At 36.8% G+C, this 144,179-nt stretch overlaps 1 protein-coding gene across 2 annotated transcripts; it reads left to right on the top strand.

Annotated features, from left to right (window-relative positions):
• The first annotated feature begins 57,073 nt into the window (after window positions 1–57,073).
• On the top strand, window positions 57,074–106,734 carry LOC149141555 (cytochrome c-like). 2 transcript variants are annotated; one of them, XM_089447832.1, is made up of 3 exons: window positions 57,074–57,331; window positions 57,820–57,953; window positions 106,268–106,734. In XM_089447832.1, the coding sequence occupies exons 1-3, from the start codon at window positions 57,220–57,222 to the stop codon at window positions 106,364–106,366; spliced, it is 345 nt and encodes a 114-aa protein (XP_089303958.1). In that variant the 5' UTR covers window positions 57,074–57,219; the 3' UTR covers window positions 106,367–106,734. The 2 variants fall into 2 exon arrangements, with proteins under 2 accessions (XP_089303958.1, XP_089303957.1); XM_089447831.1 differs by lacking the exon at window positions 106,268–106,734 and adding an exon at window positions 90,761–91,229 and having other exon boundaries at window positions 57,078–57,331.
• The last annotated feature ends 37,445 nt before the right edge of the window (window positions 106,735–144,179 follow it).

The raw sequence follows: 144,179 nt of genomic DNA, 5'->3' as shown, positions 1-144,179 counted from the left end.
ATAAAATTTACCTCATAGGAAAACAAATCTTTGAAAAGGAATTTATGTAAGTATTAAGTTTCTTTTGGTTATTAACTAAATTTAAACATGAGGTGTCAATATAAACAATCATTATTTATTGGTTCATTCTTGAAAACAAGGCACCCACCGGGGATTTACTTCAGAAATGATGTTTCATGGGACCAAGCTAGTGCGCTTCGTGTAAAAATGCAGAGGAGACAATTCATCACATTCTTTTTTACTACCCATATTCTTTTGCAATATAAAATACATTTACATGCACATATCCTTCAATCTCAGATGGCAGTGCCCTTTGTGCAAAGAAGCCTGACAATTGTGGTGGGAAAGTGCAGTCCCAAAAAAATTTAGGAACCTCCCCTCAATTTTGTGTTGGGGTATTTGGCTTACAAGAAGTAAAAATATTTGTTTATCCCAATTCCTCTCTTTTAACAGAGTGGTCGGTCAAAATCATTGCCATATACAATCTAATTCTTGATGAAGTTGTATTTGACAAACCCACGATCATTGCTACTGAAGAAGTGGATCATTTTATTCCATGGGCTTATTTTTATGGGGCATCCCTTGATGGAGGCACATGTGGTGGGAGAGAAATTCTATACATATTTGAAAATCACTTCTTTAAGCTTCAAAGTAGGTTGGGAAGGGGATCTAATAATTATGCAGAACGGCTTAGTCTCAAATTGTTATTGTTATTTGCTATTGAAGAGGGATGTAGAAGACTTCAGATATTTGGAGACATTTTTATTGTTCTTAAATGGTTTAATGAGACGAACAGATGTCACACTCACACATTGTTGCCTATTCTAGAGGAAGTATTGAGGTTAAAGCTTTCTTTTAATCATATTTCATGTGTTCGCATATACAAGGAAAGGAACATTACTGCAGATGCTCTTTCCAAAGCTAGTATAGAATGGATATGGGGACTTAAAATAATTAGGAGCAAATAGAAAACACATCCACAGAGTACTACCACAGGGCTTTCTTTGAAGGCATACAGATGGTTGATTAAACTTTATGATACTTTCAATTTTGGTTGTATTTTTCAGGATGTTAATGCTTTACATAGCTTGACTTTTTTCTGTATATATTAATCAGATGATATGTATTTATCTTGTGAACATTTTATATGATGGGACATGATATGGGCTTTAAAGCCAAATTTTTTGTTTTTAATAGCTAACTATTTTGATCATCAAAATAGTTTTTTGGCATGCACAAAGTGCATATATAAAAATGTAATTTTCACTACACTTAATGGAAATTACAATTTTTCCTCCAGGAAAAAAATTCATTATTTATATTTTTATGTGATACATATATTATGATTAAAAAAGGTATAATTTTATTAATAAAAATAAAATTGTAATATAATAAATTAAATTTAGTGGACTTATTATTTTTATTCTTACTTTTATTACTTTTTATTTTTTATTATTTTTCTAATTAACTTTACTATTACTTTTTAGTCTCTGCCTCGTCAAGGACTATAGCATTCGCCTCGTAATCAAGTTGCAAAGATTTTGCATTATTTGGAGGTGTTTTTGCAATTTTAACCAAAGTTTCAGGAAAATGCTTAATATTTCTATTTTTGCATAAATTCAAAAATAATTTTCAAATTTTCAGTAAATATTATTTCTAATTTTCGATTGGTTGAGGAAGCTCTGATGGGACATAATTCCCCTAGTGGAGGGAATTTTATTTTCGTTTTTTTTTCAATGCCTGACAATTCATATTAAATTTAAAATAAAAGTAATTTTGTGAGTGGCCATTGCGTTGATGACTGCTATGACATTGTCACTCTTATGTTAGCGCTCTGCTCAATGATGCGATAATTGATGTCGTTGCAAGACATTGTTATGTTAGTGCTAGATTTAATTATGCGAGAATTGTTGTGGTTTCAAGTTGTTTTCATAGCCCCCCTAGGGTGGGTGGGGGGTTGAACAAATGTCGAAATAATATTATTATGTTTCCTTGTGCGAAGGACAAAGTAATTGGTACAGTTTCATTGTGCGAAACTTTTACTGTGTGGAGGACGCAATATGTGTAGGAGAATTGGGGACTTTTGCATAGACAGGGGTGCTTTGACATTGGCGGGGGAGCAGAGGGAGCTAGTATCATTTTCTTTTAACAATTATCATAATCGTTGGACTATAAAATCTACTCTTATTATGAAATATTAAATAAATCATGTTTTCAATACATGTGACACGTAGTTCCGGGGCAATGTTATGTTGGTGCTCTGGTCAATGATGCAAGAATTGATGCGGTTGCAAGTTTTTTTTAGGTTTTTCTGGTAGGCTAATTGATGCCCTCCCTTTCATTCCCATCGAAGAATTGAGAAAATAAATGATTTCTTCATTATTCTCAGACAATAGGGCTCCAGAACAAATATCCAATTAATATTATTAAGGAGTATGTGCAGGAGAACTAGGGCTCTTCTACAGAAACGGGGGTGCTAAATATGTTATGTTTTCAATTCGTGTGAAGAAGAAGTGTTTTGTAGTAAAATGAATGTGCGGAAGGCTTTGTGCAGGGTTTATTAAAATAATAAATATACAAGTCTCTTTTTTAATTATTATTTAGGAACATTTTTTGCAACTACGGAAGTAGTTGTACAAGAGTTGTGTGAACGTGGTTAAGTGGAGTTCGTTGTTCGGACGTAGCGTGTACAGAGTTTCAAATGTCAATGACTAATCAAAGGGCATTACTGAGTGCAGAAGTAGTTGTGCGGAGGTGGTCATGCGTGTGCAAATGTTATGTGAAAGTTTTGTGCAAAGTTTATCAAAAGAATAAATATACAAATTCCTTTTTTAATTCTTATTTAGGGACGTATTTCACAAGTATGGTCATTAATTAATATCAATTGAATGCCATTGAATGAGGGAATTATTGAGCGCAAAAGTAGTTGTGCATATGCAAAGGCTATGTAGAGAACAAATGCATGTGCAGAAATTTGTGCAGAAAGAGGGAGGTGTGGAGGGATAATAAATGTTCGAAGGTAGCTTGTGCAGAGAACAAATGCTTTGTGCAATGTTTATTAAAATAATAAATATACAAATCTCTGCTTTGGTTCTTATTTAGGAACATATTTCGCAATGAACACTTCCTTCCCACGATATCTGGAGCCCACATTTATTGATATCAGTTTCAAATGTCAATGATTGACAGAAGGGCATTGTTGAGACTGGAAGTAGTTATGCGGGCGAAGTTGTGCGGAGGTGGTTGTGCATGAGAGATTTTTGTGCACAAATGGATTTTCTTCGTAGTTCCACACATATGCATTTGTGTTATGTTGAAAGTATACGAAAATCATGTTTCTAGATTTGATGTTTTTGTGCTTATGTGGTTTTTTGAATGCGTGAAGAGGTGTGTAGTTAGTGAATTGAATGTTGAGATGACTTGTATTTACCTACAACTCTATTTTCTATTAATCAAAGGATAAACATCAGGACGATAAAAAATCTGGATGGCAGATTTACCTTTGTAGCGTGTTTCATATGTAAAATAGTGTCAGGTGGTAATTTCTAGGGAAATACAACTGCAGACATTTGAAATAGCTAGTATATTGAGGAGGGGAAACGTTGTTTGCAGTGATTAAAAATAACGGGTCGTGTAACATTTTCTCCTTGCAAATTGCATATAAGATCTTGGAGTATTGTCTCAGCTTTTATTTCCTTACATAAATTGTTATCTTCGAAATTGAACTTGCATCTTCAATGGTGTTTTTGTTAAATTGTGGACAGTAGAAGTAGTGTAGGAATTCAAAAGGTGTACAATACTACAAGTTGCTAAACCAATTCACCTTTGTCAGTTTCCTGTTTGCATTTGGTAGTTTCTTAACTAGTTATCATGATTACACTTAGTTCAACTTGTTTTATATGATGATTTTTTATTTCTTATGACACGTAATTAGTGGATTGTGATTAGCTTTGATTTGTTTTACAATATTGCAAACTTTTAAACTGATTTACATTTGTCGGTTTCCTCTTCGCATTTGGCAGTTTCATAGTTGATTGTCATGATTACAGTTAGTTGGAACTGTTTTATATGTTAGTTTTTTGTTTTTAATGACACTCATAAAGTTGATATTAAATCAATGGATTGTGATTAGTTATGCTTTATTCGATTTCTAATTATTCAATGTGTCATGTGTAGCACTTTTGACACAGGTCACAGTGCATGCATTTGTGTTATGTTGAAAGTATATGACATAGTGTTGGTTTATGTTCCTTGACTTGTGTAGTTTATTCGAAGTTATTGGTATTTTATTTATGTTTAGTCGTTCTAATGTATGTTCTCTTATTAACATAAAACAATTATTTTTTCGTGGTTTACAAATTGCTTTTTGTAGTTGTGGTTGTTACATTACGAATTAAAGTTTTTTTCCCAGTAATTAAATTGTTTTCGCGTCCAATCAAAGAGTTTAAAATTAAAATATGTTTTGTGACTTCCTGAAAAATTCTGCGAAAAATGGGTTTGTCAAGTCATTCATAAATCAAATTTAGTTCGGTTTTACAAACTAGTGGGGACTAGTTGTCAATTTGATTTGTCATAGAAGGTAGTTGACTACATGTTGGCATAGTATTTATTTGTAAATGTCCTTTCGAGGTTTACTATTTGTATATATTGTTGATGGTTTTACGGGTCTTCAAAATTGATCGAAAAAAACTAAGGAAATTTTAGCACGTTGTTGATAAAATATAGCGGTGATTTTTTTTACTTCGAGGTTACAGTTGTCAATTTTCACGATCTTAGGTGTCAATCGGGTGTGAACAGTCATGCTGTCGGATTTTTGTTAAGAAAACAAAAGAGGAAAAAAAAAAGCTAAAAAAAACCAGTTTGCAGTGATTTTTAGCGGTATCGTCAACTTTTCTAATGGGATTTTTGATGATGCTAAATCCATTTCCACTATTACAAAAAAATATTTTAACACTTGTGTTGTCGGGTTTTTATTAAAAAAACCAAAAAAAGTCATATTGTGGTGATTTTTTGGTCATGTGGGCAGATTTACTAGTTCGGTAAACAATGTTTATTATTTTATATTGTAAATTTTTGTTTCTTATGACACATATATCAATGATCTTGAATCAAGAGCAAATTACGAAGTAAATGCATCAGATGCTTTTGGAATTTCAATTTTTTTTCCTATTACTGTCTGTAAAATTTGGCTTTGCTATCTTTAATTTTTATTTATTCAAAGCGTCGTGTGTAACGGTTTTCACACGAGTAATAGTAATAGTGAGTGTTTGTGAATAAAATTGAGAATTGTAAAGCGAAACGGGATTTGAATACGTTATTCATTTACATAGTATTTTTTGTTGCAAACAAAAAATGGGTATGAGGGGAAGGAAAGAGGTTATTTGTAGTGATACAGTTAACTCACATTCTAATATTGATGATAACTTTGACTAGTTGAGAACTTACGACCAATATGTGAATCTATGAATGGAAGAGAAAACTAGTAACGATATTTGGAGTACAGGATTAGCGAATGTTGGGTGTGCTCCGGAGGTCTTTGATTTTACAGAAATTGTTTTATCTTTGTGCAAATAATTTTAATTTAAGAAACAGGGAAATTAAGATAGGAGTGATAAAGGTTTCTCTGAAGCTGAATGCATTCATATTGTTATTCAAGTTACTAGAATTGAACAAGCATTTAGAATTATTCGTTGCAGATAGTTTCGTGGAGGCAAAAGGGCGCAAAATTGACATTCTGCGAGAATTAATTTATGCAAATTCTAAGGTTCCTTTAGATCATTCTCTTGTAGATGTTTCTTTGTTTAGGAAACCATTTAGGGATTTCTATTGGCTCTTTTCTCATGTCATAGGGCTAGAAAGTACATCACATGTCCCAAAATGCATTTTCTATGTGTTTTATGAGACACACAAAAATAAGTGTATTTTCGATTGGCCTCATGTCATTTCGAATATATTAGTTATTCGATTACATATATTTCCCAAGAATAATGACTTCTTTGTGATGGCATACCTGATAACACTTCTTGTATCAAGGCATGTGTTTGATAATTTACCCTGTGATCTTATATTCAAGTTTCGCAAGGAACTAATGCAGTTCTGGTATCCTATATTGTGGAAGCACGAAACTTCTTCAAATTTTTGTTTAATTCAGGATGTGTTTGTGAGGTAAGTGTATTGAACGGTAATTGGACAAAAGCCTTCTCAAATATCTATAGAGGTTGGGGCTTTCTTGTCTCACAAAGGGGAATATGAGGAAAGAGAAAGCAATACGATTATACGAATTTATGGTTTTGAAGATAAGCCATTGGTTTTGCCAGTGTTTGTTCTAGATAGGTATTTTGTAACAACCCTGGTCAAAATTCCATGTAAAAGCTAATCAGGGAAAAAATAAGACCAAGGTCATGGGACACGTATTCCAAGCTAAATGGTGGGCAAAACATCCTAGTGGGTGTTAATTTTGTTTATTATGGATAAGGAAATTGGTAAAGGTAATGACAAAGGGTTTGGAAAGGCATGAGGTATTTATTGTTATTTATTTATGAAAATAATGGAAATTAGGAGAAAAGCAAGGTGAAAGGTCACAAGTTGCATGTGAGGAGGAAATTGAAGGAAAATAATGGAAATGAAGAAAATAGAGGCCTCATTGACAAAAATGCTTTTGAGGATCAATTGGCAAGTTTTTGCTCAGGCTTGGTCCGTGTAGCTTTTTCTCAGTTCAGTTTTGGAGCTCTCATTCTATTCTCTCTCTCCCCTACTCTTGGACACAGATTTTTCTTGGATCACTTTGGCATTAGATCAAGAAAGGAAAAGAAGGTAAGAGGAAGGAAGGAGACAGCAATGAAGATTAGGATCAAGCAACTACAACGAGATTCTTTGCAGGTATCGATTTGCATGTGTGATTTCCTTGCTAGATTTGGCATGCATGGTATTCCATGTGGTTCTTTGCTTTCATGGCATGGGTTTTGCCAGGTGTGACAATGTTTTCAGCCTAGCCTTTCCATTTCTGTATAGCCATGGTGTCATGGGGTTCTCATGTTTTGGTTGAGCTGGATTTCTGGATGGATTCGAAGATGAGTGAGGTGGATCTCCGAAAGAAAGAACACGTAGTCTAGTAATCCCTGAACTGAACTGTGGATTGCAGTAAAGCCACTGGCCTAGCGACCCCTGAACCAGACTATGGGTTGCAGTAAATTTAGGTATTGTGTGCCTCGATGGGCCTAGGAATCCTCGACTGGTGAATGGAGAGATATACAGTGAATCCTAGAGGTGGTTGCCCTTTATCAGGCCTAGGAATCTTTGTCGGTGAATGGCGAGATCTACAATAAAACCTAGAGGGTGGTGTCTCGTTTATGGCCTAGTGATCCCTAGATCGGATTGTGGATTGCCGTAAATCCTAGAGACTATGAGACACGAAATTCCTCACGTTGTAGGTGGAGAAATCTTGTGGCATCCATGCTTGTTTTATGGCCTAGTGATCTAGGATGGATTACGGTAAAGCCTGGCTCTATTGATGAGGGTGAGGTGGTGTAGCCTCGGGAAGCCCTGATTCAGTTTGGTTTTAAGTCCCACATGCATGCATGGAATATGGCACAGGGGTGATTCGCTAAAATAAATATTTGTGTTCATCCAATCTAGGGTCGAGCGGTCCATGGAAGTCCCAAACCTGGTTGGTCGTTGCATTCATTAATATGAAGTTATTTCTCCTTGTTAATTCATGAGTACTATACTGGTTTATATGTGGATTATATGGTTTTTGTTTCCTTGGTATTTATTTTGTTATTATGTTGGTTATGAATATGTATTATGAAAATGGTGATGTATGGATTTCATCATGTTTTACTTGTAACTGAATGAACAGTGTATATATGGCCTAATAGATGATAATGCAACTGATGTGATAAGGAAACAGTACCTCATAGCGAATCTCAGATAAATATGAGACCCCTATGCTCAGTTCTGTTGTTAAGACCTATAGCTTTCATATTTGTGACATGTTTGACGAAATGCTTGTCATGGCTAGTAGGGGTCTAGTCTAGTCCTTGTTGATGTTTTTGCAAATGTATCTTTGTTCCACTGTGAAATTTCATTTCTGAACCTGTCATTGAGTTTTGGGTAGTGACCTGGACTTTGGGCCTGAAAAAGTGGCACAAATACTGGAGTTGCAAGCACAACACTAGGGAAAAAAGTCCCCAAAATCTTCCTTGCCCTCGTTGTGGGAGCTTCTGGAGCCTCCCAGACACCCTTATCCATATCAAGGGAGCGTCCAAGGGTTTGATGCACTAAAACTTCAATTGGTCTCAGGGACTGGTTCTTGAGTGGTTGGGATGGCTCCTGGGACTTCTGTTGCTGAGTTGGAAGGTCTGTGTGGTGTGTTTCTGTCGATTCCACTTCCTTAAGGTGACTTAGGAGGTTAAATCCCATCATAGTAACTCTTTATCACATATTTTCCACGGTTGGCCAGTTACTTGGGTAGATGTGAAATGAGGGTGTTATAGAGTGGTATTAGAGCGGGTTGCGCTCTCTTTGGGTTATATTTGATATCAAGGAGTAGTATCAGAGTGAGTTTCATCTCTTTGGGTGGTTTCTAGTTTTTGTTCTCCTTGTGTGATATTTGATACCACATAGTGGTATTAGAGTGGGTTTCATTCTCTTTGGGTGGTGTCTGGTTTCCATTCTTTATGGGTGATATATGATACCACAAAGTGGTATCAGAGCATGGTTCAGCACTTGGACTGGATGGGTGGAATGTGTTTGTCATGCATGCATGTAAGTTGTATATGTGCTTGTTATGTATGCATGGTGGTCTTCATTGTCACAGTTGTGTTGCCATGTAGGAGTTGATGATGTTCTTATCAAGGTGTGTTTGTCATGAATGCATGTTAGTTGTATATGCATTTGTTATGCATGGCAGTGTCTATATGTTGTTATGCATGCATTATTATGGGCATGGTTGTTGTAGGCATTTCAGGTCATCATGATGTTGTTGGTATGTTATGATGTTGATGTGTTGACTGAGGTGAAGCAGGAGATGAAAATCATTAGAGTGAGGTTGCAACACTAGAATTTGGGGTAAGAGAATATTGTCATATAGATATTGTATGTTTGGCATGCATGTATGTAGGTTAAGGATTGTTATATGCATTATCGTTATGTGTATGCCTTTCATTCTATTGATGTTATGGTTACATACATGATAGATGCTAGTTGATTATGTAGTCATGCATGTGTCAGATAGTCATGAATGATAGTAACCTGTGGTTGTATGCATTTCTATTGTTGTTTTATGTTAGATAACTTGATGATTAGGTTATATGTTGTTGATGAGCATGATATATAACTTGTTGTTGTTATATGCTAGTAACTTGATGATTAGGGTTATTACATTAAGATCTTGATGTTATATGTATCATACTAATTTGGATTGGTCTATGAAAATTGTTAGGTTTATGACATTCAGTTATGAGTTAATATGTTGTGATATTATGCCATACTAATCTAGACTGACTGTGCATATGTGATTATTATGTATGAATGATAAATGTTTATGAGTTTATGATGTGAACATGTTAGCTAGTGACTATTATGGATATCATGACCTTATTTATGTTTGAGTTGATATGTCATGAAGTTATATCATGCTAATCTGGATTGATTGTGTAGACAAGATAGCCTCCCCTGAGATACATTAAGGTATAAGCTTTCTTATGTCGTCTTGCGCTTGAATGTTTAATTATGTCTTTTATTCGGTGTTTGAGTGTTGTTGTCTATTATGTCATCTCTATGTTGTTGAATGCTTGATTAATCACATGATATGAGTATGTGTCTATAAGGTTGCATCAAGAAATGATCTTGTTTTAAGATGGTTTTACTCACACATATGTGTTGAGATAACTGACATGTACTTTAGTGTAATAGGTGACAGTTGTAGCATTATGTCTAATGACTATGAGTTGATTATGGATTATGACATGGTTGTTAGTCTTGATAAAGGTTGATTTCAAATTGATGGATATGATTGTCTTGATATTTGGAACATGGGGTTGACATTTGTGAGCAGTTGCAGGGTAACATGCTTGGCATTAGTATGACAAGGTAAGGTAACTAGTATGTTGTTATGTTTACTTATGCACTAATAGTTATCTGTTTATGGATGTATGATGCAGGGGATTGCATGGCAAAAGAGAATGCCATGAAATCTTAAAGAAGGTTCATGTTGATCTTCCCCTTAGAAGCACTGGGAACCCATGGGGATTGATTCATAGTGTCTGTTGAGAGTCTTGTGCTATGTCATTTTCTTGTGCTTGATTTGCAATTTTGTTATTTCTAGTGCAGGATCATGCCACTTTATTTGCGGTGTTGTATTATTATTGGTTTTCATGATTTTCTTCTTGTTTGTTTCTTGTGCTTGCTTGTTAAGTTTTGAGTCTTGGGAATTGGTTGGGAAAGAGGAAAGTTAGTGGATCTCAGGGAGAGTTGAATGAAATCCAGCAGGCAACGTAAGACTCACATGAAGTTGGTTCATGTATAAGGGTAGTTGAAGGCAAGAGTATGACAGACGGTTGAGTTGGTTGGGTCCATTGGGATAAATGAATGATGGCAGAACAATCATGAGAAAGGTATAGGAAAGGTAAAGAAATGGACTTGAGGTGTCAGGTGCCTTGGCTATGTTGGGAATCGTTGTTATCAATGTTGTGCATGTTGTGAACAGATAAAGGGAGTTCTCTTAACCTTTACCTTATGGTATCTGGTAATTATGTTGTGATCATGATTATGTTGATGTCTTTATATGTATATATATATGCATGTAGTCGTTGTCTGACAGGATCATGAGTGTTTAATGCTAATATTTATATGTATATATGTGTGTGTGTGTGTAGGTACGTATGTTGTTGTCTGACAATGTTGTTAGTGATCATTCTTGTGGAGGAATGATTGCTTACGCTGGTGAATGACATGAAGAGGTTCCTGGTTTATGAGGAATCAAGCGGGACGAGTACTCCTGAAAAATATATGAGGTCAGTATCATGTGGTACGTATGTTGTTGTCTGACAATGTTGTTAGTAATCATTCTTGTGGGGGAATGATTGCTTACGCTGGTGAATGACATGAAGAGGTTCCTGGTTTATGAGGAATCAAGGAGGACGAGTACTCCTGAAAAATATATGAGGTCAGTATCATGTGGTTATCAGTTGATATTATGTCTATTTTATGGACAGGCTATACTGAGGGATACATCAACGGAGTGAAAGCAGTATGATCTACGGCTTACTAGGATAAGCATGGATGGCGGAGATACACTGGAAGCAAGGTTGCTTGGTAGAGACAGTGTGGTTTTGAATGTGCATTGCTATTGTTGTGTATATGTTGTGCATATTGTATATTCAATGATTGTACCTATGGTGTTGAGTGCTTGTTGTATATATGGTGTTGTGTGCATATTGCATATGCAGTGTTGGGTATAGATGGTGCTATGTACATGTTGTATATGCAGTGCTATGTATATATGGTGTTGTGTGCATGTTATACATGTGGTCCTATGTATATATGGTGTTGTGTGCATGATTGTACATGTAGCGTTGTGTGCATATGGTGCTATGTTCATGTTGTACATGTGGTGTTGTGTGCAGGTGGTATTGTGTACATGTCGTGCATGTGGCGTTATATACATGTGGTGTTGTGTACATATGGTGTTGTGTACGTTGTATAGGTGGTGTTGTGTACATGTGCTATTGTGTACATATTGTATAGGTAGTGTCATGTACATGTAATGTTGTGTACACATTGTACAGGTGGTGTTGTGTATAGGTGGTATTGTGTACATGTTGTACATGTGGTACTGGAGTACATGTGGTATTATGTGCATGTCATACATGTTGTGTTATGTACATGTGGTACTACGCATGTACATTGTGTAGTCGTGGCATCATCAATTATTTATTCGTTGTGTTTTACTTTGTGTACATATATGTATTGTGTTGTACATCGGGTGTATGTGTATTTATTGTGTTGTGGTGTACACCTGATGTAGGAGTATGTATTGTGTTGTGTTGTACATTGGGTGTAGGTGAATGTGTTTTATGTCAGGTGTAGGTGCATGTATTGCATGGCGTTGTATGTCGTGTGTGGTTATATATGTGTGATTTACACTAGTGTATGTGTACATGGTTGAAGAGAAGGAACTGGGTGTGGAAATCGATCCAGTGTGCATACAAAATAAAGACAAAGGTAGAAGCTAAGGATTGATTAAAGGATAAATATGAGTATTTTATTTCAGTTTTATTATGCATGTGATTTATGATTCTGGTCTATGACGATTACATGTGATCTATGATTCTGGTTCATGATGGTTACATGAGATTTATGATTTTGATCTATGATGGTTGTCTTTTGATCTAACCTGATGTGATACGTTTATACATGATGATTTGGTCAAAGATGCTAGTTTGACTTGTTGTAACAGGAAGTAAACAGGATTGCAAGTGTACCTTATTGCGAGCTACCAATGAGGTACAATGTGAATTTATTTCAATTTATTTTAAATCTAATGGAAATTATGTGTTTGGTATAGGAATGCATGAACATTCCCTGTTGGGTGGTTGAAATTGATTGTAAGAATTAGCAACAACAAAAGGAATTGGAAAATGCAACAATATGTTGGTAAATCACTTCAGGAGCACGGCCATTGTGGGACATTGGTACCCAATAGTGTCCATTGATTTCCATGAGAATTTTATGACCGATATGATCATTTTGAGGCAGGGATATGCCTTCGTTTTTGTATCTTCCGATGAAAGGAAGCCTTGCCAAGGGATGGACTGCCAGGAATGGGGGTGCCAGTGGAACTTGGAAGGTGTGTGACTACACGCAAGGAGGTGACCAGATTACCTGAGGGACTGTGTAGCAGAGAAGGCAAGGTCAGGGATGTATTTGTTTTGGTCATTAGCATTGCCAGATGGAATCAGATGCACATTGGGAGTGTGCCGTGGAACAATGAGCCGATAACTGTTTGCTGAGAGGACAAGTGGCGCAGGATTATATCGCTAGACATTGGATACAGATTTGAATTTGCAGTGGATTATGGACTTCCTGGGAAGGAGGTGAATCCTGGTATTACTTTGAGGGTGGGGGTGTGAGCCTCTAGATTCCCTTTTTGCAGATGCAAACATCATATCCTTTTATTTGTTGGTTGAGAAAATGTGCATATGTGTATATGTGTGTATTATTGTAAATATTGTATCAAGTTGGATTTATAAAGCGTAATAGACAATATGTTTATTTGTTGGATGAAGCAAATGTGCATGACTATATGTGATTTTATTGTAAATACCATAATGAGCTATGTTATAAACCTCCAATAAGCGGTATGCTTGTCATGTTTTCAGCAGTGGTCATTGTAAATACTACAATGCGTTGTGTTATAAATCTCCATGGGCAGTATATTCAGTTGCAGCGATGGTTGTAGGTGTCATTGAACACCGAGGACGGTGTTCCCCTAGGGGGGAGGGTTCTGTAACAACCCTAGTCAAAATTCCATGTAAAAGTTAATAAAGGCAAAAATAAGACCAAGGTCATGGGACATGTATTCCAAGATTAATGTTGGAAAAAACATCCTAGTGGGTGTTAATTCCATTTATTATGGATAAGGAAATTAGCAAAGGCAATGGAAAAGTATTTGGAAAGGCATGAGGTATTTATTGGGATTTATTTATGAAAATAATGGAAAATGAAGAAAATAAAGGCCTCATTGATAAAAAGGATTTTGAGGCATAGTTGGCAAGCTTTTTCTCAGGCTTGGTTAGTGTAGCTTTTTGTCAATTCAGTTTTGGAGCTCTCATTCTATTCTCTCTCTCTCTCATACTCTTGGACACTTAGAGTTTTCTTCGAGCACTTTGGCATTGGATCAAGAAATACAAAGAAGGCAAGAGGAAGGAAGGAGAAAGCAAGGAAGATCGTAATCAAGCAGTTGCAAAAAGATTCTTTACACGTATCGATTTGCATGTGTGATTTCCTTACTAGATTTGGCATGCATGGTATTGCATGTGGTTCTTTGCTATCATGACGTGGGTTTTTCCAGGTGTGACAATGTTTTCAACCTAGCCTTGCCATTTTCGAACAGCCATGGTGTGATGGGGTTCTCCTATTTTGGTTGAGCTGGATTTTCGGATGGATTCGAAGCTGAGTGAGGTGAATCTTCGAAAGAAAGAACACATGGCCTAGTAATCTCTGAACCGAACTGTGGATTGCAGTAAAGCCACTAGCCTAGTGACACCTGAACCGGACTATGGGTTGCAGTAAAGATAGGTATTGTGTGCCTCGGTGGGCGTAGGAATCCTCGACCGGTGAATGGAGGGATATATGGTAAATCTTAGAGGTGGTTGCCCTTTATCAGGCCTAGGAATCCTTGTCGGTGAATGGTGGGATCTACAGTAAATCCTGGAGGGTGGTGTCTCATTTATGGCCTAGTGATCCCTGGATTAGATTGTGGATTACAGTAAATCCTAGAGACTATGAGACACAGAAATTCCTCACGTTGTAGGTGGAGAAATCCGATGGCATCCATGCTTGTTTTATGGCCCAGTGATCCAGGATGGATTACAGTAAAGCCTGGTTCTATTGATGAGGGTGAGGTGGTGTAGCCTCGGGAAGCCCTGGTTGAGTTTGGTTTTAAGTCCCACATTCATGCCTGGAATATGGCACGGGGGTGATTGGCTGAAATAAATATTTGGTTCAGCCAATATATGGTTGGGTGGTTCATGGAAGTCCCAAACCTGGTTGGTCGTTGCGTTCATTAATTTGAAGTTATTTCTCCTTGTTAATTCATGAGTACTATACTGGTTTATATGTGGATTATATGGTTGTTGTTTCCCTTGTATTTATGTTGTTATTATGCTAGTAATGAATATGTATTATGATAGTGGTGATGTATGGCTTTCATCATGTTTTACTTATAATTGAATGAACAATGTATCTATGGCCTAATAGATGATAATGCAGCTAATGTGATAAGGAAACAATACCTCATAGCAAATCTCAGATAAGTATGAGACCCCTATGCTCAGTTCTGTTGTTACGACCTATAGCTTTCATATTTGTGACATGTTTGATGAAATGCTTGTCATGGCTATTAGGGGACTAGTCTAGTCCTTGTTGATGTTTTTGCAAATGTATCTTTGTTCTGCTGTGAAATTTCATTTATGAACCTGTCATTGAGTTTTGGGTAGTGACCTAGGCTCTAGGCCTGAAAAATGGCACAAATACTGGAGTTGCGAGCACAACCCTAGGGAAAAAATTCCCTGAAAGCTTCCTTGCCCTTGCTATGGGAGCTTCTGGAGCCTCCTAGACACACCCTTGTCCATATCAAGGGAGCGTCCAAGGGTTTGATGCACTAAAACTTCAGTTGGTCTAAGGGACTGGTTACCTAAGTGGTTGGAATGGCTCCTGGGAGTTTTGTTGCTGAGGTGGAAGGTTTGTGTGGTGTGTTTTTGTCGATTCCATTTCCTTAAGGTGACCTAGGAGGTTGAATCCCATCATAGTAACTCTTCATCGCATATTTACCCCGGTTGGTCGGTTACTTGGGTAGATGTGGGATGAGGGTGTTACATATTTTGTTGCTAAAGTCTGGAGGAAATATTTTCGTTGGCTATCTATATTTGAACAGAAAAAGAAAAGGCAATTTATTTATTTTCCATTTATTCTTGGAAAAGTGAGAGTAAAAAATACGGGCCACTTTATCTTTTTTGTAAATCCTTTGGATGCTTTCAACTTAAGTGAAGCTGAAGCTATTAAAGGATTTGATAGAGGAAGAATTTTCACCAAACACCTTGAGTTTATGAGGTATGGAAACTTGTTTCCAAGAAGTAGAAAGGAGAGCAAGAAAAGTCACAATGTATCAACGAAATATCAAAAAAAAGTAGTAGATGTTGAACATATTATTGAAAAAGAGATCATCAGGACGAGAGAAAGATTTAAGAAAAGAGGCACAAACCCTATGGGGAAATCTCAATATTGCACACGTAGTACTAGTGCGACTTCATCTGCTAGTAAAAGAAGGAAAGTAAAAACTGGAAGCTAAAAATTGATTTCCAATAGGTTATCAGGTGGCGGGGATCACAAAGAGCCTAATCGTAGAGTAACTCCAGAAAGAGCGCACACGGTTGAATCATTTAGGTCAAAGACTGCACCTGAAACAAAGAGCATTGAAGAAGAGGTGGACATGGAAGTTGTTGGGTCCCTATAATACTAGTGATTACCCCATTACTATTGTAGTTATACCCCTTATTTATATTGTTGTGCCCCTATTACCCCCATATTGTTATTTTTGTGGCTTTATATTATTATTGTTAGGTCGGCTGGATTATATTGTGACTCCCTAGACTCCTATATATAGAAAGGAGGTTTTGTCATTTGTATCATCCAAGAATTGTTCATTTATGTAATGTAAAGGAGGTTGCCCCCTCGAAGAGGCTGAATTCTAAGGCGTGGATCTCTCTTTTCTATCTTTTTGTGAGCTGGTTTCATAACATTTGGTATCAGAGCTTTGGATTCTAGGGTTTCGCTGCTCCAAACAGGTCATCGTGGCATTTTCGCTATAACTTTTTTTCTGTGACGTTTCAGAAGTCGCAAAAAAAACCCATTTGAGAAGAATTGGCGCTGAACCTTGGGTCCAAATTTCAGAGCTTTTCTCGCGATATTTTCGGAGATATGATCTGAGAAAGTTGGTCTTTTTGCAGACTCCTGAATTACATTCAAAATAGGTGACCTGGGGAAAATCGTCATAACTCTCTCTCTGAGGATCGGATTGAAATTCCGTAAAAAGGTACAGAAAGAGGACGGACTGTAGTTTCTTGTGTGTGTGTTTCAGATTCAAAGGTTGAAACAGTGACTCGTGGCACGTCGTACAAGTTCGCTCTACTGAACCAGTCTAAAAGCAAGTCACTGTGGGAGATTTCACATAACTCTTCCTTGGAGAATCCAATTTGGCTCAGACTTGTGGCATTGGAAAGAGGACGCAGAAGGCTACTACAGGTAGCAATTTCAGAATTGGAGGATCCGAAATTACAGATATACATCAGATTCAATATCAGGCTTCTATAAAGTGAAAAAAGGTGTGTAGTTTTTTTTTTTTAAATTTTTGTGTAAGCTTGGTTTAACGTAATTCAAAGGGCATAGTAAAACTTTATTATCGGTAACTGATGCCCCGAGGAAAGAAAATGCAAACACCTAGTAAGGAACCTGAAAGCTCTAGCATGACTCATGAAGAAGAGGAAGAAATGCTACATGATATATCAAAATTACAAGAACAAGTGCAACAAATGTCACGCTCACAAAAGCTAACAGAAGCTAAGATAAGTGGCGTGGAATCTAAGGTAAATGGCGTGGAATCTAAGATAAAGGGAATGGAAGCTAAGATGGATGGCATGGAAGCTAAGATTGACGCTAAATTTGATGGCATGGATGATAAGATGGATGAATTGAAGAAGTTGCTACAAGAAAGGGTCACTAATGGTGAAAAGGTAGTAAAGGAAACTCATGATGAGAATAAAAGAAATGTTAATCATGATTCCATAGACTCTAATGTTGGATCGAAGACTCACCATGTTCCAAAAATCGATGTGAGGAAGTTTGATGGCAAGGATCCTGCCACATGGATATTACAGATGGAGCAATTCTTCGATCTCAATAATGTGCAAAACACACAAAAGGTACGTATGGCAACTTTATATTTGGAACCAAATCAGTTTGTATGGTATCAATGGCTTTGTTCTCGTAAACAATTTATCACTTGGGCAATTTTTACGGAAGAATTGATAGCACATTATGAGGATACAAAAAGCAACACTTTTTTTAGCCAATTGATAAGTCTCAAACAAAAGGGTTCAATAATGGAGCACATTGATGAGTTCCAAAAATTGAACATAAGGGTAAAAGATATTCCAGAGGAGCATAGGATTGATGTGTTCATAGGGTCTTTAAAGGATAATATCCAACATGATGTGCGCCTTTGGGAACCTGATTCATTAGAGAAGGCGTTCAGGTTAGCAAGAAAAATGGAAAGCAAAATTATGGCAACTAGGAAGCATACCGTTCACAACTATAAAGACGGAAGTGTTGTTGCCCATAGTCTTCCACAACCTACAAGGTTGACACCACAACAATTGGAAGAAAAAAGAGCAAAAGGGCTTTGTTACAATTGTGATAGCAAATACACAAAAGGTCATAAGTGTGCTGAGAAGAAATTATTCTACATAGATTGTGAAGAGGAAGAAGAAAAGGAGCAAGAAAGGTCAAAAGAAGAGGATATATTCCAGGAACAAGCCTAGATGAAGAACAAATAAATCCGACCATATCTTGTAATGCATTGGCAGGAATTACCACTCCTCAAACCATCAAGATAAAGGACAAATCAAGAAGAAAAAGGTAATAGTGTTGATTGATTCAGGAAGCACCCACAATTTTATTCATTGTAGGGTAGCAAAAGAATTGAATTGCTTCCTATATCCAGCACCAGAGTGTCAAGTGATGATTGCAAATGGAGGAACAATAAATTGTTCTGGAAAGTGCCATAATATCAAGCTATCCATGGGAGAATATGTATTGACTAGCCCAATGCTTTCCATTCCAATGGGAGGTGCTGATGTTGTACTAGGAGTCCAATGGCTACAATCCTTGGGTACAATAGCTTTTAATTTTCAAGAACTTTTCATGAAATTTTCTGTGGAAGGAAAGGAAGTTGAATTAAGGGGTATTGCAGGGAAACCAGGAAAGATAATCAGCTCTAATGGCATGACAAAGCTTCTAAAAAAGGAGCAAAGAGGTGTAATTGCACAATTATGTTCGCTAGATGTTTCCACATTGGAATCATCTATTTCTCCAGATCTCCAAAAAGTCCTGGACAATCATTCCAAGGTATTTGAGACTCCCAAAGGTCTCCCACCTATGCGTGATCATGATCATGCTATTCATCTAATTCCAGGAAGTGTTCCTCCAAACATCAGGCCGTACAGATATCCCTATGTCCAAAAAAGTGAAATTGAACGTATGGTTGCAGAAATGCTAGAGGCGGGTATAATTCAACCGAGTCAAAGTTATTTCTCAGCTCCAGTAGTATTGGTGCACAAGAAGGATGGATCATGGCGCATGTGTCCGGATTATAGGGAGCTCAACAAGCTCACTATTAAAGATAAGTTCCCCATTCCTGTTATTGATGAATTACTGGATGAATTGCATGGATCAATTTACTTCACCAAGTTGGATCTTCGTTCGGGATATCATCAAATCAGAATGAAGGTTGAAGACATTCCGAAAACGGCATTTAGAACTCATGAGGGTCATTATGAATTTTTGGTCATGCCTTTTGGCCTTACCAATGCACCTTCAACATTTCAAGGTTTGATGAATTCAATTTTCAAACCATTCCTTAGAAAATTTGTGTTAGTATTTTTTGATGATATACTAATCTACAGCAAGTCTTGGAAGGATCATGTTGAACATGTTGACAGGGTGCTACAACTATTGGAGGAGAAACAATTATATGCAAAAAGATCCAAATGTTTCTTTGGAGTCCAGGAGGTGGAATATTTGGGTCATATTGTATCTCATGAAGGAGTTAAGGTAGACCCTAGCAAAATTAAAGCCATTAAGGAATGGAAAATCCCCACATCCATAAAGCATCTGCGAGGATTTCTTGGGTTGACAGGGTATTATCGCAAGTTTGTTAAGAATTATGGGAGAATAGCAGCACCTCTAACAACATTATTGAAGAAAGATTCATTTTCATGGACTCCAGAAGCAACAAAGGCCTTTGAACATCTTAAAGAGGCAATGTGCCAAGCACCGGTCTTAGCTACACCGGACTTCACAAAAACCTTTATTGTGGAATGTGATGCTTCAGGAAATGGAATTGGTGCTGTTCTAATGCAAGATGAAAGACCCATTGCTTTTGAAAGTCGTCCAATCAAGGGAAAGTTTTTAAGCAAAGCTATTTATGAGAAGGAAATGTTGGCAATACTCCATGCACTTAAGAAATGGCGACCCTACCTAATGGGAAGACACTTCAAGGTAAAAACGGATCATGATAGCCTTAAATACTTTTTAGAACAAAGATTATCCTCTGAAGAGCAACAAAAGTGGGTCACAAAGATGTTGGGTTATGACTTTGAAATCATCTACAAAAAAGGGAAGCAAAATGTTGTGGCAGATGCACTCTCAAGAAAGGATGAGGATGTGGAAGCATTGTTGTGTGCCATTTCTATTATCCAACCAGATTGGATAAACGAAGCAAGGGAGGAATGGAAGAATGACGAAGAAGTGTGGGCACTTATTCGAAAGTTACAACAAGATTCCAGTACTTCTGATACATTTAGCTGGAAAAATGATTCGTTATGGTACAAAGATCGCTTATACCTCTGTAAGGATTCCCAGCTAAAACAAAAGATTCTTATGGAATTGCACACTTCTCCCTTAGGAGGGCACTCAGGATTTTTAAAAACTTACCACAGGGTTAAGAAGGAATTTTTTTGGGATGGCCTTAAATCAGATATTCAAAATTTTGTGGCGGAATGTTTGGTTTGCCAGAAAAATAAAGTTGAAACAATTAAGACACCGGGTCTATTACAACCTTTATCCATTCCAAGCCAACATTGGGAGGAGGTTTCAATGGATTTTATCACAGGTTTACCCAGGTCTGAGGGAAAGAGTGTCATCATGGTGGTAGTTGACAGACTTACCAAGTATGCACACTTTTGTGCATTATCACATCCATTTAAAGCCAGTACAGTTTCTACTGCATTTATGGAAACAGTTCAAAAGCTACATGGAAACCCAAAGATTATTGTAAGTGACAGAGATCCCATTTTCACTGGAAATTTTTGGACAGAATTATTTTCTTGTCTTGGTACTCAGTTAGCTCATAGCTCATCTTATCATCCTCAATCTGATGGGCAAACTGAGATAGTAAACAAATGTTTGGAAGGATATCTTCGTTTCTTTGTATCTGATAAGCAGACACAATGGGTCAAATGGTTGCCTCTGGCTGAATGGTGGTATAACACTTCCTTCCATACAGCAACAAAAATGACCCCATTTATGGCACTTTATGGGTATCAACCACCATCCATCACATCATATTTAAGAGAAAATTCTAAGGTTCAGGCAGTGGAACATCACATCGAACATCAACAACAAGTCCTCCAACTCTTAAAGGATAACCTAGTGTTGGCACAAAATAGAATGAAACAACAGGCAGATCAACATCGCAGTGAAAGAAGTTTTGAGGTAGGTGATTGGGTATTCCTACGGCTACAACCATATAAGCAAATGTCCCTAAAGCAAGCTAAGAAGGATAATAAATTATCACCAAAGTATTATGGTCCGTACAAGGTGTTGCAAAAGATTGGTACTATGGCATACAAATTGGAGCTTCCTGCAGCTTCTCGATTGCACCCAGTTTTCCATGTTTCATGTTTAAAGAAGGTTATAGGTGACAAGCTCCCAATTCAAACAATATTGCCAGAACTTGACGAGGAAGGAAAAATTATATTGGAACCGGAAGCAGTCACAGAAACAAGAACTCGACAGCTACGAAATCGATCAATTTCAGAGTATCTTATCAAGTGGAAGAACTTATCCGCTGAAGATTCCACATGGGAGGATGAGAATTTTATGCAGAAGTATCCAGAACTACTCAAGCGTTGAGGACAACACTTTTTTGAAGGAGAGGGGCATGTTGGGTCCCTATAATACTAGTGATTACCCCATTACTATTGTAGTTATACCCCTTATTTATATTGTTGTGCCCCTATTACCCCCATATTGTTATTTCTGTGCCCCATAGAATCCCTCTATTGTTATTTTTGTGGCTTTATATTATTATTGTTAGGTCGGCTGGATTATATTGTGACTCCCTAGACTCCTATATATAGAAAGGAGGTTTTGTCATTTGTATCATCCAAGAATTGTTCATTTATGTAATGTAAAGGAGGTTGCCCCCTCGAAGAGGCTGAATTCTAAGGCGTGGATCTCTCTTTTCTATCTTTTTGTGAGCTGGTTTCATAACAGAAGTTGATAGTTTTGTACTATCTCATTGGGTTAGTACTTATTTGTAAGAAAATCAAAGAATAATGGAGGAAATTGTTGAAGAGTACATTACTTTCGATGATCGTTTTGTCACATTGCAAGATGCAAATTATGATAGGGGAAATAAGAGATTGAATATTGAAAGCATACAACTTTCCAACAGAAAGGTTGTTGATTAGGCAAAATTGAATTTTGATTTGTCTTTGGTCGCAATGTTATGGATGATGAAATTGCATCAAGCTGGTGGTGAAGCGTTTGCAAATTATGTTCGTTGACGACAACTAGAAAATATGGAGCTAAAGGCAAAAATAAAAGAGCTAGAAGGTACCTTGAGCCTAGTGCTTTGTTGAAGACTCCACTAGTGATATGAAGACCACCATTAGAAATTTCTAGTCGTGGCAGATTTAATAGATTTGAGAAACCTGTCAATCTTGTGAGTGTAGTGAAATTGTATATCATTAGTAATGTATCTAAAAGATTATAGATGATTGAATATGCAAGGCAAGTTTTTTTTTATATATGACATTTAAAGCAGAGAATTAGATCTTTTGTCAAATTGGTCAAAAGTGATATGGAGGAAGATAAGGAATTTGTAGACAGTGATCTATTAACTTTTAGTGAGAAGCTTGATTCACTGTCCAAACTAGAAAAAGATAAACAAGGGTTGCATGATGTTGATTGGAAGGGGCGGATCAGGGCTGCATGGTCTAGGAAAATAAGAACGCTAGAAGACATTATTTCTAAGTGTGGAGACATATAAAATCGAAGAGCAGATGCGTATCTCAAGACGGTGGCAATTTCTCATGTTGAAAAATGCAGCATAAAATTCTCAATTTGATTTTGCCTTAATTAAATTAAGAAAATTTGAATTTCCACATCAACAGACAACTTGGATGATGTTAACTTGTGTGACATGGCTTGTGTCACTCAGTTTACTCAGTAAATTCAAGTTGGAGGAGTTAGAGTTCAGTTATGCGTGTGTGATTACTAATTTGTAGCATTCAAGGTCAGTTATCTCAAGTTATTTTCAGTTAAACTAGTTCCAACTTTTAGAGGAACTAGTGGAAGGTCAATTAAGCAATGGGACTTCAACCAAACTTAGTGATCATACAATTAACTAGTCAATCAACCCAAAATAGCTAGTGCATGTAGAGAATTCGAGTTAATTCGAGTTACCCAGTTGAGGTGGAGATTCCAAGGCAGTGTAACATCAGTTGTAGACTAGTCTTGAGTGTATAGGTGTTGCATGCAGTCAGATGATCAACCTAAGGAATTGCACAATTCAATTTGAGGAATTTCCTAAATATTAGGGGCCTAATTCCTCAAGAAATTTGCCTAAGTCTAGGTCAGATGCCATCAGTGAGCAGAGAGATAGGTTGTGCACTTGCAGGGTGAGATCAGTTGAGAAAAACAATTGTAATACATCTATATTCATTTGATTAATGCAACCAGTCATTGGGGTTTTTAGCAGATTTCTTTCCCTAGATAAAAGTACTTGTTGCATGTGTGTTATTTCTTCTTGCATGTCTGAGATTTTTTTTCTAAATTCTGAATTAATGTCTGCAGAGTAGTAGTGTAGATATGTGTCTTGTGATTTCGATTAAAAAAAATATACAACCTAATTTCTACAAGGTATCAGAGTTGGATTCACATTAGAGCAAAAAAATCGAAGTTGTTTCTCAAAGGTTTGAATTTGAAGATCAATGTAGCAGGATTTCTTCAGAGCTGAGAAGATGGCCTTGAATGGACTAAGGCTAGAGGATGCCTTGGAAGACACCTCTAATTTTGTTGCATGGAAGGACCACATGGAGGTAGTATTGGATGACAATGTATTGCTAGAGTACATCAAGATAGATGTTGCAAAACCTTAAGCATTTGATGCCCAAAACCTTGCTAAGTGGAAGAAAGATGTAGGCAAGGAGAGGAGAATAATCTTGGAGGGAGTATAGGACCATATTGTCTCGAACCTCCATGAAAAAAAAACTTTGTTCGCAATGTGGAAAGTACTAAAAAAATTCTTTGAGAATAGAAGTGACCACATGAAACTAGCACTCAAGGATAAACTTTGAAGTATAAAGATGCACAAGAATGCCAAAATTTCACAGTATCTGAGCAAGTTTACACAGTGTCATGATGAACTTGGCGGGGTCAATGTTAATGTCCCTGAAGAAGAGTTTGTAACCTTAGCCCTTCTGGGCCTTCCCAAGAGTTGGCATAGCTATCAAGATTCGGTGAATGGGAGGCAAAAACTACCAAGTTGGGAGCACTCATGGTCCAATTTAGTATAAGAGGAAATGAGGTGTAATACCAGAGATGGGCCTTCATCTAAGGGTGAGAATGAAGAAAAAATTGCATTTGATGGAAAGGAAATGAAGGTAAAAGGCAAGAAATCCCAATCCAAACCAGAATCCAGTCAAGGAGACAAGAAAAAATATTTGTCAAAAATTAAATGCTTCCATTGTCATCAATTTGGGAACTATGCCACGAATGAAGACAACCAAGAAGACCTTAGGAGGAGCATTAGGTGAAGCTTTGGCTTCAAAGTTTGAGCTTGACTATACCCTCATTACATGCATGCCCAACATAGTGATGGGGAGTGTGGGGTACTTGGCCTTAGGTGCATTGTTCCAGATGATGGGCAATAGAGATTTTTTCAGTGGCCTGGAGGAGAAAAATTTGCAGATGCACGTCAATATAGGAGGCAATGGAAGGTATAGCACGACCAGGATTGGTAAATTCACCTTTTAGAGGGAGTCCGCCTCCCCCCTCAGGCTCAAGGATGTCATTTTCATTCCAAGCCTAAAGAAAAATCTCATCTTTGTTGCAGTGTTGGAAGATTGTGGTTATGATGTTATCTTGAGACACATAGCCATGACACAGGTGAAGCAGATCAGGGTTTGTGTGAAGAACCTATACAAGCTAGATGTGGAGGATTGTGTTGCATTAAGCACAAAGGCAGAGAAGGTGCAAAGCCACGATGTCAATGAAATTTGGAATAGTATACTTGGCCATTTACATCATGGCGCTTTGAAGATCATGAAACAGATAACCACATGCCTCCCTAAAGGAACACTTGAGCAGTAAGATGTATGCAAATGATGTACTTTGGGGAAGTACACAAAATCCACATTCCATAATTGGGACAACAAAGCACATGCACTCCTTGAAAGGATCCACTCTTATGTTTGTGGACCTTTCTCTATAGCCTCCATTGCTAGGCACAAATATTTTGTCATTTTTATTGATGACTTCTCACAAAAGTGTTGGATCTTCTTCATGCGAAAGAAAGATGAGACATTCTCCAAGTTCGTAGAATTCAAGGCACTGGTTGAGAAATAAACAAGCAAGAAGGTGAAGGCTCTCAAGAGCGATAATGGAGATGAGTATGTGTCAAATGAATTTAAAACTTTTTGTCCAAAAGAAGGAATCTGATGAGAGTTAATAGCACCCCACAACCCACAACAAAATGGGGTGGCTGAGAGAAAGAACGATAGCATTGTGGGAGCAGTGAGGACGATGTTGCATGATCAAGGCCTACCTCTACATTTGTGGGTTAGGTCATGCAGCACAAAAGTATATTTGCAGAACCAAAGTCCTCGTCGGATTCTTGGCATGATTACACCGGAGGAGGTTTTTTCGGGGAGAAATCCAAATGTGTTGCACTTCAGTATTTTTGGAGCCTCTGTTTACTGCCATGTCTCCAAAGAATCAAGAAAGAAGCTAGAGCCGACAATAGAATTGGGGGAATTTGTGGGTTACACAGAAACTCCCCACAACTACCATGTGCACATGCCATCCCTCAAAATGGCAGTTGTGTGTAGGGATGTAAAATTTAATGAAGATAAATCCATGTGATGCTCTCTTGAGAGGGAGCTTCAGATCCCAGCAGAAGATGAGATTTTAGCTCCAAAGGAGGAGCCTCAGGAAGTTGTGGAGCAACCACAAATTGAGGAGCAGAGAGTGGAGACAACCACTCAAGTAGAACCATCCAGAGAAGGCAGGAAAAGGACCAAGGAAGCTAAGAGACTTGTGCAAGATGTGAGGGAGAATGTGGGTGCTCCTTCAAATCAAGATGGGAAGAGAAGGTCACCAAATCGGTACACTGGCTACATGGCTCTAATCACTGAGCTTGTAGAGACTGAGCCATCCTCTTTTGAGGAAGTAGTAGAGAAACCTATATGGGTTGATGCAATGGTGGAGGAATACAAATCCATTGTAAAGAATAATGTTTGGGAAGTGGTCTCAAGATTAGCAAATAAATTAGTTGTGGGTTCGAGATGGATCTTCAAGGTAAAGCATGCAACATACAGAAGCATAGAAAAGTACAAGGTCATATTTATAGCTGAGGGTACTCTCAAGTTGAGGGGATTGACTATGAGAACACCTTTGCTCCCGTAGCAAGGTACTCATCCATTAGATCAATTATTGCTCTGGCTACATAGCTGGGCTGGAAGATCCACCAGATGGATGTAAAAACAACATTCGAGGAGGTGTCTATCGAGGAACACAAAGGCTTTGAGACATTTGATCGGGAGTCTCATGTGTGCAGAATCAAGCGAGTGTTATATAGTCTCAAGCAAGCACCCTGTGTTTGGTAGACCAGGATCGATAGTTATCTCACCAGTTTGGGCTTCACCAAAAGTGAAGCGGATGAAAACCTCTATCATATCTTGGTATAAGGTAAATTGTTGATTATTGTCTTATATGTTGATGACTTGATTTTAACTAGTGATGAGTAGTTGATCGAATCTTGTAAGGAGCACCTTGCAAGAGATTTTGAAATGAAGGACATGGGTCTCATGCACTACTTCCTTGGATTGGAAGTATGGCAAGGTGATGGGGAACTGTTTGTCTCTTAGGGCAAGTATGGCAACAATATACTTCAAAGGTTCCGCATGGACAGTTGCAAACCCATGGAGACACCTCTAGTGACCAAATGGAGGAAAGAGGATGCCACTTCAGGTGAGGAAGTGGATGCTATTGTTTACCGACAGTTGGTGGGTTCACTAATGTATCTTGTGAACACACAACCAGATATGTGCTATGTAGTCAACCAGATAAGGAAACCTATGGTTAGGCCAACCAAATTATTTTGGAGGGAAACTAAGCATGTTCTATGATACCTCAGAGGCACTACCCATTTTAGACTATGGTAAAAATGAACATAGGGAGTGAAGCTATGTGGCTTCACAGATGCATATTGGGTGGGGAGTCCATCGGACCGAAAGAGTACAACAGGTGGAATTTTATTTGTTGGGTTTGCAACGGTTTCTTGGTACAGTAGGAAGCAAAGATCTATGGCACTCATCTTGATAGAAGTAGAATACATGGCTACCAGTCAAGCAACATGTGAGGCGATATGGATGAGAAAGATACTTGTTGGATTGTTTGGTTAGATGATGGATCAAACTGTGATCTACTATGATAATCAGAGTTGCATCAAGCTCTATGAAAATCTTGTTTTTCACGATCGATCCAAGCATATAGATATATGGTATCACCATTTACAGGACTGTGTGCAGAGGCGGATAATGTTGTTGTAGTACATTCTGACAGAGGAACAAGATGTTGACATTTTGGCAAAGGCCTTGTCAAGAGGGAAGTTTGAGTTCCATATGTGCAAGATAGGGGTGGTTGATAATCCCTTTCTTGCTAAGAGGGAGTGTTGAAAAATGTAGCAAGAAATTCTTAATTTGATTTTGCCTTGATTAAATTGAGAAAATTCGAATTTCCACATCAACAGACAACTTGGATGATGTTAACTTGTGTGACATGGCTTGTGTCACCTAATTTACTTAGTAAATTCAAGTTGGAGGAGTTAGAGTTCAATTATTCATGTGTGATTGCTAATTTGTAGCAATCAAGGTCAGTTATCTCAGGTTATTTTCAGTTAAACTAGTTCCAAATTTTGGAGGAGCTAGTGGAAGGTCAGTTAAGTAGTGGGACTTCAGTCAAACTCAGTGGTCATCCATTTAACTTATCAATCAACCCAAAATAGATAGTGCATGCAGAGAATTCAAGTTACCTAGTTGAGGTGGAGATTCCAAGGCAGTGTAACATCATTTGTAGACTAGTCTTGAACGTATAGGTGTTGCATGCAATCAGATGATCAACCTAAGGAATTGCACAATTCAATTTGAGTATTTTCCTAAATAATAGGGGCTTAATTGCTCAAGGTACAATGCAAGGAAATAGGAGCTCAAACCAAGGAAAATTTTGACTAACTCTGGCTTAGAGGCCTTCAGTGAGTAGAGAGATAGGTTTACACTTGTAGGGTGAGCTCAGTTGAGGAAAAAAATTGTAATACATCTCTATTCATTTGATTAATGCAAGCAGGCATTAGGGTTTTTAGCAGATTGCTTTCCCTAGATAGAAATACTTGTTGCATGTATGCTATTTCTTCTTGCATGTCTGATATTTTTGTTCTAAATTGTGAATTAATGTCCATGGAGCAGTAGTGTAGATTTGTGTCTTGTGATTTTGATTAAAACTTCATGAGCAGTTGCAAAATATACAACCTAATTTCTACAGTTTAGGATTTAAACGGCCCATGTATTACATATGAATCTAGATTAATTGTGAAGGAGACGTTGATGGCTTATTTGGAAAAGTTGAAATAATAACAAGCAATGGAGTTCGATGATATAACTAATTTTACTGCAGTAAAAATTAGCAAATGGCTAATTACTTTTGTTAGTCAACGAAGAGTACTCTACCTCTATTTTGAAATTGCAAGAAGAAGCAAAATAAATTGAGGAGATATTAAATGAATGTGTTAAGTAGAACATTATTGTTTCTCTGATGAAAGAATTCATTAAAGCAAAAGTGAAGGAATCTGTTACAATAAGCTTGATTGCGAGAGATAGCTGAGGTCTAAAGAATATCATACTGTGATTTTGCATATTGTAAGTATTTTAATATTTTGGAACATTTATTTTATTGTCAAAGCATTTACTATTTAAAACTTATGTATGTGTTATGATGGAATAGTATAATTCCTTAATGAAATTCCTTGTTACCTATTGTAGATGACTTTTAGAGATTACAGTTAACGAGATTTCAATCACAGTTTTCATTGGGATGAATGTGATTGAAGTATTAGCATTTTCATAAATGTTTTATGCAATAAAGGTTATTTTTTGGACCATGGCTATGTAATCATAACTTATTTGAATTCTTATTAATGTCTCTTCTATCTCTCAATATGTTTACTAATTATGTAAACAATTGTGCGATAACGTTTAACATGGGATGTTGCATGGACCTAGGTTCTCATACGTTGTACATAAAATAATAATTGAACACCTATTTTCTAGTATTTGCTTTGAGCTTTTATATATTAGCTAATGTTATGTAATGAATGATAATTAAAATGGATTTCTGTATACTCTATTTTAATACTGAAACTTTATACCAGTTATATCAATAATTCTTAGATAATGTTTTACATTTGAACTTATATCTATTGCATTTGTTGTGACTAACATTTGAATCTAAATACAATTACACTTGTTGTAACAATGTTGATAATTGTGGAAGCTTGCTAGGCCAAAAAGCCTGGTTATTCTATTCCAGTTGTCCTTTTTTATGAATGCATGTACAAAAGCGAGAATTGCACACATCAGTGTTTCATTGTACAAAGTTTTCATTTTGTCGGGATTAGAATGAGAGTTTTCATTATGCAGAGGAAGTTGCCTAGAGTAAAAGCTCTACATAACAACATATAATGATAATAATAATGCATTGAACTATGAGATCTGTTTTTTCGAAGCACTGTGAAAAAAACTCCATATTTCGTTTTGCAATAGTCAATTGTGAACCAATCTTTGTAAGTAATTTAGTTATAGACATATACAGTTTGTTTACTTGAAGCAAATAACTATTTAAATAAGTCTCATTGAATATATAAACCCATTTTATTGCGGGGGGCTTTTTATTGTTTGAAGCCCATATTAAAGCTTATATTGTAAATCATAAAAGTTACAGTAGTCAATTGTAAATGAGTATTTTTAAAGTGATATTGAATACAAAAGTAGATGTGTGGAGGTTGTGCGAAGAACAAATGCATCTACAAAAGTAAGTATTTATATAACTCATGCTATATATAAAACCTTGTTTCACTTTGCGAAGTTTTTCTTTCGTTAAGCCCATAATAAGGCTTACATCGTACATACAAAGCTATTTATGCATAATGAAAGCTTTTATTAAACAACAATAAACCTAAAAATCATATAACTAAGTTAAATAACATTATTTAATAATAAAAATTATCAATTGCAAGAAACAATTAAAAATAATGTTTTGGCTGACGTTTTAATGGTGATTGTAATCAATTGGGAAGGCGCATGTTGTATATGGAAGAGATGTGGAATTACAAAATCACATTATATAGAAGTGGAAGAAAGAGGAAGAAGAAGAAGGGAAAAAAACACTTTCATTGTGTGGAGTGTGGTTTCCTCATTTTCATACACAAAATAATGACGTTAAAGGTTCAGTACCCTTTTGGCGAATGGACGGATTGACACGTAATCAAGAATGTAAATGTTATTAACTCTAAACTGACATTAATATAGTAGTGGATGTGATTGTTGACAGCCTATAAGTTAGTTGTCATTATTAGAAAAGATTCACATTCAATTTGTTTCGTACATGGAGTAACTGGTTTCCGAATTTCAAGATTTGTTTTTAAACTATTTCTGTTATTTCTCGGAAACGTCTGCTTTGTTATTTTTTAATTGCTATTTTATTCAAATGTTCCATCAAACATATTTCACATGCATAATAGTAATAGATAACGGAAATGGAAAAAGGCAGAAAATTTAGTACTATCAACAATTACTTTGATACCGAAAATCCTGCAGTTTGACAACTGTAATCTGATTTTCCAAAAAACTATGCCTGGTTTTCTAAAAATCGTGTCGGAATTTCTACTATTTTCTGGCTATAATTGTGGCACGTTTAAATTATGAAAATGGTTTCTCCTATTTCTCGTAAATGCAGATTTTGCTATACTAAATTGCTATATATTGGAAGTGTGATGTAGAATGGATTTCACAGGCAGAGTAGTAACAAGTGGTGGTTGGTTGACAAAATATTTTAAAAGTATAGAGCAAAAATGACTTCGAGGGGTAGGAAAGAAGTTATTTGTATTGATACTATTAACTCACTTGCGGTTATCGATCAAAGCTTTTAGTGGTCAACTACGTATCAACGATATGTGAATCTATCTGCGCATGAGAAGAGCAGTGATAAGATTTGGTCTACCAGATTAGCGAATGTTGCATGCGTTCTAGAAGTATTTGATTTCAAAGAAATCGTTTATATATGTACATAGAAATTTGATTTAACAATAAAAACAATTAGGCTATTGGCCAAAGATACTTGTATTTCTTTGACTTTAGAGACATTCAGGCGGATATTGAAGTTATCGATTCTGGATATGCGCTTAGATTTGTCAAAAACAAATAGTTTTTTAGAATCACAAGCAGGTGGTTTGAAAATCATACAAGAGTTCATTTCACCAGCTTCTGAGGTTCCTTCTGACCTTTACTCTCTAGATATTACTTTGTTTATAGAACCGTTTAGAGAGTTTTGTTCGCTTTATGTGCATTTAATGGGACAAGAAACTATGACCAGTGTCCCAACATCCATTCTCTATGTGCTCCATTATTCATATAAAAAAATTGTGTATTCATATGTGATGATCTTATTTCAAATGAATTGTGCTTTCAATTAGTGCATTTGTTCAAAAGTGGTAGGTTCTTCATGATGGCGTAGGTGATAACAACCCTCGTGTCAAGTCATACTTTTGATAAGTTGCCACATAACCCTAAGTTTAGTTTTACCAAAGAATCGATGCAATTTTTCTATCCCATATTGTGGAAACAAGAAGCTATTTCAATTTTTTGTCTAATTCAAGATATTTTTGTAAAGCAAATTATTTGCATGATAATTGGACGAGATCCCCATCGAATATCTTTTGAAGCACAAGTTTTCCTCTGGGAGAAAGGGATACATGAAGAAAGAGGAAATAATATTGTTATTTGATTTTATGGGTTTCACGGTAAATCACTATTGCTTCCAAGAATGGTTAAGGACAGGCATTTTGTTACCAAAGTTTGCAGACAATACTACGATTAGAAAGTTAAATTTAAACAAAAAAAGAAGAAACAAATTATTTATTTTCCATTTACTGTTGGTGGAGTAACCATGAAGAATGGAAGCTAGCTTGAAGAGTTTGCAAAGTCTTTGTATTGTTTTAATTTAAAAGACACTGAAGGCTAGCGAGACGTTGATCAAGAAGTCTTATTTATTTCACATTTAGGTGCGATCAAATGCGAGAGCTTGTTGACAGAAGTTGACAGTGAAAGCAAAAAGAGTCATAGTGCTCTAGGCAATAATCAAGAAGAAGAAACTACTATTAGAGAAATTGTTGAAGAATCGAGTATTAACATTAAAACAAAGTGTAAACGAAGGAGCGAAAAAATGCACAATCTTATATTTGCATATTTGAAACTATTTTCACTTCATCTTCAAGTGAAAGAAAATGAAAATATGTTCAATACACAACTAATTCACGGCCAACTATCAGTTGTCAGAGATGACAAGGAGCTTCGTCAAATGTTTATTCCGGAGAAAATGTAGATGATTGAATTGGTAAGATGCAAAATTCCCCCACAAACAAGAAGAATTCAAGAAGTTATCAACAAGGAGATTGAAACTCCGCTACCGAATTGGGTTAGTAGTGCTTTGAATGAAAATCAAACAATAACAAAGCAAATTCCCAAAGAATTTTCTATTTTCGATGATCAATTTGTCACTTTTCAAGATGAAAACGACTGATGATCCGGATTTAAACAAGGACGCAACAAATTATAGAGGTAACCATAAACACAGAGACGCAGCAAAAATAATACTTCATTTCATTAATGTAAAATACTGAAATATGCTTACAAACAGAAATGGAAATCAACCAGCTAGGGCGATGGTAGCTTATCTCTTAGAAGGGATGTGGCAGCTACATGCCTCTGAAATGTGTTACAATGCGGCTTGAAGGCCTATTTATTGTTGAGAAACAATGGAAAACCCTTAACATCCCAAAACCTAACCCTAGAAGATGAAACACCAAATTATGGGCCCCGTTTTGGGTAAGTTGGTACATTAACTTCCCAGGGTCGTAACTTTGGCACCCGATCTTCGTTTGATGCATATAATAGCTCATTAGAAAGATCTATCCAAGCACTACAACTTTGGGAAGAGAAACATTGGCCCATGGACCCATGTTGCTCCCAGATTTCCCAAAAAACGTCGTTTAAGGCCTCAAAACGACTCCGGAAGTTCAGGACCCGAAAAAATGCTAAAGATAGTAAATTGTGCTACAATTACGGAAACTGAAAAACTGAAAGAGATATTTGTGAGAGTCCAAGTGGGATAGGTGGGTGGCCACCAACATCCACCTGGATCAACTGAAGAGAGAATAAAATGTTGAAAATTGAAAAAGTAAGGATGCATGGTAAAAAAATTATTGATACAGCAGAAACGAATCTTTGTATGTCTGGAATTGCAGCCACGAATGTTTTGACATTGCATGAAGCTATCAGGAATGTGCTTGCAGTGTTTATTGAGCAATGGAAAGTAGATAATGTGGTACTGAAAGTAACAATATAAATGCTGGAAAATGCTTTTAATACATCTCATGGATCTATTGGAGTTTCGCAACTAGTTAATGCAATCAAATGTCATATTATCGGTAATATATGCTAGAGGTTAGAAATCATTGAACATGTATGGCAATCGGCTTTTGTTCTGCTACCGTTAGCACATGAAATTAACTCATTTGTCGATTTGATAAGAAGTAATAATAACAAATACAAGCATTTCGTTAACAATGACTTGCTTTTAGTCAAAGGCTTGAATTGCTATCTAATCTATGTAAGAAAAATGAAGAACTACCAAATGTTAATCGAATGAGGCAAATCAAAGTTGGATAGTCAAGAAGAATCATTACACTAGAAAAAAATATTTCTAAATATGACAGCATAGAGAATAGGAGAAGCAATGTGTTTCTAAAGGCGATTCAAATTGTTCGAGATCTAGACAGTGCATGCATTATACAAAATTATGTATTGATTACAAAAGATACACTAACATTTGAATTGGATAAGAGAAAACAATCAATGGCATAACAATTTGATGATATAATTGATTTTACTTCAAAAGAAATTAGCGAAAGTCTAGTTGGATTTGTTAGTATTAATGATACGAAATTTGTGTTAACTGCTCAGTTACAAGAAGAGGTGATGGAGATCGAAAAAAATTATTCAATCAACATGCAATGCTAGAGATTACAATGGGGTCAATGAAAGAATTCATTCAACCTAAGTTAAAGACATTGGTTCAGGAGGGCATGCATTCAGAAAGCAATTGATAGTCAAACAATTAGTGTATATGCTTTCACAAATTGTAATTGTCCTTAAATCTTTGCATATTCGTTTTCTGTTTACTAGTATTTAATCATCGTGATTTGTTAATTTTACTAATGTCACATAGTCTACTTGTTAAATGAAATTCCTTGTTTTCTTTTGTAGTTCCCTCCTTGCATATTACAATTCATGCATTTACTTTTGTCGGATGCAGAAGCAAGTAGTTAAAGAGAAGATGTCAAAATAACATAGTGAATGAGCTAATGAACTGAGCCATTGAGCATTTTCATTACTGATACAAGCGATTATCGTTGAGAATCAAAGTTCTTAATGCTTATCATTTGATATTTTATGCATTTATATTATGTTTATTTATTTAAATCATAACTATGATGATTGAATTGTGAAACTCGATATTATTCTTTTTATTGTGATTGTATTGCTTAATGTTATAGACTTATGCTTTGAGCACCTGTATTATGTCATCGATACATATATGCCAATAACATGAAACATGAGAATAATTTGTTTTGCTATGAAACATGAATAATGTTCATTGTCATCATATTTTTAAATTTGTGTGGAGTACGATATTTTGGGAAGGTCTTTCATCGCGCTTTTTTCGTATATGTCTATTGTACATAATGAAATTTATTTATTTATTTATTTATTTTATTTTTTTCAAAATGAAAGTGATATATCAATTTTATGTGACTTCGATTTCTATTGGTCTTGCATTGCATTACGTAACCTTTAACGAATTAATTGGCGACGAAGCTTTTTGTGAATGACTTTCCTTGTATAGGAATATTTCATTGTGCAGAGTACGAAGGTTGTATGATGAAAGCTTGAAAGCTTCCTCTACACAATGGACTTCATCCGTAGTTCGACGCATATGCCTATTTACACAAAGATAACCATAAACAAAGCTTTCATTGTGCGAAGAGCAAAACCTTTAATAAATTGATTAGAAAAAAAAATATTGTGCATAAGAGGTTGATTTTGCTAGAGTGCCTAAACCGTACTCAATCTGCAAAAGGTGTTTGTTGACATTAGTGCTTGTGCTCGAGGGTTGTCCCATTGCATAATTTAAGCCTCTGCATTTTCACATAGAATCGTATTGACATTAGGTTATTAGTAAACAAATATGAACATTAGACTATTAGTAAGCATCAACATTAGACGTGTTGTGGTTTCAAATTTGAGTGGACCTTCTTGTTTTGTCGATTAACTCAATTAGTAACAATTTATATGTTAATATTAATATTTTAATGCTTTCAAAATCGTAACAAAAGCTTCAAAGCTTTGCGTTTTGTATTATTTTTTTGTAAGTTTGGTAGGACTTCATCTTCATTATGTCCAACTTCTCACCCCGATCGAGGGGATAGCACAAGATTTGAAACCAAGACTTCCAGTTCGGCGAGACTTCATTTCCACGACCATTACCAATTGAGCTACCCCAAGCGAACCATTTTGTATTAATTTTGAAAATACACGTTAATATTAATATTTCAATGCTTTGAAAATCATGATTTAATATTTAATATTTTAATGCTATGAAATAATGGCAAGTTGGATAACACTGCGAAGTGGTAACCATTTTTTTCATATATATTGAATTGGGTTCGCAATGAACCTTATTGTTAGTGTGAATGAAATTTCTCAATTTGGAATAAAAAAAAAACAAAATTTAAGTACCTTTATTGTAATTATCAAGTTTTCCCAAGAGAAATAAGTAGTTTACAGAGCATTTCTTGTGTAATCAGGCAGGTGTGCGGGGCTACCTACAGAGTGAAAGTTTCACTCAAGTAAAACTTGGCACAAGGTTTATAAAATTAATAAATATACAAATCTATTTATTAAAATAATAAATATACAAATCTATTTTTTAATTATTATTTAGTAGCATATCCCTCAATGAAGTCGCTATAACTCATACTCTTATTATGCAATATTAAATAAATTGTGTTTTCAATTTGTATGACATGCAGTTGCATAACAATGTTATGTTAGTTCCCGGATGCGGGTGGTTTTAATGCTTAACAGGTCAGGGGCTCGTCATGAGGGCAGGTGTCCGCCCGGACGAGCCACGTATAACAGGACGCTTAGCATATGGGCTTGCTGCGTGAGGCATTTAAGTTCGGAGGCGTTGGTTAATGGCAGTCGGGTCCTTTCGGCATTTACTGCCCTTCTTGGTAACGGGAAAATGGCGCTACAAAGCCATGGCCTCTCTGTCATTCTCCCGCAGTTTGTGTTTGCTCATGCTCTGGTTCTGAGGGAGGTCGTGGTGGCTCAATCTCTGGTTCTGAGGGAGGTTGCGAGGGGGTATTCCTGCTATTGGGACAATTCGGGGATGTTTGGCATCTCTGTCAATCTCCCGCTGACTGGCATAAGGTTCGAGTGCTCGGAGGTGGTGTGTGCTCATTCTCTGGTTCCGAGGGAGGCTGCGACGGGGTATACCTGCTCTTCACACAATTTAGAGATGCAGCGAGAGCGTCAATGACTGATAAGCCGGCGCGGGAGTTCCAGAGGGCGGGCTTCGTCTTAGAGGCAAGCCCCCTCCCCCTCCTCCTCAATCGAGGTCTCTTCCAACCGTAGGCGCTCCAGGGGACGGGCAGTTGGCAGAGGCAGAGCAGCGGAACACCGAGAGATTATGGACTGTGGGCACTCAGAGCATCCCATGGTGAGATATCGTATTCCTTGTACTCTGTCTAATTCAACTTTCTTTGTTACGGTTTCGGTGGAGCATTGCAGCAATCCTCGAGGTGAAGATGATGCTATTCATGCCAGCCCTCCGCGGATTCCTGGGTTGGCTCCTACAATAGATATGCAAGTTCCCGCCATTGACATGCTGCGCCCTGTTCAAGACAGCTTCTCCCCAGACCCTGGGGCAGGCCCAAGTGAACCTGTGCAGCGTGACATTCTCACCGAACCGGACATCCACAAGATTCCCAGATGCAAAGCGGAGGAAGATGTGCACACCACTGATGATGACTAGTTCGCTCTGCAGTTCGCCTCAGGTTTCTGAAGAAGGAATTTTTTCACTGTCTGCTCTCACCGCTATCTTATATGTGTCCGGTCTTCGTCCTTATGTAATTCTGTCCTTATCTGTTACAGTGACGGCTATCCATAGTTGTTCCAGTCTTTATGTGTTTCAGTTGTTCAGTGTCGGTCTCATGAATGTCGATTTGGTTCAAGTGTCGGTCTTATGTAATTTTGGAGATGATCATTCCTGAGCTTACTGTCAGTCCTTCGATAGGAATCACAGAGCTACGGCTCTGTTGTACCAAAGATGATGTAATTTTTGCCTTTTTTGTAATATAATAGCATAGTCTTATTCAGAAAAAAAAAAAAAAAAAAAAAAAAAAAAAAAAAAAAAAAAAAAAAAAAAAAAAAAAACCAACAACAACAACAACAACAATGTTATGTTAGTGCTCAGCTCAATGATGCGAGAATTGATGTGGTTGCAAGTTTTTTTCCATAGATGGAGGGCGGGGAGGGGCGGAGGCACTGAACAGGTCTCCATTTGATATTATTAAAGAGTATGTGTGGGAGATCTGGGTTTGTTTTGCATAGATGGGGGTGCTAAATAAGTCGTGTTTACAATTCGTGTGAAGAAGAAGTGTTGTGCGGTAAATCGAATGTGAAAAAAGCTTTGTGCAGGGTTTATTAAATTAATAAATATACAAGTCTTTTTTTTAATTATTATTTAGGAATGTTTTTCGCAACTACGTAAGTAGTTGTGCAGAAGGAGATGTGTGAAGGTGGTTGTGCAGAGTTAGTTGTTCGGAGGTAGTGTGTGTGAAGTTTCGAATGTCAATGACTGATTGAAGGGTGTTATTGAGTGTGGACAAAGTTGTGTGGAGGTGGTTGTGCGTGTGGATGTTATGCAAAAGTTTTATGCAAAGTTTATTAAAATAATAAATATACAAATCCCTTTTTTAATTCTTATTTAGGGGCGTATTTCACAACGTATCAATGCCAATGATTGAGGGCATTATTGAGTTCAAAATAAGTTGCGCGGACAAAGTTATGTGAATGTGGTTGTGCGTGTCTGGAGGTTATGCAGAGAACAAATCCATGTGCATAATTTGTGCGGAAAGAGGGAGGTGCAAGAGGGATAATAGATGTTCAGAGGTAGTGTCTGCAGAGAACAAATGCTTTGTGCAATGTTTATTAAAATAATAAATATATAAATATCTTCTTTGGTTCTTATTTAGGAATGTATTTCGCAATGAATGCTTCTTGCCTACGATATTTGGGACCCACATTTATTAATATCAGTTTCAAATGTCAATGACTAACGAAAGGGCATTGTTGAGTCCAAAATTAGTTGCGCGGATGTGGTTTTTCATGTGTAGAGGCTATGTAGAGAACAAATGCATGTGTGGAATAAAGGATTTATGAAATTTCTATGGAATAACGTAAGTGCAGAGGCATGTTTTAATTGTAATGTGTTTTCAACTCTTTTGGAGTTAGTACATTTGCAATTTGATATTGGTAAATTGTGCGAAGTGTGGAAGTCTATACAATGAAACTTGAAAGTTTCGTTAGCACTTTGGCGCAAGAACAATGCTTATTTTATTATTAATAGACTTTGCGGAGCGCGCTTTGAAATACGCATTTGGGTGGCCCATATTTCTAAACAAGAAAACACTAATCGAAGAAACATAAATAATTACATCGCGACAAAATCATCTTGCTCTGAATATTATCAAAAACTAACACTAAAAAGTACTTCACAAATCACCATTAAAGCAAACTGAATATGCATTTCCATGTTGCAACTTCATATAAGCACATCGTAATGGAAATGGGTCTCAAATTAGTTGGTCGAGGAATAGTATGAGAAATTGATTCGCATAAGCATTGTTTGGTCTTCACCTCCATTTTTCCGCACATATGCCATCATTCGCTCCACGTATATGCGGGAGAATGGGGTTGCATACGGAACTTTATTCGACAGGGATTAAATTAATGTTACAATCTTTCTTTGTGTGGAGCTTTTATTGTGTGGAGTACGAAGTATGTGCAAGAGATTAGTTGCATAGAGCTTTGATTTTAAAGCTATGATTCTTTCAACAAGACAAGGTATGTGCAGTAGAACATAATGATGAATATTGTTAATTTTCATTGTGCAGGAGAACGGGTGGTGCATAGGGAAATTATTGTTAAACTATTAATGTTAATATGTGAAATTTTTATGCACAATGAATTTGCTGTGAAATGCAGCACATATGCATTTGTGTTATATTGGAAGCATATGTGTTTTCTATTTTTAATTAAGGTTTATTTCTTAGAGTCGATTGTGGAGCTAAGTAACAAATGATTGTTACTTTTACAAATTTCCACAATGGTAATGGAATTATTCAAACTATAGCTTTAATGTTTCATTTAATTAATGAAATTACTCATATTTACCAACCAATAATTTATTTCGAACCATGTAAAAAAATTAAACATTTAGGAACATGTGGCGTTGATTATTTTATTTGTTTTTTAAAGGAAGGCATTAAACTTAAACATTCATAATCAAAATTTGTTGACTTTCAATTAATTATTATTATTATTATTTTTTTTTTTTTTTTTTTGAATTGGACTAATTCTATTAATCAAAAATATGGTACAAGATGATACAATCAAGAGAGACAGAAAACCGGCAACCGGAAATGATAGGACTATCAACCTCGGTTCCGGAGAAGGAGTGAAACAAGCAAGAAGCTACAACATAAGGCTGGAAGCAAAAAGACTGACTTCTACCCAGAATGGGCAGAAGCCTCAACACGAAGCTTTTTCCCTTTCCTTTTTTTGACTTCGACCCAACCATCCTGGGGTGAATGAGCAATAACAACTCAAAGATTGGTGTTCTCCACAGGGGGGCCCTCCTTTTATGAATCAGAGGAGGAGGTCATATGGACATGTTTCTGGGCGATCGCTGTATCGGAGGAATGCACTGGACCATCGGTGGAAGGGACCACAGAATGAGGGGCTTGATCCAATTCTGCATCGCTACCTTCATCTTCAGAGCTAGAGGATTCAGAATCCACAACTGGAGGTGGAAAGCATGGAACCCATCGTTTGGACTTGGGTTTGGAGAGGTTATCCTTATTCTTTTTTGCCGAGAGAAAAGGGCAGGAGTTCTGCAGATGCCCTGATTGGTGGCAATAGCGGCAACGAAATGCAGTATTTTCGTAATCCAGTGTCTGGGTCCAGACAAAGTCGTTGATCTTGAGATTGATTTGTTCTGGAAGTCCTTTGCTCAAATCTAAATCTGCACATATTCTGGCATATGTGTAGAGACCTTTGTTATCCCGCTAGTAATCTCCCATAAGGAAACTGCCCAAGGTGTTTCCTATAGCTTTATAGACTGCACAATGCCATAAGTGGGCAGGTAAGTTTGGAAGCCTGATCCATACAGGTGTCCTGGTAATGACTGCAGTTGCTAGATCAAAATCTGGGAACCAAGGAGTCAAGAAGAGCGCTGTAGTTCCCATGAACCAAGGGCCTTCTTTTAAAGCCTTTTCATAATGCTTACTCTCCTCAAATAGAACAATGAAGTATCCTTTTGAACAAAAACTGATCTTACAATGATGAGTCTAGTTTGCATGGATCCATGCATAGAGATCTTGAGATTGCTGCCACAGTTCGTTAAATCTGCAAATGATGGCTCTTTCTGCAAAATCTTGAAGTTGGATTGCAAGACCTTCATGGGTGATTTCAACAGAGGGAACTTCCTCTATCTTGTCAACCAAAAAAGGCTTAGGTTTAAGGGCTTCTGGGGGTTTGGGGTTCTCAGAGTGTACTGCATCTTTGTAAGAGAAAGGAGGAGCAGAGGATGACTGTCCCGCTGCACCTCCTCTCAAACGAAGGGTTAACACCAAAGAGCAGTTTCTGGTAATGTTGTAAGAAGAGAGGGGAAGAAGGTCTTCAAGTTGTTTACCTTGAAAGAGAAGTCTCTGAAGGCCTGAAGGGATCCCAATCCGCCGTTCTAGATCCAGTTTGAGATCCAGCACCAAATCTGAAGAACTGACCCATTGCAGGATGGTTCTGCCTGAAGGTTGAGAAATTTGGATCTGAAAGGAGTCAAAGAAGTGCCTAGACACAGTGCTAGGGCCTCTTGTGTGTCCGAGAGCAGATCTGCCATGGCGATGATAGGGAGGGGATTTCTCCTCTGCAAGCATATCTGGCAAGTTCGAGAAGCAGATCCGCTGCTTGCTTACGACAGAGATGAAATCTGAGGGATCTTCACCGTTAAGACTTACGCACCTTTTTATTTGCAGATCGGCGTGAGGGCTTGGCGGAAAATTGCGCCGACCTGTGTGAGGGCAAGAAGGCTGCATTTTTTGTCTTTGCATAAATGCTCCGTGGAGGAGATCGGTGGCCGTGGCAAGATCGAACCACGCAGGGATCGATTGAGGCTGCATTTTTTGGTTTTGAGCAGCATCTTGGGTCGCTGCGGAGTGTCGTGGAGAGCGCGTGCAGAGTGGTGAAGAGGACTGCCGATGGAGGTCGCAAGAGCGGCAGCGCGTGCAGAATGGTAAGGAAGATTGTTGTGGAAGCCAGCACCAGCCTGTGGGTCGAAGGAAGCCGGCCGCAGTGATCTTGGAAGGATCGATCTTCGGGATGCTCTTAACAACACTAAGAACACACTCTGTGACCTCGTCCTTTTCCAGTAAGGTGCCGCCGCTGCCGCCCTCGGATGACATCAAACGGCTACCATTACTCCAGGACCCCCATCCCACGACTCTGAGGGCAGGTCGACCTTGGTTGTTAACCTTAACCCTAATGTGGCTGAGCAAAGCATTTCTAAACACCATTTCTTCCTACTTAATTCGAAACCACTTCCTTGACATGAATTACGAGGTTCAATTATTATTATTATTATTATTGATTTTTTTCTATCTACCAGTGTTTTGACAGTGCTAGATCCCACCGACATACAGGGGGTGTCCCCGATATGAAGTCCCAATTAGACCTCACATCATTTGCCATCCGGAAATGTGGCCCGACTTCCATTTACTTAAAGATTTGCCTTGGTTGTAACCATTAGCATGAGAGAGCAACACACATGTACTTTCGAATGAGCAAGTATGCCTTATGAAATGTTCAATTGTAATATGTATCCATATTCTTTCACCATAAGGGAAGAATAGTGAGCCTTTAGAAGAAAAGTATTAGTATTGTTCCAATAAAGACGCACACACATACATATGAAAGAATTGTTAACTGTCTAACGAAATAGTTCGCATGGACATAATGATAATTAAAACAATTACAACACACATTTAATGAGATGAGCACCAAATCCAATGAATTAGTTCAATTTATTTAGTACGTAAGAACAAAACACACACCACAAACATATAATGAATAATCTTATTACATTCACGATATATGCATGAAAGTGTGTTGGCTCAATGAGCTTCAAATTATTAAGTGAAAGTTCCAAGATACATTGATACAATGAGACACTACCAGCTCCAATAGCAGAGCCTTAAGTCATTCTTTTCTCTCCAAAAGAATGATTTTTTCTCTAATTCCTAGGGGGAGAAGCCAAGGTGAAAAGTCCCTTCTTTGAGTAATGAAGCTTCTTTTATAACAAGAGGAATGACCTTTCATATTCCTCATGACTCTTGGACTTCTAATGTGACCTTTTGTCCTCCATGAGACTTTCAAACTTCTCTATGTGACTCTTTTGTCCATATATGACTCTTGGACTTCCACATGTTTACATTTACAATATTTTCCAACATTACATCATCATGTGATGATAACATGACAAGTCATTTACATTGATGACTTAGACCCACATTGACTTGTAACATGGATTTCTTTAAAAAGTGACAACACTACCACTATGTCTTCAATACTGGTAACAAATCTTGCATTGTGTTTTCCTTCTACCCTCCAAAGGGTTTCTTGAGATTATGGAGTTTTCATGAGTCACTTTGATTATCAGAATCCATTGTTATTTCAACTATCACAACATGGTACCTTTGTGCCTTTTGTCTTCGAGATTCTTCCTCGGGAAACCTTTATTGCCAAATCTCCTCACATATCCTTGCCAGGATTTCTTGAACACCTGCTGATGAAGATCACTCATGGCAAGCAAACATTAGCTCAAAAACATCCTATTGTATCATGTTTTATGAAAATTTTCTGACTATGGCTCAACGATGTGCAAAGGAGAGAGGGAGAGGCCTTTTAGGCACAAGGCACACTTGCAAGACACAAAGGAGGGCTTTATTAATCACTAATATTGGTCCATGCATAGTTTTGGAGGAGTAGGAGGCTTGAAGGGTGCAAGGCACACTTACAAGAGGTAAGATAACATGATTGTTCATTGGAAATGTGTTATGTGTGGGGGGAAGGTTAGGGCCACAAAGAGGGTGTATCACACACTTTCAAGGCATAAGGGAAGGCATCACTTCCCACTAAAAGTGCATAGTGCGCTCAACTGAGAGACAAAGACAAAGGTTGGCACAGGGTGCAGATATAAGAAATACACAAGAGGGTATGCTGACTAGAAATGCGTTATGCACTGGGAGGGAGAGAAAGGACTCATCTAGGTGCAATACATAATTCTAACTAACAAGGAGGGTCTCCACTAAGCCCTGGAAGTATGTTGTGTGCTCTTCCTGGCCTAGAGGGTAAGCTTTCAAAGTCAGGAAAAATGTCTAAGTCTGGAAGGATGAAACATGGAAAAACACACTAAGTTAGGAGAAAGATCATGCATAACACATATCAAATCATTAGTAAAACTTAGACAAGACCCAAGACTAATAAATATACATCAAAATGCCAATTCGCAAACATTCTCCATGTAAGGTCCCATCCGAGGGTCTTCTAACAGATCTATATTCTCTAAATTTAAATGCAATAAGAGGCAATAGTTTATTTTCTTACAAGACATTTAAAAAATGATAATTTTCCATTTAAATACTAATCCCTACAATTTTAATAGTGAACATTTCATTTCAATCACTTACATGAGTAATCTATGCATAAAGGAATACTTGTATCGATGGCTCGGTGGAGATGCCCTTGAGCTACTGCTCCTGCTGGAACGCTCCTCTTGACTACCGACTGGATTTACCTCCCAGCCAACTAGGAAGTAGTTCCTAGCCTAGAAAACCTCCACAGGTTCCCTGGTTCTCCAAGCCCAAGTCCAATCAGATGTAGTGTGTGTGTCCAAGACCAAGATAAACAATACTCCCTTCCTCTCTCTCTCTCAATTCCTCAAAATCACAGTCAACCAAAACCAAAAGCCAGACCCAACATCCCTCTTTCTCCCTTCGTCCTTCCCCTTCTATGCCCCTCCTCCCTTCTCCACCTCAACCACCTCTCATTAACGTCATAACTTCTCACTCATCCTTACAGTTGACTTCCCTTCTCCCAAGTAAATGTGAGAGTACATTTGGGAATGTGAGATGAATATATAAATTGGTAATTATTTGGAGATGACCATGTCTTCTCCCAAGTAAATGTGAGAGTACATTTGGGAATGTGATATGAATATAAAATTGGGTAATTAATTGGAGAGGACCATGTCTTCTCTCAAGTAAATGTGAGAGCACATTTGGGAATGTGAGATGAATATAAAATTGGTAATAATGGAAGAGACCATATCCTATCCAAGATTAATTTTGAGAAGACAAGTTGGGAATTTGAATAATAGAAATAATAAATTTTACATCAATAAATAAAATTTACAGTTTCTTAACTGAAGGTATTCACCAATATTTCTCAATATTTTCAAATAATGTAAACATTAATAAAATTTGCATGATAAGATTAAGTGGGGCATTACACTCCAAGTCCAACAAACAAAGTATGTGCAGTTGTGACACATAAGTGTGTTTTGTGGCTAGAAAGTGTACTATGACTACAAAGTGTACAATTGCTACTCTTGATGATCTAACAACACTTAGGAAGGGACATGGACACTTGAAACATGTGTAAAAACATAAAACAACACTTGACGACCAAAGGTGACACTTCACATGACATAAAGTAGGCTCCAAAATTTGAATATAGCAAAATTTTGGAGGGTGTTGTAGCAGTGACAACACAATCCAACTTTGTTAAGTATCTAATACATATGTTTAATATTTATTTGCTAACGTCACAACACTAGCAACTAATTTTGGTTGTGTTGTTCGTAGAAGCATTTGTCAGGTGTTCATCATGCAATCTTTTCAGCATACACATTACGAATGCATGTCAAACTAGTTTTTAGAGGAGCTAGTTATAAATAGAATCCTCGTCTAGGTTGTATGGTAATGTTCCAGTAGTTGCATGTCGTGAGTGACTATCATTTAGAATGAAAGTGCAAAACATGTAGCATTATTGACAGGTTAACAATGTACGATTAGTTCTATATGCAAGTACTAATAACGTTTATATAATATACATTATAGTCCTATGGCAATGATATAAAAAGTCCAAATACTATTTAATTTGCTATTTTTGAAGTACTTTAGTGCTATGGAATTAGAAATTCTTATTTTTCTTATTTATGTATATTTAAACTAACTCATATCGTCATAGCAGCGGAAATAAATACAAGCAGAACATATAATGTTAAGGACAATGGTAACTCTTCTAAGAGGCACTCTTCTATTTTATTTATTGTACTTTGATTATATTTGCATTACACAACACAATTGTGTGTGTGTGTGTGTTTTTTTTTTTTAGCCCCCACCGCTTTTGGCCCATATTTTTTTAATGTACTATAACTAAAAGGAAAACTTTTTAAATTTCTAGGAAACATATGACATTTAGAGATTCAGATCCAGGACTACAATTACAAGGAAAAGCGTACTTTGAACATTTCTATAAAACTTTTGTATTTTCTAAAACTAAAATCTATCTAGAATTTTTGTACACTACTAATGATTTTGATTTATCTTATTATGTTTTCATTAAACAATTTTGACTAATGAAAACATAATAAGATAAATCAACTTGTCCTGACGATGAACCACATTGGTTGGTTCGAAACGCGTCGACAAAAGATTTGTTATGTGATTTTGCCGAAGATTATCTAAACAATGTTATGGATCACAGAAGTCTAAATTCCTTAAAATTTTTGACTAAGTTTCAATTATAATGTCCTTTTGAGCAATAATTTCAGTGTAATATGTGTGAACATGCAAAAGTTATCGAATTCGAATGATGTCACAATGGATATCAACGACAGTATAGAGATAACAATGAACAATACCACAAAAACAAATATTGCAATAGACAAAACAAAAAACAAAAAAATTATTTCAATTCAATGCTCATGACTAGGCAAAAAGAGGTCGAGTCTACGCACTGTTGTTCAAAGATATTAGTAACAATATATTTGGAAAGATTTTTCACGGAGTTGTCTTGGTTACATATAAAATATTTTTAGACAAAGCAAATAAGTCAAAAACAATATTTCATGCAGACTTAACGGATAAGAAAGCGGAAATGACAATAACATTGCTTGTGCCAACATCATTAATTGAGCAACATAAGTCAAAGCTTGTTGCAAATGTCGGTGTTTCTATTAAAGATTTGAAAATTCTTCCAAAGCTCAAATATGATAGCGGTGATTGTGAAAAAACTATTTGTCTAAATATTTTTAGCAGTGTAGAAAACATTTGTCCTGTTTGTATAGAGTACCGATTTTCTCCAAACACGACGATTACAAATTTGTCACGTAATGACGATGCATTTTCAGTAGGCACAATTGTAGCTATTGGAATTTTGATAACACAAACAACAACGCAATATGCACTGGAAATCAAAGACAACAACAATGACACATGGCAATGCTACAATAAGCTTTATTTTATTTCAAAGTTTTATTATTATGAAGTTATTATCCATCTGTTTGTTTTTTTCCCACTAGAAAATCCAATTTTCATTGAAATAAAAAACAAGTTACATATGCGTAGGTCTGTATATCCCAATGTTCGGGGAAAAATCATTCTTCATCTATTGTACGGTTTTCATGTATTGTTTTACAAGTGTTGCATATGTAACAGGTTAAAGTACACGATAAACTTGTTTCAGCATGTGTTTCAATTCAAAGAGATTTGCAACAAAATGTTTTTCCGTTGATCTTGCTAAAAAATATAGTTAAAAAATAAGAAATATTTTTTGTACTTCATAATCAACGTTCATATGTGCATTGAACATGGGAAATAAAGCTAACAGTTTAAGAAATCTGCTTTCCTCGCCAAGTGGAATATGCACGGTAAGTTATATCATATTGTTTCAATAGACATGGATAAAGAATAAGAAATAAAAAAGACATTTGATTTCATGTTACTAAGCGTATGTTTTCTATATCAATTTTACAACATTTTCAAGGATACCTGAGAGTGGTTACCATATACACGAACCCATTCGAAACTATATGCACCAGATGCAGTACTCCAATTACAACTACTAGAACTATGAACAAAAGTATGCTTTATTGCAATGCTTGCAAGCAGTACTTTGGCTTTCTTTATTTTCAACACTTAAATGACATCATACATGAAAGTGGCAAGACTAGAAAACAGTGTATTCAGAGGGGCGTTGAACTATAAAGAGTATTACCTGCACTATGACAAATTTCCTATGACAAATACTGTGTGGACAAAACAGATATTATTGAAATCTTGACCAACTCCGAGATGCATGGTACATTTATGATAAACCATCAAAATGTAGTTGTATGCATACAATGACAAGTTTCTTTGTTTACGTTGTTAAACAATTTAGTAACAACACAATGCGTGTCCCTTGCATTGCGAGGGATACTAACATTGCCTCAAAGTTTCTGATTCAAGAAATGTTTTTTTTATTGAACAACTCTTTCGTTTTACTCGATATTTGGGATCTGATTTCACATTATCAATCAATATACTATACTCATGGGAACAAGATTAACAATGTAATCATCAGAGAAAACAATATGATTTTTTCTACCAATGCAAATGCTAATATGACATTGTACATAAACGTAATCCAATGAACTATTTTTGTTCTGACTCTATGTTTTGTACCATGCTATGTTGTTTTTTGCATTTTTGCAGTGTCGTTTCTTACATTGTTTTCTTGATTTATCAAATTTGCAAGTTCTATAACTGCTTAGGCAATATTACAAGTTGGTTACAATGTAGTTTTAAGTGACATTACTTTACAATCACGATTTACATTGTTTATAGTGTCGACCAATTCGATATTTTTTTCTATTTAAACAACTATTCCATACAAGATTTAAACAAATATCTAAATAATTTGTTACCAGACACAGCTGAAATGAGTTTCTAGACCGAATAACCAAGATTACGATTTAAATTATAAGACATATTGTATTTATACATAGATCTGTAATCCAGAGTAGTTTGATATGTTTTTTTGCTTTAACTTTGTCAAGAATATTACAAATACAACAACAAATAAAAAAAATTGGTAGTGTTTTCTTTACTAATTAACCATTATTTATGCGCATTAATGCTTGTACTGATTATGCTGCTAGAAATGAGAACGATTCATTTGTCCCTCGTTTGCAATAGCTCTTCTAACAATGTTCTTACAGTATCTAGTTCATCTTCTAGATGCCTAAGCATTTGTTGAAGTTCTAGTATTTTATCCATTAGCATTAAAATATCTTTGCTAAGCATTAAGATATCTTGGTTGAGCATTAAGATATCTTCGCTCCTTGCATGTACCTCTTCCTCTGTGCCCTTGCCATTGTTTCTTTGGGCCATTTCTTCACTGTTAGTAACAAATGCAAATATATATATATATATATATATATATATATATATATATATATATATATATATATATATATATAAATTATAAAGCAAAACCTTAAAACACTTAACAGTGTCAAATCAATAAAACAAATCGATTACCTATAACCTACTAACCAATCTAGAACAAAATGAACATTGACAAATTGATTTTACATGCATCAAGCATATTTATAATACGTCAGAGGCAATAAGTCATCTAAATGGTGAATTGACATCTAAGTTCTAAAACGACATTTAACTACTATGGATTTTAATAGTATCCACTAGCCAATAATCATTATCAGTGTGGATAGTACTGATTTTCCTAATCTTTAACTAGAAAAGACTGTTGTAAAATCTATTAGTTTAAATCATATACATTTTACTTAAATTCCAAGTTGACATAGTCTAATCCGAATGAGTATGTTTCATGATTAATCTGTCTTGCATGCTTTAGAAATCAATATCGAAATACTATTTTATTAATATCGTAAACCACATTCTATTCTCATTAACTATAGCTCTTTTGTCAAAAAATAAAAGCCTTTTCCATAATTATTCACTGAACTAACGAGTATCCAACACATTTACTATGTATACTTGCCTTGTTATTGACCAATTTTACTTTGCAAAAGTAATTTCAGATCCTAGATGTCAATTCACCACTTGAATGCCTTTTTTCCTTTGTCGTATTATCCAAATATTAAATGAACTTTGTTCACTGAAATAAGTAAATTAGGTAACAATTTACAACTTCGTATGGTTTATGTCGTTTTGTGTTATGCTAAAAACTAGCATTCCAAAACCATTATAAGTTTTTTTGCGCAACAAAAGCTTCGCTTGTAAACTTTGCAACAATCTAACAAAACTTTCAACATCTGAAAAATCTGTAGGATCATTGCATTGCCAAAAACCATTTTTCTCTAAACATCACCACAAAACTATGGTTGGATAACAATATCCATTTTCATGTTGCATTTTCATATAGGCACAACATAATAGAAATAAGTCTGGAACTATTTAGTCAAAAAACTACATTTGAACTAGATTGAATCTAGCATTAAAGAGACAATATCAGGTCGATTCACATAACTATTAGTTCGTTTGCAACCTAGCGTACGGGCTATGTGCTAGTGCCTTTTTTATATTTTTGGAATTGAAGGTTTATGACTAACGTTTTTGACTAATAGCAATAGAACTCTACATAGTTAACTGGCAATAACCATTTTCAAGCAGGCCTTGGATTTCAACGATTGTGTCTCATTGATCTCGCATTGCCCCTTACAACTACTAAAAATCTATCGTAATTATGTAATAAAATATTTTATAAACACTAATGTTATACTACACAAATAATGAGTATAATATGTGATATTAAATTTGATAAATGAAAACTGATACTATACGTTAGCTTTGAACTTTTCGGCAGCCAGACTCAACACTCACACATTTGTTCTAAGAAGAAATCTACAAAAGGCTTTAGTGTGGAATGCAGACATTTGCAGAATCAAAGCTTGAAAGCTTCCTCCGCACAATGGACTTCCTCCGTACTTCCACACATTTGCTTAATTTCAACAACATAACCATAAACAAAGCTTGTGCTTAGTGGTCTAAACTTTTTCGGACTGTACATAACCTTTACTCAATTAACTGCTGATATTCAAGAATACATAAATACACATTATTTATAATTAAAATATTACAAGATCAAATATGGATTATTTAATACTAAAATATTAGCAATAAAAACACATTTATAATTAAAATATTAACAAAAATATCATATCGGTCCACTGCTTGCCTTAGTGCTATTGTGAACAACAAATATGGATTATTTAATACTAAATATTAGTAGTAAAAGATTTCAACGAGTCTGGTGATACGCACAATGAAAGCTTCCGAGCTTCCTCGAGAAAAAATATACAAAAGCCTTTGGTACAAAATCCACAATTCCGCACAATGAAAGCTTCAAAGCTTCCTCAATGCAATGGACTTCCTTCGCACTTCCGCACATGTGCCTAATTTTAGCAAGATAACCATAAACAAAGCTTCTACTTAATGATCTGGACATTGATGCAGTTACAAGTTCGTTGCATTCCAGAACAATTCAACCTTTACTCAATTGACTACTCAAACAACAAATATGGATCATTGCAAAAAATGGGGGTCCTTTGCATACATGTGGGTGCTTGAAAGTTTCCTCTGCATAATGGACTTTCTCTGCATTTCCGCACATATGCCTAATTTTAGAAAAATTGCCATAAAAGTGATCTGTTATGCCATTACCAAAACCCTATCCTTCGCATTCTCTATACATTTTTTGGGACAAACACAATGGCATAGGGAAAACATATTATGTCGGTGAAAAATTGTGGGCTAGTCTAGTGGGTTCTGGTTGGTCTGTAGGAGGGTGATGCCATGCCTGCAATTTGTAGTCGGGAGTATAGCAACGACCTTGCGTTTGAGAGATGCAATGCTCCTACAATTTGCATTTACTATGGTCAGTTGTAACATTTACTGTGGGATTTGGCAGCATTCAATGTGTCAAGGACTTAAATTTATGTGTGATTATGCAAGCAGATCCAAAACAAAAACATTATTTTGGGAGTTTTCCAAGCTTGAAATATTTAAATATTTAAGAGTTTAACTTCAACTTGATATTCCCAAGTTGATTTTCGATTGGTGGCCCCTACAAGACATAGTCCTCCGCATCCACATTACCATTGTGCGAAAGTTCAACTCATTGTGTCGACTTCCGCACATCAATCTTCTATACAATGATTCAATTTTTATAATGTTCTAGGTTACTGCAATCAAACTAATTAAAAGGTATAGTAATGTGTAGTTGAATGCCAACTATAAGCAATAACATTAAGTTATTAATTAATATGGTTAAATTGAATCAACATTTGAAGCGTTAAGCTTCTCTTTTAGAACAATTATAGTCTCAATACTTACAGTAAGAGCACCCTCATTTTAGCATATCCTAACAACGCTATGTATCATAGCTACTTGTGCCAAGAAGTCTCTTATTTTCCACCGCCACATTATCCACGCCCCATTGTCAACGCAAACCAAATACCTCATGTTAACTAGATGCTTTGTGCGGAGGAAGCGCGTGCAGAAGAAGTTGTGCAGAGATGACTGTGCAGATAAAGCTATCAGGAAGATGCGTGTGTAGAAATAGCTATGCGGAGGAAGCTTGTACGAAAGTTGCTGTGTGAAAAGCTTTTACTTTGCGAAAAGCTTTGTGCAAAATTTTCTCCGCACTCCACACAACCTTTAGTCACTTAAATAACTATAGCGATAGATACAAGGACTATATTGCATAACAACTATAAGTCTTATTCATTTACATCATCTTTTTTATATTATATTTAAGTGTAAAATACTTTTCAATACAGTAACATCTCAAATATTATTTGAATATTTATTTATTTTTGATAAAAAATAAAAATGACAACTTAAAACAACTTTCAAGCTTTTCATAAATGGTTAAACCAAATATTAAACACTAGAAAAGTTTATTTTAGGTTTACAACTTTGATAGCAATGTTACAAATGTATATATATTATAAAATGTGTAAAAAAAAACGACATTAATAATTATATTATAGGTTAGAAATTAATATTATTTCATCTAGATTAGAATAATGATTATTTTTAGATAATATATTTGGGAGATTTTTTTGGATTCCTATTTTTTATTTCAATAATGGTATTGAAAGTAAACCTTAGGTTTTTCATCACACGTGATCAAGTTAATAACTTATAAATAAATTATTTATAAGTTATAAAAATAAAAAATAACTTATAATGAGAAAACGCAGGATAAACTTTATATTTTTCAAAGTAGGGAGGGAGGGTAACAATTTTTTCTCGTAACTACCCGGGTAGGTAGGATTACATCTAAAGTGATATTTTTTGCCCACTAAAGACCAATTTTTATCTATAAAATAAAACTATAACAAAAAAACTAAAACTGATTATTCTATTTTATCAAATTGTTTTTATTATAAAAAAAATAGTTTAGACTTTAAAAAAAAAACATGCAAAATTTAAAAAAATAAATGAAATTAACTAATTTGATTTAATAAAGTTTTTAGGATTGGCTCAATTATTTGAGTTTTTTTCGTTAAGGGTTTAATTTTCTCATGATTTTTGGGGTCAAGTTTTATGGTTAAGTCAAGAATAAATGATAAATTTTTTAGGTAAATTTTTTTGGTACAATTTTTTTGTGGATGTAGCAGTTACTAGTATGTGGGGAATTTGTCTTGTAATCTCTAGGTTCCATGAAACACATTTAAAAAAAAACAAAATAAAACTAATTTGATTTAACATAGTGTTATTAGGTTTAAAAATTTTGAAATTTTTTTATGAATTTTTTTTCACTTTTATGAATTGATAAATTAATAAATTTAAAAAAATATAAAATTAAGAAAATGTTTTTCATCTTTCACTTCTTTAACATTACACCTAACATATCCTATATAACTTGCAATAAGAAGCTCTCCTCGTGCTTCCTCATATTTTATGAATAAATTTGATTTCGGGTAATGAGATTAATGAAATTGTCTAACTAACTTGAAAGACAAACTGTGATTGCATAAAGCCATAACATTCTTTGATGGTGACTCCACTTTGATGGTACTGACACAACAAATAACACTAGAGGTTGTTTTATATTTTTTTATCCCGAACTCTCTTATCATGTTAAAATGGATTTTGGTGTGGGTACAAATAACAAGGCAAAATATTTAGCATGCAAAAATTTGTTGGCATATGTAAGGGAAAATGGTTGCTCACAATTTCAAGTTTATGAGGATTCTATGCTTGTCATATAAGTGGACATATCTCAAGCTTGCATAAATTTGCTTCTTACTCTTATTTTGGATTTTTTTAGATAAAAGATTCAATTTTTTTTTGCGTGCACATACATATACATGTCCAAATATGGAATAGGGTTTGTGGCCCATCCAAGAACAACATGCAGGATTTTATATATATATATATAATCTTAAAAACAAGTATTTTTTTTTATACTAAATATTAGAAAATTATGGCTCACCAAGTCTTGGTTAATGTTTTTTTGGGATAATATACCGTAAACATTTATCATACTTGCTCTCTTTATGCCTACAATGCACTATGAGTGCATCTTTCTTTTGGAAGAATGAAAATTATTAAAAAAAAAATCAACTTACTTGAAATGCTGAAATATATTTGATCTTATAATTAAAAACAAGTCATTTTTATGTTAATTGTCAGAAAATTATGGGTCATTGGGTCTTGGTTCGGATTGTTTTTAATAACATGTATTATACCTATTCTCTTTATTATTAACTTATTTAAAATATTAAAATAAATATGATTTTCTTATTTTTTATTCATTATAATTTTGATATAAATAATTAAATCATTTAAATTATTTTTTAAAATTAAATTAAATAATTTATAAATAAATAAATTTAAATTTTTATTTCATATTTTTAAAAATTGCCTAGATAATTTAGATAGTCTTTCTTTGAGAGAGATTCTTTGGCGAAAATCACATGGAATATCATTTGTCGAGGCCTTTCGAACCAACTAGTGTGGTTCATAGTTTGAGTGGAGCCTCCAACAGCTAACTTGACCAACGGCTAGTTTGACTCTAGGACCGGGGTCAAAATTATTATATTAGTTTAATTAGTATAAAAATAAATAAATTATTATTAAGGGTATTTGGTTCAAGAAATAATTATTAAAAATTATAAGTTAATTAATAATTTAAAAGGAAATTTAGTTAAATAAATGACCTTATAATATATGAATAAGTTAAATGCCTAAATAAAAATATATAAAGTAATATATAAAATAATTTTATTTAAAAGTATTATTAAAAATTATAGGTTAATTAATAAATAAAAGGAAAATAAGTTGTATAAAGGACCTTATAATATCTGAATATAATAAAGAAAATCAAAGGATGTTATGTTAGTTAGGAAATTAGTTAAAAATATAAGTTGATTAGAATTTGAAAGGAAAAATTAGTTATATAAAGGACCTTATAATATAAAATATATATAAAAATAATTGGAATGGGTGCCAATTTATAAGTATTATACAATATATAAAAATAATTGAAATGGGTGCCAATATATAAGTATTATAAAAAATATAAGCTAATTGGTATTAAAATGGAAAAATAGTCACAAAGGACCTTAAAATACCAGAAGAAATAGGCTGCTAGAAATAATAAATATGAGAAAATTAAATAAATAAGTAAAAGAAAGGAGAAAAAAAATAATAATGATGAGATCACATAAAGGACTTTAAAAATAAATCAATAAATCAATAAATAAATCCGCGAATAAAAACTAATAAATAAATAAACAAAAATTAAAATAAAAATAAAAAGTGAAAAATAAATAAATAAATAAATAAAAAATAAATAAATTAGTTAATATTAAATAAATATAATAATATCAGTGAAATATATATATATATAAATAAATAAATCAGTAAAAATAAAGATAAAAGTCAAAAAAACCTAAAGAGGACAGAAAACCGACTAGGAAGAGAGGGCAGGGACCCAACACCTACTGACTTTCCAACCATCCTCTCTATTGAGATTGCTTGGTCTCTTTTCAATCTCAAGCGCTTCCCTAAATTTTCGATGATGGAAATGCGAAACCTTAGCAATAACACTAGCCTATTCAATACAAACATGATGATTGGTTTTCTTAGCATGTTCAGCTAAAGCGGAAGACTTAGCTTTCCTATGCTTAAGATCCACAGAAGCCTGAACTCTATAATTAGATAGTCCTTTTTAATTAAAGTACAATCATTTGTACCACCTTTTTATGACTTTTCAAATTGGAATCTTCTGATGATTTTTTGGATATAAATTTTGTTGATTTTTTTTTATAACTTTTCAAATGAGAATTTTTATATGAATTTTGGTGAGATTAAAAATGAATGATTTTAATGTTTTTATAGATTTTTCATTTTAATATTTTTGATATGAAATTTTAATTCGATCATTTTAATTATAAATTTAATAGATAATATTTATTTATTATTATTTTTCAGTGTTTAAAAATTGTATTAAATTATATTTAAATTGAAATTGATTTACATATTACATAATAAGATGATTTACGTAAAAGTGTCTACTATAAAAATAAATAAAACATTACGATGATCTAAATGCCCCCAACTAATATACATTATAAAAATAATATATATTTTAAAAAATCAAAATATTTAATGATAAAATTTATTAAAAATATAAATATATAAAAAAAATAAATTATTTTAACATGCACAAGTCTAAAAATAACTTATAAAACAGATTGCTTCTTTATCTGCTTAATATATTCCATATTTTTTCTATCAAACTTCGAAATAAAAATTAATTTTTTTTCAAAAAATATATATATATATATATATTTTTTTTTTCAAAAATTATCAATATTATAAGATTTATCTGCTTAATATATTCCATATTTTTTCTATCAAACTTCGAAATAAAAATTAATTTTTTTTTCAAAAAAAATATATATATATATATATATATATATTTTTTCAAAAATTACCAATATTATAAGAATTCTACCCGATTCCGCAAATTAAAAAGTCCGTGGCGGTAAAAAGTTGGAACAAACCGATCAATTTGCCAGCAGTGACGCGTATATGATCAGTCTCCCTGAACCAATGGGCACATGCCACGTATGAAACTTTTTTGAAGAAAAAGTGTGGATTGTACCACGTGGACAACGAAGCCATCGTGGAAAAATCGACAAGCGCTAAATCAGGGAAAGGGAAGATGCGAGAAGATACTGTGGGCATGGAGGAGGGTTTATAATTAACCATTTATTTGTTTTTCTCGTGGAGAAAGATAGTGGTGCGTGTGTTTCCCGTGCAGAGGATCGATAGATCGACTCAATCAATCAAAGTATCAATAACATTAATCAATGGCGACCTTCTCGGAGGCTCCTCCAGGCGACGCTAAGGCCGGAGAGAAAATCTTCAAGACGAAATGCGCGCAATGCCATACGGTTGACAAGGGTGCAGGACACAAACAAGGCATGCTCAATAGACTGAATTTTCGTAACTCCAATCCGTTTTCTTTTTTGATTTGTGTTTTTTCTCCAATTAGCTTACGATCTGGAAAAGGGCATATGGTGCTCTTTTGTCTGGGGTCTACTCTGGTTAGCTTTTCAATGTGGCTATCGATTGGCTGATTAGGGATTTCCTCTGCTTATTCTAGCAAGACGAGCGTTCGCCATTGCTTTCTCGGGTCTGGTCAAGATGGAGAATATAACCCCAAAATCGGAATTTTAGCTGGGGTCTTATGATTATATTGATCCCTACATATATTTTTTCCAATCTTGTTAATTCATTTTTCTCAAATTTGCATTCCTTTTCCCATGTAACTTGCTTTGCAAGTTTGTCAAAATCTACATTCTTCTTTGATATTAAAAAGCAGTACTGCCGTTTTCTGGAAAACAACCTTTTATTGTGTCTAATCTTTACACTTATACTGCTGCATTGGAACTTGTGAATGGATGTAGGGCCAAATCTGCATGGGCTCTTTGGCAGGCAATCTGGCACAACTGCAGGATATTCTTATTCTGCAGGCAACAAAAACAAGGCTGTCATTTGGGGCGAGGATACTCTGTATGAATATCTTTTGAATCCAAAGAAGGTATGCTTGTTCTAACGGGCTTTTTTCTGTTGCTGCAGTTTTGTTCAATTATATACTATGTTACCAGAAACGAGAAACCGGAAACGAAACGAGAAACGACAACGGGACGAGAAACGAAGTTTGGAGGTTTCGCATTCAAGAAACGAGGAGAGAGAAAAAAACAAGAAAAATGTGAAAAACATAAAACAAAGCACACATCATCCACATTCTCCAATAATGTGGTTCATACATAGTTGCTCATAGGCTTTCGTTGCTCACATAGACCATTCTAGAATATTCATAGTGAGAAACAAAGCTTGTGTTGCTTACATAGTTCATTCTCAAATACCCATGTTTGATCCTCTAATAGTGAAGAAACCTTTGGCATTGAACTCAAGCTTGATTTGACCTTTCCATTTCCACTTGATTTGGACCTAGTGAGAGTGGGATTTTTTTGAAGGCCATATCCCTAGAAATTTCCTGATGAGTACATGATCTCACATATCATGTGTATATTCTCCCATATTATTTGAGCGGACCTCAAATTTGGGCTATATTGTAGTATTTGGTAAGCAACTACTAGGATGTAGTTTCCCTAGTGGGTAATAGGATGGTGAAGATTAAATTGAGCTCCATTGGGATTGGGGAATTGAGCCAAAAGTAGAGGGTTGTTTAGAACTATTACTACCTTCAACTATCTTACTATAGGAATAAGTGTTACTCCCTCCACTGACATTTTGCATAGAAAAAAGGAAGACTTTATTGTTAACTCATTATAATAAAAATTAATCTTTATAATAATAAAAATAATATATAATGTAACTGTGTGCATTTAAATTTATAGTTTTGTATAAAAAAACAACTTTTAAATATTAAATACAATAAAACTATAAAAAAAACTCTACACTACATACACTTTTAAATAAACTAACACAAAAATTAAGAAAAAATAATTAGAACATTAAAAAACATAACATAACAAAAACATGACATAACAATAGACAACACATCCCAATAATATAATTTTAACAAACAAAATCTCTAAATAGACAATTTTGTTTAAGAAATTTTAGACTAAGTACAATAGACCATGAAACCGCCTCTAAAAACTATCCACAAAACCAACCTTCATTTTTTAAATTGGGCTCAACGTTACATTAAAACCAACATTAGCAACATTTCTAGGAAAACCAATCTTGCCTTTTTTATTCTGCTCAACGTCCAATTGAAATGAGACCAGCATTACAAAAATGAGATCAGCATTACAAAGGAACCAGAACAACGTTTCTCAGAAAACGATGTCAAAAACAATTCGTTTCTGGAGAAACCGGTTTCTGTATTGAAAAACGAAAACGACCGTACAAAACGGCGTTTTCCGTACCGTTCCGTTTTCTTTGCGTTTTTTTTCGGAAACGAATGCTCCCGTAGCGTTTCTGGTAACATAGATTATATATCATAAACATAAGGTAGTGCTAGGGTGGAATATGATTTTATCAATGTTCCACCAAGTTTTCCCCACACAAGAGTGGGGAAATGCACATAGTGGATGTGTGGAGACACCCCCATGAATTTCGGGAAATTCTTGGGGATAGGGAATGTTGTGGTCTCGATCATACGAGACTGTCTCTAAAATTATAAAAATAAAAATGAAAAATCCTAACAACAACCATAACAATCAATCTCCATGCAAATTCATAACAACATCAATGATATAAACACAATGTAGATTCAGATTCATAAACGAAATGCATTGATTTAGATTACTCATTCATCATTCTAAATAGTGCTAAGTAAAATTGTAGACACTGACGTCTGAAATAGTAAATGGAGATCACTTAAAAATATTAAATAGTGGCGAGTCGAAGTTTCGGTCTAACTAAAGTCATTAGTATCTAAATTCGAGATCACTCAAAAATAATAAAGAGTGATAAGACAAAGACTTGGTCTAATGTCATTAGTATTTAGAGGCAAAAGTTGAAACCGGGACAGCTACACTACAGGGCTCTACTGTTATTATAGGAGGTGGTCACTGGTTTTTCAGAGTTTAGTATAGAGCATGATGGTGCGTGCAAGGGATGTACGCTTGGCAGGCAAGCCAAGGTAGAATTTCCTAGCAGGTAGTCAAGGTCCAAGGGTGCATTGCATTTGGTTCATTCCAACATTTGTGGTCCTATGTCAGTGGATTCTATCTCGAGGTGTAGTTATTTTATGACACTCATATATGGTTACTCTAGGAGGTCATGGATTTACTTCTTGAAGGCCATGGATGAGGTCTTCAGTTTGTTTCAAGAGTTCAAAGCTCTTGTAGAGAACCTGACTGGGAAGAAGATCAAGTTCCCGAGATCAGACAATGGGGGTGAGTATACCTCCAAAAAGTTTAAGGATTTTTGCAGCGAAGTAGGAATTAAAAAAAGCTAAAAATGCCCTCGAATTCACAATAGAACAGAGTGGCAGAATGGAAGAACAAGAGTATAGCCAGAGCAGCCAAGGCCATGATCAGGATCTACCTATGTTCTTGTGGGCAGAGGCCTGTAACACAATAGTGTACCTACAAAACAGGGGTCTTCACAAGGTAGTGGAGGACATGACTTATGAGAAAGATTTTATAGGAGTGAGAGCCAGAGGTGAGCCACCATCATATATTTGTTAGTCTAGTGTATATCCACATTCCTTCAGAGAAGAGGACTAAATTGGAGCCCTTATCAGAGAGGGGCATTTTTGTTGGATATAGTGAGACTTAAAGGCCTTAGGGTCTACACTCTAGGACATATGAAGATAATGGTTAGGAGGGATGTTAGGTTTGAGGAGGGTAGGACCTTTAGGAGGTTACTCGAGATAGATCCAGTAGTGGCAGAGGAATTGAAAGGCTTTGAAGGTTGTGCAGGGACCAACAACACTGGTAGGAGAGTCATAGCCTTTAGACTAGGAGTGAGATGTTCCTTTGAGCTTTGTCAGGAGGAGGCTAAGATGGGATGAGAAGACATTGAGAGATGTCGAGGAGCATGTGGAGGATCCTAGCAACACTTTCAGGGAGAGTAGACCACTAGGCAGATTTTCCAGTTATTTGGAATTGACGAGCAACATCAAGGAGTCCGTGCCTTCTACCTTTGAAGAGGCAACAAACTAGTAGGTTTGGAGGGACGCCATGGTGGGATAGTATAGTTCCATCATGAGGAACAATATTGGAGATAATACTGAGGCTTAAGGGAAAGTCAATGGTCACTTCTCGATGGATCTACAAGATCAAGCAGGCAGTAGATGGCTGTGTCAAGAAGTACAAAGCGAGGTTTGTGGTATGATGGTTTTCCCAAAAGGAGGAAGTAGACTATGAGGAGACATTTGCTCTTATCATTAGATATGAATCTATTGGGGCGGCCATTTTTATTGCTTCAGAGATGGTGTGGAGGATACATCAGATGGATGTGAAGACTACCTTCCTCAATGAGGTGATTGAGGAAGAGGTGTATATTGAGTAGCCTCAAGGCTTTGAGGTGCATGGGAGAGAGTCCCATGTATGCAGATTGAAGAAGGCCTTATACGGACTTAAGCAGGCACCTCGTGCATGGTACTCTAGGATTGATGGGTACCTACTTGGATTGGGCTTCACCAAGAGTGAGGTGGATTCAAACTTCTATTATGTACTTTTTGACAGTGAGCTGCTCATCTTGGTCCTCTATGTTGACGATCTCTTCTTAATGGGATTGGAGAGGTTCACTGGGATGTGCAAGGAGGACTTTGCTTTGAAGATCGAGATGAAGAACATTGGTTTGATGCATTACTTCTTGGAATTGGATGTGTGACAGCAACCAGGAGAGATCTAGGAGGACCTTGCTTTGAAGACCAAGATGAAGAACATCGGTTTGATGCATTACTTCTTGGAATTGGATGTGAGACAGCAACCAGGAGAGATCTTCCTTGGGCAGGGTAAGTATGCAGTTGAAATTTTGCGGAGATTCATGATGGAGGATTGCAGGCTAATGTCTACACCTATGATCACCAACTTGAGGAAGCTAAGTGCTTCTAAGGGTGAGTTGGTGGATTCCACCTTGTACAAACAGTTGAAGGTCCTTGATGTATCTGGTTAACACTAGGCTGGATATTATTTGTTATGCTGCGAACACACTCAACTAGTTCATGGTGGAGTCGAGGAGGTTTCATTGGTAAGCAGGTGGCCTAGTGCTCTTGTGTGATGTTGAGATGGTTCCAATAACAACCTTATGACAGCGGCTGTTGTGATTACAGTGGTAGAAATGCTATCATCATGTGAGTTTTTTTTATTTAGGGAGCGTTTGAGTGTTATAATGGCCTACTGTAAAGGGAACAATTCTCAGATAACTTAACCTTAGAACATTATAAAATCAGGAAAGATTTTGGTGTTGGAACAATGAGTTAAATTTATAGGAATGATGATCAGGCCTAGAAATGCATTAACTACATTTAACTTCAATCTGGATGATATGCTTTGTGAGAAAGAATAGTGCTACTCTCTTGAATATGCTGGAATAATGGGCACTTGAGGTCTGTTAGTGGCAGTGGCTATTCTATTCATGCTGTTGGATGCTACAAACTTTACATTAAGTGTCCTCATTTCCTTAGTTGAGCCATGTTTACGAGTTACATTTACATGCTACTTGTGGCGCTATTCGACAGGAGTTTTAGAAGTGTATGATGTTTTAGTGATTATATTTAGAATGTTTTCTGTGGACTGCAGTCTGCAGAAGGTAAGGCATCTCATATATGTATGAAGTGATGTGCTTTTCTGGGTTTTAATGGACAGTGCATTCATCGTTTAACCAAAAAATACTTCCAATATCTAATTATTTTTCATTTATTTTTTCAAACTCCAGAAAAATTCCACAAAAGATATAATTTTTGTAAGAAGCCACAATTGTGCTGATGTAAAACTTCATAAAAGGAAAAAGTTCAGTGTAATGTCAAGTAACCATAGTCAGTTATCCATAGTTTAGAACATTATAGTATTAGTAAATATCTTGTTATTCAATCAATGAATTGAATTTGTAGAAATGATAATCTGGCAGAAAAATGCATCATGTGGCAATTAGCTTCGATCTGGATGATACTGGCTTGTAATAAAGACTAGAGACTAGTGTTTATTTGCTCAAGCCCTGAATGTGCCAGAAAAATGGTCACTCGAGGTCTGTTAATGGCAGTGGTTATTCTAGTAATGCTGCAGGGTGCTACATGCTGTACACTAAGTGACCACATTTAATTGAGCCATCTTTTTACAGGGTCCATTTGCATGCTATTTCTTGTGCTAGTAATCAGGAGTTTTTAGAAGCTGACAATATCTTTTTTTTTAACTGTAATAAGAAATACATATAATATTATAATATTATACTCAAATCTGCGCTTGGTAGCACAATAATATAGCAGGAGCATGAAATTTGTGAATCAGGCTAAGCTGTTCAGTCTTTTCTTCCAGCCTGATGACTAGCAAAAAACCACAAAAGAAGTCTTCCAAACTCTTCTAAAGGTATACAGCCACCAAAACAAGCCTAAGAGCCAAGAAAATTTAACTTTCACACTAACTGAATTTGAAGTTAATTATCGTCTTCCCTGTGCATTTGTTCTGTCCCCATAGAAGGAGTCTGAGCATTCAAATTAGGAATCATTGCATTAGCATAACTGACAGAATTACCAGAAATGGAAGAGACCGGACTGGTATGATTCATGCCCATCTGAAGCTCCACAATTTGATTCCATAGGGTGCTAATCTCATCTTCAGCTTGTTAGATTTGCACCTTTTGCTCAACCAAAATCTCCATAGTTGATGCTAGACTGGTAGCCACCTGATTGTACCTCAGTTGCAATTGAAGAATATCCTTATGCAGCGATTCAATCTCCTGCTCTACTTTTTTTTTGATAATCCCATCGAAACATCCTCAGGTACACCAATACTATCCAATTTTGAGGATTAATGCAGGACCAATCCACGTGCTAGATCAAACAAAGCTGCACCACGGAATTACTAAGATAGTGAAGCGTACTGCCAGCACTCAAAGACAGACCTTCCTGCACACCTTCCATGATTATTGGGCAGAGACACCTTTTCTAAACAGAATCTAATGCTGACCAGGGAAAGTTGCCAGGGGTACCACACCTGCTTTCTCACCCAATACATTTGCCCAGAGACAGCTGCTATCCCCTGACTCCCCTGCAGGCTTAAGTTCCTGAATTAAACAACATCAAGTCCCATGTGAAACCAATTCTTCCCACACACCAGAATGCTCATCCCTGAAGCAGGCCATCACCGGAGCTTGGTGAGATGTGTCAAATATTCCCATCAAAGCCTGAATTGTCTCAGATACAGTCCCCTGCTGCATTCCAGAGGAAGAGGCAGCATACGACAAACATCTCTACAATCCATTACCACGATCTGCGCCATTGAATTAGTTGCATCACTCAAACTTCAAGTGAACCAGCCTGCCATGCAATAACTCTGACACCTGCATGAGGTAACCTATGTCCTTATATCTCCATATACCTTAATTAATTAAAGGAGCCTCCAGGTGCCCAACACGATTCTGGGCCAAGTGGAGCTCCCACAACCCCAGTCTTATTTTATAAACCATGGTTTAAGGGGATTAAGGAATGGGTCGATATCCCACCCTATTATTAACCATAAGGGCGCCTTATCCAAACTGATCCCTTTGTTTACAAGATGATCCACAACCCAATTATGCCTTCACACGTGATGCACTGAGTGAGCCCTTAGACAATTTAGCAGTGAATAAATTCTCTTGAATATGGATTTTAATTTGAGATCCTGAGGGAAAGAGGCCAAATGGAGATGTCGAAATATATTATGAGAGTCAACCACAGTTTTTATTCTATTCAGCTTGAGAGAAGTAACATGGAGAAGTCCTTGGAGGAGGAGGGCATAGGCTTCCCAAGACTCCAATCTTGGTGGTTATATTTGGAATGCTTTCAGTATACGAAGAAGATGAAGCATTTCATGTATCAAGCAATATGTTTTTCTGGTTTTATTGAAAGGCAACATTTCTATTTTTTAACCAAAAAATGCCACCATTGTCTAATAATCTTAATTTTTTTTTCTTCTAGGTCTGCAAATCCACAGAAGAAATAATAAAAATAATATTTGCTGTAAGCTGCACTTGTGCAGATGTAGAAACATTATAAACGGAAAAAGTTTATGGCATGGTTTGAACTGTTTTCAAATAACGTAAGTTCAGAATATTATAGAATTAGGAACTATTCAGGTATCAATCAATAGGTTGAATTTGTTGGAATGATAATTGGTCAGACAAATGTATAAAGTGGCAATTATCTTCAAACTGGATGATATCCATTGTAAGGGTATACAATTTACTTGATTGAATATGCCAGAATAATTGGCACTCGAGTTCTGTTAATGGCAGTGGTTGTTCTAGTCTCTAGTAGTTCTGCTGGCCAAGCTGTAAATTAAGTAACCCATTTGATTAATTGAGCCATGTTTGCAAGGTGTATTTGCATGCTACTTCTTGTGGTAGTAAACAGGAGTTTTTAGAAGCTGATGATGCCTAGGCCCTAACTTCAAGTCTATAAAGAACACAACATTTCCACCTGCATATTTGATCAAAGATTAATTGCACATTATTTGTATGTTTAATGAGTTTTACAGTCATAACAAGAGGCAATTTTGCTGCTTATATTGGTGGGGGGTTTGGTGGTGTAGGGTGTGGGAGGCAAGAAGATTAGTGACAAGGGGGGTTGTGTGTGGGGCAGGAAGGCTAGTAACAAGTGGAACACACAACATTCTGTGTTAGATGGGGAGCTAAAGTATGTTGATGTGAAAGAGAATATTAATGCAGATGTTGAAGGGCATAATGACACAGATGTTGGATGTGCTGCTTCTGCATCAATTACAATGCAAGGTGCAAGTTCAAACAAAAAAATAGTGTTATCAGAGGCTGGACAAAAAAATATAAGATGAAGGGAATCATTGATGTTGAATACTCTGGAAGAGCAGCTGCAAGACAAAATTGAATTGCACCAACATGATTGCATTATTGGCCAAATGGTCTCACACATACAAAGAGGAAAGAGCCTGTTACAATGTTTGTTGAACAAGAGGAGGAAGAAATATCTGTTTGGTGTTAGGAGATAGCTGAAATGGGACATGGGTTAGAGTTGAGACAATCGGAAGGTTAATGTTTCCCAAATCTGTTAGTTAAGGCTGAATCCATTCAAAAACGGATTTCTTGGGAAATTATGGTGGGGAGGATTCAAGAAATGGAATCCATAGTATTACAAATGATGGAGGTCCTAGATAGAAGACAGTTCTGACTTTATGTCCAATAATTGAGGCCAAGTTCTATAACAATCTGTCCAAGGCATATGAAGAACAATCATATAGTCCACAAGATATATGGAATTGTGACAAGATTGGTTTACTCGCAGGAAGGAATTGTGGCATGTCACTAATTGCCATGCCACAATGTGCCAAAAATGTGCCAAAGTGCTCTTTGAGAGAAGAGTCTATGAATCCTTGGATTTTGTTTATTGAAGGGGAAGAAAATTCTTTAGAGCTAAGATACTGTATGACTACATGTCCCAATGCATTGATGACTAAAGCATTGTTTGTGAATTGGCTTTACCATTTAGTTGCTTCTGTACTTGATGGTGTCTCACCTATGGACAAACAATTATTTCTTTGTGATGGTCATGGTGGCCACAAGCTTGACAAACCACGGAGGAGGCAAACAAGATCTCCATAGACTTGTTGATTTTCCCTACACACAATACTCGTAGTTTGCAACCCCTAGATGTGGGTGTCTTAGAGAGCAGATTGGATGGCAGAGAACATAGTGATAGAAGTAAAGAAGTTTCAAATAGTAGGACTTGCCAGTAGATATTTTACAGGGCTGTTAACACACTCCAATATTAAGGTTGTATTTAGTCAAGCTGGAATTTAGCCACTAAATTATGATGCACTTACGAATGATGTGGCTTGCAGCCAAGCTTTTGATATACATGTTGCGGTAGATGCAAATGTTGAACATGTTGAGCTTCTCTCAAGGGCACATCCATTAGGTGATAATGATGAACATGTTAGTTTGCTATTGAAAAAGATGATAGTGCAATTGAAGAAAATATGGATTTTGTTGCATAACACAAACCACACAGAATTTTTTAAATTCTAATCAAAATGACACTGCAAAATTGAATATGATTGAAGGTTTGTCAAGCAGCGGAAAGCATCAATGAGTAATTGACATTGCTATGCCAATAACCCGACTTGAGTGGTTACCAGAAACCATGATGGATATGAATTAAAATATTGTTATTAGTTCTAATGCATTCATTGCAAGTGTATATGAAGAACAATGTAGTTGTCGATTATTTTTGCAAATGTTGGACGTGTGGAAGAACATAATGGGGTTGGGTTGATGAAGAAGCAAATGGAGAAGGAAATGAAGAAGAATAACAAATTTCAAATGATCCTTATAATTGGCCAAAGGTGGTCAATGTCTCTCAGAATTTCTAAGGCTGCTGGTGGAGAGAGAGAGAGAGAGAGAAATCATATACATGATTGAAACATTTTATTTGATTATGCAGGTGTTCCTAGTTAGTAACTTGAGAGGATCACGTCATACTTTTGGTTGAAGTAGAACAAAAGAAAAAAGAAGATGTTGGAATTGGAGTTAAAGAAGAAGGATCTTGCAAATGAGGGTTGGAAGGATTATTGCAATTGAACATTGAAAGCAAGAAAGGCTTTAAATGTTGAAAAATGTACTTGTATCCTTATGTATTTCATGAAAATGCAAAATGAAGAAAAAGAAAAAAATATTAATTTGATTATTATTTCCTAGTCAAAGCATGTTCTTCATGCTCTTAGGGTCATTTTAGTCAAGAAGAAAATGTAATTGAGTTAAAGTCCATTTGGACTCTTTGTAAGAAAAAGAAAGAAATTTTTTTATTGTGTCAAAAGAGTCAAATTGGCCCCACAAGATCAAGTTGGCTCCAAGACATGTCAGCTTAGAAGAGGCACCCATTCGGCCATTTGGACAACTATATATACAAGAGACTTCGATCTCATTTGATCATCCATCATCCACTATGAATTTTGTGCAGCAGAAGGAGTATTTCAGTGAAATCAAAGGAGAGAAAGAGAGAAGTAAAAGGAAAGAGAGGTTATTTTTCTGACCTAGTTTTTTGTTCACACGTTCGAGTTTTTGAGATAGCTTCTGTGGTATTACATGCGTGAAATTACAGGGTTGAGATTTCAGGGAGGACGAAATTTCAGGGATTGGCCAAAATTTAGATGTTTGACCAGCATTGACTTTGTTGATTTTGACAAACAAGAAGAAGGATTGAAGGAGGGTTGAATTGGGGCACTTGTGGAGGTTTTGGTCTTGGATATCTCACTTTGATCTGATTCTATAAGAAGAGGAAATTTTCTGGGTTTTCCCACTTATGGGTTTTTGGCCTTGGCTTGGAAAACCTACATCTATGTTCTTTTGTCTCTTTGTGATCTTCATGTTTCATGTATTTTGGTAATTGCTCGATGAAGAAGAACATTAATTAATAAGAAGTCAACAAACACTCACAAGTAATTATCATGAAATAGAAATCAACCCTAATTTGCTGCCCTATTGGTTTCTGAACTTAAAGAGCAAGGGAAAGGCAAGAAAAAGAGCAATGAAAACAATTGGCAAGTGTAGTGGTGGCCTAAGGTAATTTTTGCCATAGGGTTTCTTGTAGCAGTTAATATATATATTCCAATATAAGCGCAAAGTCCACTCAATAGCTCAACTCTTTTACAAATAGTAGTGTCGTAGTTTTTGATAAAATAAAATCATATAATTTAATTCCAATAGCTCCAATCAAATAATAATGCCATATAAGATAGTCCCACACATTACGTCCAAATTTAAACCAAAGTGAATCTCAATTCCAATAGTTCCAATCAAATAACAATGCCATGTAAGATAGTTCAAATAGTCCCATGCATTACGTCCAAATATAAAACAAACCGAATCTCAAATTATTCTAACCGCACTAATATAACACTTCATTCAAACTTTATTGGAAATATTAAAATTTTCTAACCAGGTTTCTTTTTGATGAACTAGCTGGAAGCGATACGTAATCGCAGATCTGTCACTTAAAAACTCTTAAGCCCTCTACTTATCACTCTTGAAGTTTCGACCTAGCGTGACTGTGTTGAAACTTGAAATTGAGACTGATCCTGTGGCAATGAACGCAACAAAATTAAACGCTGACTATGATACCAGTTATGCTCCATACCTGTCACATTGCTTTACGGAATTCGTGGTCAATTCTTATTTGTTTGCTACAAGGTCTCCGACTCTCCACTACATAGTCTCAGAAGGGCTCAGTTCCTTTCCAACGTGGTATTATGCTAGATGCTACAACCCTCGTCTTTGTTTACCAAGAAAGAGGTTTGAACCCTGTTCAATCCACCACGAGGGTTTTACTCTAGCCCTATGTGTTGCATGAGTTTTCGGTATGCGGGTACGAGGGAACAAGTATCCGACACGGCTACAAGCTTTGCCCAAATTTACAAGAAACGTCAAGTTGGGAGCGACAATAATATGATATATTAAAATTTAATATATATTAAAAAAATAATTAATTAATTTACATCCAAAACTTGCCAATAAAATTCTATCCTGCAGATTCCATCTTGCAATGAAATATGTAAAAGATTGAACTATGAAACACTGCCAGAAAAAATCAAAATATTAAGCCATCAACAATTTGCCAATGAAATGCCTTGCCAGGAAAGAAACATGCAGAACTCCCAAACTGAAAAAAGGCTATTATTACTTGATTATTATGTGATTTCATGCAACACTATATTATATTCAACTTTGAAATTCAAGTTTGGAAATTTATAAAATGAAACTAACTAACACGCTACTCTTTCTTTTTTTGACCATCACTGTAATTTGTTGAATCTTATCATTAAGGCTTCAAGATAGAATTCAAGAAAGTATACTTATTTGCAATTGTTGAACTTCAAGATTTGCAACAGAAGTTGCTAAGGAATGACTGGCAACTGTCTATATTTTGTTGAAACCTTTGCTACATCTCCACGTCTCTGTTGCTTTACAGAGCCCATGCGGTCTAGCCCCTTGACCTGACATGTGTCACCTAGAGAAAAACAAATAGTACCTTTTCTGCTCAAAATAGGTATCTGAAAGGTGAAGATCTGCTTAAAATAGGTACTTGAAACGTCAAAATCTATTGCAGTGAAGCTCCCGAAAAGCTCCAAAGTACCTGTTGAAGCTCTTGACGATTTTGGAACGTTCCCTACCAGCTCCTAAGCTCCTAGGAGCGTGAGAGCGTGGGCTACTTGCTCTCCGATGCCTGGGAGCGGTACTCGTGTTACTATGGTTTTAACGCTGATTTAGTTCTGTTTCAGGTCACAGTGGGTACCCCTGTTAATTTCTTTCAGCCTCAAAATCTTGTTTTACGATCCACAACTGAAACTACTTTTGCTCATTGTTGTTTGTCTAAAAAATACTTCGATTGATGCAAAAGTAATCCAAACGAGTAGACGTATAGAAGTTTACTCGAATTGCGATTTGCTACAAAGATGTTCGCTTGCCCATAACTACGTTCGTTCTAGAATTTCGCTATCAATGGAATTTTCACTACCGAAACTACTTTTGCTCGTTGTTGTCTGTCTCAAAAATACTTCGATTGATGGAAAAGTAATTCAAACGAGTAGACGTATAGAAGTTTACTCGAATTACGATTTGCTACAAAGATGTTCGCTTGCCCATAACTACGTTCTTTCTAGAAGTTCGCTATCAATGGAATTTTCACTAATTCCTTTGCTTCGCTATCCATTCAATCCCAAATTTGCTGTTCTATTCAGAGAAATCCGAGTCCAAAATAACAACAAGAATATCCTTGCTATACAACCAGACCCCGATTCTCGATCGAGGAAGATCAACCCAACAAACAGAGACACCAATCAAACTTTAGATCCTTCCTCAAGTTATTCTTGTGCCCAAAACGCAAAGAGAGGATGGAAGATGTGTCAACTAGGGTGGGATCTTTCACCACTGGAATTCATAGGGTAGAAGAAAGGGGTTTAAACCCTCAGAGCTATTGCTCAAAACAAAAGAGATGGTCCATGATGATCCTCCAAAATGAATCCAAGTCTCCTTTATTTATAGACTTCCTTGAGGGCTTTCACTTTCTTAAGTGGTTGAGTTGGGCGTGTCTTACTCAAAGCCCCAGACTTGGGTTTTTCACCCAACTTACCAAAACTCACCCATAATGGGGGTTTTGGGGTTTTATCCCCTTTTTGAAGGACTATAGCCTACAGGGACAAATAGGCTACTAAGTCCATTGGGCCTCAATTTGTTGAGGACATCACAGCTCCCCTGCCTGAAATTGCTTGCCCTCAAGCAATTGCAAATTTGGGTGCTTTAAAATTTGTTGTTCTTCCCCTGTTGCATCCTCCTCTGGTAAATTCTTCCATCTGATGAGGTACTTTGTAATTACCCTTCCCCTTGACTTCTTTTCTCGAATGACCATTATCAATTCTAGAATCAATTCCAATTGTCCTTCCTCATCTAATGGTGACAGCTCAACATAAGTGGTGACCTGTTGGCCTATAGCCTTCTTGAGGCATGATACATGAAATACATTGTGGATTCTGTTATCACTTGGTAGCTCCAACTCACACGCTACTTCACCGACTCTTCGGAGAATTTTGTAAGGACCATAAGACCTTGGCTTCAGCTTCTTTGCTTCGCTCTTCTTGAGTGTAGACTGTCAATAAGGTTGCAATCGTAGGAAAACAAGATCCCCTACCTCAAAACTACACTTGGTCCGGTGCTGATTTGCGTACATTTTTGCCGATTCTGAGCAACTTGAATATTCTCGAGTACCCTAAGAATGTCCTGACTCTCCTATATCCAATCCTTGGCAAGAGGTGCCTTGCTGCCTCCGAAGATTCAATCAATGGAGGGTGCATCATACCCATACAAAGCGTTGAAGGGTGTCAATCTAATGGATAGGTGGTAGGTGGTGTTGTAGCAATGCTCCCCAAGGTACAACCACTTGATCCATGCCTTTTGTTGACCTATCACATAGTTGCGCAAATACCCTTCAATCCATTTATTTAAAATTTTCGTTTGGCTGTCAATTTGTGGGCTAAGTTGCACGAAACGCTGAAACATTTTGGAGTTTCCAAAATGGGTACGTTTAGAAACACCGGCCGAAACATCAACCGAAACGTCATATATGTCATTTATGGGTCTTATTTCCTTTTAGCAGTGAATAACACATTATCTTGCAAGATATATGGGAATAAGACCCATAATTGACAATTTAAAAGGAAAAACAAGTCTATATTAACTCTAATAGATGATTACATGATGGTCGAGTTTCGGCCAAGTTTCGGAGTTTTAGGTATGGGTACAGCCCGAAACGGCGGGTTCTATGAAGTTTTGTGCAACATAGTTTGTGGGTGATAGATGTTGCTAGGGGTTAATTTAGTTCCAACTAATTTGAAAAGTTCCTGCCAGAATGCACCCATGAATTTGCTATCACGGTCGCTGATTATGTTCTTTGGCAACCCAAGAAATTTGAAGACTTCTTCGAAGAAGAGTTCTGCCACTTGCTTTGGGTAATCCGGTGATAAAATCCATCAATATGCTTTCCCATTTTTGTTCTGGAATGGGTAGAGGTTGGAGAAGACTCGCGAAAGGTGTGTGCTCAACCTTATTTTGTTGACATGTCATGCATTCCCTGATATATTTCATCACATCTTCCTTGAGTCCCTTCCACAAGAATTGCTCTCGGATTTGTCGGTATGTCTTGAAGAACCCCTAGTGTCCGGTCAAAGGAATATCATGTGTAACCTTCATAATTTTCTCCTTAAGTGTAGATTTAGGGACCAAATATATCTTGTTTTTATTATAAATGATGTCATTGACTATTTTGTACCTGTTTGTCATCCTAGATAATCCGGTCAAAAAGCGTGCAAGCAAACTAGTTCTTACCATATTCGACGGAGAGGTGCGCCTTCCAATCTTCCTTGAGCTCCATGAGGGTGCAAGTTGTTGGTTTCTTGGAGAGTGCATCAACCACCACATTTTTCTTCCCTTTCACACATTCAATGTCAAAATCGTAAGCTTGAATTTTTCTTAACCATTTCTATTGTGGTTCATTCAGGTCCCTTTGTCCCAAGAAATGTCGCAGGATGTTGTGGTCTGTCCTGACTACGAACCTATTACCCACCAGATACTGTCTGAACTTTGCCAATGTGTGCATGGCCAACATTTCTTTGTCATATCTGGAGTAAAGCCTCTCTGTATCTTCTAGATTTTGACTTTTGAATGCGATTTGATGACCCTTCTACATTAGGACGACTCCTTTTCCTTCTCCGGACGCATCATACTCTAATATAAATGGTTGGCCAAAGTCAAGAAGGGCTAGTACTGGACACAGCTCATTATTTCTTTGAGCTTGTTGAATGCCTTGTCAGCTGCTTCCGTCCACCTAAATGCCCCCTTTTTTGTCAAATTTGTCAGGGGCACACTTAGCTGGGAGAACCCCTTAATAAACTATGAGTGATTGGAGACTTCCATAGTTAATCATATTGTCAGAGATTATTGACTGAGCCTAAGAAAGCCTCGTAACTCTGTTAGTGTCTTAGGTGTAGGCCAATTCACTATTCCCTGGATCTTCTCTTGGTGGACCTCTACCCCCTGTGCGTTGATCATATGCCCTAAATAAAGAATCTTTGTCAACCCAAACTCGCATTTGGATGCTTTGGCATAAAGGGACTGTTCCTGCGTGATGCTCAAAATTTGATCTAAGTGTCTCAAATGATCGTCCCACGTCTTACTATAGATGAGGAGGTCATCAAGGAATACCAACAAAAACTTTCTTAGTTGCCTGTTGAAAATGTTATTCATGCATGATAGGAAAGTGGTGGGGGTGTTGGTTAGCCCAAATGGCATGACTGGAAATTCAAAGTGTCCATAGTGGCAACGAAATACTATTTTGGGCATGTCTTCCTCCCGAACTCGAATTTGGTGGTATTTGGACTGTAGGTCAATCTTTGAGAAATATGTTGCTCCATGTAGCTCATCCAATAATTCATCAATTCGAGGAATGTGGTACTTGTTTTTGATGGTCTTCTTATTAACTGCTCGATAGTTAAAGCACATTCTCCATGTGCCATCCTTCTTCACCAAAACCACAGATGATGCTAATGGGCTTGAGCTGGGTCGAATATGTCCCATAGCTAACAATTCTTAAATAGTTTTTTCTATCTTGTCTTTGAACTTCTTCCGATGCCGGTACAATGTGGTGATCACAGTCTTAGCTCCTTCTTCCAGCACAATAGTATGCTCAAATCCTCGTTTAGGAAGAAATCCCAGAGGAATGTAATCAAACACTGGAGCATGCTCGTCGAGTACTTGCTGAATATCAACCTTCTTTGCGGTTTACCATTGCCAAGAGTCTTTTGGGTCATAACCTTACATTTTGATGCGTATGCTATATCCCCGTGCCTAAAAAGGGCTTCCATCCTTCTTAATGAAACGACCTGTGGCTCGCCATTTGACATGCCTCTTAATACGACCTTACTGCCATTTGGTGCTCTAAATTCCATTTCCAACGCTTGGTAATCCATTGTGTGTTTGCCCAATGAATATAACCATTGAACTCCCAGTACCATGTTGAGGTTTGCAAGATCTATTACATAGAAATCACTGGTAAAAGTATAGTTACCAAGAGTTACACTCAAACCTGGGATCATTCGTGTGCAATCCAAGTTGTACCCATCTGCAACTATCACATCCAAGCCCTCAAACTCTTGAGTGGGAAGTCCCCTTTTTGCTACTAGTGCTGCATCAATGAAGTCGTGCATGACTCCTCCATCAATTAGTGATGTGATGCATTGTCCCTTGACGACTCCCCTGATCCTGAAGGTGTAATAGTTGGGTGTCCTGAAAGAGTTGCAATCTTGACTTATGGTCGTGTCTTCTTTTCTTTGCCGAGGCTTTCCTCTTGTGGCGGTCCTTATGTAGTTGTCAGGGTTTTCTTCATCCTTTGCTTCCTTTTGCGGTGGCTCTTCGTCTATACTTGGAGTGGTCTCTTCTTCTTTTTTGTCGTCAGAGAATACTTCGATGTAGTGAATCTTCCCCTTTCCTAAACAACGATGACCAGGTTCCCATGGTTCCCTGCAAGTAAAACATAGCTTTTTCCTCAGCTTATTTTGAGTTTCCCCATCTAGTTTGTCTCTTTTGGGCCCATCACCATCACGTTGGAAAGGCTTCTTCTCCTTATCTTTTGGAGGGATGAAAGTCTTGGATGAAACCTTAGCTTTAATGGCTGCATTACCCAAGTCGCGAGTCTTCTTGATGGCTTCTTGAAGAGTGGTGGGATTGCATGCTTTGACCCATTCTTTTAGGGGCTCAACTAATGCTTCAGTGAAAAGCATAACTAATCACTCTTCAAATATATTTGTCACCATAACCGTGGTGCTTTCAAATTCTGCGATAAGCTCTTGATGTGATCTTGTTTGCTTAAGTAGTGCCAGTTCTTTGAAGTGGATTTCTGGGTTCTTTCGGTTGAATATTTCTATTAGTCTTTGTGTAAAATCTTCATAAGAGTGATGTTAGCATGTCCCAAAGTTATTAGACCGTGATACCACCACTCATGCGCTTCCCCTTCTAAGTGTAATGTGGCAAATTGAATTGCGTCTGCCTCAGCCATAGGATTGAGCCTGAAGTAGGTGTCCAATATTTGCACCCAAGCCCTTGCTTTATATTTAGATGATCCATCAAATGAGGGCAAAGGAAATTTACTTACCTTATGTGCTAATTCTCCATTAGGCTGTCCTTGGGGTCTATTCGAGTACCAAAAGTTATTGTACTCCTTGAAAGACATAACTGCTTGAGTATTTCTTCCAATCGTGCATAGTCCTGAACATAAGTGTTTAGGAGTTGATTTGGCTCAACTGCTTCCTAGCTTGTTGGCACCTGATTGTCTGTAAATTGAGATGGAAGTGTGGCCGACCATGCCTCCTGCTGTTGGCTTGGTTGATAGGTGGGATGGGTTTATGATTCTCACATCCTTCAATTGTAGTCCTATTGGTGGCAGCGACATTTGGCTGGCGGGTGAGGTGAGCGATTAGCAGTGCAATTTGTTGCTGCCCTTGGGTCAAGGCCCGAGCTATCTGTTGTTACACTTGAATCATTTGCTGCCCTTGCTGGTGCAACTGTTGATTCATCTGCTGCTGCCCTTGTAACAATTCTTGTAGTAAGATACCAGGTCACGTTCTACTGTGTCTCCCATAGCGGAATGATGGTTATTCTTCCTTCTTCTTACAGTGACATTGTTGGTGTGTTCAGGAAGCATAAACTACCGTTCACCACAAGTTGGCAGGATGCTTGTGCTTTGATACCACTGTGGTGGCCTAAGGTATTTTCTGCCCTAGGGTTTCCTGTAGCAGTTAATATTTTTTTTTTTCCAATATAGGCGTATAGTCCACTCAATAGATCAACTGTTTTAAGAACAATAGTGTCGTAATTTTTGATAAAATAAAATCATATAATTTAATTCCAGTAGCTCCAATCAAATAATAATGCCATATAAGACAAATCCCACACATTACGTCCAAATATAAACCAAACTGAATCTCAAATTATTCTAACCACAATAATATAACACTTCATCAGAACTTTATTAGAAATATTCAAATTATTCTAACTGGATTCCTTTTTGACGCACTAGCTAGAAGTGATACATAATCGCGGATCTGTCACTTAAAAGCTCTTAAGCCCTCTACTTGTCACTCCTGAAATTTTGACCTGGCGAGACTGTTGAAATTGAGACTGATCCTGATGCAATGAACGCTACAGAAATAAAGGCCGACTATGATACCAGTTATGCCTCGGACCTGTCGCAATGTTGTATGTAATCGTGGTCAATGCTTATTTGTTTGCCACAGGGTCTCCACAACGTAGTCTCAGAAGGGCTTGGTTCCTTTCCAACGCGTTATCTACAACCCTCGTCTCTATTTTGTTTACTAAGCACAAGTTTTCAACCCTGTTCAATCCACCGCGAGGGTTTTAATGCTAATTTAGTTCTGTTTCAGATCACAGCAGGAACCCCTGTTCCTTTCTTTCAGCCTCAAAATCCCGTTTTACGATCCACAATCGAAACTACGTTTGCTTGCTGCTGTCTGTCTCAGAAATATTTCGATTGATGCAATTGTAATCCAAACGAGTGGACATATAAAAGTTTACTCGAATTGCGATTTGCTACAGAGATGTTTGCTTGCCCAGAACTACGTTCATTCCAGAATTTTTCTATCAATGGACTTTTCACTAATTCCTTTGCTTCACTATCCAGTTAGTCCCAAATTCGTTGCTCTATCCAGAGAAACCCAAGTCCAAAATAACAACAAGAATATCCTTGCTGTACAACCAGGCCCTGATTCTCGATTGAGAAAGATCGACCCAACGAACAAAGACACCAATGAAACTTTAGATCCTTCCTCGAGTTATTCTTGTGCCCAAAACACAGAGAGAAGATGGAAGATGTGTCAACTAGGGTAGGATCTTTCACCACTGAAATTGACAGGATAGAAATAAGGGGTTTAAACCCTCAGAGCTATTGCTCAAAAACAGAATAGATGATCCACTATGATCCTCCAAAATGAATCCAAGTCTCCTTTATTTATAGACTTCCTTGAGGGGATTCACTTTCTTAAGTGGTTGAGTGTGTCTTACTCAAAGCCCCAGATTTGGGTTTTTCGCCCAACTTACCCAAAACTCGCCCACAATGGGGGTTTGGGGTTTTACCCCCCTTTTGAAGGACTATAGTGTATGGGGACAAATAGGCTACTAAGTGCATTGGTCCTAAATTCGTTGAGGACATCACTGTAAGCCATGAGAAAGGACAACAGAAGGAACTATGAAGACTTCAAAAGGAGCAAGAGAGGAGGGAGGAGTTTGACAAGACTACAAACAAGATTGAAGGAGGAGAGGGTTGATCAATTCAGTGGATCAAATGGTAGAGAATAGTTGGTTCTATCAAGATTTGATAAACATTCAAATGCCTTACTACTATTTTGCTACAATACCTCCCCATTTACTTCCAACTTGTCCAACTGTCGTTATGGAGTATTTATATGCAAAACCTCTGATTCTTCTAAGGGTCTCATGCATAAGTTAGAAATATAGTTTTCTTATGCCAACTTGGGTGCAAGCAACAAAATGGTATCCAATCTTGTGTTGAAAAACCATTTCTAATCTACAAATAATTACTTGTGATATTATTTACCATTAGTTTAGCTTAGTCAATTTCATCAAGTAATTATACATCGAAAATTCAACCAATAGGAGTGATAAGAAAGTAGAGATCACAATGCACAAAAACAAGAGACACCAATGTTTAGTCAGAGACCAGGGCAAAACCCCTTAAGGGGAAACCCAATAAAACCTTTCCTTAGTGAGATCCTTCAATAGTACATCAAGACATGGATAACACCGACCATAAGATGGCTTCCACAAGTGCTAGGATATCCTCCAGAATGTCTGCTACATAATGTTCAACAAGATCACCAATGAGAGGCTGATCCTCTCACCATATTACAGAAACAAGGCTCGAATCTCCTTTTTGAGGCTCGAACTTCAGATCAGATACAGATTAGATTTCATATTACAAGAATAAAAAGTAGATCTCAGACCACTAGGCTTCAAATCACAAGTATAATGAGCAGATCTTGAATCTCTGACTTCAGATGATAAGTATAATGAACAGATCCCAAACCTATGACTTCAGATCATAAGTATAATGAGTAGATCTCGAACCTTTGATTTCAGATCTTAAGTATAATGAGCAGATCTCGAACCTTTGATTTCAGATCATAAATGTAATAAGCAGGTATACAGATCTTGGACCACTTCACATAGGAGAGCAGATGAGTAAGCTATGCGTGTTCGAATTGCATCCCAAGGAGAGCAAATTAACCTCTCTATATAGCCATCATGTGATCCGAATGAGTGAATTTCTAGGCAAGCCAACTAGCCATCATGTAGTCCGAATGAGGGAGTTTGAAGGCAAGCCAACTAGCTATCATCTGATCCGAATGAGAGAGTGTCAAGGCAAGCCAGTTAGCCGTCATTTGAATTTATGGGCAACTCGAATTGATCATCTAGAAGAGCCAGCCTAGCACTTGTGGAGCCACTTGAAATTATAAATAAAAATAATAAAATTGTTTTTCTCAAATACAATGAAACCAATAATTTTATAAAGACTGACCATCGCTACAATTTCAACATCTTGGAACAAGCAAATGTAGGGAACTCGAATTACATGGATTAAGCAAATGCAGGAAGCGCAACATACTTTGTACTCGTCCATCTAATTGATTAAAAAGTTTAATGTTCAACGTAGCCACATGCAATGTGAATTTTGTTATTTGCATGTGTCTAGTTTTTCTCTTTGAAGGCTAGTGTTGATTGGTATGTTTTCAAGCCCAATTTATGAGGATATTTTACTAATTTATTCCCAGTTCCTACTTTCCTCCTCAATTTGAGGCATTGTATTCATATGCAATTTTTCTAAATGAAAGTCATGTTTTCTATATAGCAAATATGCAATTCATTGCTCAATACAATGAATGCATCCAATTCACATTTAAATCTAGTGCACATTAACAATGTTGATTTCTATGCATAGTAAAGATCAAGAAAATTATAATTCTAGTATGGGACTAACACAAGGGATTTCAACAAAATAAAGCTCTTCATGAGCAACATGGGATAGATTCCAAGAAATACAGTTCACACAATAAATGTTTGTTGTCCAGGAGTAGGCTCAAGATATAGTTAAGAAGTTTTAGCAATAGTAGAGAGAAAGATATCATGAATATCACCAATCCCTAGTTGTGGACAAATCGATTCCTACAACTGTATGCCAGTTAATTTATAAGTAGGTTCAAGACACTTCGATTTTTTTTCTCAAATGTACAGGTATAGTTAATAATATAAAACTTCCCATTTGTGAGACTATAAGCAACACTTCTTTAAAGTTGGAAACAAAAACAATGCCCTTGGCTTTAAACTTTGCAAGTTGTAGATATTAGGGTGAAGGAGCTTTGTTATAAAAATTTATATGTTGAAAATTGGATATGGGGGAAATCTAAATGGGAAATATATATGAAATAAGAGGATGGAAATGATGCTTTGAAAAATGCTACGGGTTGTTAAACACCTTATGTCAAAGTGTGTAGAACATTGCTAGATGTTTATTCAATTGGTTGAGTTGTGTGGAATGATGGAAAACATTGGCTCTAGCAAGTAATGTTCAAGTATAAGGAAGTTCATAGCTGTTTTTTACAGGCTTTATGTTGAATTCGTCTTTTAGAAGGGGATTAAATGCATTAATGGTGATGACCATAACTTAGGGCTTGAAGGTTACAACTTACAAGTGATGTTTGAGTTTAGTGAGGAAGTGCTATTTACCCTTAAGTAAGGGAGAATCATTGCAGAGACAATGAGTTGATAAAATAACTCAAGGGCCGAAAAGAGCAAGTATTATTATATCACATTATACTTAAATTAGTTTAGGCTCAATCCTAGGATGATGCATTACTTGATAAAGCTTAATTAAATGATGAGGGCATAAACATGGAACTTGTATAAGATGAGTATTATTATATCACATTATACTTAAATTAGTTTAGGCTCAATCCTAGGATGATGCATTACTTGACAAAGCTTAATTAAATGATGAGGGCATAAACATGGAACTTGTATAAGATGCTATCAATTGGTATAAGGATTCTATTTTGTTTAGTAGTGACATATATTTGGAGAGTGAGGCCATATTTTCAAGTTGTGTTGGAAATAATTATTTGTTGTTGTTAAAATTGGCAACTAGGGCCAAACTCCACATGGGTCATCTTATTTATGACAACTGATATATACATCATGGTCATAGACATCAATGTCATAAGTATCACTGTCATACACATCACTGTTATATACATCATGGTCATAGACATCACTGTCACAAGTATCACTTTCATAAAGCACAGCCACACATGTTGGTCATAGAGGCACTGTTACATCTATCATAAAGGTGCTGTCTCACATCACTATCAAAGAGGCACTGTCACATCTGTCATAGAGGCACTATCACACATCACTGTCACATCAATGCCATATATATATCACTGCCATCTTTGTCACATGGACACTGCCATATATCATTGTAATAAGAACTGTTAAGAACCACTGTTACATGTCATTGTCAAGAATCACATCACTGTCATATATCCATACATCACTGCCATACATTGATGTCATAACTTATAAGCACAATTGTTACAGCCATATATCCCTGTCATTAGCACATGAGTAGCTCTGCCATACATAATTGGCATTAGCACTAAAGATATGCCCAAGCATTACTGTCACTAACACAAAAGATTTGCCCAAACATTACTGTCATAAAGGAACCAATATCATGCCATGTATCACTGTCAAGTATCTAAAGTTTCTCTGCGATTCATTATTGTCAAAAGCACGAATATCGCAGCTCATGCATCACTGGATTAGGGCACATAAACACTGTTCAAATGGGCCGCAACATAACCCATAATGGCTGTACCAGATTAGGCCCAAAAGTCCATACAAATAATTTCCTGACTGTACAGAGTTAGGGCCATTAGGGCTGCATCAAGAGAAGTCAAAGAGATCGCAAATGTTGGCCACTTACCTTGCTGGAAAAGTCCCCTTTATCACAGAGAGAGGTTGCACATGATGAGGTCATTAGGCCACATATGATAAGGTCAATAGACTGCATATATAACCACAGAGAGAGATCACATATGAACTGAGATTAGGCCGCAAACATTAGGTGAAATAGGCCACAGAGAGTGCCAAGATTAAGCCACAGAGGATGCCAAGATTTGGCAGCAGAAGATGCCAAGATTAGGCTGCAATAGATACCACTGTTAGGCCGCAGAGATTCCCACAGGAGGCACAGAAGTATGTCATACTAAGCCACAGATGTATGCAACAACAGGCCGCATATTTTAGGTCTGTTTCAAGGATAATAGGGCTCAGCCTTGACCTCAAGAGCAACCATACCCAACACAGAAAATTTCCCTTCCGAACTTGGTCTCAAGAAGCAGCTGGACGGAACCATGAACCTTTCACCCAAGACAAGAATTCTCCTCTCCTCCTTTGCTGAAGATTACAGACTCGATTGGCTGCAGATCAAGAGAGATGTGTGTGTTTGAATGAGCTCCAATGTGGTCTATTTATATTAATGGTTGGAGGAGACAAGCGGCTCTTTAAGTGCCAACATCACCCTTCATTGAGTGAGGCTGACCTGAACTTGTGCCATTATAATTTGCCACATAAATACTTGACTTGAATCCACGAAGGGTTGTCTTGAGTATTGCTTGCCCTTTATGACATACGAAATAGGGGTTCCGAGCCCATCAATAATAATATTTCTTTATCCAATTTTGAGTTTTCTCTTTGGGGCAAGATGGGTTTCTTTTGGGGTAGTTGGGTTTCTCATGGGAAATTCATCCCATAGCTGCCCCAAATTTTAACAGTACCTATTCGATGCTGCTATCATCAACATGAAGGACACCATGACTACAAACATGAAAATGAAAGAGCATACAATGTTTTATCATGATTGTCCAATCCAACTGTTGGTGGTTAGAGAGTACATAGCCATGTCATTCAGTTTCTTTCCCCAGACTCCACAGTTCCCCACAACAATAGGCCCAAATGATTGGGCATATTAGATTGAAATAAATGGTAACCCAAGAAAGGATATGGTCGAACCTAACAGATTGTATCCACCTTCTGCAACTAGGTAGAGGAAACCAAACAAATGTTGAATGAATGCATGGTGGACACATCACAATCCATGGATGAAGGAGAACAAGAAGGGGATATTTCTTGTGTAGTGGACAAGTGAGCAAAGGCATTCTCAGGTTGATGGTTGGGTTGGTATGCAGGATGGAGAGTGCCAACAACAAGAAGGGATAAATTATTAAATAATTTATGGATATCCATGGACAACAATTAGTGGTGCCAATCGTAAAATGCCAAAGAATGGAGTGACCATGGGAAATGAATGAGACAAGCACGAAAAACCTTTGAATTTAATGTGAATCGAAGAGCTTGCCTCCCCTTGCCCATGAAGGCTAGCAAGGTGGCCATTTCATACAAGATTTATGTTTGTTGAGGTGGGTAGTTGGGAGCCCTTTCTAAGGGTGGGCAACTGTTTCCTCTCTCCCTTGGTTGCACAAAATCACGAGTGTTAGTATTAAGTGTTGTTAGAATGCATAATCTGATAAGGTGTAAATAACGGGGAGCTTGTGGACTAGCCTTTCTTTTGGTAGTTATGATGGGCAAGTTTTAGAGATTTTTATCTCGAATATTAAAAATCAATGTTAAAATTTTAAATTCATTCCTGTCAAAGGTAACACTAACATTTGAAGCACTTTGAAGGTTGTAATTTGGATCCTCCTGTAGAGTTTGAAAATGGTGTTACTTCTTGTAGATCCTCTTTGAAATGAGTTTTTAGCCACAATGAAGCGTTTAAAATCCATTTTTTCCCCCTACCGGATCTTCCCTTTTAGTCATTGCTGTCATGTCATCTTACATGATCTTGGATTTATAAGTTAGTGAGCGTTGCAAAGTATAGTTTTTTCCTTGAGCATTGGCTTGAATTGTTTATTTTACTTGTAATTTTTTTTGATATGATAGTGCAAGATGGTTGCATAAAGGGGGTAGCCAAAAAATCTGTCATATCTCTGAAGAACTAGAAAATAGTAACTTTGTATTTCAAGAAGAGAAAAGTTACAAATTATTAAGTGCCTTAGGCACAAGGAAACAAAAGACCTATCATAATTGTTAACATAAAACTAGATCCGTGACATTTCCACCAACAAAATGGTTCTGTTTTAGGTGCCAAAAACGGTTCCTGCATTTGGAAACTGATGGAAAGGTTGGTGGACGTCAAAGTCAAATATTTGTATCCGCCACAGGAAATGACCTGCTGAAGTGAAGTAGAGATGTGGCTGCACAAATTTGATCAAACTCTGGCTAATTTAGTTTGTCCTTGAATAGAACCATCATTAATTAATTAATTTTCACTGTATGTTTAATAATAGTTGCTTACAGACATGCCTCGAATTGTAAGTAGATGCCCCAGCTGATCCTATAACAGGTTTCAAGCTATATACATTCCTTGAAGACTATTCTGCAGACCTGGGCATAAGTTTCAGAAATTAATGATCCGGATAGAGGAGGTTCTTGCTCTCAGTACTGTGTCACTGGATCAGGCTGCGGTGGTACCACTTCAGAAATGAAAATAGATGTTGCCTGTCAAGAGAAGACAGATGTCCTGTGCGAGCTTAAAAGCCACAGCATCCTGCAGCACTAAAGCTGAGTGGTTGGGTGACTTGAATGGTGTGGAGCATATAGGAATGATATATATATATATATATATATATATATCTCATTCAAAGTAAAGTCTGTTTGGTGCCAACCTGTGTAACCTACAATTGAATTAATAGTACTCAGAGTCGACCTTTAGTTTTGAAGGTTTATAATTAGTTCAAAAAGAATTACAGGGCTGACTTGTAGCAACGAGTGTAGATGGTTATATCTTTTTAAAGAAAAATGCCATTCTAAAGGTCCATGTGTTTATTTGCTGAAGGATATTGTCAGCGCAAGGGACCTTTCATTGGGATTGAGCATTCATTGTTGAACTCATTTGTCACATTTGGGAGCCCATTCACCAAACTGAAAGAAAAGCTTGCCCCTTTGGGAGGATTGATAAATGCTTAAAGAACTACTTACCCAGATGGCAAGTAGTACTTGGAGACCCTTTGGACCAGCTCTGCAAGGATTGTTTGAAGAAGACTAATTGTTTGGGGCATTTGGGAGGTTAAATGTTTGTCATAAGGTCCACTTGTGTACCTTGATAATTCATTGGTATGATTTTGTAAGGGAGAACCCCTAAGTGCTCTTCCTGTGATTTGAGGGCTGGTGTGTCCGCTTACAAGTTGCATGATGACATTGGGGGCTGGTGCGTCCGCTTACAAGTTGCATGATGACATTGGGGGCTGGTGCGTCTGCTTACAAGTTGCATGATGACATTGGGGGCTGGTGCATGGCTTTTGGAATCCCACTTGTCCACAATCATGGGACTTCGGTGCCCACTTTGAATGAACAAAGAAAGGCTTTGATTGGAAAAGAGTCAAGACCCACTTTTGGGCAATTTGGGGTTTGAATAGTCTTTTGGGGAGCTTCTTGTGCCCACTTGGGAGAGCTAGGGTGTCCACTTCTAAAGGTCCACGTGTTTATTTGCTGGACGATATTGTCAGCATAAGGGACCTTTCATTGGGATTGAGCATTTATTGAACCCATTTGTCACATTTGGGAGCCCATTCACCAAATTGGAAGCAAAGCTTGCCCCTTTGGGAGGATTGATAAAGGCTTAAAGAACTACTTACCCACATGGCAAGACGTACTTGGAGACCCTTTGGACCAGCCCTGCAAGGATTGTTTGAAGAAGACACATTGTTCGGGGCATTTGGGAGGTTAAATGTTTATCATAAGGTCCATTTGTGTACCTTGATAATTCATTGGTATGATTTGGTGTGGGAGGAACCCTAAGTGCTCTTCTTGTGATTTGGGGGGCTGGTGCATGGCTTTTGGAATCCCACTTGGCCACAATCATGGGACTTCGGTGCCCATTTTGAATGGACAAAGAAAGGCTTTGATTGGAAAAGAGTCAAGGCCCACTTTTGGGCACTTTGGGGTTTGAATAGTCTTTTGGCGATCTTCTTGTGCCCACTTGGGAGAGCTAGGGTGTCCACTTGGATGGTGATATGGAGGCTGATAGTTGACATTAAAGGCTTTCTTTCCAATGCTTGAAGATTAATTTGCTGATTGGGTGGAAGCAAGGGAGCATTGAAGGGCCTTTGGAGGCTGGATGCAGCATAAAAAGCTTGCTATTCCCCTTTCATTTTTGGAGATTTGTCACTTGGTGGGTTTCTACCTGTTAGAATTTTTACATGTGGCATGAAATTCCCACATTTGATGTAATTTGGATTAATTTATTATTGAATAGGGCCCTTTTGCCCCTCTGTAGGCTAAAATAGGGATTTTAGCTTAGAAAATTATTATTTTAATGTGAGGGCAGTTGAGCACCATCTCTATAAATAGAGGTGCACTTCCTTTCATTTTGGAATGGTTGAATTTGAGGGGAAATCCCTTAGGAGGTCTGAAATTTCTGAAATTTTCTCTTGATTCCTAAATTTGGCTATGGAGGAATAAGTAGAATGATCTTTTGAAAGGTTTTGTTGAAATGGATGGTTCTATTTTCCTGATGGATTTTGGTATATCTTCTCAGAAGGCTTTGCTGACATTGATAGACTGCTTTTCACTGATAATTATTGGTGATTTTTGATGATATGGGCGAATAAATGTAAATTATCTTCTTCCAATCTTGTGTTTTGTTGATGGAAAGAGGTTTATTTATATTCACCATAGTTTTGTTGGTATTTTTATCTCTTTATTCCCCTGACCAAGTTTTTCATCAAGTTCTTTTGAGGTGACCTTGGTTAAGTTCCCTCCCTCATTTATCTTTTAAATTGCAAGGTGGTTGGACCAAGCCTCTAGGGTACATTGGTTAGTCTGATCTAATCCTTGAAGCTACATCCGCTCCAATCCTCTTTGAACCTTTCGTCAAGCACTTTTTGAACTGACCTTGGTTAAGTTCTCTCTTATACCCTAAGTAACCGGATTCGTCCATATAGCCTTGCGAATCGGAATCCTGCGTGTCTGGTACGATTCGCCCAAAAAAATGAATCCTAAACTTGGATTCTTCAAATCCTATTAGGATTCGTCGAATCCTAAACGAATCTCTATTTTTGCCAACGTGTCACGATTCCAGGATTCGTGTCCCAGAAAAGCGATTGTCGCGGGGTTAAAAAAGGCTGCATTTCTTTATTTCATTCACGCTGTTTATCATTTGGGTTGCACTATTTGAGTTGTTTGCAAGGAGAGAAGGGTTTGGAGCAAGGAGCTAAGGGAGTGGAGCATTCGGCAAGGAGATTCAAGCACTAGGTAAGTGCATTTCAGCTCCATTTTTTTTCATTTCTTATTCTATTATAGTGGTTTGTATATGATTTTTTGTTTACAAATTTGTGCATGTTTTGTTCATTTCTTTTACAATATTCATGGCTCAATCAAAGGCAACAGTTAGGGGGCAAAGGAAGGGCAAGAATGTCTCCATTGGAGATGCCCCTCCTCCCTCAATATCATCAGAGTCTGCTGCAAGTAATGTTGATGGAAGAGGAGGACCTAGAGACAACATTAATAAATATCCATTGTGGAAATATGTCACAAGAGAGGATGGGACAAGCACCAAGGGGAAGGGAGGAGGCAATGTGCAATGGAAATGCAACTTTTGTCACATTGCTTTCAAAAGCATATATTTCTGTGTGAAAGCACATTTGTTGGCTTTACCAGGTTGTGGGATTGGAGCTTGTAAAGCTGTTTCTTTACAAAAGAGAAAATAATTGGAAAATGAGTCCACTGTTGGTATGGAAAATGTGGCTTCAAAATCAAGAAAACCTAAGAATGAAGACCCCCTTCCATTTTTGAGGAAAACCACCACCAAATTTCCATTTGAGAGTTCTACTTCTATTGGGAGACAAGCAACAAAAAGAAGAGCAATTGCACTTGGTCCAATGGACAAGATTTTCCAAAAAGAGAGATGGGAAGAGCTTGATCTCACCATTGCCTTCTTCTTCTATCAAAACTTCATATCATTTAATGTTGCACGTTCACCTCTATTTATTGAGATGTGCCGAGTTCTAACTCAAGGGGCTCCAGCAGGGTATGTGCCTCATGGGTCAGAGAAGCTGAGTACCACATTGTTGACGAAGGCAAAAAAAGAGGTGCAAAAAAATGCTTGAGCCTATTGTAGCATCATGGCCAACATCTGGAGTTAGCATTGTTTCTGATGGATGGACAGATCCAGCACGACACCCAATCATCAACTTCATGGTGTCTTCCTTGACTGGTCCAGTTTTCATGAAAGCAGTGGATACACTTGGAGAATACAAGGATGCACAATTTATTGGTGAGTTATTTATTAAAGTTATTAAAGATGTAGGTGTTGATTCTTGTGTGCAAATCATTACAGATAATGCATCTGTTTGCAAGGTTGCTGGCATACTTGTGGAAGCTAAATATCCACAAGTGTTTTGGACACCTTGCATTGTCCATTCATTGAACTTAGCACTGAAATCCATTGCTTCTGATGTGCTTTGGATTGGAAGCATTATTGAGGATGCAAGACATATCCGTAACTTTGTGCAAAATCATACAAATGCCTTCACTATCTACAAGGAGTACACCAATCTATCATTGTTGAAGATTGCTGATACACGGTTTGCCTCTTCATTCATGATGTTGAAGAGGTTGACGGAGGTCAAGACCGCTCTTGGGTCCATGGTTATTTCTGAGTTTTTGTCTTTTTGGAGAAAGACAGATCAAGTAGCCTCTAAAAGAGTGAAGGACACAGTGCTAGATGATGCTTGGTGGGAGAGGGTAGATCTAATTATTCGGATCATGGACCCTATCATTTCTTTGCTTCGATTTGCAGATATAGACAAACCCATCCTAGGAGAGGTTTATGAGGGATGGGATTCCATGATTGAGTCTGTGAGGAGCATTATTCTACAGAGTGAGTGCCCCGAGTATGGGACATCACCAGAGGCCTTCTGTGATACTATATAGAATATTTTTGTCAGCAGATGGGACAAGAATTGTACACCTTTACATTGTTTGACTCACTCATTGAACCCCAAATACTATAGCCATGAGTGGCTGAATGGTGGACCTTCTCGCAGATTCCCTCCTCACATGGATGGTGAAATCTCACAGGGGAGGAAAGAGGCATTCAGGCGGATTTTTTATGATAGTGCATTGCTTGATGAGGTGGAGGATGCCTTTGCAGAGTTTTCCACTCGCAGTGGTCGATTTGGAGGTTATGATGTGATTAGAGATAGGGGGGCTAAGAAGCCATATTCTTGGTGGGCAAATCATGGGGCAACAAGCCCTCCTCTTCAGCAGTTAGCCATGAGGCTCCTCTCTCAGGTGACATCATCCTCTTGTTGCGAGAGGAATTGGAGCACATATGGGAATTTGTATAGTGTGAAGAAGAGCAGGCTTGAGCAGTCTAGGGCAGAGACAATGGTGTATGTGCACACCAACCTTCGTCTTATTTACAGGGAGAGGGAAGAGTGGTTGAGGGGAAAGACAAAGGTGTGGGATGTTTTTCCTGATGATATGGGTCTGGACACCAGTGTTGAGTTGGCATTGGCCAACATGGATCTCAGTGACCCAGTGCTAGAGCCTGTTAGATTTGATGACTTAGAGGGGTCATCCTCTACAACAGTAGATGCAGAGGCGACTATGGATACAGGGGAGGAGGAGGATGCAGAGGAGAGCAGTGGGGACCATGATGATGAGGACATTGATGCTGATTCTGAGGATTGATGCCTTGAGGCTTGTATACCTGTAGTTGTTTTATATTTTCTATATTGCACCAGCAGTACCTATGTAACACATTTTGATTTGATGACTTAATGAGAAAACTACAATGGTCAATGTGTTCATCTTACTATCTTGTAGTTGTAAGTTGTCTTTCAGTTATGAATTATGAATCATGATTTATGTGACCACTGATATGTATTTGAATTTTGTATGTACTATGCATGCTATAGATGAAGATCTATGTTTGAAATCAATAAATTTGTATCATTAATTAAAATTTGTGTAAGAAATATCTAATTTTTAATATATATATATATATATATATATATTTTAAATATATATATATATATATATATATATATATATATATATATTTTAAAATATATATATATATATATATTTTTTTTTAATAAAATAATATATAACGAATCCTACGTGCCCTGTTCTGGGGGGTCAACGTGTCCGTATTACGAATCCCGAATCCTATGAATCCTGAATCCCCGGTCAGGTGACTTAGCTTATACCATATTTGAAGATTGAAGGATGCTAGCGTTGGAGGTCTAAGGGACACATGTTTGCTTCCCTTGGTTCCTAGTACCTGCATCCATTTCCATTTCTTTCCAATTGTTTTGCTCTTTGATTCCATACCTCCTCCTTTCTCTCTCACACACATATATTAATATATATAAGCAGGCTTAGGCACTGATCTTCTATCTTCCATCACCTATTTTTATTTTTACAATTACAATCCTTAAAACTGTGTTGCTAGGATTTCCTGTCCAACACCTTCTGGTAATCCCTTGAATTTGTGTGTATTGGAATTTGGTCTCTCTGCTTGGCCAATAGTGTATGACATTTGTTTTGAGAAGGGGTGGATGAATCTGGTAATCCCTTGATTGTGTGTGTATTGGAATTTGGTCTCTCTGCTTGACCTTGATTTTAAGGTCATTCTTGGCCAATAGTGTATGACATCTGTTTTGAGAAGGGGTGGATGACTCGCTTTTTCTTGTAATTTTAATACATACAAAGCTGTATGAAAGATTTGTTTTTTAATAGGACACTGTTTCTTATGTGTGCTATTTCACGTTCTGCTTTTTTTGTTTTTTTTGATATATTGTTTGGGTCCTTGGGATCTTGTTTCAGTAATTTCTATTATTTTGAGTGCAAGCCTTTTTAAGTGGGTGCTTCGTGCCCCATGTTGGTTATGTAAGTTCTGACTTTAATGCTTTTTTTTTTCATGTGCAGTACATACCTGGAACCAAGATGGTATTTCCTGGTCTGAAGAAGCCTAAAGAACGGGCGGATCTAATTGCGTATCTCAAGCAATCCACATCGTCAGGGTAGTTTAGAGGAGAATTATCCTCAGAGATAATTGTTGGCTGCTAGATTAGAATATCCTAGCTAAAATTTTTATTTGCGAGGATAGAATTTCGAGACGACACATCACCACATTATTAAATAACAATTTTTTAATAAAGATGAGACAGATAATGCCTAGGACGAGGCAAAATTTTTCCCATCCAAGGTTTAAAATCTGAAACAAGATGTCTGGCGTTGCAGCTAAATAGAAAAAAATGTAGATGGCGTGTAACTTGAAGTTGATACATTTGATTTTTCTTCAAGAAAGATTCACCGACCGAGATAGATGTGGATTTCGTTATGCAATGTTTATTTCCTTTTGTAAGGATGTAATCTTCAAATTATCAGTTTTTTATTTGCCTTAGCGTGAATTAGAGAGAAGGAAGTCAATGCGTAAGTTACTCTCCATATATCTTTCCAAACAAAAATAGAGAGAGAGAGATTGAGGGAGCGTACACTGTTGTTAGTTCAAGTAAAGAATTTTGTAGCCAGCCGAAATGAACAACTTGCCATTTAGGAAATGAATGCGCATGGTGAATTTTGAAATAACAGTCTGCCTCTCATATAAACCCTCCCCACTCCTGAGAGTTGAGACAATAAAGTGTGCCCTTTTGCCTATACACATTTAGACCATGTACCATGGGCTTACATGCTGTTAAATATAGCGCAGATCATTTAAGGCTAGGTAATGCTCTTTGGTCTTGTGAAGATATGCTGCATTATCTCAGTGCAACGATTGCAAAATTTGCAGGTAGGATGATGGTATGAAATTCAGTTGATGAAAAGATTTATTTCATCCGAAAGCCATTTTAGCTTTTCTGTTATTCTTAGCTTTGAAGTGCCTGGGTTTTTTTTGTGGGGAGAGAGGGTTAAGGATATATCCATGGTAAAAGGCTATTGATAATGGGTAATTCTGTTTTCGATGTATATCCATGGAGGTTTGGGGTTCTTCCTTTCAAGTTCCTTTCAAGTTTGAATTCTACAGGTGGTTTTCTCAAGTATCTCTTTTTCAATCTCTTCGGATCTTGGGTGATAGCCTACGCTGTCATATTTAATATTCACTGTTTCAAAAATGGTTGGAGACTGGATGGGAAGGTTTGTTTCTCGAGTATATTTTAATCTTTCCTTTTTGCACCCACAAACAAAATATTCGTTTGGCGCAAAGCATCCTTATGGTTGATTCATGTTAATATGTTTACTGTGGTTGATGATTTCGCTGGTGGGTTATAAATATAAATCAAAATTTAAGCAAAGGCTATTAGGGGTGTGTGAGAAGCACTTAACTAAATTTAACGCGCTATATTTTTTCAATATTTCACATGATACGAGGGTAACTTGATATGTTTTTATTCAAATTACATCTGTGTAAAGTTGTAAATTGGTGCAATGGATTTACAATCTCCTTGAAGTTTTCAAGCCAATTAGTTCTAAAACACTTAAAACATATCTTAATTTGAATATGGATTTTCGAGGAGCTCATTTAGGATTTTGATTATTTTAAGTTACCTGTTCAAACCATCTGACATTCCATGATATTTTTATTGAATTTAAATGTATTAATAAATAATATTTTATTATATATATATATATATTTTTTTTGGATTTTCAAAAAGTTTATTTATAATTTTATTATTTTAACTTAAGAAACCATTTTTTTTATGTTTCATAATATTATAGTAAAATAATATTATTATTAATTTTTTTTTACATTGTGGTTCACGAACACCCTGGTCAGTGAGTGGTCGTTACGTCCATGGGAAAATCTGGGCTAATCGCCCTTCGGCCTACTAGCAAGACCTAACCCCAAGGGCTTCGGGTAGAATCGACCCTGTGACCTCCCAATGGCGAGGCACGATTTTTGACCAACTGAGCTAACCCTTGGGGCTTTAGTAAAATATTAGTTTTATTTCTATATAATTCTATTTTTTGTATTAGTTTTTTTATATATGAAATATTTTTATTTTTCATTTTAATTAAATATTATTTTTTATTTATTTATTATTATATATTTCACATTTTACCAAATAATTTCGGATTGATGTAATTACACACTATTACACAAGTTAGACTTGTGTAATAATTTAGTTGTGATAGGTTAATAATATATCTATTTTTATTAAAAATATCTTTGTGTAATAATTTAGTTGTGATAGGTTAATAATATATCTATTTTTATTAAAAATATCTTTTCATCTAAGTCACTTGACACGGGACACAAAGGACACAGGAATTTGAGTGTCGGACGCATAACAAGATACTATATATATATATTAAAAATTAGATATTTCTTACATAAATTCTCATTCATGATATAAATTCATTGATTCAAACATAGATCTTCATCTAGATGTAAGTTTTACAAAGTAACATTATGCATACAAATACATTTGTGATATAAATGATAAATGATAACACATATTCAATTCATCAATGATCCAATAGGAGAAAGACAAGATATTCTAGTTTTCTCATTAAGTCATCAAAATCAAAATGTGTTACATAGGTAGTACAATGCCAATGGCAAATAGAAATAGCAATACAAAACAACTACAAGTCTACAAGCCTCAAGGCAGTAGGTAGCTCATGAGTCATCAATTCTCATCATCAAAATCAACATCACTATACTCATCATCATGGTCATGATTGCTCTCCTCTGCTGCATGCTCCTCCTTTGTATCAAAGTCATCTCTGTGAAAAATCGGTGACTTGATTCCCTACTACAATAATTGATTAAATTTCTCCTACTTATTAATTTATGAATCAAGTTATTTACGTTGTTACACAGCAAACATCGAAATAAAATCTACTACAACGTTCACAACATAAAATACTATGGAAACAAAATATTGCACAAGAGAAATAAACACACACAGAAACACATTGTTGTTTTTGGACAAACGTCCTCGGAAAAACCCAATGTGGGAAAATCGGTGCAGCAATTGAGGGTTTTAATTATTATGCAGTAGTAATCCGAGTACAAATATTTAGATGCCCAAACTGGCAATCTGATACAGAGAATAAACTGACAAAGAGGTAGTGAGAAATATTCTCACAATGTCACTGGCGATCCGACTCTGATCCAGGCTCTAGATGGCTAGCCACACGTTGCCTTTGCGCAGTCTCTGTGTGGGCTCACACAGTCATTGCATCACAACTTCTAGGAGTTGCATCACCCTTCTAGCTGATTGATTTGCTGATTGGAACTCGACTCTCTTTCCCTCTGGTCTCACACCCCAACTTTTTATACTAGATCTTGACTGCTCCTAGCAAAATTGCGGACTCCCTCTGAAACACTGCGCCGCCTTTTCCTGGCTCTACGTTGCCTCTCTGAACCTCTCGATGCCTTCTTTGCCTTTGCACCCACCGGAACTGGAAAAGTCCCCTCCGGTCAACTATCCTTGCCCTCACCGCAAGAAGATCACTCGATCGCTCTTTGGCAACTCAGCGCTGCTACTCTTGAGAAATTCGATCTCTATATCTCACTATCATGATGTGTTTTCCAAGTGCCCATCAAACTCCTCCTTATAATCTCTCATTGGAGCACCAACGACCAAGATTAAAACATAATCAAGGGTTAAAATTAATTGGGAGTTGATCTTCGTCTTTATCTAGAAGATTCACACCAGATTTAATTAATACCCTTTAACTAATCACATTTCTTGAGTTTAGACTTAGGAATACATTAAAAATGATTAATTATTACAATTAAACTATCTGTAGGTGGAATTTTCCCAAACGATTTTTGGGTCTTGGAGAATGCATGTGTCTTAGCCTCTCTGCAAAATCTTGAGGCTATAACACATCTGATGCTACAGAAATCAAAACTCCATCTTTGCGAGGAATGTGCTCTAGTGTTTCAACCCATTGAAGCATCACTTTGTCTCCGCACCATCTCCTGCTGTGCTGCTGATGTTTGGCTCTGCTATCCATCAACTACTGCGCAACTTTGATCGCTACATCCATGTTGTTGCTAACTCTGCTGAACTGCTGCCAACATTGCATCTGCACTGCAACCCTCTCCCACTGCTGCTGCTGCAACTGCAATCGAAAAACATCCAAAATACTGAACCAACGGTGGTCAGTATGATGCATTTGTCACTCGAGTTTTGACTGCTGCTAGATTTTGTGCTGCTGTTGACTCTGCTCTGCGCTGCCCAGTCGCTGACCACTACTAGCTATTGCATCTGTCACTTTGGCACTCGATTGCATCAACTCCCACTAATCCATCCTGCTACTACGTGCTATGGGCTCCATAGCAAGGTATTGATTCACGAGGTGGACCTCCTCGAGAATCTTGCCCAACTTGTAGCTCTCTGTGGCTACAAAAGTAAATCACCCCACCTCACCACTGGAGGTAACTCGGTGATCATGGCAAACTCTTCCTCCAGTCTGGAGGACAACCTATTGATCTCAACGGAGGGAGCCTGCTGATCCCGCTACTCCTCTTTGCCCTTTTTTCTGAGAGGACATTGAGTGATGTGGTGGCCAAGCTCACCACATCTGAAGCATTTCACCTTGGAAATGTCCTTCTTCCTCCTGCGCTGCTCTTGCTGCCCCTTAAATGCGAGGGCCACATCTTCCTCTTCCTTTACTTGCTTTGTCCCACTACTGTTGCTACCATCACTGATGGTGCTCTTCACTAGATCTCGCCTCATCTCCTCCTGCTGCAGATCAACCCACATACATTCCCAATCTGGCAGCTTTTCTCTACTCATGATACTTTGGATGAAAACTTGCCATTCTTTGGAAACACTGTTCAGAGCTAATCGTTAGACTAGGGCGTTGACCCTACTGAAGACAATTGATCCCGTACATCCTGAAGCCTAGTAAGGAAAGAGCCTATACGCTCCCTTTTTTACATCCTCTTGCATCTCAGCGTCTCCTCAAGATACATCTTCCGCTGCTCAGAAGATCCTTCGTACAACGTATCTAGTGCCTCCCACATTTGTCGGACAATATCTTTGCTAGCTATGTGAGATACCACGTGATCTCGAACCCCATCGAGAATCAACCTCTTAGATTTCGCCATCTCCTTCTTGTATGTCTTAAGCGGATCTGCATCTACGGGTATAACTACCACATAATCGATATAAGTATTGAGATCATGTTCATTTAGAAGGCAAGAAATTCTAACCTTCAAGATCACATAGTTGGAGGCTCCATCCAACCGATATTGATCTCTCAACCCAGTTGATGCCATCTCTCTGAAAATGTCGAACTCCTCTTCTCCTCTACGTAGCATTGCCTAGCTATTCGCACTCCCTTATGGAGTGAGAAACTCTGTACACAACTACTGTTGCTCTGTTAGGAAAATTCGAACTTCTTGGCCAGAAGTCCCCTGAGGAAAGAATTCCCTCTGTGTGTGTTTTTCTTTCCTCCCGACGCTATTTGCACTTAGCAAACTGCTGCAAAATCTGTGTCCCAGGGGAAGATTTGCTCTGCAAAGAAACTGCTACTACTCCCTCTACCTATGGGACTCTTCAATCTGAAAATTTTTATTCTCTGTCGACTCACTCAGAGAAGTAAAATTTCCACGAAAAACTGACCCTTCTGGCCAAGGAAATACGCTGCCCCTGGGGTTTCTAATTGTTGCCTATGCAGAAATTCGAACCTCCTCCTCTTCTGCTCTGAGCTCTTCGCCTTACGATCTGTGCTTTGATACCATGTGAAAAATCGGTGATCCAATTCCCTACTGTAGCAACTGATTAAATTTCTCATACTTGCTAATTTTTGAATCAAGTTATTTACAGTGTTACACAGTAAACATCGAAATAAAATCTACTGCAACCTTCACAACATAAAATACTGTGGAAACAAAATACTGCATAGGGGAAATAAACACACACACAAATACATTGTTGTTTTTGGACAAATGTCCCTGGAAAAACTCAATGTGGGAAAACCGGTGCAACAGTTGAAGGTTTTAATTATTATGCAGTAGTAATCTGAGCACAAATCTTTAGATGTCCAAATTGACAATCTGATATAGAGAATAAACTGGCAAAGATGTAGTGGGAAATATTCTCACACTGTCATTAGCGATCCGACTTTGATCTAGGATCTAGATAGCTAGCCCCACGTTGCCTCTGCGTTGGCTCATGCAGTGACGGCGTCACCCTTTCGGCTAATCGATTTGCTCACTGGAACTCGACTCTCTGGCCCTCCGGTCTCACACCCCGGTTTCTGGCACTAGATCTCGTTGCTCCCAACAAAATTGTGGACTCCCTCTGAAACACTGCGCTGCCTCTTTGAACCTCTTGATGCCTTCTCTGCCTTGCACTCATCGGAACTAGAAAAGTCTCCTCCGGTCTACTATCCCTACCCCTCACTGCAAGAAGATCACCCGATCTCTCTCTGACAACTCAACACTGCTACTCTTGAGAAATTCGATCTCTAGATCTCACTATTTCGATGTGTTCTCCAAGTGCCCATCAATCTCCTTCTTATAATCTCTCGTTGGAGCACCAACGACCAAGATTAAAACATAATCAAAGGCTAAGATTAATTGGGAGTTGATCCTTGTCTTTATTTAGATTCACACCAGATTTAATTAATACCCTTTAATTAATCACATTTCTTAAGTTTAGACTTAGGAATACATTAAAAATGATTAATTATTTTAGGTAAACCATCTCTAGGTGGAATTTTCCCGAATGATTCTGGGTCTTGGAGAATGGATGTGTCTTAGCCTCTCTGTAAAATCTCGAGGTTAGAGCACATCCAATGCTATAGAAATCAACAATCTCTGCATTTGCTGGTGTGGAGGATGACCCCTTTATAGTATCTCCATCATCAAATGTGACAGGCTCTAGCACTGACTCATTGAGATCCAAGTTGGCCATTGCCAACTCAACACTGTTGTCCGTACCCATATCATCAAGAAAGACATCCCACATCTTTATTTTTCTCTTCAACCGCTCATCCCCCTACCTCTAAATAAGACAAAGGTTGCTATGCACATACACCATTGTCTCGGCCTTGGACTGCTCAAGCCTGCTCTTCTTGACACTATACAAATTCCCATATGTGCTCCAATTTCTCTTGCAACAAGAGGATGAAGTCACCTAAGAGAGGAGCCTAATGGCTAACTGATGTAGAGGAGGGCTTGTTGCCCCATGAATTTCCTACCAAGAATAGGGCTTCTTAGTCCCCTGTCTCTAATCACATAATATCCTGCAAATCGATCAGTGCCGGTAGAAAACTCTGCAAAGGCATCCTCGACCTCATCAAGGGATGCTCTATCCTGAAAAATCCCTGCCTAAATGCATCTTTCCTCCCCTGTGAGATCTCACCATCCATGTGAAAAGGGAATTTGCGGGAAGGTCTACCATTCAACTAGTCATGGCTGTTGTATTTTGGGTTCAATGAGTGAGCCAAACAATGTAAAGGTGTGGAATTCTTGTCCCATCTACTGACAAGAATATAATGTATGGTGGTGAAGAAAGCCTTTGATGATGTCTCATACTCGAGGCACTCACTTTGTAAAATAATGCTCCTCACAGACTCAATCATGGAATCCCATCCCTCATAAACCTCTCCTAGGATGTGTTGGTTTGTATTTGCAAATCGAAGTAAAGAATTGATAGGGTCCATGATCTTAATAAGTCGATCTACCCTCTCTCACCAAGCATCATCTAACACTGTGTCCTTAACTCTTTTTGAGGTTGCTTGATTTGTCTTTCTCCAAAAAGACCAAAAATTTGAAATAACCATGGCCCCAAGAGTGGTCTTGACATCCCTCAACTTCTTCAACATGATGAATGAAGAGGCAAATCGTGTATCCACAATCTTCAACAATGATAGATTGAGGCAAATCATGTATCTGCAATCTTCAACAATGATAGATTGGTGTACTCCTTGTAGATAGTGAGGGCATTTGTATGATTTTGTACAAAGTTGTAGATATGCCGTGCATCCTCAGTAATGCTTCCAATCCAAATCACATTAGAAGCAATAGATTAAGTGCTAAGTTCAATGAATGGACAATGCAAAACTTGTGGATATTTAGTTTCCACAATCATGACAACAACCTTGCAAATAGGTGCATTATCTGTAATGATTTGCACACAAGAATCAACACCTATATCTTCAATAACTTTAATAAACAACTCACCCATATATTGTGCATCCTTGTATTGTCCAAGTGCATCCACTGATTTAAAAAAAAATGGACCATTCAAGGAAGACACCATGAAGTTGATAAGTGGATGCCGTGTTGGATCTGTCCATCCATCAGAAACAGTGCTAACCCAAATCTTGGCCATGCTGCTTTAATAGGCTCAAGCATTTTGTCCACCTCTTTTTTTGCATTCGTCAACCATGTGGTTCTAAGCTTCTATGTCCTAAGAGGCATATACGTTGATGGAGCCCCTTGAGTTAGAGCTCGACACATCTCAATAAATAGAGGTGAGTGTGCAACATTAAAGGATATGAAATTCTAATAGAAAGAAAAGGCAATGGTGAAATCAAGCTCTTCCCGTTTTTTTCTGAAAAATTTTGTCCATTGCACCAAGTGCAATTGCTTTTCTTTTTGCTGCTTGTCCCCCACCAGAACTCTCAAATGGGAATTTGTTGCTGCTTTTCCTCAAGAATGGAAGGGGGTCATCATTTTTGTTTTTTTTTAGATTTTGTAGCCACATTTTCCATACCAACATTGACCTCTCTTTCCATTTATTTTCTCTTTGCTAAATGCACTTTTGTACAAGATGCAATTCCACAACTTGGTAAAGACAACAAATGAGTTTTCACACGGAAATATGTGCTCATGAAATTAGTTTTGCAATAACTGCATTTCCAAGCAACATTGACTCCTCCCTTCATCTTGTTGCCTGTCCCCTGCTCTCTTGTGACATATTTCAACAAGGGATATTTGTTATCTTAAGGATTTTGTAACCCTCAACATTTGAAGCTACTATTTCAGCCCCACTTGCAATAGACCTTGATGAAATTGGAACATGAGGGGCATCTCCAAGGGGGACATTCTTCCCCTTCCTTTGCCTCTTCCCTGCTGCCCTTGATTAAGTAACGAATGATGTAAAAAATAAAATAAAAATGCACAAATTTGTAAAAGAAATGCACATGCAAATTGCTGTAATAAAAATGTAAAAAACATAGAGAAAATATATTTATTGTTGCTTGAATCTCCTAGAAAATGCTCCCATAGTCTCTGCTCTTTGCTCTCACACACCCACAACAAACCCACAACCAAGAAGAAAGGTTAATGTGTAAATAGAATGGCCAAATCGACCTTTTAACATCGCAGGGAAGTGTATTTTTCGGGATTCGTGTCCCGATTGGACACAACTGGAAGGACACGAATCTGACCAAATTGTGTCCGATTCGCTCGATTCAGGACATGAGAGGGTAGGGGGACGAATCCGGTTTCATAGCATTTCATCAATAAAAAAATATTATTTGGATGGAACTTGTTTGGTTAGATTATGACTATTATAGATCTATTCTAACTCGAGATATACCAAACACTGAGAATGATCAAATCTCTCAAAGATACAAACTTATTTTTGTGCAAAATTTGAAGAATGGTCTATAATTTTTTTTTTTTAAACCTTGATAATAGATATAGTTAATATATATATATATGGATTTGAGGTTTTTCTGTGACATGTTTTTATAATTCTCATTTATTATATATAGAGAGAATTAAGGTTTTCTTCTTCTTTTTTTTTTTTTTTTTTTAATTAAATTTAAATATGAAGTTTTGAAATATCATGGTTATGAATATGAAACATTATTATTTAATTTTATTTTAATGTAATATGCATATTATGATTTTTTTTGATTGAAAAAAATGTTTATTATTTATATTAATAAAAATAAAATATAACAAATTGAATTGAATTGCTTAATTATTTTTATTATTTTATTACTTTTTTAATTAAGTTGACATTATGTTTTATTTTTATTGTTTTTGATGTAATGTTTCATTTTATGAAGCCTACATCTTCACCATATTGAGTTGTAGAGCATTTCTTGACTCAATTCAAATAGGAAAATCTCATAAATGTCTCTGGGATTGTAAAACATCATACATTTTTGAGATTTTCCAATTTGCCACAATTGAGCTGAGAAACACTCTACAACCCAATATGGAGGAGGTGTGTGTGTGTGACAAGTAAAATTGGGTGTAGCTAATATTGACAACCCACAAGCCAATACTAACATGAACTTGTGACTTGGTAAGTGTTGAGACATTTAAACACTCCTATCAATGATCATTTGAGGGAACCATGCTAAAGGGGATGTCTATCCCTCAGCCTCATCACAATGTGCCAATATTAACTGATAAACATGTAAAAGCTGTCTTTAGTAAACTCATAAAGATAACCTCATAAAAATTCCAAATTCCAATACATTTTGACATTAAACTAGTCAAATATCCAAAGATATTAACCACTAGCAAATTAGTTGAAATAGCTTCAAGAAAATTCCAATAAATATTGTATTGACATGAAACTAAATAAATGCTCAATAAAATTTACTACTACCAAATCAAATTAACAAAAATATAAAATATAAAATTATTTAGTTAAAAATCTAATACACTACATACATATACTTATAAAATCAACTTTACTTAACAAAAATATAAAATATAAAATTAAAAATCTAATACACTATATACATATACTTATTAAATCTACTTTATTTATGTTTTAATCTAAATTAATTTCAATTTCCATATTATTTTTTTTCCAATAATTTGAGCATCTAGTGACCGGTAACAAGAGTGGGTCCTTTTATTCATAATTCTTCAGTGGGTCCTTTTATTCATAATTCTTCAAATTTAGTGACCGATGAGATTTGCCGTGTCATAGATCAAGACTTTTATTTACATATGTAAATTTTCACATGAATCGTGCAGCATGGTTTTTATGCAATTGTTTTGTACTATTAAATGCATGAAATACCCACAACGACTTGAGGACTTATTTAATTGCTTTAAATATCTTTCCATTTGTCAATGGTGGAGAGAACTATTTAGTTAATAATCTATTTATTCTGATTCCATGGCAGTTTTTCTTACGCTGAACATGTTTTGATTTCCTTTAAAATCTAAAGCCTTTTCAACACTTACTAATTTTGGTTAAAAAATTGAAATTCATATCTATTTATAAATATATATATATTTATTTGGGGTCAAGTTATTCTTAAGAGAAAATTAGATGTGTTATTGTCTTTTGAGTTTATTTTAAAAGGGGTCAAGTATATGTTATTGTCTTTTGAGTTTATTTTAATTGGGTCAAGTTATACTTAAGAGAAAATTAGATACGTTATTGTCTTTTGCTTTTATTTTAATTATATATTTAAATATGAAATGTAAATATTTAATGAGCACACAACAAAGTCAAAGTTAATTATAGATCTGGACATTTAATAGGCATGGATAGAAATCAATTGTTGATTTTACTCCATATTTATTGGATGTTCGAAATCTGCAATTGACATAAAGATGTCTATTATTACCTACCCCTCTCATCACAATTAAGGTGTTGGGCACCCATAAGACTACTTATATCTTGAAGAGTGATGTAGGAATCATGGACTTGTATGAAAATGTCTTACTCAATGGTGGATCGGCCGTGTTTCCTGGTAGTATGGGTGAGGAGGTCATTGTGCTCACCCCCAACAACATAAGGTGTTCACTCCCCTTATGAGGAAACATAGTCTATGATTGATCGCTCCATCCTTGTCTCCTGTAGCATCTTTCTTTAAAATTCACTTTGCATAAATCACCCCTCTACCCAACAAATCTTTAACATTAATATTGTTAGGTATCATTAATGAAAATAACAAATATGTTTTGTGTGCTAGAATACTAGGCAAAATATGTTTTACCAAGTTTAGGGTTTAACCAATTAAGAAAAGGGTATTGTTAGAATTAGGGCATTGGTTTAATATCAATTTGGTCTTTGAACTGTAAATGGTTGAGCCGATACCATTTGGGGTTGACTTAGTTGAGTCCAAATCCAAGTTGATCGGTTTTTAAAACACTAGCTAGAGATGATGATGTCTTCAAAGACAAGGTTTGTGATTTTGCTCATGTGGTTATGCACATTGCTCTTTCATCCTCCATTTCTACTCAATATTGAATTACATATTTTGAGGTTACTAGACACATGGCTAACCGTTGACACCTTTGTGATCATAGTAATCACCATAAAGGTGAGTAGGTAACTATTAGTGATAACTCAACTCTCGCACTCTCTTATGTTGTATTGTTCAAATCAATAATGTTCAGTACAAAGATGTTATCCATGCTCTTGGAATGGAACACACCAATAAAGGTGATTATGGTGATTATAGTGATCACCATAAAGGTCAACATGTAAGTATTGGTGATGACTCAACTATGGCACTCTCTTGTTGCTATATTGTTCAAATTGATAATACTTAGTACAAAGATGTTCTCCACATTCTTGGAATGGGACAAAATTTTCTCTCTATTTAGCATATTACTCACCAATAAAAGGGTGGAATTTTGGCTCGATAGATGGGTTGTTAAAGACATCAATGACAACTTTAAAGTCGTCATCTCTAGATATTGTGATGAGTCTTAACATATATAGAAGTTGGGAAGTCGACGTCCAAGTTTGAATAAATTCATCGCAATTGTGATTAACTCAGATGATGAGAATACATTATAAATTTTTGTCTCTATCACACCAATTATGGATCCTTGAGGCACATGTGTCATATTTGCCTTGTTGAAGGCCTTATATCAACTCTCTTAGTAGTGTTTGTGAGGGATGTGTGATCAATAAACATCACTAGGAGTCCTTTCCAAAGGACAATTGAAGACGAGCCTCTTTACCCCTTGACTTAATACAAAATGGTATTTGTTGTCCCATGGCCACTTCTTCTCTTGAGGGAACCAAGTACTTCCTTACCCTTAATGATGATTTTTCTCAGTATACTTGATATCACATGTCCAATATACTCGTTTCGAAACTATGGTTGGCTATAGCAAGTCTTTTCAAGTGGGGTACCTACTTTTGTCTTTATGATCCTGTCGCTCACCTTGTGGCAGAGCATCATGAGGCCATCTTTGATGACTTGTACCTCATGGTTAGCTAGCATCTCTTCCCCCATTTCTTCCAAATTATGATTTTGGTGGTGATTATAACACGTCTCTATGGAACACACTTGTTCTTCTTCAACAAAGTTGCTTGTTGATGACTCTTAGCATGTTATAGTGGATCTTATCACATCTTCATTGACTCTTGGTGCACCCATGTGTACCTTTTCAAGCTCTTCTCCTAGATAGTATTTGGGGACTTATGGGTCTTCTTGTTTAGTTGATGCCTTTTGTATTTTGAAAGTCTCTTCCAACCTTACCTCCTTTGATAAGGATATGATGCCTAGTGATGAGACTTCTTTTTAATGAACATTCTAGTGATGAGTCTTCTTTTGATGAACATTCTAGTGATGAGTTCACTTGAGATGTGTATCATGGTGATGGGTCCTCTCTAGATGCGCTGCATAATGGTGGGCCCTTTGTTGATGGTGATCCCTCTACTTCCAAGGATATCTAGTTCAATATTGATAGGTTCTGCTTGAAGTTGTTGATGATGGATGATGACGATGATGAAGACGATGATCCTATTATTTCATTTTTGCCATCTTTTTCCATTGGGCTATTGCCACTCTTCTTGCTTAGCCTTCTCAATGGTCAGAGTCACCACCATCACTAGCCCTTATGTCAAATGGCCCTCCTTTACTTGATAAATATGAGTTTCATAACGAAGACCCTTTTTAACACAATCACTCCTAATATCAATCGTGAAAACTTCCTTTATAAGCAATATGACTTTTGATGATGCCAACTTAGCATTATTTGGGGGAAGGGGACGTGGTATGGTGATCTTATGTGATAATTTACGGATGTAAAACTCTCTTTATGGCCCTTTTCAGCTTAAGGGAGGTGTTGAGATAATTTGACTAATCTTAACTCGTGGTCACATGCTAGCCTACTGTATGGGTGATTGAGGCTTAATGGGCTGACTTGTAGGTAGTTGTGGGTTGTTACGCCCATAATACACTTTATTGTATCTTAGGTTAATGCATTAGTCCTTGAGACTAATTCCTTAGCCCTAATAAAGTTGGTATAAATATACCAACTCTCTCATTTGTAATATCATCTCATTCAAGTGTGTTTATTCCTTTTGCTTAGGGATACCTATACTATTTCGCTCTACTTTTGTTGTGCACTTTCTTGAAGTTTTATGTATTCATCATCAAAGCATGGTTATATTTCAGCTTCTTTATCTTATTTAAGCTGTTAGAGAATTCACGGTAGATCTACCTTTGTGATTTCTAACAAGAGGACCTGTGGAGTTGAGACAATGTGTATCTGGTTAAGGACATAGCAGAATCAAATAATTCAAGCATGTAATTTAAGAATAACCAAATTTAAATTCCGCCCAAAGTACTAGAGAACCTGGCCATTCAAATAATGCATGTGATCTGGCACGATGTCCAAAACGTATGAGCCAAATTTGACTAGAGGTAAAATTGTCAAGATAAATGGAGAAGCATGCAATTTCGTTCGAGGAAAATGGCATTGGGTAGCCCTAACCGTTGGATAGTAAAGTGGCAAATGATGGAAGAGAGGACTTCAAGGGCGAAGGCTCAAATTGGTTCAGGAGATGAGGATGGGCTAAACTCATTGGAGAGTGAAGTGATAAGCAGTGATAATGATTCAAGCTCCAATATGGACACCTGTCTCTGAGAACGAATGTTTAAATCAGACAGAGGAGGAAACAGATGACGGGCTTTAACTACTGAGCACGTAAATACGTAAATTGAAAATGATATATGAAATGAAGACAGGGCATTTATTCTGATAACATCAGTCAAATGTTTGTTAACTATTATCAAATAGCAAAATCTCCCATATGATAATATTTGCCAGGAATATTTTGTTATGACAAAAGAATTTAATTTTTCATCTATTCAACGTCCCTCCATATTCTGTGTTTACAGGCTACAGAGTTCACGTTAAAGGTGAGAGTGATGTTGTATATGTCCAAATTGTGAAGTTTTTGCCTGGTTATCGGTGTATTGGAATTTGGTCTCTACTCAGCCTTGATTTTAAGGTCACTCTTGGCCAATGGTGTATGACATCTGTTTTAAGATGGGGTGGATGACTCGCTTTTGCTTGTACTTATATAACATAGAAAGCTGTATGGATGATTTGTCTTCAAAAAAAAGGACACAGTTTCTGAGCTGTCTGCTATTTCACATTTTTTTCTCTGTTATACTGCTCTGGTCCTTAAGAGTCTCGTTTCACTAATTTCTGTTATTTTGAGTGGGTGGTTCGTGCCCCATGTTGGTTACGTAAGTTCTGACTTCGTTTTCTTTATCCTTATGCAGTACATACCCGGAACTAAGAAGTTCTTCCATGGTCTGGAAAGCCCTGAAGAACGGGCGGATGTAATTGCGTATCTCAAGCAGTCCACATCGTCAGAGTAGTTTAGAAAAGATAATTATCCTCAGAGAAATAATTGATGGGCGGCTAGATCACAAATGTCCTAGTTAAAACTTTCATTTGCGAAGATAGAATTCCAATATGATACACACCACATTATTAAATAGCAATTTTTCAATAAAGACGAAGCAGATAATGCCTAGGACGAGGCAAAAATTTACCCATCCAAGGTTTAAAACCTGAAACAAGATGTCTAGCGTTGCAGCTAAATAGAAAAAAGAAAGTAGATGGCGTGTACCTTGAAGCTGATTTATTTGATTTTTCTTCAAGAAAGATTCACCGACTGAGATAGGCGAGGATTTCATTTTGCAATTTTCATTTTGCTTTTGCATTAGATGTGCTCTTCAAATGATCCAGTCTTTATTTGCGTTTGCATGGATTTTAGAAAAGGAAGTCAATGCCCAAATTACTCCAGACACCTTTCCGAACGGATTGAGGGAGCATACACTTTTGTTGGTACAAGTAAAGAATTCGCAGCCAGCAGAAACGAACAACTTGCTTTTTAGGAAGTAAATCCACAAATTGCATGGTGAAATAGGAGTATGTCTCCCCTATAGTGAAATAAGAGTACGCCTCCTTTATAAACCCTCTTCCATCCTGAAAGCGGAAAGTTGGTACTATAAAGCGTATCCTTTTGCCATTCACAAATTTACACCATGGGTTATAAAGCGTATCCTTTTGCCATTCACAAATTTACACCATGGGTTAGAATCATGATTGCCATTTTCGCACGTATTAGTAAACAGACATATTACAAAACTTAACGGATCCACAAGAGACAATTAAATACATGCCGCGAAACAGGCAAAGAGCGGTGATTTATCCAATATCCAACGCTCGCCCTATAGTGCTTGCTCACATGCGGTTGAATATGACGCAGATCATTTAAGGCTGGGTGATGTTCTTAGATCTTGTGAAAATTTACTGCATTATCTTAATGCAACGATTGGAAAATTTGCAGGTAGTATGACAGTATGAAATTGACTCGACAAAATATTCATTTCATCTCAAAGCTATTTTAGTTTTTCTGTCATTCTTTGGTCTTATGAAGATTTACTATATTATCTCAAATTCTCAGCACAATATTTGGAAAATTTGCAGGTCGTCTGAATCTAAAGAACTGACTTGACAAAATATTCATTTTCTCCTACAGCGTTTTTAATTTTTCTAATTTTCTTTGGTCTTATGACGATTTACTGCATTATCTTAAAGCAACAGTTGGAAAATTTGCGGGTAGTATGGCACTCGAATTGAGTCGAAAAAATAATCAATTTTTTTTTGTTAATCAAGGGTCAGCCTTGTAAAATAATCAATTTTTTTTTTGTTAATCAAGGGTCAGCCTTGTACTTGCATGATGCAGGGTCGATTTTGTCAACTACTACTGTATATCTGGGCCTATCATTTATCTTTTTTTCTTCTCCTTAGACCTTAGACCAGGTTACAACAGAGATTGAACCTTGAATCTCTTAATTACATGATCTCATATCACTTCAATCACCAATTAAACTGTCCATAAAACCCCAAAATATTCATTTTATTTCAAGGCCATTTTAGTTTTCTTTTCTTTTAGCAATTTCCTTTTCTATTTTACCCGTTCCTCTTCACTGTATTTCTGTACAGAGCCAAATACTTTCCAAACATGGAATAGGTAAAAATCCATTTCAAATATTGTAACAGTGTTTTTGGGTTCCTATTGCCCTATGTTTTTCCTTGGGGCGTCCCCACTCTCACGAGGCGCAAATGCTGGGGCATAATGTGCATTGGCACCTTCATGCACCACTCCAGCCGTTCAAGCTAGCTCTCGGGCAGGGGTACTCTCAACTGTTCTAAAGTTTTGCTCCTGCCTATTACTCGGGAACAGGATTTATTTATGAACTCAGACGGGTTTTATTGTAGGGTCAAGGTGCTGTATGGTGTTTTCCTTGGCAATTTATTAAAAACAAGATGAAAAATTTGTTATAGTTTTGGAAGATACCAAGCAGCCAAACAGCAAGGGAACCCAGTAGGATTTGCTCCTGCCTATCACTGGGGAACAAGATTTATTTATGAAGCTCAGACGGGTCTTGTTGTAGGGGGCAAGGTGCTGTGTGGTGTTTGACTTGGCAATTCATTAAAAACAAGATAAAAGATTTGTTATAATTTTGGGAGAGACCAAGAAGCCAGACAGCAAGGTAACACAATAGATTTCAGCCATAGGAATGATCTTCTGAACAACAATCACAATCTTCTGATTCAAAATGGCAAATGGTTCAAGGAAAAAGGGATTTGCAGTTTAGGGAGGACTGTCTATAATGTCTTTCCGATGACTGCAAACTCCAGACACCAGACTTATAGGATATGTAAGATAGATCCGACGAATTTAAATGAATACCTATGAAGTAAAAACATACGATTGTGAAAGCAATTGCTAGAATTAATCTCATCAGTGTGACTGTTGATAGCGGATTCACATAAGAATTTTGACATTAATGGACAAGCAATAAAAAAGGCACTAAGGGTTGCGCTGATTTAGCTTGGTATTGGGTTTCTCCACATACCCATTACACCAAAAATGTTCCCAGGGAGAAAAGAAATAGTAATGGGCGATTGATTCCCCTCTGCATCCACCATTCCTTCTAAACTAAGGCAGAATGCCACAGGGGTTTAATTGAACACTGGTGTTCATAATACTTCATTGCGTTGTATTTGGTGCTAATCCACCTGGTTAGAACTGAAAAATGGGCTAGGCTTGAAACTTTTGACCTCATTTTGCCTTTTATAATTCCTACTTACAACTTGTAGTTAGCACATCACCTTTAATTTTAGCACTTGTTCCATTTAGACTAGGCAACACTTTGCAAGTCACTTCATTTATAATTTTTACTAAACCTTAGCCTTTGTAGCAGAACTGGTTAAATAATAGTGCAAAATAATAATTAATTATTATTGAGTTATTATTAAACTCACTTACAAACAAGGCCGGATAGCTAACCTTCCATGTCGCTTAGTTTAATTATTGAATTTTGAAAAGTATGAACCAATAACCACGTTTGAACAAGGGCTACATTGCAGATACCCTCCCTTAGTTTAAATATAGCTGAATTAGAGTAAAAATGAAAAATAATGGGCAAAATATAAGTCTTAGTTTTAATTCTTTTTGTGCAAAGCTTTGAGTTTGATTGTATTAACCTTCAGTTAATCATTTTTTCATAAGAATGGGCAAAGTATAAGTCATAGTTTTAAATTTTATATGGAAAGGGTTGAGTTTGATTGTATTAGCCTTCAATTAACCATCTTTTTTAAGTTCCTTGTTTCATAACTAATATTCTTTTGTCCAAATCATTTTACAAAATCTCAAAGTTTTCAAAGTAGAACCATCATAATGTAAGATCATGATGTTATTAAATTGAAAAATTTGCTTACTTGTGTTTAATGTGGTAAAACCCAGTGTCTTACACAATCACAAAAATGTCTAATTTGAAACATCCAAATAATCCTAAGTTGTGTAATACTAATTGCATATTGATTTTTATTTTTAAATATAATAATCCTAAGTTGTGTAATACTAATTGCATATTGATTTTTATTTTTAAATATAGTTAACAGGTTTTTTTATTGATTATCTGAGGAGGGACATCTGTAGAACCTTAGTGGAGCACTAAGGAAATTACCTCTCTTATATTGGTTATAGAATGCTCTTTTCCACACAATAATTTTTTATTATTTTTTAAATAGAAATTATATGACAGGTTTAAGTAGTATTTGGTGAAGTATCAAGTAATATGGTGTTATTCATGGTTTTTGGATTAATGAGGTATTTGAGTATCATTTTATTGCACAATTTGAGATTACTACAAAGTTGAAATCTCATTAAAAAATGACCTAATGACTTAATAGGTGGAATAAATGTTGCATTAGTGAAATTCTTAGTTTTTTCTAGTATATGAACAATGGACTTTCTCTATATCATAATATTTAATTTTAACTGTACCGTGTGTCTTGTGTATTGAGTTCATTGTAAAAAAACTCTAAAAAATAAACTCATTTTTATGAGTTTAAAAATTTAAATTTCCTATAAACTTAAGTTACAGTAACTGAGATAGAAAAAAAGCAAATTATATAATTTAATTTTAATAAAAAAGTAATATATATTAATTTAGTGTTTAATAACACTCATAATCCTAGTAGTGGTATATATGCCATTGTTGAATGATTTGGTATTTATTAATCAATTAAATTAATTCTAAAAACTCATTGGAATAAATTAGTTGTGTTGTAATGTTTTCATAAATTAATTAATATAATTGGATAATGAAAAGTTAACATTTTTGATAATGAAATTTTATTATTTCAAAAATTTCGATATTTAAAATTAATTTTAATAATTAAAATTTATAATTCTACTAATTAGTCAAATTTTTTTTTATCAAATTTTTTTTTTGATATATATATATAAAATAATAAAATTTATTTGTTACATAAGTAATATAATTTATTTAAAGGGTTTTTTTTATGACATTTTTCTGATTAATTCTAACCAAAATTTGGTAGAGATTTTTATAAACTTGAGTTTAAGTTGTTTAATTAGAATTCAAGCACCCCATTGGTTTTTCAGGGGTTGCCATTTGTGCATTCAAAAATACATTTTAAATAACAAAAAATCACATTCCTTCTTGAAATTGTTTTGTCCCGTCTATTTTGTTTATAAGTTAGTCTACGCAATTAAAATAATAAGTTTGAAATTTCAATCTTATTTATTAAAAAATATTAATTAAATAAATAAAATCTTTAGGAGAAATTTTTGGGCGTAAATCACAAGATAAATCATTTGTCGAGGGTTTGGAACCAACCAATGTGGTTCATCGTCAGGACAAGTTGAAAAAAAAATCGGTTCATCGTTAGGACAAGTTGAAAAATCAGATCCATCTATGCACAGCTAAATTTGACTAGGGACCAGGGTCAAACAAACTAGTTATAAATTAAAAGTAAGTTATAATAAGGACCTTACCTTTACATAAATATATAAATTATATGTATAAAGTAATTTTAATTAAATTGGTTGATGAGTTAATAAATAGTTAAATATATAAATTATATGTATAAAGTAATTTTAACTAAATTGGTTGTTGAGTTAAGAAATAGTTAAAAATATTAACTATTTAATAGAAACATAGAAACTATAAATATAGAGTAGAACGTATAACTAACAAGATAAAGAGGAATAACTAACTATTATATATATATATATATATAATGTAAAAAAAAATTATGTAAAAAAAATAAAAATAAAAATAAAAATAAGTGGTTAAGTTAAAAGTTAGTTTAAAAAAATAAAATTAAATATAATATATATATATATATATATATATTTATTTGAATAAAATAATATACGGTTAATTGAAAAAAAATAAAAAAATAAAAATATAATTAACAAATAAAAGAAAATACCTAAAGGATTAAACTACCTTACAAAATTAGATTTATTAATATATAATATATAAAAATAATAAATAAATTAATTAAGACGGTAGACAGTTATAAAGGAACTTAAAAAAAAAATAAATGATATATAAAAATAATAAATAAATAAATTAAGATGGTAGACAGTTATAAAGGAACTTAAAAAAAAAAGAGGCCAAGGGGGAAAGAATAAAATATTTTAACTAATCAGATAAAATAATTGAATATATTATAACAATCTAACAGATCAAATAAATAGAGACCTGGAAGAAAGCGACTAGGAATCGAAAAATTTCTCATAAACTTGATATGGATCACAGAAGTCTCAATTCAACAATTAAATAAAATCTAATTTAAAGATCTAAATATTGAATACCAAAAATTTTAATTCCAAAATAATATTTCTTAGATTTTAGTTTAATTATATAGTTAATAAATGAATAATTTAAATTATCAAACCCTAAATCTACTTCATTTCAAAATTGAATAATCCATAGCAAATTTCCCCAAAGGTTAAAAAATAGCCTAAATTTGACCCCTTTTTTTTTCTCAACAAATCTCACAGTAGTGCTTGAATCTTGTTTTTGATGGTGGAAATGGATTCAATGCAGTAAAAAATATTGTGGGACCCTAAATCTTGAAACGTTACAAGTGTAACAAGGGTTTGTATGAAGAAATTAGTTTCAAACCCATTGATACAAGTGATACAAACCCATTGGATCAAAAACCAAACCTAAAGTGAAAGTAAGAAAATTTATTTTTTAAAAAGTAAATGACTTTTATGGATAAATTAATATAATAAAGAAGTATTTCTTAATCCTCGATAAAAAGCTTTCAATGTTAAACGAATATATCTAATCTCTTGTGAATTCCTAATAAAATTAACTAAAAATATATTATTATACCATAACTATAACAATATATATCATCAAGTTCATCGCAAATAGATAGTACATTAATTTGTGAATAATCATGTTCCTCTTAAAATAGATATACTATTTAGTTTCTTAAGATAGATATACTATTTACTTTCTATTTGTACCTATATAGTTTCTTTCTTATATAGAGATACACATAATTATATGACGACACAAAAGAGAGAGATATTTACGTTGTTACAATAGATAAAAAAAAATAAGACAAATTACATTAGTCCTGTGATGTGAAATTTTTATGAAAATAAGGCACAACACATTCATATTATCATTGCAATAAATTGAAGAGGTTGAAAAACAAATCTAAAATAGCATCTATGCTCAACAATATGTCGGTTGAGCCTTGTGATGGGAACTGCTTGTTTGTTGTCAATGCCCTGTAAAAGAGTTGGATTAAAGATGTTTTAGAACTTCATTTCCAAAAAGGGAAAAAAATTATTGTAATTTTTTACTTCATTAAATAGATCATATTTGTCAACATTAAATGGATTGGATTTTGTCAACATTGTTAGCAAAATGTACGCCATGAAATCAAATGAAAAACGCGTCAATGAAATGAATAAGATGTGCACATTCTCATGCATTGAATGAGATGATGAAATGAATGAGTTGGGATATTGGTTTTATGATCCTCTTGAGGCGTTGTAGATGTTTGCATGGCTTTCCAAAACATTACTGCTTCTCTTTATTATCTGGCCTGTATAGTGTACCGTCTGTTGTTTCTCTTCTGCAAGCGAGCGAGTTCGTGTTTTATCTGGTTTTCTTGCAAGCGTTCGAGTCAAGTTGCTTATAATCTAGAATCACGGCTAGGAATTGAGAATCCCCCCACCCGGGCGATTCTCATTTAGTAGCTTGTGGAGAATACCTAGTTGACATTAGTGATATGGTCTGCAAAAATAGTTTGCAACATAGTCCTAAGATTATATAAGCATTATAATTTATTGGTCCTCTCAGAGTTTGTTCAATGTATCATCTAGTAGTCTCTGGAGAATACCTATTCAACATTAGTGATATGGTTTGCAAAAATATTTGTAACTTGTTTGTTTAGTATCCATCATTGAAGTTAGTGACCACGTCTCCACAAATAGTTCTTCTATCATGGAAGGAGCATATATCAATGGTGAGGTTTACACAAGAAGAGCCACTTTATTTTTATATCATGTAAATAGAATATTTTTATTATTAATCTGTGTGTGTTCATTTGGTGTATATTATAATTATATTATTAATATGCGTGTGTTCATTTGGTGTATATTATAATTATATTATTAATATGCGTGTGTTCATTTGTATGTATGTACACCATCCACTATTTGTTAGGTAGAAATCCCGCAGAGCGAACAAAAACCAAAATTTCATATTGGAGATGCGTGGTATCGAATCCCATTGTCATTAACGCGAACCTTCCTCATGCGATAAACCCTGTAACTGGAAATTTGCAAATTGGAGATGCGCGGTATCGAACCCCGTACATCTCGCATACCCTGTAACTGGAAATTTTCATATTGAAGATGCGCGGTATCGAACCTTGTACCTCTCGCATGCAAAGCAGAAATTGTCATCAACGCGACTCCTCCTAATGCAAGAAACCCTAAACTGGAAAAATTTTCATATTGGAGATCAGAATCGCCCCAAACAGTGTTTACATCTACACGACTATGGAGCAGCTATTACTGATGGGACACTGGGGAGTATGGTCGATATTCATTTCATCATCCTATTCATTTCATGTAAGCACTAAGAATCGCCGCCTCACCCGGCGATTCTCAGAATCGCCCCAAACAGTGTTTACATCTACACAACTATGGAGCAGCTATTACTGATGGGAAGTTGGGGAGTATGGTCGATATTCATTTCATCATCCCATTCATACAACTATGGAGCAGCTATTACTAATGGGACGCTGGGAAGTATGGTCGATATTCATTTCATCATCCCATTCATTTCATGTAAGCACTGTTTAGGGCGATTCTGAGAATCGCCGGGTGGGGCCCCAAACAGTGTTTACATCTACACAACTATGGAGCAGCGATTATTGATGGGACGCTAGGGGTATGGTCGATATTCATTTCATTATCATTTCATGCCAGCACTGTTTGGGGCGATTCTGAGAATCGCCGGGTGGGCCCTGCGATTCTCAAAATCGCCCCAAACAGTGTTTACATCTACACAACTATGGAGCAGCTATTACTGATGGGACGCGGGGAGTATGGTCGATATTCATTTCATCATCCCATTCATTTCATGAATCGCCCCAAACAGTGTTTACATCTACACAACTATGGAACAGCTATTACTGATGGGACGCTGGGGAGTATGGTCGATATTCATTTCATCATCCCATTCATTTCATGTAAGCACTGTTTGGGGCGATTCTAAGAATCGCCGGATGGGTGGGGAGCGATTATGAGGCGATTCTCAGAATCGCCCCCAAACAGTGGTTACATGAAATGAATGGGATGATGAAATGAATATCAACCATACTCCCAGAGTCCCATCAGTAATAGCTGCTCCATAGTTGTGTAATGTAAACTTTTGAGTTGCCTTAAACTACACAAACTGTTGATTGAAGCCGTTTTTTGGGATCTCTTCTGACCTGTTGTCCACGTCATACTCTCGCAGTCGCTAATGTGCAAACCTTGCAAAGCCGTTTTTTGGGATCTCTTCTGACCTGTTGTCCACGTCATACTCTCGCAGTCGCTAATGTGCAAACCTTGCAAAGACGTGAGGCTGGAAATACTACTTGGTACACATTTCAAATCATGACACTTGTCAAGGTTCAGATACCTTAATGATCTTAACTTCTGAAGGTCAGATGGTAATTACATGATTTCAGAGCCTTCCAGATCAAGGATTTGGAGGGCTGCGAGATTTGTAAAAGATGCAGGCAACCTTTTAATGGGCACCCATGCTAAGCTCAGGTACACCAGCGGTTTCAAACAACCCACACTCTCTGGCAATGACTAGATGTCCGTGGCGCTCAAATCCAAAACCTTAAGGGAGATCATACTCCCAATCACCTTTCTGGGAATTTCATTAAATGCTTTGTTTCTAGCCAATAGCAATGAAGATATTTCTGGAGCAATGAATGAACCCATATCCTCGATCATAACAACCTCTGATACCCAAGCATTGATGGTGTGATCGGCGCGTATGATACGCTTGCCATAATAATTGGTTACTCCTCCATACAAACCCAAACTCATCCATCCACTATTACATTTTATGTTCCTACAGACAACGACTCGTCACAGTCCCCCATTCCAGAACTAACACGATAATGACTTCACCCCGTGCTCAACAAAGAAAATCCGACGTTGAACAGTGCAGGTTTACAATAGGTTTAGGGTTAGGGTTACTGCCTGACGAGCTGTGTAAAAATAGGGTGGTCCTTTCCATTTTATTTTAAAAATTATCGTGACAGTTCTCCCGCATCCCAATGATGCTATGGCAGAATCCTTATACGCAAGTCTTTTACGTAAAAAAAAGTCTACACAGATATCATATACTCGCGCCCACTGATTCAGTCAAATCTAATCGTCGCCAAATCAGTGGTTGGGCATATTTTGCCAAAATAAACCAAAAAACAGAAAGATGAAAAAGATTTTGAAGCTACGAACTTTTTTATATATATAAGGAAGGTCATATTGGATGATCTTAGCAGTACTATAAAAATTGAAAATGCTCCATTTTTGGATAAAGTTCCACGTAGAAATTTTAGCGGAAAGTTAATTGTTTTGGGTGGTCAAAGTTTTGATGAAATAATTTTTTAGTAAAAAATTATTAATAGAAATTTAAATGTTTGAGGCCTTAAAAAGTTTAAGGTTATAGTTTTTCTAGGTTATAAAAATTTGGAGGGTGTTTAAAGTTATAGGAAATCTTGAAAAGTAGTAAAAAATTGGAGGGCGTTTATGTTTTATGTAAAAAAGAATTAAGGGTTTAGAAGTTATTTTGGATAAATTGTATATTAAATTATAATTGTTTTGTTTTTTAGAAATTTATTTGAATTTTTTTTAGATTTGTATGATTTATAAAAATTAAAAATATTTAGTTTACTAACTATTAATTTAGCGTTAGCAAGAAGTAGATTACTCACTATTGTTAATGTTTTGTATTATTAGGAAAAGGTCTCATTACCAACATCCAAACTCATAAAGTAAGCTTATTGATTCTCCTAATCTCATGATGCTCACAAATTTATTTTCAACCTTGACTTGTGAAAGTGCCTCTATGAAGCAAAAAATAGTATTTGGGGTTTCCTTTTCTTTACGAGCTTCCTCATTATTCTTTACCCCCATTGAGTGCAGGGTGAAAATTCATTTTCATTCACAGCTGTTAGACCCTTCCCTTGGCGGCAGCAGAAGTTTTCTTCAGCCTCAGCAATCTGTATTGCCAGTCCACGTAGGACGTCGTGCATCCGGAAACACGTAATGCACCCATCCACGTCTTTCATGGTCGGTTCCATCAAACACCAATCCACCAGAATGTTGACGTACATTCTTCCCATCTCGAATGGGTCGTGGCCACCCTCATCTTCCACCTTCTTCTTTCCGAGGAGTCCTTCTCCCATCCATAACAAAATCGCCTCTGCTTCGACATGAACAACCTCGTCTTCTAAGAAGGCAGCACCTAAGTAAAGAAAGGCCAATTGGAGATGAACGCCGTAGCTGGCAAGTGCGTCGTAGCTCAACTTTAGGCGATCATGTACAACTTCATCGCCTTTGCTATTGGCGTTTGGCAACCTTTGAACTGCAAATTTCCACTCATTTGCATCAGTAGTGCGTGCCATTGCCCTCCACACTTGTGACACACAACCTTGGCCGTTTCCTCATCGATGCCCTCGACCACATTTCCATTATTATATGGAAATGCATAATAACGAAATAAATGCCAACTACCATTCTCCATAAAATCGCCCACTGTGATTGTGGACTCCTTTGCAACTCCCATCTATAAGAGCAGGCTGGAATTCCTGGAGCTGACAATAATTTTGGAGTTGGAGAGTTGAATTAGGCGGAGTACACCCAATTCCTCCAGCAATTCAGCACCCTGCTCCCACACATCGTCTAAGAAGAGGGCGAACCTCTTCCCTTGCAGAGCCTCATTCAACGGACCTATGGTTATAGCTTCTTCGTTCATATTTGTGTTGGGATCTATAACCTTTCTCTGCATGATTATTTGTGTGAACAGTTCTTTCCTAAGACTTGAAATAGAAGGAGACCCAGAAATGGTAAGCCAAAGCAAGAAACCATTGCGGAAGAGATCCCTCACCTTATGTCTGTTGAAAACCGTTTTCAGAAGCAGACTCTTGCCGGAACCACCCTTCCCAACCACGCCAATTCGGGAGAAGGAAGAGTTGGACTCGGCATCGGTCACTAATTCCTCTAGCCTTTCAACAGCGTTGTCTTGTCCAGATTCTCATGCATTGAATGAGATGATGAAATGAATAAGTTGGGATATTGGTTTTATGATCCTCTCGAGGCGTTGTAGATGTTTGCATTTTGAGGCTTTCCAAAGAATTACTGTTTCTCTTTATTATCTGGCCTGTATAGTGTATCGTCTGTTGTTTCTCTTCTGCAAGCGAGCGAGTCCATCTTCAAGCGAGCGTGAGATTGCCATCAGAAGTGCATCTGCAAGCGAGCGAGTTCGTGTTTTATTTGGTTCTCTTGCGAGCGTTCGACTCAAGTTGCTTATAACCTGCAATCACTACTGGGAATTAAAGAATCGCTTTAATTCAGTTTTGCTGCATCCGATTTGTCTTTTGTTAAATCTGAAGAAGTCATTTTTTAAAATCGTCCTTCTACTGGTGGCGAGGCGGTGGCGGGGCGATTCTCAGAATCGCCCCACCACCCGGCGATTCTCAGAATCGCTTTAATTCAGTTTTGCTGCATCGGATTTGTCTTTTGTTAAATCTGAAGAAGTCATTTTTTTAAATCGTCCTTCTACTGGTGGCGAGGCGGTGGCGGGGCGATTCTTAGAATCGCCCCACCACCCGGCGATTCTCAGAATCGCTTTAATTCAGTTTTGCTGCATCGGATTTGTCTTTTGTTAAATTTGAGGAAGTCATTTTTTAAAATCGTCCTTCTACTTTTTGTCATGCAATTTTGTTGGCAGTGCAATTCATTTTTACTTTTTGTATGACAATTCACCTGGGTTACATTCCTTCCTTTGCTCGGTAAGAAATGGAATTGAATAAAAAGACAGGCCGATAATATTGTTAACCATCATTTCAATTCGTCAACTAAGCTATAATCCTACATTCTCTAGGTAGGATATGGAATTGAATGGAAAGTTAGGCAGTGCGAATAAAAAACGCAGGGACCCAAGTTAATCTTCAACCAAATGGCTGGTTCCTTTTTGGGAGATTTTTCCCTATATATAATGTATATAAAATTTATCGCCATTATTTGTATCATGAATTATAATGTTGTGTAGGTTTTATTAACAAAAATATTTGATATTGTTGACCTAAATTAATTAATTCATATTTTTGGATTTGGCATTTGAAATACAAGATTAATTCATATTTTTGGATTTGGCATTTGTATCATGAATCATAATGTTGTGTAGGTTTTATTAACAAAAATATTTGATATTGTTGAGCTAAATCAATTAATTCATATTTTTGGATTATAATGTTGTGTAGGTCTTATTAACAACAATATTTGATATTGTTGACCTAAATCAATTAATTCATATTTTTGGATTTGGCATTTGAAATACAAGATAAATAAATACAGATATTCGATGATTGTAACAATATTTATAACTGTGCGTTCAGAACTTGATACTCTGTAGTTGTAGTAGTATTTATAACTGTAATTTCTTATTTTTACCCGGGATATATCATCAAGTTCATCGCAAATAGATAGTACATTCATTTGTGAATAATCATGTTCCTCTTAAAATAGATATATTATTTAGTTTCTTAAGATAGATGTACTATTTACTTTCTATTTGTACCTATATAGTTTCTTTCTTACATAGAGATACACATAATTATATGAAGACACAAAAAGAGAGATAGATATTTACGTTGTTACAATAGATTAAAAAAAAATAAGACAAATTACATTAGCCCTGTGATGTGAACTTTTTATGAAAATAAGGCACAACACATTCATATTATCAGTGCAAGAAATTGAAGAGGTTAAAAAACAAATCTAAAATAGCATCTATGCTCAAGAATATGTTGGTTGAGCTGTGATGTGCACTGCTTGTTTGTTGTCAATGCCCTGTAAAAGAGTTGGATTAAAGAATATCGAAAATTCTAAATATCGACCTCTTAATTTAAAAATGCAAAACAATAAAAACCTCACTAAAAAAAAGTTAAAATTAAAATAAAAAACAAGAAAATGTGAAGAAAATGACCACTTCAAAAACGATCAAATTTACAAAATAATTATTTACATTTTATACATTAGAAAATTTAAAGCCAAAAAACAGGTTTTTTAAAATAAGGGGGTGATGTAGAATACTCACTTTTTTAAATCAACATGAAAATCACTACGATTCTAAAACGTAATGTACATAAAAAAAATTAAAGTGCCAAAAACTATGCTCTAAAAAAAACATATGCATTCTGCATCACCCATTTTCAAAATCAGGTCACTTTTTTGCTATCTCTACGAAACGGGTAACAGTATCAGTTCCCGTTTCAAAGTTTACATTGTTTTAGGGTAAATGACAACTTTAATGATTTTATACTATAATAATAAGTTACATAATAAAAAAATTATTGAGAAAATTGGAATTAGGGATGGTTAGTGAGAGAAAATAAAATAAAAGTAATGGATAAAAAATATTAATATTAAGGAAATAAAGATTAATTTACTATATTTAAATATTGAATTATTAAATTAATTAAAAATTAAAGAAATTTATTAATTAAAATAACATAAATTAGAATTAACTAATTATTATTAATAAAAAAAATTATGGAAATAAAAAAAAGGGGAAGTTCAACCAATTATCGTCAATAAAGATAATTTTTTTTTTTGTAAATATTTAAATAATAAAGGTGAATGGTTAAATATTGGCTTATAAAAATATTGAGATAGAATAAAATGGTAATAATTAGAATTTAGTTAATGTTAGATTTAATTATAGAATTAGAGATCAACCTAAATCCATTTTAATTTCTAGAGATCTTTTTTTCACTTAAAAGAGAATTGTATCTTAAGAGATTTAATCATTTTTTGTACTTAGTAGATCCATAATTAAAATTGATCTAGACCTAGTTTATTATTAATTATAATAAACTATAATTATAATGAATTATCATCCCCCGATCGGGTTGGTGGAAGTGGGGAGTACGAACAGACAAACAACGCAGGGGAGAGGCTAGCCAGTTTGGCAACCATCTGCCTTCAACATAAATCAAACGGACGAGGTGGCATCCTGCATGCTTGAGGGAGCTTCGAGGCATCAAGGTGACAGGAAGGAAAAAACGGTGGCGGGAGTGGGATGGGATGTAGGATAGATGGGAAGGGGTTCATGAGGGTGGATAGGGGAGGAAGAGAGACCTATGTGCAACGAAGGAAGGAGGAGATCAGAGCAGAGCGGGCGTCAGATTATTCGGCGGTAGAACACAAGTCCAGGTATGTTTCCTTAGCCTCAACTCGTGCACCTCATTTTGTCGTGCATAGTCTGCTGGAGGAGGAGGGAAAGCTGAGAATTGCCGGGGAAGGGCTGTGTCTGAGCAGGACAACATTGCACCTTGTTATGCATAGTAGGTTGGAGGAAGGGGGTAAGTTGGGAAATGAAGAGGAAGGGTTGGGTCTGAACGAGTCAGAGTTTTGTATGGTGAGAGAGCGTGAGGAACAAAACAACGACATGCAGGGGGAATGTAGGAGCAGGGCAAAGGGGCAGCCCGAGAAAACTAAGTATGCAGTTTGTGTGGGGGATAGGAGAACAGAGGCCCCGACCATTTTTAGCCCAGAGGGAGAGAGACTAGCGAATATCCAGAATTATGGGGGAGACTGGAGGGGTGAAGGCAAGCCCAGCGATAGGGACATACTGGCTTATGGGATGAGGGTAATTCCTGGAAAGCTAACTCTTGCTACCGATATTTGTCAACAGGAGGTAGTAAAGGGAAAGATGGCTCGCTTGGGTAGAGGCAGGGGTCGTGGAGGTAGGGGCGTCAGAGCCAGTTGGGGAGAAACGACTCGACGACCTCGGCACCAGCGAGTCAGAGGCGTAGTAGGAAATCCATAAGGACGACGGTGCATGAAGCCGCGCGCACATACAAAGAAAGCACGGACGCTGACATTCGTCAGCTAATTCAGGAGATGGAAGACAATGTCATGGAGGAGGAGTTTGAGCCTGAGATGGAGGAATGGGGGGATATTATACCCGACCCAGGGCACACCAGAGGTAGGATGACACTCTACAGGCAAGCCCTGCACGTTTATTGGGTGTTGAAGCGCTTACTAGCCAGGGCTCTGGAGCAGGTGGCCGGTGAAATGGCAGAAATAGCCCAAGGTATGCCAAACATAAAAAAGGATATGAAAAACCTGCAAATCAGCATGATTATGCAAGACAACAAGTTGGATGAAATCCAACATCGGTTAATGAAGCTATCTGCAGCACCAGGTGACTTGGCGGCAGCGCCAACAACTATGGAAATGGACAAAGATGACTGAAAGGATTAGTTTCTTGTAGTTTCTAGTTTGACTCATTTTGCGGATAACATTTTCTTCTCAGTGGTTTTATGTTAGTTTGGAACATGATTAGTGTTTTTAGATGTGCTGTTTACTTAGCTTGGATTGAAAGACTGATTAAATTTTGTTACTGGATGGCCTATAATAGACTCAGGTGGCCAGACTTGTTTTCACATATGGGCAAGTTGAGGCCACCAAACTGCTATTTATGGAACAACTTGATTTTATAAATAGATAAGAAAAATACTACCACAACTTACAAATTTTTTTTATAATGAATTATCATTATAATTATAAATATAAATTTTTTATTTTATTTTATTTTTAATTTTAGTTTTATGTATATTAACATAAGAAAAGAAAAAATATTTATAAGAAATTACAACATTCCCATCCTATTAACTAAAAAACCATCTCTCCATTTAAAAAAAAAACTTTTAACTTATTACTATTATTTATTTAATTTTCTTTTAATTTATTATTATTATTTAATTAGGCTATACATAAAATATTTTTGTAGTATCCAAAATTCCTTCGCATTCATAAAAAGTAATAATATTTACTTGTAAATCAAGAATTAGTTGCAAAAAGTAATTGCGATTTACTTCAATGGGTTACAAATTACTTCCAAAACTAATCTAAATCGGTGAGGCACCTGTCCACCCCCTATGGATCTGGAGGAATGCACATATTTTTCAAGACTCTAAGGAGCCTATCCAGGCTATATTCCAGCGTATTCTGGCCTGTCATGAGGCCCTACATTAAAAGTTTTTTGTATAATTATGCTTCTCTTTTGATGACGTGATTCTAGATCTGCTACTGGTCTCTGCTGGTCTCGGTATGTTTCTATGTCTCATGATCCTGTTGAACATGGTTCCTCATTTCAGTCGATTGGGCGCAACTGTCATATTCTTCATGGTCTGCGTTTTTGATACAAGATACAATTTTGTAAAAAGTTTTGTAAAAGTTTCTGGGTCTCAAATCTGGGAGAAGTTCTGTCTCTCCTCACAGTCATTTATGTTGCTGTCCTGATCTCGATCTTGGTCATTCTGATAATGATGCTTAGGCACTACTCATGAAGGTAAAGTAGGAGGGCTGGGCTTCTTGCCGTAACAGTCTCTTATAGTTTTTTGTATCTAGACCTTTATATATCCTTAATATAAATATATGATGTTTTTTTTCTTCTGAAAAAAAAAAAAACTAATCTAAACATCGGTGAAATGGGATCGACGAGAAAAAAAGATTTTGCGGAACATTTTCTTGGTCTTTTAAGAAAAAGGCAATTTGATCAAGAGAGAGATGGGCTCCACCATAAACATTTTCTAATATTCCTATGTTGTCAGAAGGTTATGCCATGGTGGCTTCATGCCCCAATGACAAATGTTTAGGACTCTCAGATTTCATATCACCAATTAACCTATGTGATAATGAGGTGCTATTTGAAAAGGTACGCATCTACATTTATTTTTGGTTATCAAGATTTTTTTTTATCAAAATTGTTTGAGCCATACGATGAGGAATGAGATTAATGGTGGAGGAGGGCTCGTTGCCCCCTCGTTCTTTCATGACGTTGAAAATGATTTATGATATTGATTGATTTAGAGGGGATAAGGTGAGTTTTTTTTGGCACAAATGTGTGTGAGCTGATACTTATCCAAGTTATCTTGATTCATTATTAGACATTTATTTATTCTGTTGATTGCAACACAAACCATTTTTTTTATTTGGACATCCACTCTTTATTATACTTGATGAAATTGATATTTGTTTGAGCCAAAGACCTTGGCACCATTGTATGGAGGAAAAATCTTGTTTGAGGTAATGTTGATAGAGTTGGAGAACACGCAACATGGTGCATTAAGGGCTAACACAAAGTATTTGCACAAGGGTCTTGACCATTGAAGAAATATTTTTTGAGAGGTGTCCTAGAGGGACAACATTGGCTCATTTTCTGGGATGTCATTTTCCTGTGATGCGCCAAGTACTAGACTCTCGGGTGAAGCAAACAAACATTTTAATCCATTGGGCATGGAGTGAAAAATTGCATTATGGGGTCAAAATACCCCTTGCGGACTTTTTCCTAAAGCTTGATCTAGCTAAAAATTGGGAAAAAGTTATAGAAAGGTAAAACTAGAAAAATGTTCAAAACCTAATATGTTCTAGTACAAGGTAAGTCTTCTTTTAGACTCCTCTTTCTTAGACTCTTTCTTCAAGAATAAAGTTTTTGAGATGCCCACTATCGATAGGAAAATTTAGTAGCACCCCATCTGGATTTGCTAAATGAAATAAATTTGGCTATTACCCATAGATAGTATTAATCACACAAGATCCTAACAATAAAATGTCACACTTTCCATGTTTGCTTGTTTCTTTATACCTTTTGTTCTAGACTTGAATAAGGCCCCTTGCATGTTTAGCACCATGAGTTGTATTGTGTTAGTGAGATCCCCTTGCTAATGGGTGTAGGGGTGAAGCCCAATATATATATATATATATATATATATATATATATATATATTTTTTTTTTTTTTTTTGTGTGGGGGGTGGGGGGGGGGGGTGGCAGCAGGTGATGGTTGTTGAATTTTTGTAGCTATGGTCGGTCTTCATAAATATGTTTTTATCATTGTAATATGAAAAAAAAATTGTAATACATGTTATTAAGATTATTTTGATTATTTAGTCCTTGAAAGATTTATTGTAAGAACTGTTCTTCATGTTGGATTGAAAAGAGAAAATTTTGAAATTTTAAAATTGAATTTTTGGCTCCAAGATTGTTAAGTCGGTCCTCCCTTAAGTCAAGTCAACCCCAATGAAGAGACACACCCATTCACGAAAGCAAAACATCTATTTAAAGGCATGCGACTTCCTCCATAAGAGCACCATTCGATCTCATCACAAGAAGACATTTTTTGGGCATCCAAGCGAAGGACAAAGGAGGATGAGGAATAGAAGGATGAATATATCTCTCTTTTGAGCTCTCATCTCTCTCTAAAACTCGCACGTGTGAACTTTTCTAGGCAACAATTTCTGGGCAAGCTGAATTTCTAGAAATTTGTTGAGCAACATATTCTGGGCAGGTTGAAATTCTGGGAGGTTGGGTTTTTTGGGCATATTTTGGAGGCCGAATTTAGGCCTAGGCCAAAGCTGATTAGAGTGTGTTGCTGGAGGCTTGACTTGACAGTTGTGGACTAGGTTTGACCATAAGCATCGTTTTGACTAGCCACATTAGATGTATCTCTTGTTGAGCTAAAGAATTTCTTTAAGGAAAAAAGTTGTTGGGTTTTTCTACCAAGTGGGTTTTCCTAGGGTAAATATTGTGTTCTCTCTTTGTGCATTGTGATCTCTACTCTCTTTATGGTTTATGGTTGAATTTTTGAAGCATAATTACTTAATGATGAAATGGAACTGTTAAAAGAATATCTATATCATTCAAAGTAATTACCAAGAGTTTAGAAATATTGTGCTTGTACCTCTTGAACTTGAAAAGTCAACATGGTATCAGAGCCTTGGTGATGAAAAGGACGTTGAGATCACTCTTGAAGAAGTTTCCACCTTATTATACTATGGGTTCCCACATGAAGGAAGGAAACAAATTAGAAGGAGCTACAAACTTTAGGGCTTGGAAGACAAGGATTGATCTTCTCCTTGCAAAAGAAGGTCTCTTGGGTATTGTGGAAGGAAAGGTCACTAAACCTGAAAAGGATGAAGAGAAAACTAAGTTTGAGAAGGATAATATTACATCCATGAGCATCATTATGGACTCTATCAAAGATCACTTGATTCCCTATTTTTCAAGTCTTCAATTTTCTAAGCAGATGTATGATTCCCTAACCAATTTGTTTACCATCATTAATATTGGTCAAGCCATGAGTTTGAATAATGAACTTCGCGATGTTAGAATGATAGGAAATGATACCAGAGCCTCATATTTCATGAGGATATTTCAACTAAGAGATCAACTAGACACAATTGATGAAGTTATTTTTGATAAGAATTAGTAACTACAATACTCAACGGTCTACTTGAATCATGGGATGCTTTTGCAGCTCGAATATGTGCTAAAAAGGATGCTAAAAAAATTGATGAACTATGGGCAAATTGTACTCAAGAAAAATCAAGGTTCATATCAAGAGGAAGTATTCAAAGATCTGACGAAGGCGATTCTCAAGCATATGCAACATGCCTTAATAACGGTGGAGGAAGGAAGAAGTTTGGTTTTGAAAGAAGAAACGGGGAAAAGGGAAATGAAGGAAGAAGACAAAGAAATAAGATCTGCTCCTCAAGGAAAGAGAGACATGTCAAAGGTTCAATGTTATCAATGTCACAAGTATGGTCACTTTAAACCTGATTGTCTTGAAAGATCAAATGATAAAAAGAGAAAGGGGAAGCAACATGCCTTTGCACCAGATTTTGAAGAACTTCTAAAGAAACCAAAGAATGAAGAACCAGGTGATAAAAATTTCTTCTATTTCTCTGCTCTTACTGGCTATGTTGCAGATAGTGAATATTTATGGCTAGTAGATAGTGGTGCCTCAAGGCACATGATGAGAGATTGAGATAATCCCATAAGTCTGATGGAAAGAAGGCTAGCACAAAAGGTGGAACTTGGAGACAACCATAGTTATGCAGTAAAAGGCATTGGGAAGACATCCATTAAGCTAGAATTAGGTGATACTGTTCATCTCAACGAAATATTATATGTGCTAGGTTTGAAGAAGAATTTGGTATCTATTTCATGCTTGGAAGATAAAGGAGACAGAGTAGCTTTTGTTGATGGAAAATTTCTTTTTTTGTCCAAAGGCTCTAGTATTGATTCAATTAGAGTAATTGGAGTTCGTGAAGGAAGATTATATATACTTTTGAAACAATCTCCTCAAGCACTTGTACATAATGATATTAATACTTATGAGCTTTGGCATAGAATATATGGTCATATTCATTATAAAGCTTTGCCAACCTTAAAGCATATGGTTTCATGGGTTCCATATTTGTAGGAAGAGAATGAAGGGGTATGCAAATGATGTGCGCTTGAAAGAATGCAAAAAAACCTTTTCCAAGAAGCGAAAGTAGATCCAAGGAAGTATTGGATTTAAATCATTTTGATGCATGTGGTCCTATGACAGAGAAGTTTGTTGGAGGCTCTTTGTATTATGTAACATTCATTGATGATTTTTCTTGTAAGATGTGGATCTACTTCATGAAAACGAAAGATGAAGTCTTTGACAAATTCCATGAATTCAGAGCTAAAGTCGAAATCTTGAAGGGAAAGAAGATCAAAATCTTGAGATTTGACAATGGAGGAGAATATACATCCAAGGAGCTCATTTCCTTTTGTAAATAAGTTGGGGTTAAGAGGGAGTTGATAGGCCCCTAGAATTCACAACAAAATGGAGTCGTTGAAAGGAAGAACAGAACAATTGATGATGCATGACTAAGAATTGCCTATGTTTCTTTGGAGTAAAGCATCGATGACCTCTATCTACATTCAATTTAGAAGTCCTCATCGAATCTTGGAAGACAAGATTCCTGAAGAAGCATTCATTGGAAAAAAAACCCTGGGTTGGTCATTTGAGAATTTTTGGTTGTCCTATTTATATTCACGTTCCTAAAGATAAGAGAAGAAAGTTAGAGTATTCGGAAGAAGGGAATATTTGTTGGTTATAATGAATGATCAAAGGCATATAGAATATATATTCCAGGACAAAATCAAGTTGAAGTGAGCATGGATGTAACCTTTGATGAGAATGTGGCTTATTGGAAGTTTATGTTGAATTTTCCATGACACTTAAGAATTTGGTTTGAGTCTAAATCTTGAACACAAACACACTCAAATGCCACAACACTTCTACTTTGCACAACGAAAAACAATAACAGTGAATCAACTAGTACACAAGGCACAATTTTTCAACCTAACTTTGTTATATTAGAAATATTTAATACAATAGTCTAGGGCTGCCATACCATGGATCATGGCCCATACAATCAACCTTGATACAAGACAACTAAGGCTTAAAATCAACAACTATGATGACCAATCTACCCTGAACAAAGTACAACTGACCTACTTTTGTTGGTGCACATCCATAGTCCTTTCAGTCCACATACCTTGAACACTTATGGCGGTCCTTTGCCTTCCAATATGTAGCTCCACAATCTGTCACTATCAATGAACACTGCGCCTTTAGGTCACTGAACTTTGGCCCAATCAATCTGCCCACTAGCTGCTCCTTCCTTCAAGGACACAAGCACATACGGTCTTCCAACACACTACCCACTTCTACCACACTGCTGCTCAAGGATGTCAGATCTTAGAGATTTGGAGGTTGCCCTTTTCTCACTGAAGTTGACAATTGAACCTCACTGAAATAGGGCTTGACAACTAGCACTCTTGGCTTCCCTTTCTTCCTTCAAAAGCCAACCCTTAGGGCCCCAATCACCTTGCCCTTCTAACAAACACATTGTCCTTCACAACAAATTGTACTTAGGGCTTGAAGCAAGCCACTACAATCCTCCAACTAATATATTCTTAGGCTTCTCCTCCACTGTCCAATATGGACACATCACCTACCAATACATCAAACACAAAAAGACACAAAACATACCTCAAACATCAAACTCCTTATGCTCTTCTAGGTCATGGTCTTGAGCATATCCCCAATGTATATCGACCCTGCTTAGGGAACCTGTACAACAATGCACCAGCCCTAAAACTTGGCCTCAAAACTACTCTAACAATTGTGGTATCCTCCTCTACAAAGCATGTTCCTGTGCACTATTGTTCTAGGGTATTGTTGCCTTAGTCTAGCTCCTTCCTAGGCCTCTCTGCCCTCCCAAAATAGACTATAATCCCACTGCAAAACATAGAACCAAATTACAGTCTGTACACAAAGAATAACCCTCATCCTTATGCCCTGAACTCCTCCTCTAAGCCTTGGCATGTACTTCCTAAACTCAACCTTCCAAACACAAAAAAAATAGATCACAAATCCATCCTTCTCTTGAAATATTCTCCTATAGGCTGTGACCCCTCAAATGTCTTTCTCCTTATGATGTTTCCACTTGTGATGTGGCCCAAATGAGCTCTCCTCTTCTCTTATTTATATGTTTCTCTAGGTGCAATGACTAACACTTCGAAGGGCAATTCTCAATCCAATTCGACCTGTACATTATGTCATTTAACCCACTACATACAAATAAAAATTATTTTCTCTCATTTTAACAATGGTTCCATGGTTTCCTTAGTTTCCCTTTGCTCCATTAAGGGTGCCACACATGCAACAATGGTCTAACCATCAAAATGATGCTTGGTTTCACACCCACAACTTTGGGTGCAAAACCCATTTCCTGGGTACCTTTCCCACAAAGTGCTTTTGTGGTGTCATCTCTTAAAAACCTAGTACCCAGGGTTGTGGAGTACCTCCCAATCTACACAAATCAACACTCCCTCTTAGCGAGGGAGGTACTTCCACCACTTGGGAATATCTCGTCATCATCATCACTCCTGGAAACACTAGCCCACCTCATGACATTCACCACTACAACACACCCTGTAGAATGAACTACACTCTTCTCGATAGTGTCTATTCCACAAGAAGCTTCCTGATTCTTCTCCTAAAATGCTTTTAGGCCATCCCATGGTTCCTTCTTTCCAGCTATAGAAGCCCCCTTTCTCCCCACTTACCATACACTCTTCTTGGGCTGCACATTCTCCCTCTGAACTTGCATACACCCACTTGAACTTGGCTCCTTTTGAGCCCCAGGAACCTGCACCTGCTTCTACTTCTCATGATTTATAGGCTTTCTTGTCAGCTAATATAAACCATGCTTCATAACTCTAATAACCACTCCATCAAAGTTAGAGCCTTTGGGCCTGAGCTTAGCTTTCCCATCCTAGAAAATCACTTCAAACCCCTTATGCTTGATCACTGAGAAAAACAACATGTTGTATCTAAGCTTCGGTACAAAAAATACACCCTAAAATCACATCAACCGACTTGACTCCATACTGAATGGCACGACACCTGACCCTCTGATCTCTTTATGACTCTTGTCTCCAACCATCATGTGCAATTTCGAGTCCCATTTAGTTAGAGTCTCAAACACATCACATGAACCTGTCATATACTTCGACGCACCAATGTCGACGTACCATGTAGTCTTGTCCATGGGACCCTCAGAGAAATGAGATACTTGGTGAGCTCCAGTATTGTAGCAATAATGCTACAACTCCTGGGGCTTCCTATCTCTAATTTTATCAACCCGGTAGTTCGTACAAACTTGGAAGCGACGGTGCTGTATGCACAAGTACTAGCTCTTGTCGCAGCTGTCACTTGGTCAGCTGGCACAAGTCCGCTAGGGCTCAAGCCAACTTCTATATGCTCTCAGAAGAAGCTTGCTAAATGATGGATGAAAGCTATCTCAAAGAAAACTAATCTACTTGGCAAAAATGAACTGAAAGCCAACCAAAGCATGGAAACCCTAGTAAACCCTAATTTTACCAGCTAATCTAACTAATGCGAAAATGAAGATGCAAACTTAAAAAAAGGTGCTACTACTTCTATGATGATCAAATGCATGTGTCTATACTGCCTTTAACTAGAGAAAACATCTTTTTGTATTTTGGACTAATTTATGAGAATTGTCATGCAAGAGCTCTTAACTAGTTTTCCACTGTGCAGGAATGAATCACAGGATGAAAATGCTTTGAGGAAGGTTTGGAAGGTTCAGGAAGGGTCTAAGGGATCCCTGGCATTCTTTCAGAGAGTTCCAAAAGGTCTGGATGCTATGCAACCGAGGTTATGGACTTCTACAGGAAGTCTGCAGGGGCTTCTACAGGAAGTCCTGTAAGTCTTCTACAGGATGTTCTGTAATTCTTCTACAGGATGCTTCGAAATGGGATTTTGGAGCATGGATGGAGGGAAAAAGATGGAGGAATGAGTATGGAGGTGAAATAGGGATGTGAAGATGTCTAAGGCTCGGTGGATGAGGCTAAGGAGCGATGGAGTAGCGTTGCACGGTGTAAATTTGACAAATCATCCAAGTCCTGCAAGTAAAAGTTATTAACTTATGCCAACAACTTATTAAACCAATGAACAACAATGTATTCGTGAAGGAAACTGATATATGGTACTGAAGCAATGAAGCATTCCAAGAAATTGACACTCATGGACACTTCTATCAATCACCAAGACTGTGTTCAAGAGAGCATTAACATGTAAGCAAACGTTTTTGAATGGGCAGCACAGTCTGCGATCCCTGCCTCTAGAAAGAGGTGGATCATGAGCATACAGTCAGCCTGTTCTTTGTTAACTGTTATTCACTCTAATCTACTCAGCCTACTTCCAAACAACTACAATAATTCTGACTGATAAAACCAATCTGTTTAACTTCTACAGGAAATCCAAATCAGCAACTATACTCGAATGCATGTAGAGGAAAATGGAAACGAAATGCGAAAGGAACAATATTGATACAAAGGAAGGAGGCCTGAGCTCTCAGGTTGGGCCCAACCCCGAGAGCTTTAGGCTCCTTTAAAAACTCAAAATCTGATCCAAAACTGCTTGCTTTTATTCATAATCAAAAGTCTAATGTCATGCCAAAACTGGCTTACAAAGAGCGAAAACCAAATTGACTAACTAGCTGCTACGAAATGACTAACTACTAGCTACCAAAAATGACTACCAACTAGCTAAACAAAATGAGGCCCCAAGCCTTCTTATTTATACCATTTGAGGACCCAACAGTCCTCCTAAAAGTTAGGGACTTGGCTGCCCAAGACTTGGAGTTAACAGCAGTCCAACTTGACTTGCTTGGCTGCCCTTGTGCTCATTAATTTGGTGGCCTTTGAACTCCGAGCTGATGGTGGAGAATTCGAGGTAAGGGTCCATAAATGAGGGGGACACCTTCCTACAAATCCTCTAGCTTGTTCTCCCACGAATTTGGCTGCCAAGTGCTCATTAAGACCTTCAATTTTGTCTCCAAGTTGACCAACAAGGCTACACAAAGCACCCATTAGACCTGTTGGCATAATGACTAACCAAATTCACTCTATTAACATAAAAATAATCAAAAACATGCAATAAACAAATGAGAATGGTGGACTAAGCCAAATTAGGAGGTTGAATGAGCCCAAATAATTGTACATTTTTGGGGCTCATCATCACCCCCCTACTGAAAGTGTTGCTCATCCTCTGAGCAACCAAATCTCTCCCCTTGTCTTTGATGGCCTTGGTGACTTCCTTGGCTAATCATCTTGGCCGATTTCTCCTTTGGCTTCCCTCTTTTCAAACTTTCCTGTAGAAACTGTTCGCTGGCTTCCTGTAGAAACAGTCCTCTGTCTTCCTGTAGAACAGTCTGCTACTTTTGTTAGTGAATCCTCGGCCTTGTTATGAGTGCACACGTATATGCAATCATATGGGAGAAATGGTGCCCTCTTCTCTGTCAAAGATAATTCACCAGCACTTTGTGTGAAAGCAAATATACCATCAACTATCACCTCTCAGCTCCAAAGTAAGATCTTCACATAAATCATCAAAGATGAACATCTTGCCAACAATCCTCAAATGCTAAGTTGGACCAGTTAGCAGAATGAAGCCATCACCAATTCACCCCACTTTTCAAAGGCCTTGGTAAGCATGTTATTGTGCTTAAGCATACTAGTAAATGGAATAAGTAGCAATATACGAACACACCCAAGTCCCAAGTTGGAATCACTTTCCTCTTTTATAAATTTCACAAACATCAGTGAGACAAGGAGACACAAGACAATCAATCAAAACCAAGCCAAAATAGTGTTTTCAGGACTTCCTGTAGAAAGCCCTGTAGCTGATTTCTGGCTTCCTGTAGAAAGTGTCTTCACTGTTTTGGTCTCAGCATCCTGTTTTTCTTTTCTGCTTTTCCTTTTTCTTTTTTGGCGACTTTTCCGGTGATGGTCTGCCCTGCGTTTCCCTGCCCTTAGCTAGTTTCTCTACCTCAATTTTCTCCTTTTCCTTGCTGCAAACGGAAACAGTGGGTGCTCATTCTTACTTGGATGTAGTGAAAATGCAAATGGAGGCCTTTAGGTCTGCTTCAATGCCTGCGGCCATGAAGGATCCAAGCCAGAAACAATGCAAAGGAAGGCAAATATATGTATATGATTTGCCCAAAAGATTCAATGCAGAGCTTGTAGAGCAATGCCACAGCCTGATTCCATGGCTCAGTCTCTGTGATTATCTTAGCAATGAAGGAATGAGGAAGCCCATAGAAATTTTTATAAGCACTGGTTTCAGACTCATCAATATGCTGATGGTAGGAGTTCAGGCTTGGATAGTCTATTCCATAAGTTGTCTGCATTTGTGGAGATACTACAGGTTATGATGATAAATTGTCCTTCTGACCATCAACTGCAAGTTTCACAGTAACAATCCTTCCATCCATGGTTTTGTTTGGTTCCTTACGGGCTCACTTAGTAGCCTCCACAGTCTTGAGAGTCACAAATGCAAATCCCTGTTTGGTGAAAAATACATACAACATTAACCAAGACAAATACAACCAAACAATCTAGGCCTCGGAAAAACATGCATAAATCTCTAAGAATAGAGGCATTTTAAACTGCCCATCATAAAGAAATATGATGTATATTAGATTTGTAACCTAGATTCGTTGGTATTGTCATCAGATGCAACTGGACCTTGTACCTCTTTACTCATTTTCATTTGACTCGGAAGCTTTCAACTTCACACAAGAGTTTCTAGTCAAGCTACTTGGTGAATATCTTGACCTATCTCTGTTTTCGGGCTTCCTGTAGAAGCCTGTTTCTGCCTTCCTGTAGAACGTGATTCGGCCTTCGAGTGAGCCCGATGCACTAGAGAAATTCGAAAATAGGTAGGAAACTCAGCGGAGGTCGATAGATTAAGCCGATTGTGGAAGCAGAGGATGTAAACTTCAGTTTAACATGATGCAAGTGCAAGTTGACTAACAGTTCATGACTTCCAGCTGAGCGCTCATTAATTCTGCGTGATTTTTGGGTGGAGTGAGGTGGCAAACATGTGCGCTGGCTTTTTAGAACTGCAGTGATGTTATGAACTGCATGTCTTCATCTATCTGTCAATCAGCTAATGTCCTGTGCACTTTAGTTCCATAGATCTACCACTAACCATTTTTTTTTAATTTCCACGTGAATGACTGATCATGCTGCGTGATTTTTGCCTTGCTGAGTGCAATTGGACGTGGCTCCCTTCTTGGCTGAATCCACTCATTTCATTCATTCATGCATTGCTTTAGATTAGATCTACACAAACAGAGGAAAAAGGTTAAGTCACGTACCTCGAAGTTGAATGGCTGCTGTGAGCTGTTGTGGGCTGTCATTGCTGCATGCATTTGATTTTATGGTTGCATGATGGCTTGGTTGCTGATTCATGGCTGGTTTTCTTGTGCAGGTGTCCTCTGGCCAGATGCATGCAACAAGAGTTCATTTCCACGTTCAGATCTGCATCCTGAAACTGCTGCCATTGAATTTTCACAGGACCAGAACTTCTTTTTGCCATTTCTCCCAAACGGCAACCCGGATTGAGCTGAAACTTGGTGGGCATGTTCCTACCATCATGATGCATCTCCCATAGCAAATTCGTGATCAATGGATGCATGGATTTCGAGAAAATTGGAAAATGGCTGAAGATTTCAGAGCTCGATTTCTCGGAAACCGCACATCGGAATTGGCTGAAACTGCTTGGGTAGGCTACTATCACCCACGTGCATCTCCCCATGAAACAGGTTTTGAAACGGATGCACGGTTATGGAGAAAATGCAAAAATGGCTGATGGTGATGGAGGCTGATTTCTTGGAAACCGTGGACTGGGATTGCATGACATTGCTCAGGCATGTTGTCATCGACCTTGTACAATCCCCCATAAAACGGTTTGTCAAATGGATGCATGGTTCTCAAGTTATGGCAAAAACAAATTCTGCTCTATGTATTTTTGCTTCAAGGCTTTTTGCATGTGCTTGCATGGGATGACAAAATGAATTTTGCTTGTGATGCAGGTATGGAGATGATGGAGGAGGAGTTGGAAGATGGCATGAGGGCTTCTGAACCCTTGAGGAAGCTACCATGCTCGCCAAACCACTTTTTGAAATGCATGCCTAGTTTCCCACAATTTCTACAGGAAGATCCTGTAGAGGCACAATGAGAAGCACAAGGAGGTGGAAAAAATGATGGATGAAGGCAAGGGATGGACACACAAGTGCTTGCAGGCCTAACCAATAGGCTCCCACCATCAGATTCACTTTTGAAATTGGATTTGGCTCGTCCAAAGGTTCTACAGGATGTTTCTTGTAGAAATTCAGAGCTTTCCTGTAGAAGACACAATTTTGAGGAAAGAAGCATAATGACATGAAAAAATGATGGAAAAGGGGTGAGGAATGGAAACATAGATGAGTGTAGGCCTCATGGACATATTCCAAGCCTTCAGGTCCTCTTTGGAGATCAATTTGGCTTTTTTGTAAGCTTCCTGTAGAAGATACGAAACTTCCTGTAGAAGGCACAAAAACTCCTTTGACCTTGATTTGAGTGCTCCTCCTGCCATGAAACGTCCTCTTTTAACCTGCAATGTCATTGATGCAACATGAAATTATTCAATGATGATTAGCTTTGTTTTTCTTTTTCTTTTTTCTCTTTTTTTTTTGAAAAACAACTAGGGCGCCTCATGGAGGTTTTCACCCTAATTGCCTGCCTTGGGCGCCTCCAAGGGAGGTTTTCACCCAAAGATCTTTTTCTTTTTTATTTTCTTTTCTTTCCAACCCATTGACCGCCTCATGGAGGTTTTCAATCAATGAGCCAATCTAAGGCGCCTCCGAGGGGGTTTTCACCTTAGATTTTTATTTTTCTCTTATTTTCATTTTTTTTCATTTCTTTACTTTTTTTTTTTCCTTTTTTTTTCATTTTTCCTACCCTACCCTACTTGAAAAACAAAATTCCTTTCAAGTATAAGAATACTTCCAATGGAGCCATGTGCACATCGAGATTAGAGAAAAAATGATGTGGAGGCTCGAAATGCATGCTCTGACAGGTATCCAGATCTCAGAGACCAAATGATCTGACTTTGAAGGGATCAAACATAATTGAGGAAGAGAGTACTGCTGCAACTTAGTGACTGTCTGGAACCATGTCTCAATATAGCTTTGATATCCTTGGTCCCTTTGCTGATCTGGATCATTCTTCATGTCACTTTCTATCATGACTTTCTCATCTTCCTCCTTTTGCTGATCTTTCTCTTGAATACATGGAAGATTTGATGGTAACCATGAGGGAACTTTCTCCATCTTTGATTATGATCTCTTCTCTTCATCAAGTGCAGCCCATGGTTCTTTGATCTTTTCTTTTGGATCTTCTTTTGCCTTTGGTCCTTCAATGCTTTCAAGATGATCTCTTTTTTGCAACACTCTTCCTGAGCTTTGGTGAAGATCATTAGGCTCAAGAGGAGTTGTTTGGATATGTTGTGCCTCAGATTTGCAATGGGGTTGAGCTACTCCATTGCATGGCTTTGGAAATGGTACGGGTAGATGAGTGGAGGTGTGAGTTTGAGATGGAGATGGATGGCATTGTGGTTGGGTAGGCATTTGGGGTTGCCTTGGTGGAGGAGGAGGCGATGGTTGTGGATGAGCAGGTGGTGGAGGAAAATGAGCGGGATGAGAGTTATACTGGGGCCTCCACTCCTGATAAGGTGCATTCCACTGAGGTTGTGGCTGAGCATAAGAGTGAAATGAATGAGCAACTGGTTGGGCATAATATGGATCTGTGAAGGAACAAGGAGAATATGACCAAGGAGGAGGTGTAGACCAGGAAGGATGAGCAGGGGGATCCCAAGAAGGCATGAAAGTGGCTTGATAAGGGTCATAATAGGTCTCGGGTATCCCTTGCATCTCCTGCTGGTAAGATCTAGGTCCATGTGGCCTCCTTTGGTTCATATAATAGAGTGATTCAATGGCTCCCTTGGCTCTTTGATATGTAGCTTTGATTCTGGGCAAGGAAGGGCACTGATCTGTAGGATGGTATTCTTCACAGATGAAACACACTCCTAGGGAGTGCATTGGACATTCGTTCCTAGGATGCTTTTTAAGGCACCTAGGACAAAAAATGACCAAAGCCCTCTTGGCTTCTTCTTGCTTCTTTTGGATCCGCAAGGTATCCAGTTGCATGGCAAGAAACTGCCTCATATCACTCTTGAAATCTTCGATCTGATTTTCAAATTCATCTTTGGACAAGATATTGCTCCCAACATCTCTGCTTGTAGCCATTTGCTCCAGAGGAATGTTTCTTTCTTTTTCTCCCCTAGAGGTTCTTCAGATATGTCTTGATGTCCACCCAGGGGTTCTTTCATCACAGCCATCGAAGAAGAACGTTGGCTGTGTGAAGCAGAGGGGGGGTTGTGCAATCATTTTTCTAACTTATCTCTACTCCTACAAAGCATGAAATGAAATCTTTTTGGTTGATTTTTGCTTTTTTCTACTTCTACTTGCAAAATTGAAATAAATTGAACTGCAACTAACTATCTTGCTAAAAGGAAAATGCGGAATTGAAATGAAAGCAGGAAAGGACTAATCTATTTTGCTCAAATGAAATTGCAGGAATGAAATGCTAGGCTATGCTTGCGAAATTGAAATGCTAATCTATGCTTGCAAAATTGAAATTGCGGAATTGAAAGGCTAATCTAGGAAAGCAGGAAATGCTAATCTATGAAAGCAGGAAATGCTAATCTATGAAAGCAGGAAATGCTAATCTATGAAAACAAGAAATGTCTATGCTACTTTTGCAGAATGGAAATGAAATAAACTACTTAGCAGAAAGTTGTAGTAGAAAATAGAAGAATAGCAACAATCACCAATACTCTGCCGCTTCCCCGGCAACGACGCCAAAAAGATGGTGAGCTCCAGTATTGTAGCAATAATGCTACAACTCCTGGGGCTTCGTATCTCTAATTTTATCAACCTGGTAGTTCGTACAAACTTGGAAGCGACGGTGCTGTATGCACAAGTACTAGCTCTTGTCGCAGCTGTCACTTGGTCAGCTGGCACAAGTCCGCTAGGGTTCAAGCCAACTTCTATATGCTCTCAGAAGAAGCTTGCTAAATGATGGATGAAAGCTATCTCAAAGAAAACTAATCTACTTGGCAAAAATGAACTGAAAGCCAACCAAAGCATGGAAACCCTAGTAAACCCTAATTTTACCAGCTAATCTAACTAATGCGAAAATGAAGATGCAAACTTAAAAAAAGGTGCCACTACTTCTATGATGATCAAATGCATGTGTCTATACTGCCTTTCACTAGAGAAAACATCTTTTTGTATTTTGGACTAATTTATGAGAATTGTCATGCAAGAGCTCTTAACTAGTTTTCCACTGTGCAGGAATGAATCACAGGATGAAAATGCTTTGAGGAAGGTTTGGAAGGTTCAGGAAGGGTCTAAGGGATCCCTGGCATTCTTTCAGAGAGTTCCAAAAGGTCTGGATGCTATGCAACCGAGGTTATGGACTTCTACAGGAAGTCTGCAGGGGCTTCTACAGGAAGTCCTGTAAGTCTTCTACAGGATGTTCTGTAATTCTTCTACAGGATGCTTCGAAATGGGATTTTGGAGCATGGATGGAGGGAAAAAGATGGAGGAATGAGTATGGAGGTGAAATAGGGATGTGAAGAGGTCTAAGGCTCGGTGGATGAGGCTAAGGAGCGATGGAGTAGCGTTGCACGGTGTAAATTTGACAAATCATCCAAGTCCTGCAAGTAAAAGTTATTAACTTATGCCAACAACTTATTAAACCAATGAACAACAATGTATTCGTGAAGGAAACTGATATATGGTACTGAAGCAATGAAGCATTCCAAGAAATTGACACTCATGGACACTTCTATCAATCACCAAGACTGCGTTCAAGAGAGCATTAACATGTAAGCAAACGTTTTTGAATGGGCAGCACAGTCTGCGATCCCTGCCTCTAGAAAGAGGTGGATCATGAGCATACAGTCAGCCTGTTCTTTGTTAACTGTTATTCACTCTAATCTACTCAGCCTACTTCCAAACAACTACAGCAATTCTGACTGATAAAACCAATCTGTTTAACTTCTACAGGAAATCCAAATCAGCAACTATACTCGAATGCATGTAGAGGAAAATGGAAACGAAATGCGAAAGGAACAATATTGATACAAAGGAAGGAGGCCTGAGCTCTCAGGTTGGGCCCAACCCCGAGAGCTTTAGGCTCCTTTAAAAACTCAAAATCTGATCCAAAACTGCTTGCTTTTATTCATAATCAAAAGTCTAATGTCATGCCAAAACTGGCTTACAAAGAGCGAAAACCAAATTGACTAACTAGCTGCTACGAAATGACTAACTACTAGCTACCAAAAATGACTACCAACTAGCTAAACAAAATGAGGCCCCAAGCCTTCTTATTTATACCATTTGAGGACCCAACAGTCCTCCTAAAAGTTAGGGACTTGGCTGCCCAAGACTTGGAGTTAACAGCAGTCCAACTTGACTTGCTTGGCTGCCCTTGTGCTCATTAATTTGGTGGCCTTTGAACTCCGAGCTGATGGTGGAGAATTCGAGGTAAGGGTCCATAAATGAGGGGGACACCTTCCTACAAATCCTCTAGCTTGTTCTCCCACGAATTTGGCTGCCAAGTGCTCATTAAGACCTTCAATTTTGTCTCCAAGTTGACCAACAAGGCTACACAAAGCACCCATTAGACCTGTTGGCATAATTACTAACCAAATTCACTCTATTAACATAAAAATAATCAAAAACATGCAATAAACAAATGAGAATGGTGGACTAAGCCAAATTAGGAGGTTGAATGAGCCCAAATAATTGTACATTTTTGGGGCTCATCAATACTAGAGCAAAATCCCCGCTCTCCAATCTTTTTGAGAGTTCATCCAACTCAAAAATAGTAGCAAAACCTTCTATCTCCTTCACTTCTTTCTTCTCATTATCTCCCTTCTTGTTCTTCGAACACTTTGTCGAATAATGACCATATTCACCACAACTGAAACACTTCATCTTGATCAAGTCCTTCTTCAACTTGCCCTTCATTCTCCTTGGAAGAGACACATTATCATTTGAAGTCTTCTTCTTATGAAGGTCCTCATCTTGCATTTCCTCCTAAATGAAGTCATCCCACAACCTGTTCCAGTCTGGAAGCTTCTCTTGAGTGATGATTCCTTTGATGAAGGGATTTCATTCCTCGGTGAACCCTTTTAAAGAAATCCTCACCAACTCAAAATTTGTAACAGTTTCACCAATGGCGACAAGCTCATCTTGAACCCGAGACAATCTCGTCAGATACAATGCCACTGCTTCTCCATCCAACATCTTGGTGCTCTTCAACTTATCCTTCAATACAAACAATCAATTCTCATTCTTATTCTGGAACAAATCTTGAAGAGCTCTCCACATCTCATGGGCAAAGTTCTTCCTGGATATATGAGGTATCAAATGATCCTTGACACCATCTAGGATGATCAACTTTTCCTTCGTATCCAACTCCTCATACACTTCCAACTCCTTAGGGTTAGTCAGTTTCTTGATCTCCTTGTTGGAAAAATCATAGATCTTGTTCACCATCAAGACCAACTTGATCCTTTCCTTCCAAGGACTATAGTTAGATAACCCATCCATCTTGTCCTCATATCATAGAGCAACTTATAACTTTACCATTGATATTAGTCGTTCAACATCAATGGAACCAACTCCCTCTTGAGTTGTAAGTGGTGAACACTCTAATTCACAACCCTTCAAAGTAGCTCTGATACCAATTTGAATTTTCCAAGACACTCAAGAATTTGGTTTGATTCTAAATCTTGAACACAAACGCACTGAAATAGCACAACAATTCTACTTTACACAGGGAAAAACAATAGCAATGAATCAACTAGTACACAAGACACGAGTTTCAAGCTAACTTCATTAACTTACAAATATTTAACACAACAATCTAGGGCCCTCGTACCAGGGATCATGGCCCTTACAATCAACCCTAATACAAGACAACTAGGGCTTGGTATCAACAAAAACTATGATGACAATTCTACCTTGAAAAAAGTACAACTTACCTACTTCTGTTGGTGCACATCCACAGTCCTTTTGGTCCATGTACTTTGAACACTTTTAACAGTCCTTTGCCTTCCAATTTGTAGCTCCACAATCTACCACTTTCAATGAACATTTCTCCTTTAGGTCATTGAACTTTGGCCAAATCAATCTTCCCACTAGTTTCTCCTTGTTCCTTCAAGGACATAAGCACATAGGGTCTTCCAACACACTACCCACTTATGCCACATTGTTGCTCAAGGATGTCAGATCTTAGGGCTTCAGAGGCTTCCCTCTTCTCACTGAAGTTGACCACTAAACCTCATTGAGCTAGGCCTTGACAACTATCCCTCTTGGCTTCCATTTCTTCCTTCAAAAGTCAACTCCGAGGGCCCCAATCACCCTGCCCTTCTAACAACCCTGTTGTCCTTCACAAGGGACTATACTTAGGGCTTGAAGCAAGCCACTACAATCCTCCAACCAATATGTTCTTAGGTTGCTCCTCCATTTTCCAATATGGAAACATCGCCTAGCAATACATCACACACAGAAAGACACAAAACATACTTCAAACAAAATACTCCTTCTATCCTTCAAGGTCATGATCATGATCATATCCTTGAGGTATCTCGAACCTGGTTAGGGCGCTTGTACAACAATGCACCAGTCATAAAACTCGGCCTCAAAACTCCTCTAACAACAGCAATATCCTCCTCTACAAAGCCCATTCCTGTGCGCTATTGTTCTAATGTGATGTGGCCTTGGTTTAACTCCTTGCTAGGCCTCTCAATCGTCCCAAAACAGGCTTTCGTCCCACTACAAAACACAAAACCAATTTGTGACATGTACATAGAGAATAACCAGGCTCGTCCTTATGCCCATAACTCCTCCTGTAAGCCTCGACTAGCACTACCTAAACTTGATCTTCCAAACACAGAAAAGATAGTCCACAAATTTGTCCATACTTCTCTTGAAAGATGCTCCTATAAGCTGCAACCCTTCAAATGTCTTTCTCCTTATGATGTTTCCACTTGTGATGTGGTTCAAATGAGCTCTCCTCTTCTCTTATTTATATGTTTCTCTAGGTGCAATGGACAACCCTTCAAAGGGCACTTCTCAAGCCAAGTCGACTTGTACATTATGTTTTTTAGCCCACTGCATACAAATAAAAATTCTTTCATCTCATTTAAACAATGCCTTTATGGTTTCCTTAGTTTCCCCTTGCTCCATTAAGGGTACCACACATGCAACAATAATCCAACCATCAAAATCATTCTTGGTTTCATGCCCACAACTTTGGGTGCAAAATCCACTTCTTGGGTACTTCGCCCACAAAGTGCTTTTGTGGTGCCAACTCACACAAACCCAGTACCTAGGGTTGTGGAGTACCTCCCAAGCTACACAAATCAACAGTCTAAAGAAATGGACATTGATGAAGATGAGGAACATGAAGCTCCTAAGAAAGAAGGATTTGGTCCATCAAGTCCTAAACATCCCGTTGATCATCAAGAAGAGCCAGAAGGGCTAAGTGAACCAGTGGACCCGATTGCTCCTGAAACCAAGAAAAGGTCAGCTTGATGAGATCCACTTTGCAGGAAGTAGAAGTACATGAAACACCATGTGGCACCTTAAGGGAAAACAAGAGGTTTTTTGGTTATGCAACATTGATGACTACTCTTATTGATGTTAAACCTTCCACCTATGAAAAAGTAGTTAAACAACAAGTTTGGAAAGATGCAATGTTGGAAGAATACCAATCAATCATGAAGAATGATGTATGGGAAATCGTGCCTACACCTGAAGATAAATCAATGGTGCCCTTCAAATTGGTATACAAGATTAAGCATGGAGTGGATGGTAGCATTGACAAATACAAGGCAAAATTTGTGAATAGAGGTTTCTCCTGAAAAGAGGGAGAAGACTATAATGAGACTTTTGCTTAGTCGCCAGGTACACTACTATTAGGTCCATTATTTCTATTGCTTCTTATATGGGCTAGAACTTACATCAAATGGATGTAAAGATTTCTTTTCTTAATGGTGTAATTGAAGAAGAAGTGTACTTGAGAAACCTCAAAGTTTTGAGGTTCATAGCAGAGAGTCTCACATATGCAGGTTGAAATCTTTGTATGGACTTAAGAAAGCACTGGGAGCTTGATATACACGAATTGAAAATTATTTGACACACGAATTGACAATTATTTGACAAGACTTGGTTTCTCCAAAAGCAATGCTAATCCAAACTTGTACTTCAAGGTTGAGAAAAATGAACTTGTGATCCTATTGTTATATGTTGATGACCTATTTATGACATGTATGGAGCATCTGATTATTCGGTGTAAGAGGGAGTTAGATTTCAAATTTGATATGAAGGATCTTGGATTGATGCACTATTATTTGGGGCTAGAAGCATGGAAAAAGCTCGGTGAAATCTTTCTTGGTCAGGGAAAATATATTATCAAGATCCTGCAAAATTTTGGTATGATTGATTGCAAGTTGATACTGACTCCCATGGTTACAAATCTAAGGAAGCTAAGAGACTCTAATTCTAATATGATAGATCCATTGATGTACTGAAAGTCGATTGACTTGTTGATGTATATAGTTAATACATGCCAGACATTTGCCTTGCAATCAACACGTTGAGCCAGTTCTAAGCGGAACCTAGACATGATCATTAGATTGTAGCAAAACACATAC

The sequence above is a fragment of the Pinus tabuliformis genome, chromosome X (assembly GCF_031772625.1).
Source record: "Pinus tabuliformis cultivar Carrire ecotype Pingquan chromosome X, CPIR1, whole genome shotgun sequence".
NCBI classification, from domain to species: Eukaryota; Viridiplantae; Streptophyta; class Pinopsida; order Pinales; family Pinaceae; genus Pinus; species Pinus tabuliformis.
This window is presented reverse-complemented; position numbering and strand designations above follow the sequence as displayed.

Bases quoted from the DNA above. Each gene is read 5' to 3' on its own strand.
- LOC149141555 (XM_089447832.1), top strand. From the start codon at position 57,220: ATGGCGACCTTCTCGGAGGCTCCTCCAGGCGACGCTAAGGCCGGAGAG. The intron at 57,332-57,819 runs GCATGCTCAATA...GAATGGATGTAG, and splicing joins GGGTGCAGGACACAAACAAG to GGCCAAATCTGCATGGGCTC. The intron at 57,954-106,267 runs GTATGCTTGTTC...ATCCTTATGCAG, and splicing joins ATCTTTTGAATCCAAAGAAG to TACATACCCGGAACTAAGAA.